The 143006-nt window shown below is 50.8% G+C and overlaps 6 protein-coding genes across 15 annotated transcripts in view; 5 read left to right on the top strand and 1 right to left on the bottom strand.

The window, feature by feature from the left end:
* The window catches only part of LOC122391653 (probable tubulin polyglutamylase ttll-15), an 8949-nt gene extending 7629 nt beyond the window's left edge, over window positions 1-1320 (bottom strand). Inside the window, exon 1 of one of the 3 annotated variants that reach the window (XM_043385780.1) lies at window positions 1222-1320. The gene's annotated coding sequence lies outside the window, so the exon portion shown is untranslated. Of the gene's footprint in view, window positions 1-1166 lie in introns of all 3 variants that reach the window. The other 2 variants (XM_043385781.1, XM_043385782.1) reach the window with 2 other exon arrangements.
* A 12507-nt stretch (window positions 1321-13827) lies between these two features.
* Window positions 13828-26852, top strand: LOC122391667 (interferon regulatory factor 2-binding protein-like B). Its single transcript, XM_043385801.1, has 5 exons — window positions 13828-14619; window positions 21674-21874; window positions 22650-22915; window positions 23673-24910; window positions 26593-26852. The coding sequence occupies exons 1-4, from the start codon at window positions 13959-13961 to the stop codon at window positions 23796-23798; spliced, it is 1254 nt and encodes a 417-aa protein (XP_043241736.1). The 5' UTR covers window positions 13828-13958; the 3' UTR covers window positions 23799-24910; window positions 26593-26852.
* Window positions 26853-28701: 1849 nt separating this feature from the next.
* On the top strand, window positions 28702-33661 carry LOC122391668 (SAP30-binding protein-like). 7 transcript variants are annotated; one of them, XM_043385802.1, is made up of 6 exons: window positions 28702-28707; window positions 29603-29805; window positions 30370-30590; window positions 30956-31108; window positions 31907-32017; window positions 32772-33661. In XM_043385802.1, exons 1-6 carry the CDS (start codon window positions 28703-28705, stop codon window positions 32952-32954), a joined length of 876 nt encoding a protein of 291 aa, XP_043241737.1. In that variant the 5' UTR covers window position 28702; the 3' UTR covers window positions 32955-33661. The 7 variants fall into 7 exon arrangements, with proteins under 7 accessions (XP_043241737.1, XP_043241739.1, XP_043241738.1 ...); XM_043385804.1 differs by lacking the exon at window positions 28702-28707 and adding an exon at window positions 28929-28947; XM_043385803.1 differs by lacking the exon at window positions 28702-28707 and adding an exon at window positions 28939-28962.
* Window positions 33662-56108: 22447 nt separating this feature from the next.
* LOC122391662 (uncharacterized protein K02A2.6-like) lies at window positions 56109-79013 on the top strand. The gene is made up of 3 exons (XM_043385794.1): window positions 56109-58237; window positions 61368-61762; window positions 78667-79013. Exons 1-3 carry the CDS (start codon window positions 56109-56111, stop codon window positions 79011-79013), a joined length of 2871 nt encoding a protein of 956 aa, XP_043241729.1.
* On the top strand, window positions 72985-122714 carry LOC122391664 (hemicentin-2-like). Of its 2 annotated transcripts, XM_043385796.1 has the most exons (18): window positions 72986-73055; window positions 78667-79188; window positions 92219-92242; window positions 93659-93791; window positions 97930-98138; window positions 101560-101670; window positions 102381-102584; window positions 102891-103039; window positions 103498-103645; window positions 104764-104894; window positions 105672-105831; window positions 109762-109890; window positions 113452-113616; window positions 115038-115206; window positions 117192-117325; window positions 119053-119283; window positions 119760-119920; window positions 120942-122714. In XM_043385796.1, exons 2-18 carry the CDS (start codon window positions 79101-79103, stop codon window positions 121116-121118), a joined length of 2523 nt encoding a protein of 840 aa, XP_043241731.1. In that variant the 5' UTR covers window positions 72986-73055; window positions 78667-79100; the 3' UTR covers window positions 121119-122714. The 2 variants fall into 2 exon arrangements, with proteins under 2 accessions (XP_043241732.1, XP_043241731.1); XM_043385797.1 differs by lacking the exon at window positions 92219-92242 and having other exon boundaries at window positions 72985-73055.
* A 16342-nt stretch (window positions 122715-139056) lies between these two features.
* LOC122391661 overlaps window positions 139057-143006 on the top strand; it is a 4659-nt gene continuing 709 nt past the window's right edge. Inside the window, exons 1-2 of the mRNA XM_043385793.1 lie at window positions 139057-139393; window positions 139540-143006. The exon at window positions 139540-143006 is cut by the window's right edge and continues 709 nt beyond it. Coding sequence (XP_043241728.1) covers window positions 140044-143006 — 2963 coding nt within the window. The 5' untranslated portion in view covers window positions 139057-139393; window positions 139540-140043. The remainder of the gene's footprint in view (window positions 139394-139539) is intronic.

The following is a 143006-nucleotide window of genomic DNA, read 5'->3' as shown; positions in this document are numbered from 1 at the left end:
TATAATCACAGGTCTTTGAGAGGGAACACTGAACAGGAAACTCTTAACGGCATATCAAGAAAAATATGAAGATTGAAGATACTGAAACCTATCAGCAAATGATACATATACAAGGTAGCTATTGCATAAAGTTCATAAATTATTTGTAGCAATATTTGTGAGTGTGAGAAAAGTGTAGGGACTAGGGTGGAAAAGTAATCAGGGCACCAGTCACTATAAGCACAGAAAAGCTTTGAAATTTGAATATAAGCAAAAAAAAGAGCAGCTCCATTGTTTTTTGAAAAATCATAAGAATTTTATTTGGACCCCAGGTGACAAAGAAAAGACTGCCTTACAATACATCCTAAGCTCTGACCCATATAAGATGTGACAAGATCTGTGAGCCCCTCAGCCCCTAGCTCTGCCAGAAATGTTGCAAAACATGCCAATGGGGTTTCACAATTTACAAAATGGCCTCATTCAAAGATAGGATTAGCCAGCATTAAAATTATTGCAGTATATGAGATACCCGACCCAAGACTGGAAAACATCCACACTATGAACTTGAATGCCTATGAGAAACTCATGTGCCAAAATTGATGCACTGCACAAGTGAACTTTTTATGCCCAAATTAAGCCACTTTTAACGCATACACCTACCTAGCATTTAGCAAGGCTATATCAACCAGTGTTCCAAGTTAGAAGTTCTGGGGCCGCAAAAATTGGTAGAGTACTAGAGTGATATGTTCAGGGTACCTTGTGGCCTGCGGACACCTGCCACCCAGTTGCCATAAATATTTGTGTTGTTCAGCATTGCCAGAAAAGGTGAATTATAATTTTCACTATCATTTTTTTGGTGTTGTCACACAATGAGCACTAATCGTTATCATTCTGGATAACTTCAATAGTTCGACACTTGACAGGCAATAATAGGTGGCATAAATTCTACCACTATATTCCTAAAATGAATATAGATAAGAAATGATGATCTTGTAGCTTGGGTAAAATGTAACGTGTGTGACGCCTGCTTTACGACTAGGTACCGAATTTTTAAAGGCCACTTGGCCTCAAGGGTCCTCCGGTCCTTTCGACTTTCGAGTTCCTTGCAGTGTCCTGACTCAGCCATTACATAACAAGTCGTTTGACCATCGTTTGCTGATGTTATTTGAAAATTAACAATAAAATACCAATATCAATGTAAATTGATGTAAATTCAACTAAATAAAACAAAACTCCCATTACTCGCTTCACTCCCCTCCCCACAAAAGTAAAAAACTGCGTCATTTAATGTAAGAGAAGCGCAATATTTGTCGAAGTTTAAATTTCTAAAGCACCGACAGCACTACTGGACCGCCACATTTGCAAATATCCTATAACTCAAGAACCACTGAATTGATCGGATCGAACTAACAATCATCCAAATTGTGGAATACAATTTTACTAGCATTTTTGAAAATAGTGACCTCAGGGGAACTCAGTGACCTTGGGAGTACGCATGACCGTTTTCGCGCCTTTGGCAGCTATTCTTGTTGTTCAGGTTACAATGGCCTTGGGAACTACTGGGCTGATCGAGACGAAAACACCACCAGTCGATTCGCTGTATGATGCAACAGTCATCAGCCCATAGGCGTCGCCAGACATTTTCGGTTGGGGGGGCAAGCCGTTACTCACTCGTTTTACGTATCATTCGACGCGCAATGGTGCGAGGAATCCGATGGTGACAAAGTTTTCCTTCTAGCTATAGCATGTATTTTTTTACAAAAAAAAAATCAAAATTTTGAAATTTCTGGACAAAAACGACCGTTAGAATTACAGTGGCTGCGATTGCCGACGCACTGCAGAGGGCCCCTGTGCAGACTCTCGTCGCTCATGATCATTACCCAGAAGAAGGTATTTTAAGGGATTTTCACTGGGTCGGCAATCACATTTAGGGGCGGCATTTTGCACTCATAGGGGCGGCACTTGGCATCTGAGGGGGGCGGCATACCTACTGATATTTAATGACAAAAAAAAAGACACGTTCGACGGTTCTTTATTCAACCTACCTAAGCTCAGCGGCATTACGTCTATTTTTCCGGGATATAGTATTTCTCTTGTCATAATGCGACAAATGAACTATAATTTGACTTTACAAAAATTAATTTAAAAATTTTACCTGAGGTCAAGTTCGTGACCTCACCATAAATAAAACACATTGCATACCAGTCGATCCGTATCGTCAAGCTTAAAACATTCACGGTGTTTCATGGCTCTAGAACAGTGGTCGGCAGGTCGCACGAGTGGTGCCCACTTTATGGGCGCTGGACGGGGCCATTACCCCCACTTGTCATACCCCATTGCAAGCCCCATTGCGTACACAGCAAGGGTCGCTGATATTCGGCCATATCCTTTGACGCCTCTATTTTTCTGCATCTAAATAAAATGCAACACAATTAACTCTCTTTTTATGGAGAGGGAGAGCGGGTGGAGTAAGGATGAAGTCACACATTTTTTATTCATTAGTTACTCGCGTAATGAACAGCGTATTGTAAGTTGTAACGATACGTTCATCCCCCCCCCCCCCAAGTTAATGAATGGTATACCTACCTACTCAAATATTTTCGTGACCCCAGTGACATTTTCATTGAGTTTTTGAAATTTGAATGACCTTCACTCGGTAACTTTCTCTCCGGATCGGCCGGCGGACAAAACGCAAGCGAAGGCAATGCGGGGAGTCCGGTGCTCTACCAACTGAGCTACGGAACAGGCAAATGCTCACCATAGATACACCGACTGAACGATCCCTTTATAACTTCAGCGATTGATAAGACAAACAGTGTGTAACTGTATATATATAAAATGTAAGCCTCGAAATTGCTATGTCTTTGACCAAAGGTAAGGACAATCTTGCGACCCTTCCATTAGGTATAAGGAAATGGGAGAAAATCAGGGCATGCATGCCTCTTTTTATAGGTATAGGCAAATGTCAAAGTTAACGAATTTAAACATCATAAAACAATAAAAAATGACACACTTAATCGGAAAATTGCCACCCACGACCCCTCGTTATGTCCTTGAGGTCATGTCAGGTCATGGAAGGCCTCCAGCAGTTTTTTCAATAACTTCTGATAGAGACATGCGACATGCCTGAGCGATGAAAACACTATAGATGATTTCAGTTTGACGATACAAATCGACTGATATGCAACGTGACCTTTACCAGTCAGGTCATGACCTGGACCTGAGCTCAAATTTCCCAAATGACATTTGAATGTCAAATTATAGTTCATTCGACGCATCTCGACGAGAGGAGCACAGTACTGAAAAAAAAAACAATGTCATAACTTTCGTGAGTCAATACTTATTACAGTAAAAAGTTTCCTCATTAAAATAGCTCAGTAGAGGGGCGGAGGGGGGTCCACTGTCCACTCCAACCCTCCCCGGCCCGGCACGGGTTAAACTAGTTGTGCTACTTCGCTACTGTCTTAGTGTCTACGGAACCTGTAACACCACACGGTCGGCTACAGAAAGTGTTGAATTTCGCAGCACGCGTCATCTCCGGGCGTCGAAGATTTGATCATGTGAGTGACGTCCTTCATGAACTGCAGTGGCTTACGGCGCGCAATTTACATGTTTTTCACAAGCTGACATTGTTAAAGCGCATTCTGTCTACCTCTCAGCCCGAGACGTTATCCGCCAGCCTCACGCTTCGACGACATGTTCATCAGCGCGACACGCGACAGAACGAGCTGCTGAATGTGCCTACCATTAGATCAGAATCCGGTAGGAGACGCTTTTTATACTCAGCTGTGACCGCTTTTAATGACTTACCGCAAACGATTCGCGACCTAGGCCTGAGCCCATTTAAAAAAGAGCTGCGGAGGTATTTGCTCCAGCAACAGACCGATGCCGGCTAGTGACGACCCGCTCGCGGGAAGTGTGCTTGGGTGTGCGTTTGTGAGAATGAATTCGTGTATGATGTGTGTGACCAACTATCCTTATTTTTTAATTGTGACCCTGATCCTAGAATAGCCACGCTTGTGTGGAATGGGTCTATGATGTGAAATAAATAATAAATAAATGCTCTGGAGGTTAAGCCGTTGATGTTAGGTCAAGTCTGAGGACTTTATAGGAGCGTTGAAGAGCAATCGAATGCGCTTTTTTCGCGGTGCTGTAGTTCTATTCTTCCCCGAGTTATGCGCCAGTTTGTCAATAAATGTTGAAACAGACAACATTTCACCCACATTTCACCTTTGATGACCTCTGGTCACCTGATATTTGACATTTGACTTGACCTAACCAAAGTACGGTTAACCAACTAACCCAAGGAGTTTTTGACACTCTTTCGAATGCCGCTTACCGCGTGTCGCTACGTGGCCCAGTAGCCAAGTTATAGGGGTCGGGAGGGGGGTTCAAACCTCAGCCCGGCGCCGGTTAAGGGAAAGCACTATCATTTTGGCGGCGCTGCAGATATGCTAAGGGACGACAGCATCATTTTGAGGCGCGCCACCAACTTTTTTAGGGCACTCTGAGGGGCACCAGCGACACTGTGAGAAGCGCAATTATCTCTTTGAGCGTTGGGGGTGGCACCATTACATTGAAGGGCGCCATGTGCGTAGTGATGTGGGGCAAAATGACAATGAGGAGCGCCTCCGATACTTAAAGAAGAGACGCCAACTTTACTCGGGGGGGGGGGGGGGCAACATCACTTTTATTTTGAGGACGCCACCCCATTGTAAGGGGCGGCACTGTAACTTCAAGGACCACCGCGGATACTTTAAGGGGCGGCTCCATCATATGGAGGGGCGCTACAGATCGTTAATGGGCGGCAATAGGTATGATATTTAGGGACTCCGATACTTCGAAGGGCCCCACCGTTTGTTTGAGGGTGACATCATCACTTTGAGGGGCACCACCGATACTGTTCGGGGCGCCACCGACACTATAAGGGGCGCCACCGACACTGCCAGGAGCACAGTCATCACTTTGACCGGCGCTTCTATGACATTTAAGGGCGCCGTGAGCACATTGGGGGGGGGGGGGGGGCGGCACCATGACGTTGAGGGGCGTTACGGAAGGTTTGAGGGGCGGCAACATGACATTGAGGAGCGCCTCCGACACTTCGAGGGACACCAGCATTTCTTTAAAAGGCGGCACCTTGACTTTTGAGGAGACACCACCGACACTGTAAGGGGCGGCACCATCACTTTGAGGGGCGCCACGGATGGTTTGAGAAGCGGCACCATTAGGTATGTATATGGATGGACGCTACAGAAAGTTAGAGGGCGGCAACATTGTATTGTTGATGAGTTCCTCCAAAACTTTGAAGGGCGCCACTGACACTGTAAGGGGCGGCACCAGCACTTTTAGGGGCGGCAGCATCATTTTGAAGGCCGCCACCGACTTGTTGATAGGAGACACCATCACATTTAGGGGCGTCACTGGCACTTTGAGGGAGGCACCATCACATTGAGGGGTGCCACCGATGCTGAAAGGGGCGGCATCATCTTCTTGAGGGGCGGCATCATCTGCTTGAGGGGCAGCTCCATCACAATGAGGGGCTATGTGGATACCTAGAGGGGCGGCACCATTATATTGGTGGGTTCATCTGACACTCCGAAGAGCGTCACTGACACTATGAGGGGCGGCACTAACACTTTAAGGGGCGGCAGCATCATTTTGAGGGGCGCCACCGACTCGTTGGCGGGCAGCACCATCACATTCAGGGGCGGCATCATCTTCTTAAGGGGCGGCATCGTCTGCTTGAGGGGCGGCTCCATCACAATGAGCGGCTATGTGGATACCTAGAAGGGCGGCACCATTATATTGGTGGGTTCCTCCGACACTTCGAAGGGCGTCACTGACACTATAAGGGGCGGCGCCAACACTTTAAGGGGCTGCAGCATCATTTTGAGGGGCGCCACCGACTCGTTGGCGGGCAGCACCATCACATTCAGGGGCGCCACCGGCACTTTGAGGGCGGCACCATCACATTGAGGGGCGCCACCGATACTGAAAGGGGCGGCATCATCTTCTTGAGGGGCGGTATCATCACATTGCGGGGCTCCACAGATGCTTAGAAGGGCGGCACCATTAGGTACCTACATTGAGTGGGGCTACTAACAGATTTAGGGGCGGCACTGTCACATTGAGTTGCGAGATCATCACTTTCTATAGACGGCTGCTTCACTTTAAGAGGCGGCATTATCATTTCGGAGGGCAGTAGCCTCACTATGAATGACGGCACCTAGCCTGCATGTGCGTGCTGCATCCTAGAGGGGGCGGCAACTGGGTCGGCAAACGGCTGTCACTGGGTCGGCATTCTCCGTGACTGGGTCGGCAATTGCCGACCCAGTTAACATGTTAAAATACGCCCTGGAAGAAGGTGAAAAACGCTCCATTTGAATCGGATCACCTCGCTAAAACCTCCATTCACGCATGCATGCCGAGGTTTTACGTGAAATGCATAGGGCTTATCCCAGCCGCCGATTGTAGCTAAGAATTGGGCATTCGGCGGAGACTGAGAGAGAATGTCGGAAGTGTGAATCGGAAGTACATCATTCATCCTTGCTGCAGTGAGAAGAAGTGTTTTGTTCACTCGAGTGTGAACAAAAAGTTTCTGGTTTTTCGAGTGAAGGGAAGCGCTGCAAACGCGACCAAAAATATTTAACGGAACCAAAAGTTACGCACGGCATAGCGGCAAGGGATCCCTTAGAGATAGGATTGCGACTTCCAGGCCATTTCAGGCCACTGAGGGTCAGTGTGGACTCTCAGAAGCCTGCTTAGGATCCCGGAGATCGGCGTGGGTCACCCCAAATATTTACGTGTATGTGGTGCTTTAGGGCTTTCCGAGCCTAAGGTGGGCCCGGAAAGCCCTTTAGGGCACACGAGCTTTCAGAAGCCAGTGTGGGCGGCGGGCGCTAAGAGACTAGGCCCAGGGTGAGCCTGGAGCCCTCGAACAACAGTGTGAACCGTCGGGGTCTGTGTCGAATCCTTAACCCGCGCGGGGCTGGGGTCTCCAGCCGAACGCGCGGGGCTGGGGGGGGGGGGGTAAATTTTACCCCCCCTGTTATCTCCCGAACTAATGGTCCGATTTGGAAAATTCAAACGCCAATCGAAAGCTCTCATCACGAACTACTAAAAACATGAACTTAATTTAAAGTTTGAGGTCAAGGTCAAGGTCAGGTCAAGGGTACAAATTGCAAGTTTCTACAGTATCGGCCTTGCACCGTAGTTGCCGAAGAATGGAGTCATGGACTGAGAATGATCGCCCAAAACGTGTTCTTAGGCTACCAAGACAATATTCGTTGCATACAATATCATTCAGAGGTCAAGGTCAAGGTCAGGTCAGGTCAGGTCAGGTCACCAAAAAACAAAATATAGAAAAGGGCATGTGCGACACATGTTTTATGGGTCATTTTACTCATAGAATTCAATAGGCACACTCAATAAGTGATATGGACCACCTCTGGATGAATTTCAGGTCGAGGTCAGGTCAAGGTCAGGTCAAGTGAGGTCAAATTTTGAAGTTGGTTGTTAAGGCCTAAAAAGGTGTCTATCTGATGCAGTTTTTCACGGCGAATCGAATGGTGCTATTTTTGTTTCCGTACGAGGTCTAGAACTTTCAAAAAAGTCATTTTTCAAAAAATTTGTGTGTCGTGACGTCATAAAATTTTAAATAACTCCCACATTTTTGAACCGATTCTTCTAAAATTTGGTATGTAGGTGCACATAGACCACTTCTCTGACATATATTCCGGTTTTTTCGATAGACTCAAAATTTTGGATTTTATAATGATTTTCCCAAAAAAGTCAGTTTTTTGAAAAAATTTAGGCCAAAATCCAAAATTTTCAAAAAACCGAGATAGCCATTTGATAGACAAAGTAAAATTACGTATAACCTTTTTTGTTACGTCTTGATTCCTTTAAAAATGAAGATGTTAGCGGCGTTTGAACTTTTGCCGTTTTTGAGGCGAAAATGGCGAACATGACGTCACTAAAACGTCAATTTCTCAAAAATTTTCCGACGGATTTCGCTCAAATTTTCAGGGAACGTGTCAAATTGATGTAAGAAAAGGTACTGAAAGTTTGGCGGCGCTGCGCGCCGCCGTTTTTGAGATATCGCAAAAATTCGCGAGGGGGGGTAAAATTTACCCCCCCCCCCCAGCCCCGCGCGGGTTAAGGACCCTACGTTGTTAGGGACTTAAGAAACATGTGTTGCGGCCCTCAGAGGGACACGTGAGTTGTGACCCCTCAGATGCCGGGTTGGGGTTTAGTAAAGTCTGTCGCCTCAAAAGTTCGGCTGAACTATCATAGGCCAGTTGAGGTTTTCAGAAATTTTCGAAGGCATCCTCAAAGATTCGTGTGGCCCTTCAGAGGTCTACGTATGTATAATGTCCTCAAAGATCCCTGTATGGGCCCTCTAGAGAACATGGACACCAGTGGGACTCTCAGAGGCCGGTTTGGGCCCTCCGAAAGCTTCTTAGAGCTCAGTGGAGCTCCTTAGGAGCCTGTGTGAAAAGCAGGCTCATGAGCCCTGCGGCACTTGAACGGTACTTGTGCCTGTCGCAGACATTTGACGAGAGTTGAGAAAGGCCCCGAAGATTTCTTGTCACGCTTTGAACGAAAATTATGTGTCAGCACTCCAAAATTTATGAAAACTAGAGGGACAGCATTACGCGCAGCGTAAAGAAGGACAGCATTACGCGCAGCGTAATAAATCGAGTTTCAATAAAATCGGCCCAGTAGCCGCCGAGCTATTGCCAGAATAAATTTGGCGTCTCCTCCTGGCCGGCGGTGCCCTGTTCCGGTATTCATTGCCAAAGGTCAGTGACCTTCCGGCTCTGATTTCCCTCATTTTCGCAGCGAACAATCTGAGCTAAGGCACGTGCCGTCTGCTCGAAGCCGGCCGCGGCCAAAATCCCGCAAAGATGCGCCCGCCACGTGCACACCGCCGAGCGCACCCCCTCGAAAAGTTGATACGACAAACAGATGCACGCGTCTGACTTGCGCCCAAAATTCCACCCCCGTAGCCCGCACCGTTCCACAGCAATAGCCCGCCAAGCGTGACTGACGCGTTTCATACATACAGACATTTTGATTTTTATATATGTAAACTAGAGGGACAGCATTACGCGCAGCGTAATAAATCAATTTTCATTAAAATCGGCCCAGTAGCGGGCGAGTTATTGCCAGAATAAATTTTGCGTCTCCTCTTGGCCGGCGGTGCCCTGTTCCGGTATTCATTGCCAAAGGTCAATGACCTGCCGGCTCTGATTTCGCTCAGTTTTCGCAGCGAACAATCTGAGCCTAGAGCACGTGCTCTCTGCTCGGCGCCGGCCGCGGCCCAAAATGCTGCAAAGATGCGCCCGCCACGTGCACACCGCTGCACGCACCCCCTCCAAAATTTAATACAACAAACAGATGCACGCGTCCGACTTACGTTCAAAATTCCACCCCCGTAGCCCGCACCGTTCCGGAGCAATAGCCCGCCAAGCGTGACTGACGCGTTACATACATACGTACAGACATTTTGATTTTTATATATGTAACTAGAGGGACAGCATTACGCGCAGCGTAAAGAGGGACAGCATTACGCGCAGCGTAATAAATCAATTTTCATTAAAATCGGCCCAGTAGCGGCCTAGTTATGGCCAGAATAAATTTGGCGTCTCCTCTTGGCCGGCGGTGCTCTGTTCCGGTATACATTGCCAAAGGTCAGTGACCTTCCGGCTCTGATTTTGCTCAGTTTTCGCAGCGAACAATCTGAGCCTAAGGCGCGTGCTCACTGCTCGGCGCCGGCCGCGGCCCAAAATCCCGCAAAGATGCGCCCGCCACGTGCAAACCGCCGAGCGCACCCCCTCGAAAAGTTGATACAACAAACAGATGCACGCGTCCGACTAAAGTCCAAAATTTCACCCCCGTAGCCCGCACCGTTCCACAGCAATAGCCCTTAAAGCGTGACGGACGCGTTACATACATACGTACAGACATTTTGATTTTTATATATGTAAATCAGCTACACAATGTAATACAGAACCAACTAGGAACATGGCATGAATCATGGTATTGACATTTCCGAGTCTGGAGTCGGAGTCTTGAAGATTTTGGCGACTGCGACTCTGACTTTGGTTTGAACTGCACGCTCCAACAGAGTCTGACCTCACAGGCATTCTTAGAAAGGTACCCCCATTTTTTCCCCGACTCCAAAATCTCATCGGATCTGTATCGATCTCAGGGGGTGCCCGGTCCGAGGTTGGGGGGGCAAGCTGCCCCGCTTGCCCCCCCCCCCGTGGCGACGCTAATGCATCAGCCACATCGAAAATGGTGCCTCATGTGACCTCGTTGACTTTGGGAGGTCAACTTGACGTTTTGCCTATTGCAGCCGCCAGCCATTCTATGCCCAGTACCTACCCACTACCGGGCCGATCGAGACGAAAACGCCACCAGTCAATTCGCCGTATGCGCACTGGCGGATCCAGGGGGGCCACGGGGGCCATGGCCCCCCCAAAGGCCTAAAGTGGCCTGTTTGGCCCCCCCCCAAAAACGTCAGAAAAAAAATCTAAGAAAATATACCTTGATGGAGGTTTTTAGCCACTTGGTGAAGTAAAGTTTCCACAGCATAATATGGAAGCAATTTGGTAGCAGTGAGGGTCAGTCAAAAGTTGCGCGAGCGGAGTCGACCTTCAAAAAAAGACTGTTGTTGGCACGTGTTTATGGCGCGGCAGCTGGTAGTTGGCGGTGTTTCGCGTGGTGTGGCATCACTGGCGGATCCGGGGGGGGGGGGGGGGGGGGGTAGCACGGGAGCCTGAGGTGCCCCTGACAGGCCCGTGGTGCCCTTGCTAGGCCTGTGGTGCCCCTGGACCCTGGCAGGCCTGTGGTGCCTCTGGCGGGCCTAGGGTGCCCCTGCTAGGCTGCTGATGCCCCTGGGACCTGACAGGACTGTGGTGCCCCTGACAAGCCTTAAGTGCCCCCAACAGGCCCGTGATGCCCCCGACAGGCCCAAGGTGCCCCTGCGACCTGCGTGATGCCGTGATGCCTGCGAGGCCGGTGGTGCCCCTGCGAGGCCGGTGGTGCCACTGCGAGGCCGGTGGGGCCCCTGACAAGCCCATGGTGCCCCTGCGAGGCCGGTGGTGCCCCTGCTAGACCGGTGGTACCCCTGGCAGGCCTGTGGTGCCCCTGCTCGGCCGCTGGTGCCCCTGGGCCCTGACAGGACTGTGATGCCCCTGACAGGCCCAAGGTGCCCCTGTAAGGCCGGTGGTGCCCCTGTAAGGCCTGTGGTATCCCTACTAGGTCTCTGGTGCCCCTTTGACTGGCCCATGGTGCCCCTGCGAGGCCGGCGGCGCCCCTGGCAGGTCTCTGGTGTCCCTGACAGACCTGGGGTGCCCCTGACAAGCCTGTGGGGCCCCTCACAGGCCCGTGGTGCTCTTGCTACTTGCTAGGCCTGTGGTGCCCCTGGCGGGCTGGTGGTGCCCCTGCTAGGCCGGTGGTGCCCCTGACACGCCTGTGGTGCCCCCGGGCACCAAGGGGGGTCATGACCCATGTGGCCCCCCTTGGATCTGCCACTGATACATAATATATTGATTTGTAAAGGCGTTGTGGCTTATGCAATATGCAATTGCAGGCACTTGGTATGCCTCACTTATCCCTTATTGGGGGCTCTGGCGGGCTCCTGAGAGCCCACGTCTATCTCCGGGAGCCCTTGACAGGCTCCTTTGGGTCCTTTCAGTCCACTACAGCATAAGAGGTCTCCATGCGAGTCCTATTTATCTGAGGGCGTACCCTGACGTCTGAGGTACCCAACTGCAGCTCCAATGGTCTCTTACACTGGCGGATCCAGGGAGGGGGCATTTAGGGCCATGCCACCTTCCCAGAGGTCTAAAGTGGCCCGTTTTCCCCCTCCCCCAAACGATAATGAAACATAGTTCAATCAGTGCGTGGCCTAGGAGCCGAGTTAGACAGGGGGTGTTTTACCACCTTCCGGCCCGCAAAGGGACCCAAGCACTGACTCGAAGCGGGTTAACTGGTCGACAAAAGCAATGGTAAGTGCTTACAAAGTAATATAAAGGCATGGGTCGGGTGGGCTACCATTTATATATTTTTCTTTCTAGTTAAAAAAAAAAATCATAGTGTCGGGGCTGTGACGAAAAATAAGTGGCCTAAATCCGATGAGAGAACAGGATTTGGGGGTACCCTAGGTTTGGCTCCAGCATGAGTTGCCCCCCCCCCAAAACGCAAGCCTGGATCCGCCAGTGCGTATGCGGTATGAGATTTCATGAGCTGTTTCGAATATGATGACCTTAGGTGACCTCGTTGACTTTGGAAGGTCAACTTGACGTGTTCGCCTATTGTAGCCAATCTATAACTCAGGAACTGCACTGGACCGATCGAAACGAAAACACCACCTGTCGATTTGCCGTATGCGATCTCATCTGCTATTACGAACATGGTGACCTCAGGTAACCTCGCTGACCTTGGGGGTCACATTATCGTTTTCGCCTATGGGAGCCATTCTATATCTCAGGAATTACTCGGCTGATCGAGACGAAAACACCACCAGTCGATTCGGCGTAGACGATTTTATCGGCCGTTGAATATGATGACCTCAGGTGACCTCGGTGACCTCGAAAGGTCAGCTTGACGTTTTCGCCAATGGCAGCAATTCTATAGGAAACTCCGGAAATACTGGACCGAACGAGATGAAAATTACCAGTTGATCATCGCCGTATGCGATCTAAATCAGCCATTTCAAATATGGTGACGTCAGGTGACCTCGGTGACCTTGGGAGGTCATATGACCGCTTTCGACTTGCCGTTTTCGCCTAGGTATTGCAGCCATTGTAATTTGTATAACTCAGCAACTGCTGGGCTGATTGAGATGAAAACACCACCTGTCGATTCACCGTATGCGATTTCATTAGCCGTTTCGGATAGGTATGGTGAACTCAGGTGAAGTCGGTGACCTCGCAAGTTTAACTTGACGTTTTCGCCTACTGCAGTGATTCTATAGCTCAGGAGCCCAACTGCACCGATCGAGACGAAAACACCACGAGCCGATGCGCCGTATGCGACTGGTGGTGTTTTCTTCTCGATCGGCCCAGTAGTTCCTGAGTTATAGGCTGCCATGCGAAAACGGTTATGTGACCTCCGAAGGTCACCGAAGTCACCTGAGGTCACCAGATTAGTCGAAACGACTGCTGAAACCGCATACGGCGAATCGATTGTTGGTGTTTTCGTCTCGATCGGCCCAGTAGTTCCTGTCTTATATAATGGCTACAATAGGCGAAAGCATCAAGCTGACCTTTCGAGGTCACCGAGGTCACCTGAGGTTACCCTCACCATGTTCGAAACTGCAGAGAAAATCGCATGCTACGAATCGACTGGTGGGGATTTCGACCGACCTTGTAGTTCCTTCCTGACTCCTGAGCCATAGAATGGCTGCATTACGCGCAATTTAAAAGTTAACCTTTCAAGGTCACCTTTCAAGGACCTTTGACCTTTCAAGGACCTTTGACCGGACCTGAAATCGACGGGCACCGATCTGGTGCAGGCCACGGGTTAATTACTGCTGCGCAAACTGCCGGTGTTTCCAATGCTAAAAAAACTTATGATATCGGAGTTAGAAAATACGAATTGTAGAAATACCAGAAATACCTACGGCATCGGGACCCACGGGGGCAGTGGGAGAGTCGGGTGTCGGCAATTATCGTGGGATGCCAGATGGTCACCTTTCGATACCAGATCTCAATCTGGTGATATATGCCGGCTATCGGCAGCGGCACTCGTTCTGCGGTTCTATCGTCCCGCCTCTATTCGTGATAAAGGATCGATGATCTGTGTTAGAGTGGGCCAAGCATGTCGCGCATGCGCCGTCAGCCCGGCGCGGCGGGCGGGAGGCCGGGCGGCCGCCGCGCGCCGCGCGTCCCTCACCGCCGCCAGTCGCTGTGCTGGAGTGTCGCCGGGTGAGTCGCGGACTGACCGTGCGCTGGGACGTGACAGCCATGTCTTCGGCCGGCTATGGCCGCGGCCACCGGCAGTCATGCTACCTGTGTGACCTGCCCCGCATGCCGTGGGCCATGATCCACGACTTCAGTGAGCCCGTCTGCCGCGGCTGCGTCAACTACGAGGGAGCCGACCGCATCGAGATAGTGTTGGAGAATGCGCGCAACCAGAAGCGGGCGCACGGCTTCCAGGACGTGCGGCACAGCAAGCCACACGCGGCGGCTCGCGCCCCGCACGAGGCGCAGAACGGCGTGATGGCCGTGAATCTGGAGGCGGCCGGCGGCGCGCACCCGCCGTCTGCCGGCGCCGGACCGTACACGCTGCGGCCGGAGCGGGCACGCGGAGCGCTGCTGGTGGCCGACCACCAGCCGGCCGGGCCGCCGCGGCTGCCGCACCCTCCGCTGCCGCCGCACCCGTCCCAGCTGGCGCACGGCCGTCCGGGGCCGCCGCTGCCGCCCAACAAGCGGCCCTCTGAGCGGCCTGCCGAGGAGGCCGACCACAAGCGGCCGCTGCTGGAGGAGGGCGGCGCGCCGCACCACCGGCCGCCGCTGACCCGAGGCGAGTCGCTGCCGGCCGCCGGCTACCCGTACGACCAGCGCTTCAAGGAGAAGCCGCCGGCGCGCGTCTACAGCCTCGACAGCGCCAGCCACAAACAGTCGGGTGAGTCGCCGCTGCCCGGCCGGTCAGAAACGGTCACAAATAGTCCGGTGATACAGTCACAAACAGCCGTGTAGTACAACTACAGAGGCTGATCAGAAACTGTCACAAACAGTCCGGTAAGTAGTCACAAACACTCCTGTAAAACTGCTGCAAACATCCCGTGATGATACGGCATCAAGTCCAGTGATACAGCCACAAGCAGCCCCGTGCTGCAGCTACAAACAGGTGCTGCAGCCACAAACAGTCAGAAACACAGCCACAAACAGTTCGATTTTACAGTCACAAACAGTCCGATGATGCGACCACAAACTATCCTGATCCGGTGAAACAGATACAATACAATCAGTTCGGTAAAACAGCTACAAACAGGTGAATGAGTCGCCGCCGTAAGGCTAGTCAGAAATCGTCATAAACTGTCCGGTGTTGCAGACACAAACAGATCGGTGATACAACTACAAACAGTCCGATGACACAACCACAAACACTCTTAAAATGCAACACAAACACCCCAGTAAATACAGTCACAAGCAGTCTGACGATGCGGTCACAATCAGTCCCGTGATACAGCCCCAAAGATGTTTGATGTTACAGACACAAACAGTCCGGTGAAATAGCCACTTACAGTCTGATAATACTGATGCCAACAGTCCGGCTATTCAGTATTCAGCCGCAAACAGACAATAGTCCGGACTAACAGCCACGAACAGTCCGGTGATGCAGCCATAAACAGTTCGGTAATATAGCCACAAAGCCTGTCAGAAATGGTTACAAACACCCTGCAAAGCCACCACAAACAGTCGAGTGAAACAGCTACACAAACAGTCTGGTGATACAATTACAATCCGGTGAAGCAGCCAGAAATACTCCGGTGATACAGCCACTAACAGTCCGATAATACAACCACAAACACTCCTGTAATACAGTGGCAAAGAGTCCGGTGAATGGCGATACAGCCACAAACAGTCCGGAAATGCAGCCACAAACGGTCCAGTGATGCGGCCACAAACAGTACGGTGATACAGCCATAAACCAATACCGTCTATAGACCATAAACAGTCCGGTAATAGGTACAGACACAAACAGCCCAGTAATACCAGGGCTTCGGAGTCGATGAATTTAAGGGTGACTCCGATTCCGGCTTCAAAAATTGACTCTGACTCCGACTCCGGACGGTTCTATTAAAATCCATATCAGGATATTGAAGTTTTTAATGGAAATGCTTTTATCTTGCTTGGAACTATCCATTGTGCGTTGCATGGCTTTGCGTTGCAGATATGCATCAAAAATAACATGCAGAATTAAAAAGCAGGTTCTGAGGAATTCACAGTCTTCTGCTTCTTTCGGCGAAAACGTTCGTCCAAAACAGCAAAATGACCTTCTTTCGACAAAATATAATTTCGAGCGCAGTATCGTCAATCAAACAGGTGCAGTGCATGACGATGAGCCATGCAGCGTTAATTCCGACTGCAGAGTCGGAGTCGGTAAGATTTTGGCGACTCCGACTCCGACTCCGGACAGAACTGTCGCCACTCCGACGGACTCCAACTCCGGCTCCGACTCCGCAGCCCTGAGTAATACTGTAGACTGTTACGTCTGTTGGACAGTGCAGTCTCCAGTAAGGCAGTTGGCCTCCGCCCGTCAGTGCTGCTGGCCTTGGTTGAGCTGCATTCCGTAGTAGGTATCTATGAGACGGCTGGCTTCGGCATACCGCATACTGGCGTGCATACCTACTCAACAGTCACGAATCGTGATTCACAATGTCTGCTGTGTGTATCAAAAGTTAATATTTTAAAGGCGGTGTTTCGGATGAGGGCACAAGGCATATTTCCACCGTGTTCGACGTATACCGTCGACCTTGGCCACATTCCGTCTGGAATATTTTACATGCGACAGGTCGACTAAACGGATGAGTGCAATATAAATGTTTTCTGGCCTTCAAGGACGGTATTTCCGTAAACTGATTAAATATGTTATGCAACTTGTTAATATTTGTATAAAATTAGGTACTTTATGAGGTACTTATATGAACTTTATGAATTGAAACTCCAGCTGTAATCAGCCGGTGATGCTTAGTGTTGTTGCTTCCCCAGGCAGTATAACTTTACCACTTTCCTAGGCACTGAGGCAGGCATGGCAGTTTTCACGCCACCGCTCGCCCTCCCAACGGGAGAGGACCCCGTGCACTGAACAGTAGTCACTGACCGCGGTACCGGCACCTATAGGCGCCAGTCGCTGACCGCCTATATTGTGCCGTGCCGTGCCGTGCCGTGCCGGCTTCACATCTCGTGCTGTCGATTTCCCGAACGCTCGTCGGCTTCGGCAGGAACGATCTCGCGTGAGCAGAGTCCACTCTTCCGCGCCCGCGCGCTCTTTTTTGGCGCGCCCTCGGAGCATGCCGATCGCTGCGCCGCTCGCGTGTCATCCACCATGACTTCTAGGCGTTTTTCGGCCGGCGGGTAGAAAGACCTCATGGCCAGTTTTGCGTGACTGGCTCGTTTTCCGGGGATTTAATATTGGATGGTGTGCCGCCGTCCATGGCGGGTCACGGTGGGGCCCGAGTGTGGGCTGCATCGGCTGCATGAGACATGCAGCGGCCCGGACCAATCTGAAGGAAAACCGACAGGCGGCGAGGCTATCCGGCCGGCCCGACCACGCGAGCGGCGTGTTTTGCCGGATTCGGCCCGTCTCGCGTGCTTCAGTGCCGGCGTTGCATGTCGAATTGCTCATGTCGCAATTCGTGGTTTGTGATGGTCGGACAACGGTTTCAACTGCATCAAAACATTGACTGAGCACTGGTGTTGCCCTCAAAGAGGCTTTCTTCGCTCATTCTGGACTCTGGAGTTATTAAGTCGGATCCTATTCTCCGAAAATTTAAATGCAATTGCACCTTATACCAATGTACCTAGATTCTAGCTACCTATATGATTGAACTATTAATAAACAATATTTGCAGATGCCGGATAGACATGCGGAATTAACCCTAAAAAAAGCAGCTGGAGATCATTCCTCCACTTTATTCTTAGGCTTATGCTCCGGCCAACGTCTAGATGGGCACGTGAACTTATATGCTACAGATGGACACATGATCGAACATTTTCTAAATCCAGCGCTCAGCGTGTAAATGTGTGCATTGCGCATGTTCTGTGTGTTGTGTGACGTAGACCAGACCCGTCGAACTAGGTCTGACGCTGAGGTCCAGGGTCTGTTTCCGGCCTCTGTGGAGCACTGTCCTGTGAACGCTCCGTGTCAGTGACGGTGTCATTTCCTTTGTTTACGAAGCGCCACTGACTCGGCCGGACGCACCCCGCGGCTCGGGCAGTGTCACTGCGCGGCGGTCTGACCGGCTGGTCTGGTCTGGTCTGTGGGACCGGTCCGACCGGCTGGTCTGGTGGGACCGGTCCCGGTCCGACCGGTCGCGCTCCTCTCGCTCCGCCGTCACCGCGGACCGGATCGCCGGCCGCACGAACCGGCCTCTGGAACCGCGGGAACACGGGCCCGGTGCGCTCCGCTGCCACCCCCGGCGACGGCTCGGCTATCATGTTACTATGACGCCGTCGCATTGGGCTGCTGCTGCCCAGAGTGAGCCTGCCAGCGGTTTTAACTTTTACACATTCTCACCAATTCTCCCAAATCTGTTAGCAATTTTACTCCATTTGACCATTCATTATTTGACAGATAAGCTTAGTTGTGCAGCTTACACTCGTGTGAGCTGTGAGCAGGAGCAGGCACTGACGCTTCTCCCGGACATGGAGGTCATGTCACACGTGTGATCGACCAGTGGGCTCGGGGGCACGTCTAGGAGCGACCATCGACCGGGGCTCGACCACCTTGTCCTCGACACCGGTGGCGGGCCATGTGCGCGGGGCTATGCTGGCGGCCGGCCGCGCAGACGGTCTATTGATCGGCGCCCAGTTCCGGTCCCCCACCCCCCCTCCGTCGGGGCTGGGGCCTGCTTGTTGTGCAGTGCGCACCCCCTCTGGCGGCGCGCCGGCCGGCCGGCCGGACCGGTCGCCCACAACCGCTACGCGCCGACGGCGGCGCGCAGAGCCGCTCTGGCAGCGTGCCAGACGTGACGTCACGTGGCCTTGGCGAGCCGCCAGCTGTGGGGCCGGTCGATACGGTCCAGGGGAGGGGAGGGGACGGGTCAGCCGGCCGGCGCGGCGCCTCCCGCGCCTCGCGTGACTCACATGGTTCGTCCGTCCTCAGCTGGGAATGGCCCGGCACATACAAAGAGACATCGCTGGTACGTCATTTCCCATCCATCCTGGAAATGGTACAGAGCCGTGACATAACTAGTACGGAGTGCGTCGAGTTCTACAGGCTACAGCGCATACACATGCAGGCTTGAGGCTGTGGCATATAATCCTATCCTACAACTTACAAGTGCCTCTTAGCTGCACGACGGACGTCCTACGCAAAGTCTCGGTCAAATAAGTTTTTTGTGTTGTTTGATTCCCCACCACTCGCTGGATGAAAAAGCATTTTCGTCCAGCAAGCAGTTGGCAACTAGCATGAACAAAGTGGCCTGTCTCGCTCGCCCACTGTCACTTCTCACCCACCCACCCACTCACTCACTCACTCACTTACTTACTTACTTACTTACTTACTCACTCACTCACTCACTCACTCACTCACTCACTCACTCACTCACTCACAGTGGCGGATCCAGGGGAGGGCAAATGGGGTAATTGCACCTTCCTAACGGCATAAATTTAACATTACGCTTAGGACGGTGCATGGAAAGAACCAATTTATTGTTATGGTTTGCCCTTCCCAAAACTCTTAACTGGATCCGCCAGTGCTGCACTCCCTCACTCACTGATCACTCACTCTCAATCAATGTGCCTTGCTCAGTGCTCACTGCTCAGTGCTCATGCCTAAGGCCATTTCCACGATCTTTCAAAATAACCCTGTGGCACTGTCGTTCTGATTGTGCGTGCATGCCAAATTGCAACATTTCCCTTCTCGCAGAGTCCGCAAGTCGCAACCCATATCGGGGGACAGTCATGTAGAGACAGTTATCTGTAGGTAAGAATCTTGGACACGATGTCGTCTGTCGACCGAGCATTAGGTATTCCCTGACCAACCCGGTGGGGTCCCGGGCCAGACGGTGCTATCGCCCCGTGAGCGGTTATGGACTGTAGACTGTGAACTGTGGGTCATGGGCTTGGACTCTGGACTGAGCGATCATGTGCACTTTGCGTACCGTGTGTGTACTGTGTAGACGCCGGACGGTTCACACTTCAAATAGCAGATAGCTGTCTTAAAACCAAATACTTACAGAACATTGTTGTTTGGAGACGAGTTCTCTGCAAATGTGTGCTTTTGGTGTATTTGGGTAGCTATGCCAAATACAACGGTCGAATATCATCCATCATCCCCTGCGTGTCAGGACGGCGTCACGGTGCCTTCGCCCGCCTGTGCGTGGCCGCGAGGTCCTCAGGTGTTTCCGCTCTAGGGTCCTCTCCCGGCTGCTCAGAGGGTGCCGACGGGTCCCCTTACGTCCCCGCGGGTCTGAAGGGATCCCAGCGTCCCCGAGGGTGCCGGCGGGTCCCCTCATACGTCCCCGCGGGCTGACGGCGCTGTCGGCGGGCTCCCCGGTCACGCAGCCAATCAGCGAGCTACGTGCCTCTGGTCAGCGAGCCGTCGGGCGTGCCTGACGGCCGTCTGCCGGCAGTGGCCGCACGTGACAGGGCATCAGCCGCCCGGTTAGCCAGGGAGCAAACGACACCCGCGGGACACGCCCCAAACCCCACCGCGCGGGGGAATGGGGAGGGTGCAGCGCCACGGTATAAAAAGGCAGACGTCAATCGCTAGAGACGGTATGTGCCTGCGCGTTATAGATCTCGGAGATACAAGACGCATGTTTCACGACTATCAGATTATTAGGTAAATCAATTATCTAAAAGTCGTGGCGATGAAATGAGAATCGTCAGAACTTGGAATTGGGACGGCCACCGCGGTGCAATAGAATGGAAAAACCTGAGGGGACACGATGGGACATTGAGCTTATCACCTCGTGGCCGGACGAGTAATCCTATCCTGCGCAGAGCGGCGGCTCCACTCGGCAAGCCGGAGCGTCACGCTCGACGGCCGCAGCCAAGGTCGGCGGGTGACGAGCGACGTCACGAGCCGCCGCCGCCGGCGTGACGGACGTGACGGCGTCACGCGAGCGTGGCGCGCGGCACGCACGGCCGCCGGCGCGGAGCGAGGGCTGGGAGCGCGCCGGCTGGTCATGCTGGGAACGGGCTGCGGCGGGGACCCGGCTGTCCCGGTGTTATTTCCGGTCGGTGACTGTGATATAAAGAGAGGGAAGGAGTAAGAGACTGACCGCCTCTATGTTTGCGTGGACGTCTATGGATGCTCCTTGAAAGGCTCCTGCCTCCTCCAGCTGTCGCTTGTCCATCGGAATAAACTGGAATGGAAGATGGCATGTGAGAATGCCCCGTCGGCGGCAATAGGTGCCAGCCACTTACCACAGCAAATCACCGTTTCCAATAAAACTCTTTCCTAAATCCTACTGATCTGGTTTTGCTGCTGAAAAGCACTCCCCCCAATAGGTACAGGCCAAGAAGAGGCATTGCGATCTAGGCATTATGGGCTCTGGCACTTTATCCATTTTTCACCCGATAGGATGCATTGCACGGTTATCTTTTATAGCTTGCAATACGCCTGCATTGTCATAGATTCATTCGACCATCAGCTTGTGCGTTAGCAAATGACACTATGGTATTTACTGGCATATTCGTGGCCAGAAATGTCAGTCACGATTTATGAAGCTCACATTTACATAGGTATATGATGTTATGCAATTATGCATTATGTTGTGTTTTGCAGGCAAAGAGGCTGCCTATATAATTATGTGGTGTCTGTCTGCCGCCACTGATCACTGACCACCGCGCTGTCCGCATGAGTGCCCAGTGACGTTTCGAACGTTACACATTGTCTGCCGCCGCCACTGACCACCGCTGTCCGTGTGCCCCCAATGACGTTTCAAACGTTACACACTGTCTGCGCCGCCACTGACCTGACCCTTGTTTGTATCTCCCGGCAGTGATGGTAGCCGCGAACGGCACTCTGGCGGTATCGGCCGCCGGCGCGGCCATCGCCGTCTCGCGCGCCTCACCGGCCGGTGGTGCTCGTGCCTCGCCGATGGCCGCTCTCCAGGACCTGTCTGCCGGCTCCCCGCGCGCCAGTCCCGGCTCGGCGCCACCCCGCTCCGCCTCCAGAGGATCGCCGCACTCGCCCAGTCCAGGTCAGCCTCGCCGCGCCTAGCCATGGAGGATGTCCCTCTACTGATCGGGGGCCCGGGGCACTCGGGGTAACGGGCCGGGGGTGGAAGTGGAGAAACCTCGGGTTAGGGTCTCAGTGGAGACTGTTTCAAAGTTTCGTGCTAACTCATGGTATCGGTGACGCAGACCCGCTAGCCGTCCTGCTCTCCATCAGGCATCCAGGCGGATGGTAAAAGCTTTGTTGCAGCTCAGATGAACGTACAGGCCTAGTGTGCGGTCGGGCGCTATAGCACGTCGATGCTGGGTCTTACCTCGGGCCGAGCCCGAGTCTGTTTGTTTGGGTTGGCACTTGGCAGTGGGGTCCGCTGTATGTATGTGTTTGAAAATTCCTCTGACGATGCACTATACCGGTATCCCCCCGGCCCATTCTGCAGGGTAGACGTTGGTGATTTGACATCGGGATGCAGGGTGACGAGCGCATGATCTCATCGTGAGGCTGGCACGTGTCTCGAGCTGGGGACAAGGACTATTTGACGCACGTGTGTGCGATGTACAATGTGTCAATGTTTACCCACATCGGAATCTCACGTCAGCTTTAACTTTGCAATCCTGGCGTGAGTGGCACAAAACTGAGCAATGGCAGACATGTTCCCTGAACGACCACGACGCCTGCCTCTTCCCAAAGCAGCTTGCGATTTCCTTCTGTTCGCTGTTCGTTCCGTTGATTGGATTCTGTTGACTGTGAGCTGCGGCGCACTGCCCCGATGGTGCTGACCTCTGTCGTGTCGGTGTTCTCAGGAGGAGGCGCTGGCACAGCGGCGGCAGCGGCGGCGGGACGACGTGTCTCGGGGCCCCGGCCAGGCCCCGCTGAGGGCGGTCCCGCCGAACAGGGCGTGGCCACATCGACCGTCACCGACCCGGTGCCCAACGCGCTGCTCAAGTGCACCCTGTGCCAGGAGCGGCTGGAGGACACCCACTTCGTGCAGTGCCCCTCCAAGGGCCACCACAAGTTCTGTTTCCCCTGCAGCAGAGAGAGCATCAAGCGGCAGGGCTCCCATACTGAGGTGAGTTCGATATGTGACCCCTCCGGATGAGCATGCTGCATGCGAGACGTTGCGAAAGCTGGCCTGTGGTTTACATAAACGGATTTACGATACACTAGCGAATGGAGTGTTCCTAGTCATATCTTTTCTTCTGTAGAGTTCACAGTCATGTTCCTGGTCCTATTCTTTCCGAAAAGGCTACAGTCGTAGCCTCTATGACTAACTCAGGCTATAAGGTTAGAATTTTCACGTAAAGAATTCGCTCCAGCTTTTTGATAGAGACATGTCGATTTGATGTTTCAAACGAGTGTTTAGTAGAGGTGGCAAAATGTGGACCCGAGGACCCGGTCCAAAGAACCAGTCTGGAGCCATATGGGTCCAGACCGGTTCCTGGATATTTTCTGACGGGTCCAACCGGGTCCTACCATAAACTATACATCTTGCACACTACACATTATTGCAAAATATGAATGAAGTGAATGAAGTGAATGTTTCTTTGCACACAGTAGCTCATGAGTATTCCCAGTGGGAAATAGGCTGTTTTACATGATCAACTAATGATTCCTTCAAGTAGTTTGTATTAATTGACTTTTGGGGAACGGGTCCAACTGGTTCCGGTTCCAACTAAGACCGGGTCCGACTGGTTCCAGAAATGTCCAGCCGGGTCTGGTTCGAGTCTGGTTCCCAAAATTTTCATCTTTTGCCACCTCTAGTGTTTAGACACTGTGAAACCTGGCGGCCATTGCCCTAACTTGACGTTGATGTGTTTGCTTTTCAGGTGTACTGCCCCAGCGGCGAAAAATGTCCGCTGCAGGACTCCAACGTGCCGTGGGCGTTCATGCACAATGAGATCACCACCATACTGGGAGAGGAAGTCACCGTAAAGAAGGAGCGGGACCCGTGAGGACTGGTGGCACCGCCAACAGACGCGCTTCATTCCTGTTCTCAGTGCGAGGTCCAACTTAGCAACCCTGCAGACAGACGAAGAAGGTGTTCGGAGAGAACTTCAAGCCAGATGGATGTTTTGACACGACCTCAATGGTCGGATTGACGGGACACTACATCTACCGAAGGGCATGTGTCCAGACATAACCTCCTAGCTGGCCGAATTTACGGACAAAACCTCAACTGACCGAATTTTTGGACAGAACCTCAACTGACCGAATTTCCGGACAGAACCTCAAGTGACCGGGTAATCGGATAGGACTGACTTGTCGCCCTGGAATAAAGTGGCGCCTTTTCGAGCACTGTCGTGGCACCGGTGTGTCTCATTCCGTTTGAGCTGGACATCAGGTGGTGTGGTGTTGACCCGTACTTCTACTTGTGTACAGAAAAGAGTTCAATTGTGAGTTGTGTGTAGACAGACCAGAGAATATGTGCTCGTGAAGCAACGCAACTTCTTTTGGCGTTTCAGGTGCATTATGTTTTTGATTGTCCTAGGAGCACTCGTCATTTTATTGGTGGCGGATTCCTAGTCAGTTAAGCTGTACGATACATGTTGTCTTGATGGGAACTCTGTTACTCGCGGTAGGTTGTCTCTCAAGCTCGCCATTTTGGCGCGCAGTATTTGTCCGAGCCATCAGGATCTCCTATTAGTGGCTTCATCGGGAGGCGGCGAGCCTGATAGGCGGTAGTAGATTCGCACACCGCGATAGTACGGTTCGGTCCTTGCATCGACCGCTGGTGGACCCCCGCTCACTGTCGCGCGTGTTTAATCTCGCTTCACTTGGACCAGAGAGCTGGCATCAGCAACAGCCGATCTCAGCGTCGCTGGTTTCATTGTTCTTCACTCATTGTCTCGTGGAGTAGTTCTTCAGGAGACCGATTGTGGGTACGATGTAAGCGTGCTATTGTTTGTCGTAAGAGCAGGCCGGAACAGGCCATAAATTTGCACCTCTGAGCGCGACACGATGCATCTGGTTGAACACCTTGAACACGCTGAAGGCACCTGCGTGTGCAATGATGTTGCTGGTATGCGGCTATTCCTGGTGACAGCCATAGTGGAGGAGCGGGATAGTTGCACCATGGATGATATAACACTGGATTGGTGTCTCGTGGAAATTAACATTGGGATCCGCGACATTGGGATCAGGCCTGCCATCTAGCGAGAGAATTATCGTAAGTTAGGAGCAAGCCGAGTGAACGCCATCTCTCAGCATTATGACACACGTGGGTGTGGTGTGTTAGTTGGCTTGAAGTGCATATTCCCACGAGTTGGAGGTAATCTTACTGAAAGCGTCTTAAATGCTTGAGAGCCAAAAACGTCAAGCAGCCTTTAGGTAATAACGAAAATAAAATGCGTAAGACGGTGTGTATTGAAACGCCCAGTACCATCGGCTTGTACGACCTTTTATATGGTCATTTACTCACAATGGTACAGCAGTTTAACAATATGTCACTTACATATTTGGTAGGCTTATTCCTTCTTCTCCGAATTTCGCCCGATTTTCTTCATCTTAGTTAATGTTACGGCACGTGTCACGTGCCAACTTAGGGGTGTCGAAATTGTTCCACATAAAGTAACTCCGCAATGGCTGGGCCAATTACAGTAAAACTTCGTCAATAGTTAGGCACTCAGTGGCCAATGCATTTCCATGTGTCACTATGGGGGTGCTACTGCACGTGCGCACGTGCGGGGTGCCGCTTCCATATCTCAAGAACGGCTGGGCGGATAACACTCAAACTAGGTACACAAATGTCACATCGATGCTCGCACTGCATTGATCAGTGCTTACATTGGTGCAGAGCTGTTAGGAAAACGATGAAATGAGATGCGTGGTGTGTATGCCTTTTTTTCCAGCAACTGATTGATTCGCAACAGGAGATCCTTGTTTGCGAAGGCTTCGTCTCCCTTTTCCACCCCTTGTTTAAAATAACATTAATTAACAATGTACGAAGAAGATCACACATAAAAGTTGTTTTAGGCGGCTATCTTGGGCCAGGGCTGCGAAGTTGTAGTCAGAGCCAGCGGTTCTGTTCCGACTCGGAGTCGGTTGATTTTTAAAAGCTGTAGCCCGAGTATGAGTCGAACGTCACCGAAAAGTCATCACTCCACAGACTTACCAGGGCTGCAGAGTCGGAGTCAGAGTCGGAGTCTGTGTGAATTGACAGTTCTGCCTGGAGGAGTCGGAGTCGATATTTGGATAACGGAATCGGAGTTGGAGCCATTGAGTTACTGAAATTTCATCGACTACGCACCACCGGTTGGATCCTTTTCATAGAGCGTCTTGAATGACATATTGAGCGGCAATGACGTTAGCAATTCCGTTTAAGTTTTTCATTAGACTTAATAGATAGTACTTACGTTCGTTTTGTTCTTTGATCGGACAATTTGTTTGATTTAGGCCAAGTAAAGACTCATGTGAAAAATAGCGAAAACGACACGTGCTGGCGAAGTCTCCAATAACTCCCTGTTTCACGATTTAATGAGGAAATAACATGGAACTGCTTATCTTATTACTGACCCTGCACATAAATCTATTAATTTCTTCGCCTTTACTGACATATAAAGACATAACCTTTTGAAAAATTGCACAACAAGCCTGCTACTACACCACACTCCCGTGTGTCACAATGCTAATCAGCGGCGTTCACTCGGCTTGCTCCTTACTTACGACAATTCTCCCGCTAGATGGCAGGCCTGAGCTCAATGTCGCCAAAAACTGCGAAGACACCAATCCATTATTATCTCATCCATGGTTGCACTAAAGCCGCCTACCTACTTGTCTGATGACGTCCGCATCTGGTCTATGGTCCGTGGTACTTGCCGCAAGTAAGCGGCTGTAAGGTTGACCGAAATGGTGAAGCGATGTGGTTGAACTAGGAGCCTGACGCTAAAACGGTTAGCAGGCAAACGGCCCTCTGCTATGTCTCTGATTAACCATAACTTATGTCAACGCATTAGGTGGCAAGCATCCCAGTGTTGTTTTTCATTGTAAGAAATGGTACTTTTCTCAAAGTTTTTTTTTGTGACTGTCGAGTGCTTTATATTTGGCTCTACATCCTACAATAACCAACGTCGTGAAAAACCGTTGTAAAGATCGAAGCGACGGTCGTTAGGACAGCGATTTATTTTCTACAAAGAAGCCCTGCTATTGTAAAATGTTCATCTAACGGTGTGCCGAGAGATTTTCGAACACTTTATTGGGAGACTCGTTTTACCTAAGCGATATGCTGTCAGGACCAATATGAGTGAATCTGCTTGATACAGCCACTCGATAGGTACTGGAGATGCCGCGGTGATTCCGTCAGTCCAGATCACATGTGACATCCACATCTGCTAAGTAACTGGAAGCAGTGCATCCGAAAACTTGATATTTCTACTGCTTATTTACGAATAAATTCAAATATAAAATACCATGCTTATTTACGAATAAATTCAAATATAAAATACCACAGTATTTGGCTCGCCACTTGCACGGGCACCACGACCCGTGCCAGAACAGAACTATACCTCCATAATGCACTTGTATGTAGGTACGTACCTGAGCGTTTTCGCCTAGGTATTGCTAACTGCAGCCAAGGCCCTAAAACATAAACTAGGTAAAACAGACTGCAGCCATTCCATCTTCATAACGCGTACGGCCATTCTGATATAGGCAATCATAGGTATCTTCCAAGGTCGCCGAGGTCCCTCATAGATCTATCAGGATAACAGAATCGCATATGACAAAATGACTGTTTCGTCTCGAATTCGATAGGTCCAGCCAACATTCTTGGTCCAGCAGCGCCCCGTGATCATAGGACTCTAGCTAGTGCCCTGGGGCTGGGGCCGCGGGTTCACTTGGGGTTATATATTTATATACCTACACTGTGGGGTTATAGAACAGCTGATACCTACCTATATGGCAAAATCGTCAAGTTAACTTTTTAAGCTCAACGAGGTCATTTTAGGTCACCATATTCAAAATTGTTTGTATAATTGTCTACCGTTATTTGAATAGTGCTAATTCTGCTGTGCGGTTGCTGATTTATAGGGTGGTTGCCATAGTCATGGATGAAGTAGCTCCTTCATCGAAAAGGTTTCATCGAAATCGGTCCAGTAGTTTCGGAGCATGGGCTCGTCTGCAACAGATTTTAGGGGTTTTGGACCGATTTGGACCACTTAGGGTGGACCAATCAAAAAATTATCAAACACGGCACCGTTTCAGACCACGGCGCGTCTAATGGTGAAGGTTTCATCGAAATCGGTCCAGTAGTTTCGGAGCATGGGCTCGTCTGCAACAGATTTTAGGGGTTTTGGACCGATTTGGACCACTTAGGGTGGACCAATCAAAAATTATCTAAACCGGCACCGTTTCAGACCACGGCGCGTCTAATGGTGAAGGTTTCATCGAAATCGGTCCAGTAGTTTCGGAGCATGGGCTCGTCTGCAACAGATTTTAGGGGTTTTGGACCGATTTGGACCATTTAGGGTGGACCAATCAAAAAATTATCAAAAACGGCACCGTTTCAGACCACGGCGCGTCTAATGGTGAAGGTTTCATCGAAATCGGTCCAGTAATTTCGGAGCATGGGCTCGTCTGCAAACGATTTTAGCGGTTTTGGACCGATTTGGACCACTTAGGGTGGACCAATCAAAAATTATCTAAAACGGCACCGTTTCAGACCACGGCGCGTCTACTGGTGAAGGTTTCATCGAAATCGGTTCAGTAGTTTCGGAGCATGGGCTCGTCTGCTTTTTAGACACTCCCGTCGAAAACGGGTGTGAATGACAGTGAATGCGACGCAGATTATTCAAACAGAAATAAATGATCCTGTTCGATATTCAGCTGACGTGATGTAGTATGCCATAATGGTATCTTGTATATGACGTATAAATATAAAAATCAATAGTGTTTCGGCATAAATTGTTGAATATTATATAAGACGATATATTGTGTTGCAAAAATCTATTTTTTATTTTTTTCATGATCACTGACTTATCAGAAATCTTAACTTTTGCGGTAACGAAAACTGGGTCCAGTCCAGTCTCCTTGGAAACTGGAGCACCCAGCAATATGCCGAACAGGGCTGTTTCGTTGTCCAGAAGCGTCCAACTTGCGTCCAACAACGAATGCATTGTTTATGTGAAATTAATAAACTTATTCCTGTATCCGGTGGTTGTTCCCTGGGTTGTCCCCAAGTTGTTCCATTCTGTTCATAGAAGAGCTGGAGGCTTACATCCTAAATTTTTTTTTTGGGGGGGGGGGATTTTGTTCAAATCCCTCTTTTGCACCACTTTTGCACCCTAGGTTCAAAATTGAATAAAAACCGCACTATGCTGTCACAAACCATTATAAACCTAGAAAATTGTTAATACAATCATTTAATGCTAAAAAATCAGTTTAATACAAGCAAAAAATAAAAAAACTTATTTAAGCTGACCTAACCTTACGGCTTACCTACTAGGTAACCTACAAACCTACAACCTACAACCTACCAACCGGCAACCTACAACCTATCAGCCTACACCTACCAGCCTCCAACCTACCCTACAACCTAATCTACAACCTAAATCTGCTTATATGCCACATAACCTTACCTGACTCAACGAGTGGTTGGGTGTAACTTTGACATATAAATGTTTTGTGTAAAAAGTATCATAAGTACCATAAGTACCTAACTACTTGTGATCTCACTTCTCTACCTTAGAAGGATGTGTTCTTTTTTCAGGATTTTGTTTCGTGAATTTCCTCTTGCGATGTGCTGATTTTATTTATTTTGCAGGATTCTGTGTGCTGAAGGTGCCTTCTCCCTTCTTGGCAATATGTCGGCACTCAATAGTTTGAGTGCACAGTACACTGATTCTGAGGGTGAGGATGACTCCCATTCACACCACAGTAATTCTCAAGATGAACCAGCACAAGTCCCTATCAATATTGAGAGAGAGGAAGTCAAACCAGTTGATGAGGAGAGCAGCTCAAACATGGGTAAGAAATCATTTTTTGCTTCTGACTCAGACTGTCTGACATTTCAACCTAATTCTCATCACAGGAAATACTTTGCATTTCAGCACTTATGAAGGCCTTAGTTCTGTCAGAATGAGAATTTGCATCAAAAGTGGGCCTGCAAAGTGTAAGTGGATGCAGCACTAGTTTTTATAAGAGTATGCTTGAAAAAGGAGTGTACATGTTTATTTTACACTAGGTTTACTTGTAAAGGCCATCTTACTTTGCATATCCTTAATCCTAGACAACCCCACTGTTGACTGTAGTTTTCTGAATGCAGTGGCCCTGGCTGCTGCACCCCCAATTGTTGCACCCCCAACTGCTGCACCCCCAACTGCTGCACCCCCAACTGCTGCACCCCCAACTGCTGCACCCCCAACTGCTGCACCCCGAACTGCTGCACCATCAACTGCTGCACCCCCAACTGCTGCACCCCTCAAGTGTTGCACCCCCAACTGCTGCACCCCTCAAGTGCTGCACCCCTGATCACTGCACCCCTAAATGCAGTCGCTGAGTGCAGCTCACACTCACCTCTGTCTCCGACAGACCGCCCGGCACGACTGGTCTCCTACATCGGGGACCCGGAGGACGACAGAGACAGTGACGATGTGGAGGCGGGCAGCGACGACATGGACATCTCGCGCTCGGATGACGAGGGGGCTGAGCAGGGCGCCGGAGACGCGCAGGGAGCCGGAGCCGCCGCCCGCAGCGCCGATGATGACCTGATCCCGCCGGAGCCGCCGGGACGCTGCTCCAAAGACCTCCAGGTCGGTAGCAACTGTCAGCTATTGACGGTGGACGCGTGAGGGTACGGGACTGCTGATGAAACCATGATTTGTTGCTAGTTTGACTTCGCTTGATTTTTTTTTTTTTTTGACATTGCCAGTACGAAATTACATGTTTTATAGTGAGCCTGAGGTTGTCTGTGGTGAACTTCAAAAATAGATTCGAAATCGTGAAATTTTATCAGGTGATGACACGCTGCTGTTAATTTCGATATAATGAAATAGTTTATACGACCTTTGCTCAGAAATACTAATAACGACCGAGCTGTGTTTAGAAATACTTCCAACGATTGAACCATGTGCAGGTATTCCGTGGTCTGTGTGACAAAGTGCGGCCTCATTCACAGGAGATGGTGGCCAAACTGTGCCAAAAGCGGCTGCGGACGGGCGCAGACATGAACGACAAACTGCGGGCGCACAAGGACTTCCGTAATCCCTCCATCTACGAGAAGCTGATCCAGTTCTGTAACATTGACGAGTTTGGCACCAACTACCCACCGGTGAGCCGGGACGGGGATATCAGCTACTGGCCGATGAGCCGGGGAGGGTAGAACGAGCTACCAACGTTTGGCCTGTCAACACTGGCTAATCTCACTAACTGGAGTTTGAGCGACTTGAATTTGAGATCACTAAATAATCATAGTCATCAGTATCTTGCAGTGAAGTGGTTTGACTATTTATCATAAAATGTGTACGATTTACAATCTATCATCGGCCACGGCCCACCATAATGACCATCCCACACGGTTTGACATGTCGATTGAACAATTATGCCTACGATCAACTGTTGCTCGAAACTTCGTTGGACTGTTTTCACCAGAATAATGGCCAAAACCAGGGGTGCGGAGCCGGAGCCGGAGCTGGAGCCGGGGCCGCCGGAGCCGGCACATTTTGCCTGGAGCCGTAGCCGGAGTCGGAGCCGCCATGAGATTTCACCCGGAGCCGGAGCCGGAGCCGATTTTTTTCTCCGGAGCCGGAGCCGGAGCTGTCTGAAATTTCCACGGCTCCGCATCCCTGCGCATAGGAGATGTACTGAGCCGGAGCCGGAGCCGGAGCCGGACCATTTTACTCGGAGCCGGAGCCGGAGCCGGAGCCGCCATGACATTTCGCCCGGAGCCAGAGCTGGAGCTGGAGCCGATTTTTTCTCGGGAGCCGGAGCCGGAGCCGTCTGAAATTTTCACGGCTCTGCATCCCTGGCCAAAACCCGTCTCCAGTCATTGACATGGTTTTGTTAGTGAGAACCCCCCCCCCCCCCCCCCGCATGGCTGCGCTCACTCGTTATCTTGAATCGCCATCAGGAGCTGTATGATCCGTCCATCTGGGGAAAGCAATCATACTACGAGGAGCTCGCCAAAGTACAAAAGGAAGACATGGAACGCAGGGAGAAAGAGAGGAAGGAACGCACAAAGGTGAGAGAGGGAGACAGCCCCGAAATGTCGGAAAGAGCCTCAACAGGATGGTTGTTGTGTATCAGTCTTACCATCTTTCTTTCATGGAGCCGCATGTTTTTCTATGGGTGATGTTGCGTTACGCTACGTGTTCAGCAAATCTCATGAATATATCTTGTCCGCACTTATTTTAACCACATAAGTAAAATTGCTCAGTTCGGTAACTACATAAGTCCGATGGTGGTGACCATTGTCCTTCCATACACGAGTTTTCCATACGTTTGTTGATCATGGCCCCTTAGACCCCAATAGCTCTTGAGTCGAGTACCTCGCGACGTAGGACGGCGTGCGGACAGATGTGATCTGCGAACCCCGCTCCAATCTGTTCTGAACCAATAACCTGTCGTCCCGCTTGTTCGGTGCTGGCGTGTCAGCTTGCTGCGGGGGGGGGAGGGGTCCGGGTTGATTGGAGGCTTAGCAGCGTTGTGGGCTGTGGCGGTATGCTAATGAATAATGAGTTCTGTGTTTTTGTGCGTGGTTGAATTCACACCTCGCCATTTTTGTCCATTCGTTTGACACTGAACCCTTACACCCTCGTTTTATCCCGACGATGCAATTCTACGAACTTTGATTTACTAAACTTCAGCGCTACGAACGTCGATCAATTCTAGCCTCGCTTACCGATCTGAGGAGCACTACGATTTTCTACTATTCTACATGTACATTATCTACGTCAATTAAATACAACCCGTCAATGCAACACAATACTTTTCAGGTGGAGGTGGTGACCGGTACGAAGAAGATGACTGGCGAGCCGGCGCGGCGCAGCAAATGGGATCAGGTAGGAGCCCCACACGCGGGCGGCGTACCCATCATCAAACCGGCTGGCCTGGCCACCGGACTGGCGCCGCCCTCCAAGACCATACCGGCCTTCGGCAGCATAGCCAAAAAGAAATAGGGGCGGTATGGGGAGAGTGGTTGTGCGTGGATGTGTGTTTTGTGACGGGTGAGCTCATTGAAGACATTGGAGAAAGTGTTATGTGTTGATGCGTTGTGTGAGTGACATGATAGCATGATGAGGATGTCGTGATGTGGTATTTTTCGGAGTGAGAAATGTGCGAAGTGTGGATTGAGTGGGAAATGGCCTCTGAAAGGACTGTGTGAATGTGATGAGTGTTTATCTTGACCGTGTGTATTTCCACTGACGTGGATTTGCTAGTTCACGGAGCAGCGGCGCTGTGGAATCATTGTGTTTCTGGCACGGCTCAGAAGGCTATCTGGGAGTCCCTCTCCCGGAAAGAAGCTGCTTTTTGTCGTGGGGGAACTGTTATCTTACAAGCGGGCCCGTTGAATGGCGTGGCGCTCCCCAGTGGTGGAGTACAGAACTAACAATTCCACGGAATGCCGCGTGGGGTTCACGAGGCGCAGGTTACGTGCCGGCTACATGCCGCAACATATTTCAACGTGTCGGTGTTGTCCATTTGTATCATGAATTGTCTCATCATTTTGTGCATTCTGCGTTACCAGTTTTCAGGCTGACTATGTGTTTTACTGGTCTCGCTCACAGAACTATCGCCTGCATTTAATGATCACGTAATTGCTGTGGTGGAAAATCGTCTGCCGTTGTGCGCTATCATTGCAGCGCGAAATACATGAATCTTGTGAGTTGAATACTTTGGCTGGTATCCCGAATAACGAGCGAGTGATGACTGATGGCCCTGATTGTTGGTTAAATATTCGGCTGATTTCAAAACAGTTTTTGCGACTCTGCTTACTGCTGGGATTTTCGTAGCGGACACCCGCCAAATCGTAGCGAACTCCCGAGGAATTATAGTTGAGTGTTGTACTTGGTGTCCGTCGATGTCCAATGGTCATTCATCATAACGCTCACAGATCACGAAAACACTGATGTGTGTTACACGCATTACGCATCCCATGTGGTGGGACACAATCCTTATACGATATCACTTTTCGTTTTATATCGGGTTTTTATAATCAATTACTTAAATCGAATATTGATCGGCAAAGGGTTTCAAGAGTTTTTGAAGTGACTAATTGCTAGCATTCTAATGCCAACAATACCTTTCCATTGTGATTGAAGTGCTAGCATGGCGTCAGCTGAGGGTCTCACCAGGCCAATGGGACATCCACAATCTGCATCTATCACATGAAAATTAGATGTCTGGCTCCCAACTCAAAGACCAACGGCAGCGTCAGTCACAATGTCGTAGGATGCAGCGGCCGTCCTGTTTTGATATTTCAAAGTTGACGAGGTTCGTCCGCACATAACTCGGCTCGCTATGACCATCGTAAATCGACAGAGTCGCGCAACTTGGGCCCGTCCGTTTGCCCTGTGCCTGTAACTTGACGTCAGTGCTGAGGCCGGAAAAAGCAGCCACCGCCGCCGCTCTGGGCTGTGGTTCACTGGTAACTGGGGTCTCTGGGTGGTAAGCTGGTACTGACGGGTGGGCCGATAGTAATAGCACGTCTACCTCATAACCTAGAGTCGTTAGGACCGAGTGTCTGCCGTGCCTGTGTTGACGGAGCAACATGTAAAAATTGAGCGGTTGACGAAACTGCCGTGTCGTCTCGAGGAATTCTCAATTTGTGTGAGCGTTATTTTAATGAGGATTTTACTCCAGTCCAGATCACTTTATGATAAAGTATAAACCTCGTGCTAAAGAGGAGAAATTGCGACATAAAAAAATGGCCAAGAAATGGACCCAAGTAGCTGCCCTCCATGTCGTTGTAGGGACTAAGGAATACGGGTGCAACCTTGGTTGGCTTCGTGCCCATTCTTATCCAAACACCCGTGGCACTGGAATGATACACGGTGTCCGCTAAAATATCGGTCGCGTTGGTCCCCCGGCTCCTTCCTGTCGAAGCCGCATAATTCCAAACTCAACACTGCCATTTGTTTTGTGTGTGTGTGCTCCGCTGGCAAACGCTGCCCACTGTTTATTTAGCGTTTTGCGCCTTACGCAAATGACTGCGGATGAAGAACGATTGTTTTGGCTTGGTTTGTTTAGGTGATCGTATACTGTCAAGCGGCAATGACAACCCAGTTTAGGTACAATTTACATGCTAACTTGCGTTGCGCTTACACAAAACAAACAGAATGCCTTAGAAATACGACACATATAGGTACCTACCTATGCACAGTGCAGTGTGCACCTCATTTCCGTTCCCTCAGTGTCCTCACTTACATGATTTCTGGAAAAAAAAAAACAGCAAGATAAGGTCTGCGTAAATCGTAATGGCAAATGTTGGAGCGAGAGGCTTCTCGTGACGACCAAAGAGTCCTGGTGACCTGATCTGACTATTGATTTGACGCAGCCCTAGACGGTCTCAAAAGGGAAGCGTCAGTATAGGTACTCTTGATTTTGAGTGACCAGCTTTTCTAGGGCGACAAGCTCCATTCATCGTAAGTATGCGCAAGGTCATCAGAGGTCAGGATGGTCATGACCTGACATTGACCCTGAAATTCATCGGCGATTTCTTCCGTCCACGCCTGAAGCAGATTCATTTAAATACCTACCCATACCCAATACCTACCTGCCGCATTCATCCATGCATAGATGATACTGCCTACCAAGTAGTAAGTGGCGCATAGGTTGAAAGACTTATCAGTCGTTGCAACGAATGCAAGGCAAATCACTATCAATCTATAGTGAACGACCCTAATTCCAAACAAAACGCTCTGTTTCAAGATCATTTTCGAACGTCTAAATCGTACGTTATCCTCGAACGCAAAACAACACGCCCCGGCAATCAGTGCAGTATTTTACGGCAATCGGCGGGGCCGTGCTTCCGTGTCCCAGGGCCGTAACCTCGTGCCTGTGAGTGATGACGTCTTCTCATTAGGTGGCGCACTGCGTGTTGGTCGGCTGTGACCGGCGGGCGTTCCGGAGGCGGACCGTGTTCCAAGGCGCACGCTGTAATGAGAGGCTCACGCGGCCGCCGCGTGGTGAACGGAAGGTGATTAGGGCACCTGTTGATCGGAGAATGCAGGGGTGTCGTTTTCCGAAAATGATTGGTAGTGCCCAAAGGCGGCGGCTGGCCATATATGACGGGGCTTACAAGGTAGGGTACCCCCAAATCTGCCTTTCTCATCGGATTTCGGCCACTTATTTTTCGCCCTGGTCATTGACAAGACTAACCGAAATCTAAAAAAAAAACACAAAAAAACTTTGGAAATCTGGGTCCACACCGGACGCCATGCACAAAACGTGCAGTTATATAGGCAATAGTGTCGGAGGAATGCACGCCATTCTGAAAGAGGCCCACATCGACTTAAAAGGACGGCTGTGCTGAAAGGGGACAGGAACAGCTTTGAGGGCCCAAGCCGACTAAAAAAGACGGCTGCGGGGCCAGGAACGGTTTTGAAGACCCACGCCAATTGAAGGGTTCGACAACTAACGAGGACTGGAAACATAACGATAGTTAGAAAGACCTGCTTGCCAAAATAAAAGGATGACAGTACGAGGGGCGTTCAGAAAGCTACGGGCCCGACCATGAAGGAGCAGAGAGATACAGCATCGACTCATTAGACCAAAAAGTTCATTTATTCAAATAAACACCGTTTTCGCGCAGCGCTTCGCGAGAGCCCTCAAGGCCTCCATAACCAAGTGGGTTTTGGACCCATCCTGCACGTCCAAGACGGCTGATTTCGTCTCCCTGCTGTTAGCGAGGTTGCCGCTGCTAATTTTCTTATGTTGGGGAAGAGGTGGCAACCACTAACCAGAGTGTGCAAGGTTCGGAGCAGTGGCGGCGGAATAGGGGGTGCAGGGGGTGCAGCTGCACCCCCATCGAAAGACATGGGGGTGCAAACATATCTTTTTGCACCCCCAAAATCCGTACAAGGGGCCCGTCGCACCATCCAATACATTTTCTCCTGAAAACCAGTGATCGGGAAACGAACATTGATGTGGAATCATCCGGGATGTCCAATTATGGTCAGGAGCGCCTCATGCTAGTCTTTGGGGCCCCCACACCGGCTAGAAGTGTCCCGAGCCGCGTTTGGTACTTCACGCGGCATCTGAGGGCCCCCACGACGGCCTCAGAGGGCCCTTTTATGACGATCTCTGAGGGCTCCCACCTGAGGGCTTTGACCCCTGGGGCCCTACAACGGCCACTAAGGGCCCTCATGACGACCGCTGAGGGTCTCACAGAGACTCCAGGGTCCCAAGGAGACTCCAGGGGCCACGCTGGCCTCTGAGGGCCCCTATGACGGCCTCTGAGGGCCCTTACGATGATCTCTGAGGGCTCTCACGAAGAACTCTGTCCCCTGGGGCCCTATATCGACCACTAAGGGCCCTCATGACGACCGCTGAGGGTCCCACAGGACTCCAGGGGCCCCACTGGCCTCTGAGGGCCTCTACGACGGTCTCTGAGGGCCCTCGTGACGGCCCTAGACCCAACTCAAGTCTGAGGGCCCATTTGGCTTCAGACGGCCCAGCGACGGCCTCTGAGGGCCCCAACACAACCAGGCTGCAGGGGCTATGCTGGCATCTGAGGGCTCTGCAACGGTCTATTGAGGGCCCTAACAATGATGGCCTCTAGCGGTCTTACCAAGGCCTCTGAGAGCCCTGCAAAGATATCTGAGGGCCCATGAAGACCCTCAATATGGCCAAGGACCCTCATGACGACCTCTGATGATCCTCTCGAAGGCTTCTAAGGACCCTCACAACAACTTCTGAGGACCCCAGGACGGTCCCTGAGGGGCTAAGGGCCCTGACGACGACCTCTCTGGGCCCTCACGATGGTCTCTAAGACCCAACGTAAGCTCTAAAGGCCCACACTGGCGTTTGAGGGCCCCACGACGGCCTCTGAGGGCCTCGACGCAAGCAGGCTCCAGGGGCCATGCTTACCTCTGAGGGCCCTCTTGACGGCTTCTAGGGCCTAACGAAGGCTTCAAGGGCCAACGCTGGCCTCTGAAGAACCCTACGACGACCTAGGAGGGTCTCAACTCAACGCAGGCAGGTGCCAGGAGATATGCTGGCCTCTGAGGGCCTCGCAGAGTTCAGATTCAGAGGATCCAACGACCTTTGTGGACCTTACGAAATACGAAGGTCTCCGAGAGCTCACGCAGGCTCCTGGAATTCCACACTGATTCTCAGGCCCCATGTCGGCTTGTTGAGGCACTTTATCTGCTCTTGGTGCCCCGTCGCCGGCCTATGAGAGTCTCAATGTCGGAACTTATGGGGCCATGGGCCCTACACCGGCTTTTATGGCCCCTACATCGACTCTTGGGAGTTGGGACTCATGACCTATGAAATGTGGGTCTAAAGCGGCTTCTAAGAATCCCCATGCTGGTTCTAGTAGCCGCCAGCCGAATATTAGGGCTCACACGCGAGCTCCCGGGACCCCGTGAATACCCCAGGGGTCTACCTGCCTCAAGACCCTACACATACTTTTGGGCATGGGTGTAGTTTTCCAAAAATCATTGGGGGTGCTTAATAGCTTTCAGAAAGGCATGCCATAGTTTTTGTAGTTTTTTTAGATGTTCTTTTTTACTGTAGTCATCAGGCATCATGCAAGAAATGATGTTAAATCGGTTCGAGAGCTTGTTTTAAAAGCGCCACTGTAAAACAATTTTGGCTCACCCAATGCATTAACCCGCACGGGGCTGGGGTCTCCAGCCAAACGCGCGGGGCTGGGGGGGGGGGGGGGCAAATTTTACCCCCCTGTTATCTCCCGAACTAATGGTCCGATTTGGAAAATTCAAACGCCAATCGAAAGATCTCATCACGAATAACTAAAAACATGTACTTAATTTAAAGTTTGAGGTCAAGGTCAAGGTCAGGTCAAGGGTACGAATTGCAAGTTTCTACAGTATCGGCCTTGCACCGTAGTTGCCGAAGAATGGAGTCATGGACTGAGCCTGATTGCCCAAAACGTGTTTGGGCCTGACCTTGGCCATAAGTTTGGCAGGCCAGATTTTGTACTGGACCATTTTGAGTCAACTTTGAGAAATACATAACGTACAACGGTGGTAAAATCGTTGCTATAGGTATAACACAGTTTACCCGCTCCGTGTGTGAGGGAGGGGTGTGGGGCAATGCCAGTGCACTGACGTGGCGCCCTCGGAGGGCCGGTATGGGATTAAAGCTCAGCTACACTAAGGGCTTGTGTGGTGCCTTCAGTTATCGGTGGCACCCTCAGAATCACCGGCGTAGGGCCCTCAGAGCCGCCGGTAAGGGAGGCACCGGTGTGGGGCCGCTGCATGCAAGAGTGGAAAAGTTACCCCGGCCGCGCCGGGGTAGGCTTAAAGTTACCCCGGCCACGGCCGGGGTGGCCGGGGCAGGTTCTCCACCCATGGCTGCATGCAGGTGCCGGTGTGGGCGATCAGAGGTGCTAGTGTGATTCTCTCAGAGGCGCCAGTGAGGGTCCTTACAGGCGTTGCTGTGGGCCCTCATAGACGCTGGTGTAGAGCCGTTACAGAGGGGTGTGGGGCCTTTAGAGCTGCTGACGCGAACTGTCTACAAGCCGGCAGGGGGTCTCAGTGACCGGCAAGGGGTCTTAGGCCGGCAGAAGAAGTCCTGCGGGGTCCTAAGAGACCGGCATGGTACTGTCAGACACCGGTGGGGCCCTCAGGGTCACCGTTGTGTTGTGGGGCCCTCAAGTCATCAGTGGGTGGCCTTTAGATGCGCAGGCGTTGGGTGGGTCCTCAGAGCCGCCGATATACGTGGGGTGAATGAAGAGTTTTGAGCCTAACACAGTTACAGGTGACGCAGGTTAATGAAAATTTGGTCACACATTTTGCCACTATTTTTAGGTGTGTACACCAAGTTTTGAAGTCCTAGTCCTTTTCGTTTCGTTTTTAGAGCCCGTTAAAGTGAATAAGATTACGCGTTCGGTGAAAAGGGAGAAAATCGAGAACCGAACTTTTATAAAGCATTGCGATTTCAAAGCCATGCCTTCATCTGAAATTAAAAAGGACCTGAAGTTAAACTTATTGGTTGTGGCCCATCATATGGCACTGTTAAGGTTTGAGCTGCTAATTTCAAGCAGGGCAGGAACAGCGTCCAAAATGAACAAATATCAAATACGCCGTAGAATGTGACAAAATCCGAAAACATTGACCCTGCTCTAGGGGTGTGGATGCTGGATCCAAGACTGTGAGCTCATCAGATAGCGATAAGAATGGACATCTCCCAGGAGCAAGCTGGCGACATTCTTACCAATGGGCATGACATGAGAAAGGTCTCTGCTCATTGGGCCTCTCCGCTTTTTGCTGCAGAGCACGACGAGAGATGTGTTATGACATTTGGCGCTAGTTGAAGCAGATTCTGAGAATTCAAAGTCACTTTTCGCTACTGATGATAAACTGTGGGTGTTTCACTTCAATCCAGCGTGGGAAGAACAGTGGAGTCAGTGAAAGAACGTCTCTACTCTAATTTCAAAAATTAAATGTCAGAGTCACAACAAGGATGAAAGTGTTCCGTAATTCGGAAAATAAATGAGATGTCTTGCAAGTGCACTTTTTTAAAGGGTCTTACTGTAATTGGGCATTACTAGGATGAACCACTGATACACCTTTGTTAGAAAATCAGGAAGATCAGAGTGGCAATGCTGACAAAATTGGTCGTGTTTCACCAGGACAATAAATCAGGGTATTTTTCACTGATTGCAATGTAAACAATCAATTACTGAGCCTTCCAATGTATCCCAAATTTAATCGTTTAACCAGCATTGGCATCCTTAGGGTGTCAATTTCTTTCTAAACCTAAAGAAAAAACTGACTGGATGACGCTTCACAAAAAATAATGACGTCATTGACACCGCGAGCACTTACCCAAAATAGCATGATTCAAGGCGCAAAAAAAGTGAGGAAAAAAGTGCTAGGACTTCACAATTCGGTTTCCATCCATACCAGTAGTGGCAAAATATGTAACCAAAGTTTCATTGAGCTGCGACACCTGTAACTATGTTAGGCTCAAAACTTTTCATTCACCCTACGTAGGGCTTTAATAGCCACTGGTGTAGGCACTCGGAGTTGGGGGTGTGAAACCCTCAGAGACACCGGTGTGGGCCCTCATAGGCACCGATGAGGGCCCCCACAGTTGCCGTTATGGGGCCCTTAGAAAAATAAGTGTGGGACCATCACAGGTGGGAAGTGCCCCTAGAACTGTCCCCTCATAGGCCGGTAAAACCTCTCAGAGGCCAGTAACGGGCCTTTGGAGACCACCGAGGTGTCCTTAAAAGCCGCAAGAGGCCCTCAGAAGTCAGCGTGGGGCCCTTATGGAGACCTTAGTGTGGCTATTTAGGGCCCATGTGGTGCTCTAACGAGCCCAACGGGGCCCTTCTGAGTAGAAATATGGCCATCGTTAACCCTCAGCGGTCAAATGGCGCCGCAGGGCCTCTAGGACCCGAGGGTCCCTTTGAACCCGATGGGGGGAGGGGGTACGTGTCCCCTTAGACCCCTAGCTATGCCACTGTTTCATATGCATCATTTTTTTTATAAATTTAGTCCGAACCTTTTGATGGGAAGGATTCACAAGGACAGAGCCACTGCTAAGCGAAGCTTGTTGCGGTGACCCTGCCCTCTACCCTCCGATCACGCAATTCCAGTTCTATGGCAGAATTTAGAGCCCAAAGTTTAACGTGCGCACATAGCCGCGCACGGCCGGTCCCCTCACTGACTTCACCTGGCTACGGCCTGCCACCAACCGCAACCATACCTGTCAGGAGGCCCATAAATGTCAAGCGCCCGTCGCGCTTCGAACCCGGACTGTTGTAACCGGGAACGCGTGCTCTCACCACGCGGAGTCCAACGCTCTACCAACTGAGCTACGGGATCATGTCAGATATTTTAGGCTCCCCCCCCCCCCCAACTTAAAAATCGTTCCCGGGCCCCTGATAATATCAGATGTATTAACACAAATATCATGCATCTTAATTTGTGGTGATTTATTCAATGCATATTCTCTTAGTCACTGAATTGAGAAAGCATAGTATTTGGATGATTCACTGGGCTCATTACAGTACTAGGAGATGGACATTCCGATTATTGAGGGCCTTGAGTCAGCTGGGAATGTTTTGAGGAGGCTGGGGGTGCTTTAAGAAGGCAGGGGGTGCTGAGCTCAGGATTGGGGGTGCTTGAGCACCCACAAAGAGATATAAAGTTACGCTTATGCTTTTGGGGCTCAAACGCTTGCCCCTGAAGGCCCCACTGAGACCCCTTTCCTCTATTCAGTCCTCCATACCGGCTCTTTAGGCTAAGCATCGGCTCCTGTGGCCTCCAATGCCATCCCGGCTTTGGAGGGCCTCCATACAGGCTTTTTTGGGGTCCGATGCCGGTTTCTGAGAGCCCTCAAAAGACTTTCGAGCCTATACTGCCTTCTGAAACCTTTCAGCAACTTTCAAGGGACCGACCCGGATCGGAGGGCTCATTCCATGTAGGTCTCTGGAGGAGTCACTATGTGGTCGGTTTCCAAGGGGCTTCTAAAACATCTTCTTGGAACGGTCTCGTGGGGCCCTCAATCGTCCATTGAGGATCCAGAAAAGTTGTTTGAGACGCTGCGGGTGGTGGCTAGACTAAAAGATTAGCCGATAAAAAACTAGCTGCATTTGCTTCCTTATGCTTTCATTATTTGAGACAGGTAGGTACACTGCGATTTCAAATATTTTACAGAACTTGTGTGTATGGGGATAGTTTTCCAAAATCTTCGTTTTTCATAAATCAATAAAAATCACTCAAAAAAAAAAAAACTGAAGGGGGCCCAAAACTTCCAGAGGGGCCCCTTGAGAAAACTTTGCACCCCCATCCAAAATTACCTTCCGCCGCCACTGGTTCGGAGAGAAAAAAATGGATGCGACAACAACTCGAAGCTCATCGCTTCACTGTTCGTCATCCCGCCCATGTACGCAGGTGCGTGGTCGCGGATCAGGTGCACACTTTACGTCAGCTTCCCTATAGCCTCTCCTCGATGTTTATCGAATGGACGCACATCATCAATTGTGTGCCCCTGTTTTGGAAAGTTGACGAGCGGAGGGGGGTCGCATCGACCCCTCCCCCTGCCAGGCCGTGTTATGAAAAATGCCCAGGGCGAGGGTTAACGCTTGGCAGAGGCGGATCCAGCTCAGAGGCTTGGGGGGGGGGGGCAAACCATAACAATTTATCGATTCTTTCCATGCATCGTCCATAGGCCGAGGCGTAATGTTAAAATTATGCCGTTTGGGGGGGGGGGGGGCAAATGCCCATTTTGCCCCCCCCCTGGATCCGCCACTGACGCTTGGTGCCTTTTCTGCACTAACTACTATGAAACGAATCACTGCTCTCTTCTGGGCGTCGCCCATCCTATCCGAAATGGCGAACTATGCTACGAATAGAAGCCCGAATCAATCACAGAAGAGACTTAATTAATGGCCACTTACTTAATTTGCGTAAGTGGACATCCCAATAACACATCATTTAACACACCGCCTTGCAGGCCAAAATTCCAACTCCTTCATTGTTCGGCCCGAAACTTTTTGAACGCCCCTCGTAGTTACGAGCTTCAGTTTTCGGGGTCTGATGCGGTAATGACCTGGCGTTGAACCCTGGGGAATCAGGCTGCCTCACCCACTCAAATCAATATACCTATGGCCTAATCTGGAGCACCGCGGCACCTTCCGAAGTCGGTGTAGGGCCTCCAGCGGCTGGTGTGGAGACGGATCGGGGTCTATTAGGGGCGGTCGCGTGGTATGCGGGACTCAGAGGCAGTTATGGACCTCTATAACCAATTGCGTTTTCGAGCCTCTTAACCCTCGCCGGCCGAGGGGGGGGGGGGGCGGGTGCCGCCCCCCCCCCCATAGGGTTTTTTCGCGATAGCTCCGAACACGCTGGCGATAGAGAGCTGAAACTTGGCATACCTGACCTTTGATCCAAGCCGCATCTTTTGACACCAACCGCATTTTTGGGTCAGGTCAGGTCACTGACCTATGACGTCATAAGTGAACCTCTGCACGGTCTTCAGATGTCGCAACTTCGCAACGCCCTCACTGCCAGAGGAGATGTCACAGGGAAATGAAACTTGCAGGATCTAGTATCCATTATGAGTCTCACAACTTGTATATCTCGGATTTTTCCCAAAGGTCATATGAGGTCAGGTCATTTTCGTGACCTCACCATTATAAGTCAATGGGGAAAAATTCAAACTGCTATTCTGGCGCCGGGAACGATCTCCAACTATCTCAAGCACACAGAATCGTGATTTTATGCACTCCTTGCAAGGTTAGATGCGTCACTTTTGCAATGTTGACCTTGCGTGACGTCATTTATGACGTCATCAAGGTCAAATTAGTTTTTCGTCAATAACTCTTGATCAAATTGAGCTAGCGAGTCGCGGAAGCCACCAATGGACTCAGGAAGACCTGCCGAATCGAATGATATGCGACATGACCCCTTTTGACCAACTTCGTGACCTGGGGGTGCTGACCTGACCTTGACCTGAGGTCAACACCCCAAATTGACCTGACCCGGACAAAAAGTATATCATTCGACGCGCCTGAGCGAGACGAACACGATGCTGCCAAAATCGGCGCTTTGCGGCCGTTTTTTGCGAAGTTATTCACCAAAAACTGAACCGTACCTTGGGGCACTTGACCTGACCTCAGAGGTCACCGGTTGACCTAGGACCTTAAAATCGGGTACCAATCTCTGCGTCTCGTAACGGCGCACACGCTCGTTTTTTCCGCGACGCGCTAGCTCCACCAGGGGCGAAACGGCGAGGGGGGGGGGGGGTCGTACCCGCCCCCCCCCCCTCGGCCGGCGCGTATGTAGAAAACCAATAGGTCCGGCGAGGGTTAAAATCCATTAAGGACCGGAGTCCTAGACACGTGAAACCTCATTGTCAGCTACATGCGCCTACTGTGGCTAGAACCTTATTTATGTACTTGCATATGTGCTTATTTAATATTTGCTTATCTGTTTATTTTGATTTTTTATCAACTGATAAGTGACAAAAGATTGGTAGGGCTCAGCGAACATTGGTAGGGCCCAAATAAACATTGGTAAGGCTCGGGCCCTACCAGGCCTATACAAAACGACACCCCTGACTATTGTGAAACTTGTTAGGTAGGTAGGTAGGTAGGTACCACATAACTTGAAATTACTTGACGTAATGACATGATGTGGAAAGTGAAAATGATACCTAGGTATTGATGGAAATTTATGGACTTAGGTACGCTACAAGAAGATTGAATTGGTCAACCAATTCAAATTCAATCTACTTGTGGAGTAAGTCTATAGATTTTCATCAATAGTTACCACTTACCATTGAAGTTACTTGCTATCATGTTGATTTTATACATAAGAACCTCATTCATTTTATTTGTATGACATGTTTGAATGCAATTTTCTCAATAAGTGAAGAAAAATGTTGGTAGTGCTCAACAACACATTGGTAGTGCTCAGCTGAACATTGGTAGTGCTCGGGCACTCCCAGGCCTATACAAAACGACGCCCCTGGGAGAATGTGCTAGGTGTGAACTTGCCACACCGTAACAAAGGTGCCGAGGCCGACATGTCTTAGGAATGGCATGTGAATGGATATATTTATGGGAGATAATGCTGACAGAGCCCGAGCTTGCTAATGTATTTGGACAAGCAATGGACAAACCGAGCGGTAGACATCGGTAGGCGTAAATAAATGACACATTCTTTGATGAAAGCCACTGATGATGATCACACCCAGAGGTTGGCGTCTTCAAATGATTTTAAACCTCGAATGATATCAGCAATTGTCTGAGCTCTACATAGAATCCATTACCGACACCTAATCACGCGTCATTATCCGCGTGTTTCGCGCCGTCCAATCAACATCCAGTCCGCCCCGTCAACAAGCCAATCGGGTATCATTTTCCACTCGCTCTCCTTTTGGCCGGGGGCGCCACCAGCCGGAAGTGGTCGCCGCACGCAGGCGCCGCGGGGCACGATCGTTCGTTCAGCCGATTGGCGGACAGCATGACCCCCGGCGGTCGCCGTGACCCCGAACTTGACCCCGAGACGACCTGCTCGCGAGAGGTGCCTCCGGGGCTTGTGGGTGTGAGTGGAGAGAGACGCCAGCAACCGAGGGGTTTATGGCGGATAGTAAAAAGAAAGAGAAAGAGAGAGAGAGAGAGAGAGAGAGAGAGAGAGAGAGAGAGAGAGAGAGAGAGAGAGAGAGAGAGAGAGAGAGAGAGAGAGAGAGAGAGAGAGAGAGAGAGAGAGAGAGAGAGAGAGAGAGAGAGAGAGAGAGAGAGAGAGAGAGAGAGACGGGAAACGAATGAAAAGGGTTTGATTTCCTTTCGCTACATTCTAAATTGTTTGGTAATTCAAGGTAATTCACATGGTAAAGGCTTAGGTATGTAACGTCGCAATGTAACTCAAGTCTGCAGTTTTCAAGAAGAATATGAGGATCCTTTTTCGAAACTTTGCTGTTTATGTATCGCTAAATGGCACAAAGGTTAGGGCCATTTAAAAGGTTTAAAGCTCGGTCTCTGCTTCATTGTTACCTACAGCTATGCTTAAACGTTCCCTTCCCCGTTCTTTATCGCTCCTTGACCTACGACACCAATGACGGTAGCATGCCTAGCCTAATTCGCATTCATAAGGTTCACCATTACATGACATTGGCAGCCCTTCGCAGCCCCAATCAGTTTTCTTTCAGCACGATCAGCATTCAACCTTTTTGTTACTTCTGACCTAATGCTGACCGTTTCAAACACCAGACTCACTTCTGACCGACCACACCTCCCACGATCAGCTTTTCCGGGTCCAATTCAGCTCCATGTCTCCCCGCCTACCATGTTTCCATCGGCATTGGACCGGATCCGCCCGGTCACCACGCGTTACGCACGAGCCGGCCGGTAGATTGTCCGTTATTAATGAGGGCCGGCGGAACTGAGTGGACGCTCCGGGTCTGGGGCTCGTGGGGCGGCGGGTCGCCCGGCGGGAGGGCGGTGTCCAACGACCTGCGGACGTATATACAGACCAGCCCCGGGAGGGCAGGGCTGGTTGATAGGTCGCAGTTAGTGGTGTCAATTACGGAAAATCGTGATACCGAATACCAAACCAAATACCAACAATGATCATAGGAAAATGCTGGAACCGAACCGACATGAGAATATGAGGAAAATACCAACTTTTACCGAATTCTGAGCATGTTGATGAAAATAGACAGGTTGACTGTATAAATGCAGGAAAGATCTTTCGTTAATCGTTACTCTAAATCGTCATTTATCGTAAAACGTTAATCGTTGATCGTTAAATCGTTATCAACTTAAGATGTTAGTGGAGCTTTAACCCTATTAGTGGCAGGGGGGGTTGTTTTTATCCACCCCTCAGGTTTTTCGGGAATATCTCCGAAACCGCTGAAGCTACGATGCTGAAATTTTCTGACTTTTCCTAAAACTAAATTGGGCACATTCCCTGAAAATTTCAAAATCATAACTTTACCAGGGGCGGCTCCAGAGCACTGGGAATTGGGGGTCCTATTCCTGAAGCGAGTCATTTGGGCGAAGATCACGATGCTGCACCAGTTTTACGAACAGTGAATGAAAGGTATCATGTGATAACATATACAAAGTTATTGTGCATCCTCTTTTGACACGTTTTTGCTATAATAGGCGGATCCAGGCGTCCAAAAAGGGGGGTTATTTTTTACCTCCCAACATAGGTGCCCTGACACCGCCTATGCATGACCAATACAATTTTAGTCGTTCTCTCATAAGAAAATTGTAACATAACAAGACCATTGCCACCCTTTTTAGAAACAGTACCAACAAAAACCTTATTTACTATACTTTTTGTGTACCCCGAATCTCAATGATCTGTATCCGCCTATGATTTTTGAAAATGCATATTTTTAGGATCCATGTGAATTCCTGGTCCATTCTCTATCGATCGGCAAAAGTTGCGTTAAGATTGGTTCAGAAACCTGGCCGTGATAAACAGTCTAAAATGTATCTGCAATTTGCCCGTTTTTACCCCCCTCTACCCCCCTATTGACATTTTTTAATTTTATTTTTTTTAGAAATCTAGATCTCGTTGAGCCAAATCGAATGCCGTTTGAATTTTGAAAATCGGCCGGTTAGATCTCGAGATATCAAGGGGGGGGGGGTCGTAAACAGCCCCCCCCCCCTGCCACTAATGTGGGGTAGCCAGGAGCCTGCCACTAATAGGGTTAAAAACTGGTCACGTAATATCAAGTTAAAGTTTATGTGTCTAATTTTAACTTGATAACGATTTAACGATTAACGATGAACGATTTACGATAAGTGGCGATTAAGAGTAAGGATTAACGAAAAGTCTTTGCTGCATTTATACAGTCAAATTCTGAGCCTCTTTTGCATTAGTGAGAATTCATAATACCAACAAAAAACCGAATGCGTTTGCCTTGAAATACCAAATACCAAGTCGGAGTGGAGGTTGGGTCAGGAGAAGAAGGTTTCAGTTAGCAGGAAGAGGTGCATTTTGAAGATCTGAATCTGGATTACGCGCTTTTATTTAATGTTTTGCTTTATTTTACTTTTTATGAGACTGCCTAACAGATGATTCGCAGCCACTTCGTATTCAATGTTCAGCAGCATTCCCGGTGAAACTGGGCCGTGGGGCCCAGACTGGAGAGCACGGACTTTCTTCAATAACGAGAGTGCACCAGCACTGAATCGCCTGTATTTAGGACCTCCATCCTATAGGACGATGGTATGTCAGCATCTGCAGCGTTCCAGACCGCGAGGTATTTCTGGCATCATGAAGTCTGAGATGGCTAGCACCATGCGTCCAGCAGTCTATGGTATATAGTGCCGACAACCAGTCGGCCAATGCCGCGGCGCGTTCCAGACGGTTCCGTGTCACGGCCATCTCCTCCCAGTTAGCGACACCAGCCCTCAGCACACAGCGCCGGCAGCAGGGCCGCCAGACGACCGATATGCGGCAGATCCGGCGCAGAAGCGGCAATCGCTGAGCGGCCGGCCATCCCGGCAACCGCGAGATGAAACCATAGCTCATCGGGGCGGCCAGAGCGCTGCGCTAATTGGATTCTTCGTCGCCGCGTCGCCCATCACGGAGCCCTCTGTTTTGCCTGCACAGCACCGCGAGACGTGACTGGCGCATTCCGTGCGCCAATTTGCGCAGCCGACCGATGCTAGCGGACGATATCGCGCCGGTGAGATTCAATCTAGACGCGGGGCGGGACCCGGCGTAATTGCAGGTGTGCGTGAAGCGCATAAAGTCGACCGCGACGCCACTAACAGGCGACAAATCTGACGCACATGATGAATGACGTCATTCCCGGCGCGATAATTGTATCAGGCGGTTACCTGGAGCAAACCAGTGGCTGTGGTGGGAACTGTGCACTGCTTAGCATCTAGCTTTCGGCCTGCGTCAGATATGAATATGGGATGAATAATAGCACGCAAGTAGAGCGCAGTGACAAGTCGGTGATTCCCGTTTTAATAAGCAGATATTAGATGAGCTCTTGCAACATTGTGAGTGACACGCATGTTGCCGAGGGTGGTTATCCACTTAACCAGTACCTTAAAGATTCAAGGATCAATTTAATTATGCTGAGTAACGCAGTATGTAATGCGTCTGGGTCTTTACGAGTAAGATCTATAATTTCAGTTGGTTTGTGCGCGTAAAGGAACGCAGAGGCTTTATCGAGCCGGAGGTCACGGTTTCTGTCGCCCTGTTAGGCCAGATAAAGTCTCCTGGCACCTTTTAGACCTATGTATACCTACCGCCAACGTCACTATAACTTACTGTCCATTGCTGCTTGCTGCTTGCTGTCCAACGTCCTTGCTTGCACATCTTTTGAAATTTTGGTAATGGGGTAGGATTCTTTTTGCGATTCAATCTCTCCTGTGAAACAATTATCCCGCGCCCCGCTGGGGAGGGGGCATAATCTGCCCCCCTCCCGTTGGTCGCCAATAACTCCTAAGCGGTTAAGCCCGCGACGTCAAACTTTCTATACCTACCTTATTATATACCTTAACCCGCGCCCCACTGGGGTCTGTGTATAACACGCCCTACTGGGGGGGGGGGGGGGCTATTCATAGCCCCCCCTCCTAACTCCGAAACTACTGGGCCGATCGTCAAAATTCAAACGGCGTCTGATAGCCCCGGAAAAACTGTCGAGCGAAACCTAATTTCATTGACCTCGAGGTCACCGATGACGTCACAGGTCAGGTCAAAGTAAAAATTATTAGCATTTTGGCTTGTTCACATTTTGGGCTCTGGCCGCCGTCTTACAAGTCAGATCATGCTCATTTTTGGTTTCCACACTCGTGAACAGATGCTCTAAATACCTTGAGGGTACCAAACTTATACTTTGATTTTCAGGTCAGGGTCAGGTCATCACAGGTCACGGAAATATTATATCATGCGTCGGTCACGTGACACATGTTTTATGGTCCATTTAGGCCATAGATTTCAAATTTGATGTCGTCTGTGTCATTTGAGGTCATTTTGAGTCGAATTTAGCTTAGGTCAGGTCACTTTCAGGTCAAAAAAGGTCAAATTTTGAAGTTAAAATTTTTGAACAAAAAAGGTGTCTATTGGATGCAGTTTGAGCTCAGGAACACGATGGTGCCATTTATATTGGTGTACGATGTCAAATACGTACTGAAAAATTGATTTGAAAAATCAATAATTGGGAATTTTTTGCAATAATGCGTATAACTTGGCCATTTTTGAAGATATTTAGCTTAAACTTGCTAGAGTTAGTCATCATCATGCGTTCTGTCACATATATTCCGGTTTTTTCGAAAAGTCAAAAACTTTTTGCAAAAAAAAATATAAATTTTGAATATTATTATATAAAATTTTCAAAATTTTCAAAATTTTGAAAATCCGAGATAGCAGTTTGATAGCGCGGTCAATTCTGAGTCCTTTCATGCAAAGAAATTGGATCTACCTTAAAAACTGAGCTCTTGGGAGCGATTGCCGTGGTTCAATGTTTTGCGTCGAAATCGGACGAACATGACGTCACTCTGACGTCATTTCCGGCCAACCTATGGTAGCTACGAAGTTCAAATTTTAACACAAGGTGTCAAATTGATGCAGCCAAAGGTACTGAAAGTTTGGCGTCGATCCGTCAAGCGGTTTGGAAGTTATTGCGGAAAAACGGGAGGGGGGGCTATAAATAGCCCCCCCCCAGTGGGGCGCGGGTTATTACACCTTATTATAATGAATTTGACAATCCATATGGAAACTAACATAAACTATCAGCGGTTCTATTCATTATCAAAATAGTTTCACATTTCCGCTAATGAGATATGTCAGCATCAATTTATTCACATTTTAAGAGTATCGCTTTTATCTCGGCATTCATTGTTAGAATGTAATACACATTTAGCAAGAAAAGAGCACACAGAATCACAGCAGCTTCATCCTGAGTCCCAGCGTCTTTCCGTAAGGATCTCTATAATTTACACTTACAGCAACTCTGAAATATCGCGTCATGACTGAGACATATGTGTCTCATGTTATACCCTTGCACAAGGCCGGTACTACATCCTTGCCCTACCAACACTCTTAATTGCCCAACTCGCCCATTCCAAGACGAAAAATGTGATGCTCTTCTAAGTGGTCTGCCAGATCTTGGCATTTAAATGTTACACATACGCCACTCGTGCCTCTAAACCGCTTATTACGGAGTCACCACTAATAAGGCCAAGTCTACGATCATAACGTCTTGTGTCATGTTTCACCTTACTGTGCCGGTGAGCTGCTCTTCAGATAATGCCATTGAAGAGTGTCATTGCGAGCGCCTAGGCAGTAGGCAGTTAGGCACCCACCTGCGCGACGGTGAGCCGGGATGGTGACTTGCGAGGTGTGACAAAAATAAGAAAATCGAAGAGCCTTGGCTTTCTGCGGTAGAAAGTAGCATCTGTTGCTCGTCCTAGAGCATGACCAAAGGACGACGCATCTCATGGTTCCTGCACCGGAATTATTTTTACCCGATCAATGGTTTGAGGCGGCAATAATTGGGGCGAAGGAATGCTAGTCTTCTGTGGTTGAATGAACATTTATTTACCGGCCTGTCATAATGAAAGGCTGAAAAACAGCTGTTACATCACTTTTGTAGCCTACTCTATATACTCTCACATTCATCACTTTAACCCGCGCCCTGCTGGGGGGGGGGTGTTTGAACACCCCCCCTTGTGGTTTTTCACGAATATCTCAAAAACGGCGGCGCGGAGCGCCGCCGTTTTTGGTACACCTTATCATACATCAATTCTACACATGTTGCGAAAATTTCAGACAAAGGTCATTCAAGGTCAGGTCACCAGGTCACTTGAAGTGACCTCACCTCTTAAAAAGTTTCAATGTCTGTCATAGCTACACCGAGTGACCGATCGCTTTGAAACTTTCAGCGATGGCTAAGAGCAATAGCATGTACAAAATGTATATCTCAGAATTTTGATATCGATGACCTAAGGTCAGGTCAATTTTGCGACCTCCCCATTCCCAGCCAGCAATTTTGCTCCGGGCCCAAGCAGGCTCAAGTGCGGATTGCCCGAGATTTTTAGTCGGGCTAAAGTCGGCTAGGGCTTGGGCTAAAGTCGGCGTATGACATAAATACGCCGACTAAAGCCCATGCTCTGCCGGAGGTATGCCCGCTCTGCGAGCTCCGGACAGCCGTAGTTTAGCCCTAGTTGAGCGACGATTGGCGTTAGCCCGATTTAAGCCCGAGCAGTGAATCCATTTATATAATGGAGATTACTCTGGGCCCGAGCGGGCTGAACTCCGGCAAGCCCACTCTGTGTGCCCTGTCTATCCCGACTTAAGCCATAGAAGTGAATGGGGTTTATACATTGCAAACTGCTGTGGCTTTGCTCGGGTTCGGCTCGAGTGATGGCTCCTGTTTTCTCAAGTCTCGACTTGACTTCATCTTGCTTTTGCTTCACACTGGATCAAGTAGCAAGGAGCAGCCAATGCACTTTCAGCAGGTTGTGCGGTTTCAATGCATATTTAAAATTGTTACGGTCACTCATATGCTCTGTTAACCGGTCATCGAGGCTCGAGCACTGCAAAAGGAAAGTAGTGGTATCGCCTCCTTTGATACCGGCTCCAGCGCTGGTCTTGACGGCCTACGACCAGCCCATCTCAAAGATCTGACCACCCGATCCACCGGGGAAGCTGGCGTGCGACTCATCTCAGCTCTCACGGCGCTCGTGAACCTTGTCCTCAGTGGTGACGTCCCAGCCTCTGCGCGTGATGCCTTCTTCGGCGGCGCCTTAACAGCGCTCCGGAAACCAGGTGGAGGTGTGAGACCGATCGCAGTCGGGAACACTTACCGACGCCTGGCGACCAAGGTGGCTCTGAAGCCAATCAGCGCCGAGCTGGGAGATCTCCTACGTCCAGTGCAGCTGGGATATGGCACCACAGGCGGATGCGAGGCAGCGGCACATGCAACGCGGCGATTCAATGACGAGCTCGGCGAGGGCAGTGCCATCATCAAAATCGACATGCGCAACGCCTTCAACAGCATCCGAAGGGACTGTAGAGATCATCTATGCGATTTGTCATCTATGCGATTTGTCATCTATGCGATTTGTCATTTCATGTTGTCATTTTTATTTATATTGTCACCGCCTTATTAATCAATCTGTTACCTGTTGTCAATTGCGCGTCAAGTTTGTTTGTTATTTGTAAACCGGCCTGCCGCTGGCCTCAACCTTCCTAGTAACCGCTGTGCCATACGCTATAGAACGTGTCGTGCAAAGGTTACGGCGGCACCCCTGAGGCGGCCGCTGCCCGTACGTTTAGGAGCCCATTGTCGTGACGTCATGACTGTGGACAAAGGTCGCGGTAGGGGCTCTCCCGGCAGCCGGACGGTGACTCATACGTTGAGCTTGTCTCTCGCCGCGCCTGCGGGCATATTGGTAGTACTAGGGACGGCCAGCATATGACCGCGGTTTTCGGTGACATTGTCAATTCGTTTCTCGACTCTGCTGTTCGCTACAAGACAAATACACATAGAAAACGGCTCGGGCATTTGGAGAAGAGCGGCTACTCTGAGGCGAAGGAAGAGCACGGAGATTCACACAAACGACCTGACTAGGTTGCACCGGCCACAGTCGACCGAGGTGGGCTTCTGCGCCCTTAAAGACGCCTCTGACTGGCCATTGCGCTGACACCCTGGTCGGACCACGGTCATTGATCGGACCCTGCCACTGGTTCGTGCTCAGGCTGCCTTAGCGGGTAGACCTGCTCGACCAGACGCCCCACTGGTGGGCGAGTGCTCGGTTCCGACTTTCACCGCCGGTCCAACAGCGTTCTGCTGGTTCCCGCCGATCCGGTTACGACACCGCAAGTGCCGTACCGACTCGGGCGTCCCAGGTGGGCGTAACGGTTACCACACCAGTTCGCGACCCCCAGGCTCTGTCAGCCGTCGTACGGCTCTCGGACGGACACTCTAATAGATCAGCCACAGATCAATAGATTGTCACGGACCGTCCGTCCAGCCACGCGCTACCCACAGCGCAGTACGACAATTGGTGACCCCGACGTGATCTCCGTTGTTCGACCTTAGCCTCTCGTCATGCCCGCGGACAGCGCACAGTCCGGCGCCGCAGCTCAAGACTCGGCCAGCGTTCCAGCTTCAGCCTCCGAGTCAACTCATCGGCCCATGGCTAGCTTCCGGCTACCACCATACTCTCCGGAAGAGCCCGACCTGTGGCTACTGCAGGTGCAGTGCGCTTTCGACGTCAGCGGGGTCGACTCCGACGAGCTGAGGTTTAAGCTCCTCGTCGCAAACCTCCCCGCCAACATCGCCGTCCAGGTCAAGGACGTCATCCGGTCATCCCGGTCTTTTGACGTGCTGTGTGCAGCGCTCCAAGCCCGCCTGGCACAGTCACGCGCCGACCGACTACAAGCCCTGCTCGGCCGCCAGCAGCTCGGCGATCAGAAGCCGACGGCGCTGTTGCGCTCAATGCGCAACGAGCTAGCCGCAGCCGGGGACGCACCGGTTGATACGGAGCTCTTCCGTACCCTATTTCAACAACGGCTACCGCAGCCCGTCCGTGCTGCCCTCGCCCTCCTGCCAGCCGACAGCACGCTTGACGCACTGGCAGAAGCGGCCGACCGGTACCTGGAAGCTAGCGGACCCGACCCACGGCTATCAGCGATCGCGGCACAGCCGTACACACAGCCGGCACCGCCCATCGCTGCTGCAGTGACAGCCCCGGCGCCAGCTGCAACCCCTGCGCTGGACACCGTCATCGCCTCCCTGGTCGCTAAGATGGAGCGCCTGGAGGCCAGCAACCGACGACTCGAGGACGCCGTGCGGCGCGACCGCAGCCGTTCCCGGCCGCGCCAGGCGTCTCGCCAGTCACGCCGCCCGTCACCGGCTCGTCCTTCAACGCCGCCGCACGACGACACGCTGTGTTGGTACCACCAGCGATTCGGCGCCCAAGCGCGCCGATGCAAGCTGCCGTGCTCCTGGATCGCCTCGGAAAACTGAGGTGCCCCGTGCTGATGGCGCAAAGCACGGGCGCCCCTCCTGCCGCGCCACTCCTCTTCGTGAGGGACACGGAGACGGACCGGCAATTTCTAGTCGACACCGGGGCGCAGGTCAGCGTGCTGCCTCGCCGCTGCCTGCCCAACGGGTCTACGCTGACCCCTGCTCCTGTCGGCCAGCAGCTCGTCGCGGCAAACGGCTCACCGATCGCGGTGCACGGCACCTGCCTGCTGGACGTCACCTTGAGTCAGCAGCACTGCCTGAAACATCGATTCTTCGTCACTGACGTCACCACACCCATCTTGGGCACCGACTTCCTGGCCGCACATCACCTCGTCGTGGACGTTGCCAACCAGCGTCTCCTGCGGGACGGCACCGTCTGCGCCAGCGCCGAGCGGTCAAGGCTGTGCTCCATCGGAGTGCGTCTCGTCCGGGAGCAGGCTGCTGCTCGCTTCGCAGTTGTCCTCGCCCGGTACCCGGATGTGACCTCACCAAAACCTGGACCAACACCGGTGAAGCACAACGTGACGCACCACATCGTCACCAAGGGTCCACCGGTGTACCAGCGGCCACGACGCCTCCCGCCGGAGCGCCTTCAAATCGCACGTGCTGAGTTCAACAAGATGCTCCAGCAAGGCATCATTCGACCGTCGAGCAGCAGCTGGACAACTCCACTCCACATGGTGCCAAAGAAGAGACCCGGCGAGTGGCGTCCTTGCGGCGACTACAGAGCGCTGAACGCCCGCACGGTACCAGACCGCTACCCACTGCCGTACCTGCGGGACTTTTCAGCCGACCTGCATGGGTGCACCGTCTTCAGCACCATCGACTTGGTGAAGGCGTACCACCAGATCCCGGTGGAACCTGCCGACGTCCCCAAGACAGCCATCACGACACCGTTCGGCCTCTACGAATGCGTTCGGATGCCGTTCGGCCTCAGAAACGCCGGACAGACCTTCCAGCGTTTCATGGATGAGGTCCTCCGCGGCATACCGGGCTGCTTCGTCTACCTGGACGACATTCTGCTGGCCAGCCCGACTGCCGAACACCACATGCAGCTCCTGGACCAAGTGCTTCAGCGCCTCAACACCTACGGCGTCGTCGTCAACAGGCACAAGTGCGTCCTGGGACAGGAGCAGGTGGTGTTCCTCGGCCACTCGGTAGACGCCGACGGCGTCCGCCCGCTGCCTGGACGAGTCGAGGCCATCAAAGACTTCCCGGAACCGACCACTCAGTCCCAGCTACGGAGGTTCCTGGGGATGGTAGCCTACTACCACCGCTTCATCCCCCAGGCAGCCGAGCTCCTGCAGCCTCTGCACGCCTTAATCACCCACAAGGCAAAACGCTCGAGAGCGCCTGTCACGTGGACAGACTCGGCGCGGCAGCATTTCAAGAACGTCAAGGACGCCCTGGCCACGGCGACACATCTCGCACACCAAGTCCCGGACGCGCCGCTCGCCCTCTTCGTCGACGCCTCGGACTGCGGAGTGGGCGCCGTCCTCCAGCAGCACGTCGCCGGCGAGTGGCAGCCCCTCGCTTTCTTCTCAAAAACGCTCCAACCTGCGGAGAAGAAATACAGCACGTTCGGGCGCGAGCTGCTCGCTATCTACCTGGCCGTCCGGCACTTCAAGCACGCCATCGAAGGACGGTCAGCAATCATTTTCACAGACCACCGACCACTGGTAACGGCCATCGGCTCCTCGTCCGACCGCTACTCGCCACGAGAGGTCCGCCACCTGGACTACATCGGCCAGTTCGTGTCTGACATCCGCCATGTGCCTGGCAAGGACAACGTGGTCGCCGACACGCTGTCACGCACGGTCTCGATGGTGGCCCAGCCGCGACCCCCGCTCGCCGACTTCACTGCCATCGCCAAGGCCCAGTCCGAAGACAGCTCGCTGGAAGACCTCGAGGCCTCAGACACCTCACTGCGCCTGCGCCACATCCCGGTCGGCGATGGACTCTGTCTGCTCTGCGACGAGTCCACCGGATCGCCTCGGCCGGTCCTCCCGGAGGCGCTGCGCCGGCCCTTCGCCAAGGCTCTGCACGACCTGTCGCACCCTGGCGTCGAGGCCACCGTCAAGCTCGTCTCTAAGCGGTTCGTCTGGCCCGGTATGGATCGCGACGTGCGCCGCTGGACCCGAACCTGCCTCGCCTGTCAGCGCTGCAAAATCGGCCGGCACACCAAGTCTGACGTCGGCACCTTCCAGCCACCTCAGCAACGCTTCGACCACGTCCACGTGGACCTCGTCGGCCCGATGCCTCCGTCAAGAGGGCACTCGTACCTCCTGACGTGCGTCGACCGGTTCACTCGGTGGCCAGAAGCCATCCCTCTGCCGGACAGCCGCACCACCACGGTCGCCCGCGCCTTCCTCGAGCACTGGGTCGCCCGATTCGGCGTTCCGTCCATCATCACGACGGACCGAGGTGCCCAGTTCGAGTCGGCCCTCTGGTCGGAGCTACAGCGATTCCTGGGCTGCCAGCGAACTCGGACGACGTCCTACCACCCGGCCTGCAACGGTATGGTGGAACGCCTGCATCGCCAGCTGAAGGCCAGCCTCCGTGCACACCAGGCTACGTCATGGACGGACGTGCTGCCGCTGGTGCTCCTGGGCATACGCTCCACCATCAAGGCGGACCTGCAGGCGACGTCAGCCGAGCTGGTGTACGGCTCCTCACTGCGGCTTCCCGGCGAGTTCTTCATCAGCAGCCAAGCCTCAGCAGCATCACCAGCCGGCTTCGTACAGGACCTGAAGCGCGCCATGTCTCAGGTGCGGCCGACACTCCCACGTCCGGTCCAGCGCGCCACGTACGTCCCGACGGCACTCCAGACGGCGACACACGTCTTCGTGCGCAGGGACTGTCACCGCTACCCGCTGGACGCTCCATACGACGGACCGTTCCCGGTTACCGAAAGGACCACCAAAACCATCACCATCGACCGTCGACAGAAAAAGGAGGTCATCAGCATCGACCGGTGTAAGGCCGCCTTCCTGGAGACGCCAGACGAATCCGGTCATCGACAGTCTGACCTGCCGACTGTGCAGCCGCACGGTACTCAGTCCAGCGGCCCGCCGGCCGCGCCACCGCTCAGCAATGAGCCCAGCGGCCCGGAGCTTCTGATCTACGGTGACGCACCTAATCGTCCTGCAGCCGTCGCTCGGGCTGACGCTGCACCATTGCAGCCTCGGCCGATACTACGGACGACCCGCTCCGGCCGCGTCATACGACCTCCGGTAAGATATCGCCATGTCACTTTTGTCCGCGACATGTCTGGCGAGGGGGTACTGTAGAGATCATCTATGCGATTTGTCATCTATGCGATTTGTCATCTATGCGATTTGTCATTTCATGTTGTCATTTTTATTTATATTGTCACCGCCTTATTAATCAATCTGTTACCTGTTGTCAATTGCGCGTCAAGTTTGTTTGTTATTTGTAAACCGGCCTGCCGCTGGCCTCAACCTTCCTAGTAACCGCTGTGCCATACGCTATAGAACGTGTCGTGCAAAGGTTACGGCGGCACCCCTGAGGCGGCCGCTGCCCGTACGTTTAGGAGCCCATTGTCGTGACGTCATGACTGTGGACAAAGGTCGCGGTAGGGGCTCTCCCGGCAGCCGGACGGTGACTCATACGTTGAGCTTGTCTCTCGCCGCGCCTGCGGGCATATTGGTAGTACTAGGGACGGCCAGCATATGACCGCGGTTTTCGGCGACATTGTCAATTCGTTTCTCGACTCTGCTGTTCGCTACAAGACAAATACACATAGAAAACGGCTCGGGCATTTGGAGAAGAGCGGCTACTCTGAGGCGAAGGAAGAACACGGAGATTCACACAAACGACCTGACTAGGTTGCACCGGCCACAGTCGACCGAGGTGGGCTTCTGCGCCCTTAAAGACGCCTCTGACTGGCCATTGCGCTGACACCCTGGTCGGACCACGGTCATTGATCGGACCCTGCCACTGGTTCGTGCTCAGGCTGCCTTAGCGGGTAGACCTGCTCGACCAGACGCCCCACTGGTGGGCGAGTGCTCGGTTCCGACTTTCACCGCCGGTCCAACAGCGTTCTGCTGGTTCCCGCCGATCCGGTTACGACACCGCAAGTGCCGTACCGACTCGGGCGTCCCAGGTGGGCGTAACGGTTACCACACCAGTTCGCGACCCCCAGGCTCTGTCAGCCGTCGTACGGCTCTCGGACGGACACTCTAATAGATCAGCCACAGATCAATAGATTGTCACGGACCGTCCGTCCAGCCACGCGCTACCCACAGCGCAGTACGACAGGACCACTTCTTACACCAAGTTCGAGAGCGTGTGCCGTCACTTTTCCACCTACTGTGGCAAGCATACAGCGCACCAACTCCACTCTTCTACGAAACAGCAACAATCACATCGGCCACGGGACTTCAGCAAGGTGACCCGTGTGGTCCCGCTGTGTTTGCGCTGGCCATTGACCAAGTGGCCAGAGGGGTGACGGCACCATTCAACTGCTGGTACCTCGACGACGGCACCATCGGTGGCCAGGTCAGCACCATCTGTTTGGACCTGCAGAAGCTAATACCGGCTATGGCCAGCATCGGTCTCAGTATCAACGCCAGGAAGTGCGAGATAATTCTGCCAGATGGCAGCGCTGATGAAGAGGCAATGCAGGCAGTGAGAAGAATTCACGAGCTTATCCCAGGTGCAGCTGTCCTCGGCGCTTCGGAGCAGACCATTCTTGGCGCTCCCATCACTGAAGCAGCAGCCGATACCGTCATGGAAGAAAAACAGGGTGAGCTCAAGCACATGGTAGAGCGCCTACATCACTTGGACGCCCACACCGCGCTCTTCCTGCTACGCAACTGTATCTGGCTACCGAAGCTTCAATATCTGTTGCGAGCTTCTCCACTCTACCGGCAAGCCAGTCTGCTCAGCCAGCTGGACGCAGTCATGCAGTCGGCTCTGACAAGCATCAGCAACGTCCAGCTCACAGGAGCCAGTTGGGAACAGGCTGTTCTCCCGACTCGATATGGCGGTCTCGGACTCCGGCTCCTGGTCGATGTCGCTCTACCAAGCTACGTCTCTTCACTGCATGCCTGCCATGGAATCATCTACTCCTGTTTACCAGACTCTATGACTGCATGTGTCACAGAAGAGCGTGAAAAGGCCGTCAACGACTGGCAAGAGGCAGCTGGAGGTGAAAACGTACCCGAAAGAGACGAACAGCTGAAGCAAAAGGCATGGGATGCAGTCCTGGCAAAACAGCAGCAGGAAAAACTGCTCTCAGAAGCAAATCAGTATGATCGTGCTCGTCTGCTGAGCACTGCAGCACCAGAAAGCGGTGCATGGCTCCATGCTGCACCGTCTGCCAACCTGGGAACACTTCTAGACCGAGAAACCCTGCGAGTTGCCATCGCCCTTCGCTTGGGAGCCGATGTCTGCCGTCCACACCGCTGCAGATGTGGCTCAATAGCGGACAGTAAGGGATACCATGCCCTTACCTGCAAGTTCAGCGCCGGGAGACACCCTAGACACACCGCGTTGAACGACATCGTAAGGCGAGCACTGCAGTCGGCAAGGATTCCCTCTCTTCTGGAGCCAACAGGAGTTGACCGTGGAGACGGCAAGCGCCCCGACGGCATCAGCATATTTCCTTTCAAAAACGGTATGTGCCTAGCTTGGGATGCCACGTGCGTCAACACATACGCCGATAGCCATGTGCTGGCAGCCGCTACCTCAGCCGGAACAGCTGCACGCGAAGCTGAAGTCAAGAAGCGCAAGAAGTACGATGATCTCACGCAGCGCTTCCACTTTGAACCTCTGGCCTTCGAGACATCTGGAGCTTGTGGTCCTTCCACAAAGGTGTTTGTTCGGGAGCTCGGTGCAAGGATCGCCTCCGTAACGGAAGACCGTCGAGAGACAGCCTGGCTTTGGCAGCGGCTGGCTCTGGCTGTTGTCAGAGGAAACGCGGCAAGCATCCTGCAAACGGCTGAACATGAGGTGCAGCAGAAGCGGCGGGAACAAGAGACTGGCACGTGGAGGGGACGGACAGTGCAAAACCGGCGCAACGGGCTGCGGGAGGAGCCGCTGGGCGTCGGTGAGCTGCACTGCGCGTTGCCTAGCCGCAACCCACTGGACGACCCCGAGCTGGCGCAGTACCTGAAGCCACGCGCCGCTCCCCGGTCAGTCGATGAGAGAGTGGCAACTACTCAGGAGCTGACCGACCAGCTCCTGAGCATCGCGCCCAGCTGCTCCGAAGTGTCGCCAGGGTCGCCGCGCCCCAATCGGCTGGCCACCTACGCATCGCTGCTGGCTGAAATGAAACGGGACGCAGTGTCGGGGTACGTAGAGCCGGGTGGGTAGTATGGTAGCATCTGAGTGATTGAATGAGCAGCGTGTTTTTGTGTGTGTTTTTATGTCATGTCATAGATGATAGATGTGTGTACACTGGGCATTGGACATACAAGTAGTGGTTGACTTTGATTAAATGTATATTTCAAACGACTACAGACACGTCAAATGAAACACAAATACATGAAACAGTGGACTGCAAACTGCAGCAGTAATATGGCATGAGTCATGAAAAAACGCCATCAAAACTATAAAACAATCACAAGGCCCGCTAGCCTCCCTCCCCGTTCATAATACTTGGTTAAACACTCAACTGAAAGCATAAAGTAAGGACAGCAAGTAATCGCTCATAAGACACATGCAATAAGCAAACAATCGTTTATAAGGAACTTCACTCTGGTGAATGGGAGCTTTGGAGGCGTCTGGCTCCTCCACACACACACATCTGCAGTAGGTGGTCGGCCAGCTTTCGGCGCAGTTTCCGTATATGTAGGTATACCTACTTAATTATAAGCAGGCAGTTTCCGCTAAACCACTTGGCGAGGGCGACTGCGGCGTCCACCCGGTCCTGGTTTGTATAACTATTCCATTTTTTGGAACCATTTGCTCTAATGGTACGTACCTGAAAAAGAGATTAATTGGTTTAATTTACATTGCATGTTTGCTTGAAAAATAACTTATTGATCCATTAATACTGTAAAAACACTTCTCATTGATCCGTATAAAATGTTCATTTGATTTTAAATGCGGACAGAGAATGAGCGTGCTCGGTGATAAGTAGATAAATATTTGTGTTTTGTATTTCATTTTCCTGGGTCAGAAGTGCTGGTATTTCACAAAGATATAAAGGCACGGAATGCAGCTTTTCTGAGCGAGGGTATAAGTCGCCAGGCTGAACAGCTATTCAGCTTCATGTTTGATGGCGTCAAACTCAGTCAAAATCATGACGTTTACATACGATCAAGCGCACCATTCAATACACTTACCTACCGTAAAACTCCATGCCAGTCCACTTGATAAGAGCAGTGAGCACTATCCCTTCTTCGCGCTGTCACACGCGCCCAAACATCAACCACCAAATGCCCCAACACCGGTGTGTCGTTTCGTCGCACAGCGCACAGACTGTCACAAACGCTGCACATGATTGGCGCAGAACTGCGCATGCGCGAACAGCCGAACAAGTATGGCTAAGCTCGGGCTTTACTCCAGTTAGCCGAAGGACACAGCCAGCTTGATCAGCCCGGGCTCCGCCCAAGTTAAGCCTGTTTTGGATGCGCGGGCAGATGTCGGGCTGAGCTACTGCTATCCGCACGTGGGCATAGCTGCGGCATGCCCCAGCTCAGCCCTAGTAAAAAATACATTGGTTTTGATCAAAGTGGGCAAACCCAAGCTAAGCCCAAGCTGCCCGACGCCTGCCACAGTTCAGCCCAAGCGAATTGCTGGCTGGGTTATAAGTCAATGGGAGAAAATTGAAATGCGCCTTCTTTGGACGAAAGACATTATAAACACTCCCAAACACTGAATTATAAGTGGTTTAGACACACTGAACATGAAATTGGTGTCCGTGACCCCTGTTTATGCCCTGAGGTCATCTTAGGTCACGAATGGTATCCAACAGTTTTTTGCAAATAAATTTTGATAGAGGCATGCTAGAGCGATGAAAACGCCTTAGATGTGTTCAGCTCGACGATACGGATCGACTGATATGCAACATGACCCTTTCCGGTCAGGTCATGACCTTGACCTGAGGTCAAATTTTCAAGTTGACCTTTCAAGGTCAAGTTATAGTTCATTCGATGCGTCTTGACGAGAGGAACACGATGCCGGTAAAAGTAAGCTCGTACAAGGCTTGGGTCAAAAGTTATTGCAGAAAAACTGTTTCCGAAAAAATCGGCTATTTTTGCAGTTTTTGCCCCCTGCAGGCAAAACCGTTGACGTTAGGTCAAATCTGAGAGAATTATTCAGAAAGGGCGTTAATAGGGCTATCGAATGCGCTTTTCCGCGGCGCTGTAGCTCTATTGGTTCCCGAGTAATGCGTTGGCTTCTTGGAAATTGTCGACATTCGACCTGGAAATCGGCGAAATTTTGCCTTCAATGACCTCTGGTGACCTGACCTTTGACCTGACCAAAAAATTGACCGAAGTGATTTCGTCATTATTTTTGACGCTCTTTCGAACGCCGCCTTCCGCGTATCGCTACGTGGCCCAGGAGCCGAGTTAGAAGGGGGGGGGGTGTTCAAACACCCCCCCCCCCCAGCAGGGCGTGGAAATCCAGGACCCCCAGCAGGGCGCGGGTTAACTAATACTGCCAAATATCAGTAATGCAAATAATTCGTTTTGTGTTTGTCGACCGTTCGTCGGCTGTGTCAGTCACGGGGCAAGGAACCCGGGTCCCGAGTCACCCCACGCGCCATTCGTCGGTACCGACGCCACCATTCGTCGGTACCGACGTCGCCGCGTCGCCGTCATCTCAGGCGCAGCGAGCCTGCACGCGACAAGCGACCGAGAAGATCTCCCGGCGGGGGAGCCGGATTTCGATCAATCTCGCTTATGGCTGAGGAAGGACGACGGGGAGACCGGCGAGGCGGGAAGACACAGGGGTTAGCGGCGGAGGGAGAGGGTGCGGGACGCTCAGACGTGCCCAAAGGCAGGGGAGTGCGGCACGATCGAAGGGGTGCCCGCCTCGCGCGGCGACCGACTGGGGGAGAAGAAGGCAATAGGACACGTCACGGGGGATGCGACTCTTCCTCTGGGACGACAGAGAGCGCGAGCGGGCGGTAATCTGCCGAGATAGAGTGTACGAACACCACCTGAGCGCTGCGGTATGATAGTCTCGTCATGAGGCACAGTGAGGGCTAAGGGATAATGGAAGCCACTGATATATTGTGACTTGCTTCGAGGTGATGCAGAGCAATTAAAAAGAAAACGTAACAATAAATCCGGTAGGTAAAAATCTGAGCATAAGTGACTGCCGACCAGTAACAAACTTTTTCTTCGAAATCTAGCATTCATATTGCAATTGTTCCTGAATTAGCAGGTCAGCAGATAGCTAAATAGCAGCGGATGAATCCCGCTTTCTTTTTTACAATGCCATACATCAAGCATCGAAGAAGTACCTTTTTTTTTACTCAAACATGATCTGGCTCACTAACTTTATTTGATATACTAGCCTCAGATATCCGACAATCTTATGACCGCGAATTTCCATAGCAAACTATGATCAGCATTGCGTGTTGCCCATTGGTTTTCTTTTCATCTCAAGACGCTACACTTGGAATAGTTTCCTCAACACAGAGCTCTATTCAATGCGCGTTCTCCGCTGCATGCGTGCGGCGGCGCCACCCCACTCTTGTTGTGAGTGATGGCACGACTCGCGGTTACATACGATCAACCCACGTTCAGGCCATTCATCGGGGACAGCTAATACGAACCGAGACGGCATGCGTGCGCGTCGGCGAGCGGCGGTGATCCCGTGCGCCGCGTCGGCCGCTATCAGACACCCATTGTTCGGGCTGGACCGGACGGCACGTGCGAGTCACTCGGAACGGCGAGTCCTGGTCGGAACGGGACTGACTCGAGTCACTGTCGGCGGATCAGAGGTACGGCGGTCTGGTGTCGCTCAGAGTATCGGCCGCGGTAGTATCAGACCACGTGATTGGCTCGATGGATGTGCTGTCGTGTCAGTGTCGGAGTGAGATCCGTCATTGAAACAGGATCTCCTTTTAAGATGGTCATCAAAGCCCTCGCGGAGCCGCAGTGCCGGGAATCGAAGAGGGTGAGCTCGGCGTGTGAGCTTTGAGAGTGACAGCTAGTGGAGGTTGTAATTGCAAATCAATGAGATGCTATACCTAAATAGCAATGCCCGATGCAAAAGTCAAATGGCGAACTGTTCAAGCAATGGCGTCTGTCAGCCTGCAAATAAGCAAAAAAGGAATACATTAATAGCTCATTAACATTTCACATTTTGACCAGAAATATACATAGGTACCCAGTGGTTATGCTTGCTTTCTGGTGGATTAATTTAAGCGAATGCTTCACAAGATTTATTGACAATCAAATAATTAGGCTTGATTAAAGCACGCTAAAATAATGACCATAAGTGCAGACAATTGTAGCACAACAACGTGACAGCCATACGTGATGATTTCCTTCTTCACGCCGCCAAAAGCCAATCTTCCCTCGCCTCCATTCGTCCCGTTCAGAGCCCGGCGCCACTCATGTCCCTCCATCCTGGAAACCGGCCGTAAATCCTCGCCTTTCTTGCTCGTTTGCTCCGCCGATTTGTCAGCGTCATCGGCCCCGTTTGGATGTTCGGTGATACCGACCTTGGACGTTCCGCAGCCGCCGTAGCCGCCGCCGCGACCCCTGACCTCGTCAGAACGTGCCACGGTTGACCTCTGACCCCGGCACTCACCAATACGGCTGTGCTAATATGCGCACGTAACGGTGGAGCCAATTGCGTGCACGGGACGCGACTTCCCGTGTTGGGCGTTTGCTTCAGAGGGATGATTTGTGTTTGTGATTACAACTGTAGACTCTGCAGACCTGACCACCGAGAAGATGAGGGAGAGTAGAGGAGAATAGAGAGAGGACGGGAGTAAGTCAGAGAAGATGATGCGCTCTGTGAGTGTCTGGTCATCTGTCCGACAATTAATCTTCCTTACAACAGCTGACGGTAGGTCGGCCGGCCAAGATAGAACGCACCAGACACCATTTGTGATCGGTGTCGGCTATTCGTCTTGTGCTTGGACAGAGTGCGACGACCAACTGCATTAGGAACGAGTGTTGACCAGGGCAGCAGCTTACCTAAACGCGATGTATGATCGTAAAAGCAAAACTCGAGATCTAGATTTTGTGGTTAGATCTTCAACAAAATATATATTGATTTTCGGTTCATATTTTTCGAACAAATCACTGTTGGCCATTTGTTATCTATTTTAACTGTCTATTTGACACCAACAGCAAAAAAAAACTAATCATAATGCCAGCGAGCACTGCAGCTGAACACAAGTAATATGGCATTATGTACGTTATATATGCCACCATCACATGGTGCTTCTGAGATAAGGTTGATTCTTTTTGCCTATTTTTATAATTATTTTCTTATTCATTATTATTTTCAGTTCGTTACTGGATCACACCAGGAACTGATGACGGTTAAGTAGCCGCTGATCGGCGACCGGTCGCCATCCGCGGCTCTCCCCGTGTAATCTGACCTCTCAGCCGGCCGGGCCTGTTTGCCACGGGAAATGGCTCAGCAAAGTGGCGATCATCCGTTTTCCGAGTGCGTGGCCAGTCCGACGGCCAAAGTTGTCGATTGCTTCCCTCTGCACAAACAGAGTCATTTGCCGTGAACGAAAAGTGTTGCTTGCAACTGAACAGAAGGTAGTTTGAACACGAAGACGTATACTCTCAATATGTTATGATGATTGGTCGCTGGTGGTCACAATACATTATAGTTTTCCAATTCTGGATAGAATACTCGTACTGATGTGTGTCAGCTGATTGCTGGTCAAAATCAAGTTCCCTGTATAAACCACTACGCATCACAAAAATTAAAATCTCAAGTTAGTGAGTGGTGTCTCCGCGCAGTTCCGTACCTATTACGCCTATCGCTCTCAGCCTGGGAAGGTATGCTGCGCCGCAACACACAACGCGACGGCTAGTGCTATCTTTCTATGCCGGCGTTGCAGTTACCGTCACCCCGCACTTCAGGCCACAACTGTCTGAGTATTTATTTACCTACATCATACAGAAGCACCCAAAGCCAACTTCCTGACAATATCAGTCACATGTCAGAAACACGTGCGTATAATTTGCCGCTCTTGTCTCCTTATTCCAGTCGCTCCCCGCTGTGCCTCCAATCAGCGCTCAGCTAGGAAACGCTGCGTCTCTGACCGTGTCGGCGTCGAGAGGACGCGGCATTACGCGCTCGTTTGCCGCCTGTGCGCCACTTTGTTTTCGTCTGGACGACGCGCTGATTGCTCCAGCAGGCGGCCATGTTAGCGGGAGGCCGACTGTCGCTTCTGCGGCCGCACAAGGCTGCTGTGAGAGGCGACGGTAGGCTGACCGCCGCTCATAGGTGCCGAAACCTCGAGTCGGAGAAAACTTTCAACTAGAGGTGTGAGGCAGGAACACGTTTCCACTTATTGCAGTAAATATTTTGGAAGAGACATTATCTTAAGTCAATATTTCTCATAAGTCATTCACTTTGTAAATAATCCATCTCTAAGGCTTCAGTACTCTAGAAGGATTATTTAGGATCATAATAGAATATAAACATTTTTCTCCCTTTTCTCTGTACATTTCTCTTCTTATCTCTTACTTCTTATTTTTCTTACTTTTTTCTCACTACTTTATGGTTCTTCCTCTTCCTCCCTTCCTCTATTCCCTTTCCTCACTCTCTCTCTCCCTCTCTTTCTCTCTCTCTCTCTCTCTCTCTCTCTCTCTCTCTCTCTCTCTCTCTCTCCTCTCTCTCTCTCTCTCTCTCTCTCTCAATCCATCCCCCTCTCTCTGTCTCCCTCCCTCTCTTCACTTTCCTCGCGTCAGCTCGTCGGGGCTCGGATCATCTACCATTCGGACAGCGGACAATTGGCCGTGCCCTTTCCCGTCGGCACTGTTAGCCGCTCAAAAGTCACGGTAGCTAATCATCGCAGCGGGCCGTCCATCTGAGCACGGATCAGCGACACCACGCAGCGTCGTCCGACTCCCCTGCTCTGTCCCGCCGGCTCACCACTGTGAAGTGTGCGCTGTGCACCCCACAGAGGCCTGCATGTGCACCGCACATTGTGCAACGTTGCACGGTGTGGTGCTGTGCGACGCCGTCGCCCGGGGCCGGTGGTTGTAGTTGGCGAGGGCCCGAGGGTAGCGCTTCTCCGTCCGACAGAGCTGACCGTGTTCTCGGGTAATAACCGCTGATCTGACTCGCTAACTGAGGCTGGGCGTGGCGGCTCAGCTGCCGGCGGGGCAGGACCGCGTCGGGACCGAGCGTGAAGTGAGTGTGACCATCGCCGGTCATAGCCGGTTGAGGATCGATACTTTGCCAGATACAGACAGGTGTAATTTGAGTTCGATTGTTCAAAATTGAACCATGAAGCGTAGGTGTAAGATGGATTTAGAAAGACGATTTAAAGAACGTCGAAATAAGAACGAGCGAAAGAACGCTATCGATAAGTTGGGCTCAATTACATACAAAACGAATCTGAATTCAACATGCACAGTTGACTTGAAGAACGTACCACGGGTGGTAACAAGTATATTCATAAATAGTCGTGATTAGTGATTACTATCATACTATGCAAATAATTCTTTGTGAGCTCAAGCTTTCAATCGGATTTTCCTATCGGGAAGCCCAGTGGATTGGTCCAGGCTGTGCTATATCGACTGTGTGCGCATGTTCTGCGGTCGTCGGCCGCGCGGCCCACAGCTAATCCGGATGTTATTTTCCAGTGTGTGCGGAAATAAGCGTCATTTGTCTTCTCGCAGGAACTGCATTGGGATGCAGGCATTAGGTGTGCTGGGCTGAGGATGCAGCGGTAAGCGGATATTCTAATCAATGTGTTTCGCAAAGAAGAACAGGCAAACGCCATTTGATAGGTGCATGAAACATTTGAATACCAATACAATGCAATAGCATTTTTCATATTTACTCATATATCCTTTCACCTTGCTGAACTCATGACCCATGGCTTTTGAACTACTTGAATTGGCTATGTACCTAGAGTGTACATTAAAGCGGGTGCGCAAAGTTATCGCATTCATTGCATAGCCATTGATGTGACCAACTGGCATTTACCTACCACGGATGCCGTTGGATTATGCAAGCAATGCCATCTTGCGAGCTCTTTCGAGAGGAGCGTTCTTAAGCCTGCTGTATTGCTAATGTCCTGTCGTAGTTCTTATTCAAATGTGCGACTTTCAAAGACCCGCGACTCGAACTGAAGACGATTGCATGTCGCATGTTGGCGTCGACAGCGAATTTCAGACATTGGTTGAAGCTCATTGCAAAACACTCTCGATCGTGGGTTGATTCAAACGTCGCTGGCTAAAAGCTCAGTCGTGAAAATATCTCACTCTGTCTGTGTAGAATGTCGTGCGAATCTTGAACTGCAACGCCAATGTGGTCGTGTGGGCCGTGTTCACTTCAAAAAGTTTCCTGGTCTCGTGGTAGAGATCATAAAAGCAAAACGATGCACTGCAATAACTACGGAGCCACGGAATTGAGCTAAGGTGCTGTTTAGTGCTTCTGAAAAGAGCTGGATGTGCAAGATTGTATCAGCCATTCATCCATCCCTTACCGCGCATATAAATGTAAAATTCCTAGAAACTGCTTTGAGCGCGAACTCCGATATTTGCGAATGAAACAAATAACGATGCACTAATAGTGTGGATTTATATATGTTTGACCCCTTTGAAGGTTTGGTACCGTAAACTTCTTTATTGAATGGATCCAGAGCTACATATGAGTTTTGCATGAGGCCATGCTTATTTGTGGCATTGCGACAAATACATATCATGTTGCTTGATATGAATACCATTCAAAAAATCATCTAAAATGATTGAGCCATTGAGAATCTATTTACGCAAGAAAGCAACAATAACAGCCTCTGCTCTTCTTGGTTAAACCATTGTTCAGCTTCACCACAAAAGGAGTTCAGACTTGCAGTCGATAATCACGGACCCATTCACAGATGTGACGCGTGTCATGTCATTCAGAGATCACCAACGAATCTCGAAAATGCTCTCAGCATCCTGTCCAGTACCCAACACTCCGCTGGTGGAGCCTAAAACTCCAACGTCACTCAGATGTCACTAAAATGTCACTCAGATGTCCAGGTGTCTCAACCCGCACTCTGTGCCCTGATGTCACTATGTCAGAGCGCGATGCAGTGAGTAGTGCACAGTCGAGTCACCCCGTCTGGTCACCGCTTCTCATCCACTGCATTGTCCGTTGGCGCGGCGCACAGTCAGCACTAACAGCTCCTCCGGGGAAATTAGTAACCAGTAAGCACCCAATAGACCTCTGCAGCTAGGCAAGAGGCGATGAGCATTCATATTGGACACTACAGCCGTAGATGTGTCAAAACTCAGTTATTTCGAAGCAGCTATGACAAGAGGTAGCTCAAAGGAGAACGCAATTTAGTTACCTCTGCGTCGCGGGACGTTATTTCCCTGTTTAAATGCATTGATATAACGAATTTAAGTTCATCATATATTTTGACACGTAGCCATAAATAACACAAAAGCGTCGGCTGCTCGGTAGGAGTAATCATATGATAACTACGGCAAGTCCCGAAGGAGCCATAGTGCCTCCGTTCATTTCTGCAACACATTCTGGAAGAACAGACGAACGGAAGCGGTACAAACTTACCGAAAGCCGCGTGCAATAATTCAGGATCATCTCCCCGGGCCGTCGGATCCGCACGACAGTGCTTCCACGTCGACCCGTCTCCAGATATATCGATCTGAGATTGATGTGTCCCATAGGAAAGGGCCGGGAATGCTCCCCTCTCGGTGGCACAGTCGGCGCCGCCGCCGACTTTCCTCACCGAGGAAGAAGTACAGTGAATGATTCAGCATTTGCATATTATCCATGTAGATATGCACCGCCCTCCTTATTTGGTTTCACTTAGCTTTTGCCTCAGAGTGCCACATAGTGTATATTTGACTTGGATGATGGGATGAAGGAAGAGCTTTTTGAATTATTTTCCAGCAATAATTTTCCAACACAGGATGACAATTAATGCACTTTACGCACTTCAAACTGGCTAAAAGGGCAAATTGAAAGATGAAACCAGAATCGGTTAATTGTTCTTGAGTCTGCTTCTGCTGCACACAGAAAAATATTGACACCGTTAGCGGTGTAATTGCACAGTACATATCTGAGCACTTGAGGAAAGTTAATTTAGTCCCTTCCCCGCTTAAATTACTCGCGCTTCTAAATGAACACCAGGAAGAAGGTAGTAGAACACTGTTAGGAGGGTTGGGTGTTTTACTACATGTAGCAAAACACCCAACCCTCCTAACAGTGTTCTATTACCTTCTTCCTGGTGTTCATTTAGAAGCGCGAGTAATTTAAGCGGGGAAGGGACTAAATTAACTTTCCTCAAGTGCTCAGATATGTACTGTGCAATTACACCGCTAACGGTGTCAATATTTTTCTGTGTGTGCTAGCTCTTGTACTTCAACTGTCGCAGAGCAGCGCATGTTGCAGCCACCACGGCACCTTGGGGTAGCATAAAAACCTCATGAAAGTCTCCTCCCAGACACCTTTCCTCGAATCGACAAACTGCCCCGAGCAGCGGTAACCTGACAACCCTACCGCAAACCAAGGGTCTCAGCTAATAACTCACCCCATCAAAGAAACCCGTGTGCGTTTACACTTTGTTTTAGCACTGTGATAGTGATAAAACGTAATTTTAGCCGCAGCAGCCCATTCAGATGTATCCGATGGTCCCTTTGCACGCTTTCCCCTTGCTCCGTACCCGAGGGGACATGAAGGGGATGTCGGCTGTATCTTGGCGGGAGTCGTCCTGGTTTTGCACCTCTCCGGGCAATATGATCACATCATCGATGAGCCGCCATGCTTGTCACCATAGTGTCATGTCTCACATGACACTATGGCACTATGATAGAGACAATGTGCATTGTGCAATGTGCATGTGGATTTTAGGCTGTATGTTGTGTTGACCTGGACACTAGAAACATTCCTCACGGCTGCACGGTATACACCTTTTAATAATGAAACGTAGGAGTTTTCCCCGCTGTATAGGCAGCTGATTCTTTCGTGCATTTATCTACAGGTCTCTATGTAATTTAAAAAGCTCCTTTGTTTGATGAACCGATCGCGAGCAGTCATAAAGGGATAGGTCACAATTGAATTTCAAAGCAAACACATAACTTATACTTGTACACTATATCGCTGGAGTTTTTTCGTGAATATCTTACTTGGATGCTTTTCTTCAGACGGTATAACCAATAATAGGAATTCCTTCAATATTTAATGGGTTCGATTTGTGCTCTGAATAGTCATTCTATTTTGCAATAGCCTGCAATAGTTATCATCCCTATAAACAAAACAGTTATGCCACAGATCCATACCGTTTCCTTTGTTCGTTTGCCCCGTCCCATGCATTTCTTTAGTTCAAAAGCAGGGTACCTTATGAATGACGTCACAGATGGCGTCACTGGGCGGCGGTACGGCGGCGGCGGCGGCGGACCGGGTGCTCAGTCTGTCGCCGGCCGCGAGTGGTGGGGGATGCACGGCGCGGAGCGGCGCACCGACTCAGCACACGAACGGTGAGTACCGATGACAGTGTCAGAGGTTTGGTGGTTAGCGTCGGACCTCAGATAGAGAGGTAATCCCCAGGACAGTTTCGGTGGCTGGTTGGGAAGGATTGTACTTCGGATATAGCGGTGATTTCCCGGGCCATTAACACGGGAGTAGAGATTGTAGAACATTGATCGGTAAGATACGAACCGTTGTGTCTCTCCAAAGTTATAGCTTAATTACCCCGTAAATTTAAGCGGACAAATCTTAACAGAATTGATGGGAACATTTATCTTAGTAAGTGACATTTCTACATGCGTCTATTACAAGAAATTCTGCAATGCCTTTTGCATCGTGCAATTATTGGTTCGAGAGTATCTATGAATAAATATGCAAGCGTCTATATGAATTGATCATAATTCTAATGAACACCATCGAAATACAAGGGCATGTTTGAAAGTAACTATTACCAATCGAATGTTATTTAAACATGTCAATACCCGATATTTAGTGACTCTGCCGTTTGTTTTCCGTATCGCTATACGACTAGAGTACGACACCACAGGTCGGCGCTACTTTTGTTCTCCGTATTTCTCATTTTAATTTGACTGAATTATTTTGTTAGTACCGGTTTCTGATGACAATAGGTACCTTGTGATAGCATACATAGCTTATGTACAACTTTCCCTATTCCAACCTTCGTATCCATCTATTTCCTGCAGTCCGTGTCGCGTTGTTTCCATGTAACCACTCGCCCCGATGCCCACCCCCGACTGCCGATACCAAGCCGAGTTCATTTCCCCCATTTCCACAATAAGCTCTGCGCTCGGCCGCTGCCGACGCGGCCATTGGGACTCGAGTGAGCGGCACTAATCACTCGGCCCCGATCGCCGCCTCACGACACACCTGGTGTGGCCAGTGCGCCTCGTTACACCCCGGTGTAGTCGTGGGGCGGATCGAACGTGTGACACGCCCGGCCCGTGTAATCCTCCAGGCCGCTCGGCCGGGCGCGCCGGCGTGTTTTCGGAAATGTGTTCGTGCTGCTTTGTCGTGAATGCGGCGTTTGTTTCGCGCCGTAGCCAATTCTATCAGCCAAACGGGCCCTACTGATATCGCACCATCTCATTCTGGCCCCGGTGGGCATTCGTAGTTGTGCTGGCTTCATGAGACTGCTACTGACGGAACCTTAGCGTGCGAATTCTCCTCAAGTGATGCATGCGTTGCGTGATATGAAAATCAGCCGCATTTTCGTTGCTCGATATTAATCTTTCAGTTATTTTGCTAAGTACGTAGGTTCCGCTGACATGCCTCTTGTTTTGCGTCATAAGGGATAATAATTTTTCACCTTCATATAATTCTACCCTTTGCGTGTGGGTTCTGCCATTTACAATGCGTCTTCGACTCTTCTCAAGTGTACCTGCAGTCTCTGCATACAACTACGGGTTGACCTTTGTCTTTCTCCCTACAATTTTGCTATTTTGTATAACGGTTCGTCCCCAGTGTATCTGTGTGTGGAATGTCTTGTTCTCCATTATACATCGTATCTGCGTGTGAAGTGTCCCGTTCTCCACTCCCAGGTGCGCCAGTGTGTGAGCTAACTCATTCTTTTATGTGCACATACCTACATATCTTGTCCCTCACTCGCCACTGTATCTGTGCTTACATGGCATACCTCGCTCCCCAAACCATGGTGTATCTGTGTGTGAGATATCTGATGTCTCGTTCCCATCTGTCTCTCGCCCCCACTCGGCACTCCTCGGTGTATCTGTGTGCCTCGTTCCCCGTTCCCTGGTGTGTGAGACGACCTCACTCCGATCCATCTCCCGTCACCCCGGGCTCCCGGAAGGAGCTCCGGCACCCCGCCGAAGCCCAGGCCATCCCCCGGAGCCGTCCCATGCGGCGGATACCGTCCAGAATGAATGCATGAATGCCCACCGCTGGTTAGTATGCAATGAAAACGCTGTGGTCGTAGCCCGCGACCGATAGCTCACTCAAATGTAGGCCTTTCGTCATTCGTCCACGTCGCCTGGCTAGTAGGTATTCTATTACATTGCTCCCCATGAAATGTCAGGACGACTCTGCATTGCAAATTGCGTGCGACACTTTGTCAGGCGCATAGTTATGCCGGTACACTTCGCAATGCAGTTATCAAGAGTGTGACGACTCGACTCGACTCGAAGTGCGCTTGAAAGTAAGACAATTGCGATTCAACGCAGAGTGGCTGTCAACAGCCCACTGAGGATAAACGGCTTCTCTGGTTAGTGAAAATAACACATAAATAGCTTTTTATACCTACCTGTACTTATGTTGTATTTGGCTTCAAATCATTTTTAAATAGGTTTCACTACCACATTGTTTCCTTTTAGCAAAGAGACCCAAAAAGCTCTGTGTGTGTGTGTGTGTGTGTTTTTTTTTTGCCTCCTCTTACGGCACTCGCTTTGTCATAAACAATATTGCGATCACCTTAGTATGCATGAATATGCTAGGGAAATCGAGTTGTTTGAAATTGGATATTTTCGGCGCAGAATTTCCGAAGCGATATTTTCAGACCATCTGAATAATATCAAACGCTGAAGCACAAGGCAAACAACAACATTTCTTCATTTGAGACTTGTGAAGGGGCTAGCTAGCATTTCCAAACCGTGTTTATTCTCGGCGGATGTCCAAGCTGCGTTTTCTTATTCCTCGAAGAATATAGGCCTTGCGAAAATGAAACGTTATGTGATTGTTCATTGCCATCTAAAGCAGCAGATAATCTGACACCATTCGGCCGGTCTGTTTTCTATGCTGTTGAAGTTTCGTACCGCCATCGCTCTACTATTGTTTGACTTCTCTTTCCTCCAACTACCCCTGGGTCAGCGACCTGGATCCCTGTCCAACAGCTAACATAGGGCCCAGACATCAGCCCGCATCCTCCAGGTCACATAATCGGGCGTGTGCAGCAGACGAACACCGTCGCCGCTCGAGCTGCGCTGATGTCCGCCGCGCCGCCCGCAGTCGCGTGTAGCACCTCTACTGACTGATGGCCACATGCACCATCAGGGGCGCCGGCCGTGGCAGGCGATAAATCCCAGCGCTCCTCGTCTCCGCCGCGCCGCTGCTCGTCTCCGCAGGGCCGATGCGCCACCGAGTGTGGCTTGCAGAGACTGGACAGAGATGCTAAGAGCGGTGCAAACGCTGAGACTTGCCACACTGTGACTCGAACCGGATCCTCCACCGTCGCCGCCGAGGGCGCCCACCGGCCGGCGAGTTTTTCGCGGCTTTGATGACAGGGAGCTGCGGTCGGCTGCAGATGACTGTCGAGTGCAGGCCGACCTCGGACGGATGTAGTCCCGTCTCCATGTAGCAGCCGCTCTCCGGGCGCCGACAACTGAGGGTGTTTCTATAAACTCTGCGACTGAGTGAGGGGGCGATTCTGACGCGGGATAAATCCGGCACCGTGACGAAAACAGTTCATCTCGAGTCCGACTCGTATCTCCACGCTCTACGATCTCCGAGCGCCATGCGTTCGGCTCAGCTGCGGCGTTTTACACCCCAAACGGCTCCGGATATCGCCAGTCGTCTCGTTCGGCCAACAATTGGACCGGCGGCGAGCGGGGCGTTCGGCCGAGCCGCTCCGGACAGGAACGCGCCGACATTTGTCACTCCGGGGCCGAGGGGCGCCATTTTCGGAACACGACAGACAAATGGTAGTCTTGAGAGGCGTCGGCGGCGCCGGGGACGGGCCGCGATCTCTCCATCGGCCTGGCGGCGCCGAACTGGTGGTCAGGCGGCGAGAAATATACGCCGAGTTGGACAGCCGGCACAGCGGGGCGGCGCCGGACGGTGGGGTGGACAGGACAGGACAGCGAGCCGGGATAGCGGACAGCGAGCGGGGACAGCGGACACGCAGCGTGGTGAGACAGCTGAGAGTGAGACTCGGGGCCAACAAGTCAGGCGACGGATAACGGGAGGAGGTGTGAGTACGAGAGTGCGGCGTAGGGAGTAGAGGGAGGCCGCGGGGATGAGCTGACGGGAGATGACGGAGGAGAGTGGGGGTCAGCGGGAGGTCGTTTGGAGGTCAGTGGGGTAGCCGCAGGAGGTTATTGGAGGGCAACGGGAGGTCAGCGGGAGGTCGCTGAAAGGTCCGCGGGAGGGCATTCGAAGCCGACGACCTGCTGTTGACAACAAATCTGCGTAAGTCGGCTAACTCAACTAACTTATTTGAATTTTCCGCGCTGATGTAATTACGGCACGACCCGGATTGGGAACTATGGGCGGAGATTTTCAGATTGTGACGAAATGTGGAGACAATGTAGGTGAGGTCGTGAGTGGCGGCGCACGACTGTCGGCCGGCCGACCCTGGGGGCCAGTGGTGCGGTCTGATCTCGGTCTTTCGGCGCCGAGAGACGGACAGATCATGGACCGATCGCGTGAGGTGCGTGGGAACTCGGCGACAGATCACCGACGGTCAGATCGTGGGAACGCCGTGCGCGCGCGCCGTCCGGCACCTCTGCGCGCTGCCCCGCCGGGGTGGCCGCGCTGTCCTGTCCCGCCCGCTCGTCGATCCGACAAACCACCGGACCGAGAGCTGCCTGGCGTCCACGCACCGCAATCCATCGATGCACCGGGGCCTGATCGGAGCCGATAGGGCGGAAATTCCGAACCGCGGCGAAACGACCAAAACAAGTGCCTAATTGAGCCGTCTTGGGAGTGCGATGAGCGAGACCGGCCGACTGGGACTCTGGCGCATTATCGCCGCTTTGTTAAACAGGCCGGTCTCGGCAGCGATTGGCAGCTGTCTGTGACGAGCCGACAGCTGCGAGGAACTTGTGACGGGTGTCGATCGAGCTGTTTGTTAGTCCTCGGAGAGTAGTGGTACGCTCTGGAGCGCGGATCATCATCACGAGAGCGCCGAGGTACATGGAATAGATCGCCGGCGTGATTCCGGGCTAGGTGTAATTAAAAAGATCCATGCCAGGATAGGAGATAGTTTGTCCATGTTATCGCTAATGATGGTCATAGTCGAGCGGTATTTGATGAACGGTGCGCTTGGGTCGAGATAACTCAGCTAGATTGCTCGCTTGTTTGCTGTTATCTTCCGAAACAGAAGGCTACAAATAATGGGAAATAAAGAATGGTTTTAAATACACCTTAAGCATCACAAATTGCCTGATCCATCATTCAATACGGTCATCAACATTGTTGCTCCCCCGCGGACTGATTACGGCGGGAAAAACGAACGCAGTTTTTCAGGGACAATCAACATTATCCGAGCACTAGTAAACATCCTCATTGATTTGCCCTCGCATCAGTGACGCCCACTCGTTAAACAATTTCCTCCTATTTGCTGATGAGCTGTTGTGTCTTGTTTATCGACAGCCTGTCGTTTTCCACTGACGAGCATCTCTTTTTATCCGTTGTCACACCGCCATCTTTTATTTGATAACAGCACAATTTTGCCGCCCCATTTCGACAGGCCTCCTTTGTCGCATGTTGATGGGTCGCTGCTTTCTACCCGCTGATTGAGCCAGTTGGAGCTGCTCTTTGTTGGTCGGCCTTTGGTGTTTGTTGACACGTGGTCGTTTGTCATCAGATGGCGACGTGGTCCCCACAATAGCCCCCCACTCGCTGACAGACATGTGTCCCCTCTGTTGACAGGTGGTCATCTCTCGTCGGCTGAACCGTGCGGCGTCAGCTCCGGCTGCCAGTCGTCCACAAACGAACTGCGACCTCACCGGTCCTCCGAGACCGGCGTCCCCCGAACCTCCCCCCGCGGGACCAGCCAGTCGCGCTTCCAAGCCAGCTCGTGCCGCGCCGACCCGACCCCGTGTCGTTCCCCCGGGGACAACACGTGCGCCCGTGCGCCCCGTGACCTGGACGACGGACGTGAGGTGACTCCGGGACCCGATCTGGTGCGACTCTTCGTCGGAGACAGAGAGGGAGTGACTGCGCGTACCGAGCGCGCTCGTGCGTGCGCGAGTGCCTGCGTGCCGACGTGCGCGTGACAGTGCGAGCGCGAGTGCTGGCGTGCGCGTGATCGTGACATCGTGAGTGACCGTCTGTGCGATCGCTCGCACCAGCGAGTCGCCAGAATGGCTCGCGAGAGGTCGTCGCCTCCGCTGCTGGCTACTCTCCTGCTGCTGCTGATGAGCTCTGTTTCGGCAGACCTCGATGTCGCAAGTAAGTTGTGGGTTGAGGTGGTTGTGGCCTGGAAGGGAGGATTGAGGGAGCCGGGAGGCTGGACGCGGGACAAGGCAGAACAAGGGCACAGAACACCCGCTGAGCACCTCTATTACGATATGCTGCCGCACAAATGTGCTGCGTAACTTCCGATCTAGTAGCCGATCCGGCAGTAATCGATACGGCTGTAACTCGTCAGCAGCCGCATTATCTGTCTCGCGCGGTGCCGGCTTAGGTGTTCGGCCCGTGCCTCGCCTGGCCACAGGCCGACCACCGAACGGCCCTTGGATGGCCTCCAGTCGACCGAACTTGGGTCGAGGATTATAGTGTGACATCACACGACATCTCAGCGTCCCAGGGCGGGGATCGCCAAACTGCTTTTCACGCGCTATACTACAAAGACACCGACTCCGGCCGCCTTCGAATTCATATAATCGAAGAAAAATTCCCGCTCGCAATTAGTTCCATTTCTGCGTTTGAGGCCGGCCATTTGGACCCTCGTCGCCTGTGTCTGCGATGACGTGTGTTTGGCCAGCACGGCACGGCGAGGTGCGTCCTGTCCGGCGCGTCGCCGAGGTGTTATTTGGGCGTGTCGGCCGAGGGTCAGCGATAAATTGTCGGTAACCGGCCGTAATGGCTTGGTCCGCCGAGCGTTGACCGCGGCCGGGCTGTGATTTTCAGCGCACCAAGCGGTTAATATGGTAAAGAGCCGCTACGGCGGCATCGAGCGCGCGTCAAGAGCGCAGGGATTGGAGGGAGGCGTGGTGAGGAGCGGCGACAAAAACGACCGATCGAGACGAGCAGCGGCGCGCCGCCAGACGCCTCTTGTTATGATCAGGGCCGTTCAGAAGAGCCACACGGTGGCGGGTTGGGAGTAAGGCTGGATGACCAGCGGATTTTCTCTCCGTCGCCAGTGCCTGCGACCGCCACTCCCTACGCTAGCATCGTGGAGTGGAGCTTACGGGGAGCATTGAGGTCAATCGATGAGTAATCCTGCGGATTAGCGAATGGTAAGCTGTTGGAGAGCAGTAGTCAGCTTCGGGAACCACATCACCATGGCGACCAAAATAGGCTGAATGCACGCCCGTGATATAATTTTAAGACGCCTTGGGTATTTCCTGAACACAAATTCTCGAGGATTGTCGGCCCATCCCTCTGAATACAGGGAGCTCGGCACGTATTCTGCAGGGCAGTTTGCACTGCATTCCGGGTCGGTAATCACCCTCCGACATGCACGCGGCTGCCGCCGGGGCCGCGCCGATGCTCCCCTCGTCGGCCGGCCGCCGGCCATTAGGAGGGATATCAGCCGGTGCCGCGGAGGCCGGCGCCGTTATGAGCGGGATGAGAGCCGCGTCAGGAGAGCGGCCCGGCCTCGGAGACCCGCACGGTCAGACAGACCGCGCGTCATAAGAGACGTGATCACAAACGAGTGAGCTGGCTATACATCGCGAGTGCTTCTTGTTTTCTGACTTTGTGTGAATTTTTATAGGCTTTTATTGCATTAGTAACCATTGTGATAGTTTTAACCAGCGTCCAGGCGTTATGGGCAACATTTTAGCGAATTGTGTTTTAGGGTTAGTGCTACGTAAATTTTTGACAGTTATTGGATTGAACATGTGAACTGTTATAGGTAGATGTTCTCAAACTCGCTCAAGTATAAAATAGCACACACTTATTGCATTTTACCAATGTTTCAAGCTATCTATTGATGCTATTTCTAGACGATCCCAGGTAACAATTTTCCGGAATTATCTTCAGGGACGATTCCCATAGACAATCGAACGTCCAAAATATTCACGGACTTTCCCCAGATCACACTCAAACACAATCGTCAATAGCGTTTCCGCTGACAACCGGGCAATCACTGGCTCCAAAGCATGAACGCCCGAGTGATTGTGATTTCATTGATTAATGTTTGCTCTGTCTCGATGAAGTTCATTTGTCGTGAAGGCTCCAGTGCTGTTTCCATCCAAACCCAGAGATAGCCTCTGTCAAGGGAGACGCATGCCTCTTCGCTGAAGCCGTGGACTATGCACTGTGCAGTCTCACAGGATGTGATGTGTCACGCCAGTGTCCACAGTCTGTGACGCTTGGACGCCGGGTGAGGCACGATCCGAGCCGAGTTGAACGATGTTCCTAGTCGTGTGACGACACTTCCGTCGTCACGATGCCCGGTGGTGACAAAGGCGGGGTCGTGGCGTCTGTCTCAGACGCTGTCACGCTCGCGCTCCTCTGGAGGACGCCGGGCTCTCCTGTCCTGCAGCTCACAGTCGTGTCCTTATCACCGGAGCCCGGCGCCGGGACGGCGTGGGGCGGCAGATCAAGGCGCTCCACCTGACCGGCTCGGTGTGAGATCGCGGATATCGAGCGCCGCCCGCCGCCAGGAAAGTGATGGTGGAGAGTCGGCGACCAGCTCCGGTGACCAGCTCGAGGTGTAACGGGACCGCCGGGCGGTCTGAGAACCCTGCAGACAGACGGTGGGCCGTCTCATCAGCGTGCCGGACACGTGAATCAGTGCTCATTATCGTTACGAGCAGTCGCCGCCAGTTGAAAGACGAGATACGAGGGTCGAGTTCAAACGCTTGCTCTTGCAAGGTAAATGTTATAGATGTGGGCACCAGCACGATCGTTTCTTAGATCTGCGGAAAACTCCGGCTGGTCACTCAACCTTCCGCATTGTCAGTATGAGAAATTGACTGAGCCACAACTCGGAACTCTGGTCATTTGTGGGTTCAACAGTGCACGATACGGGAACACGTGGCAAACTGCCAATTCAAGTACTCAGAGTGGCATGACATTTGGCGTCCTGGGATTTCCTCAAACTTTGCCAGCTCTCAGTAAGTTTAACTACCTGAGGCTTGACATCGAGTCACTGTGCTCACCAGGCTGCTCAGTCAGTTACTCAATATTTCAATTGCAGCGAATCGGCAAGGGACCTTCTGTCAAAGTGTGTGCTGCATTGCTCTGACGTTTCACCCCTGCACACTCCCAGAGTTCAGACAAACGTCTATCGCTCTGTGTACCCCATTCCACGGTACCCGACCGGTCGGCCGGGGTCGTCGGTACGTCGCTCCGACCTCCAATTACACGTGGTCGCCGGCGGCGAACGTGATCCAGTAATTACCTGTTGGAGTCGGGGCCGGCTGGCCGAACCGCCCGCAGCCGTGGCCCACGGCTGACGGGCAGTCGGGCCGCAGCGCCTCACCCTCCACCGCGCGCGGCCGCCGCCACCAGACGAACAGCCGACCCACGCGCAACGGTAACGAGGAATTACAAACGGCCCAACGCGTGGAGGGCGCCCGGATGCAGCTCGGAGGAGCTCCCGTGATGAAGACGCCGGGACGAAGCCGGCAGCAGGCTGGATGAGGAGTGATTAGACTGGGGGCGTCCGTCAGAAATACTAATGATTCCTGGGTGGATGTCTTCCATTTGAATACGGGCCCGCTGTTGGTATGGAGAATTATGATAGATGAGGATGAGTACCGGGTGCCGTGAGCGAAGTCGTGCCGTTTGTGGTCCGAAATGGAGAGGCTGCCTGACGTTTGGATACGCTGGCTTTGATGTGAGCTCGAAGTAAGAGGAGAATTACAAGATCAAACTGAGGAGTTGCCTAGATCGGGGTTGAGAGCCTTGTCTGATGCCGAACAGGAGGGTGGCTATGACCCTTGTCAGATATAACGAACAGTTCGGTGATGTGTTCAGACTTTGTTCCAATCCCATTGTCTCTGGCGATTCCTGGTGGAGTGAAGTCATCCACTGATGTTTGAGTGGCCTGTCATGTCTCCTTTCTCCCGTCTCCATCACCAAGCTCGGTCTCTGTCTCCGGTTTAGTGCCATCGGCGGACTAGAAGACACTTCTGCGGTGTTCCATCCGCTCGTCTTTCAACAATCTCAGCGGTCTCGGTGTTATAACCGCCGAAATACCGCCGTTATTCGGCCAGCTGGATATTGCAGTGCCCCTAGTCGGGCAGATTCCTCCTCAAAGCACCTCGGACAGAACACGCGAAGCCTGGGCTGCTCTCCGGATTTACACGGTCAGGCCGATGGGGAGTGTTTTGCGGTCCTATCCGCGAGCTATTGTGGCTCTGGAGCTTCTTTCAAGTGTTTTTACCAAGGCTCACGGCGCGCACTGCAACAAATGGTCTGCGTTCGAATCTAAATGGGTCCGCGGGGCACCATTTGACAGACATTTACTGTCGGACGCCGGCCTTCGCTGCGATGAATTGTCCGTCCAGCACGCATATCAAGTCCTCCGGACAAGGCACTCATTAGATATCTGAACAGCGGCGTATCAGTGCGGTAAACGGCAGAATATCCCCCATCAATTACGGCGTCCGGGTTATGTATGAAGCGGTCCTGGCTCTGTGCGCAGAGACCCAGTACAATGGGCGCTACCCAGACACCCATTATTACCGAACCCTCAGCAGCTTGTCGGTAATACAAACGAGTTAACCAGTATAGCGCCTTTTGGGGCGACTAACGGAGCGAGCGAGGGGGTGAGTCTTGCACGTGCGAAATTTCGAGGGGGTACCTCCAACTGACTTGTGCAGGGCACCCTACTGACTGGTCTCTAGCGATGTGCCAAATTTGGGCACAATCGACCCAGCCGTTCTCGAGATCTGGAAGCGGCACCCTGCACGTGCGCACGTGCAAAATGGGTCCCAACTGACTTGTGCACGGCACCCTAGTAACCGGTCCCTAACTGTGTACCAAATTTGAGCGCAATCGGTCGAGCCGTTCTCGAGATCTGGAAACGACCCCTGCACGTGCGCACGTGCAGCGGCACCCCAACTCTGGCACATGGATATGCAGTGCCTAGTGGGTGCCTACCTACATGCCAACTTTCAGCGCAATCGGCCAAGTAGTTACCGAAATATTGCAACAATTACAAAAGTGACACCTCTTCGTTTTGCACGTGGCACGTGCATAAGGGGTCACCCACATGCATCGGGAATAGTCCAATACTTGGTAGAAGGAATGAAGCTACCCTACAAAAATTACCGCATGTAAATCGGTCAAGTGGTTGCTGAGATATAAGCCTCGCAAAAGCGTCCGCACGGCCGGCCGGCCGGCCGCTGATACTCAGAAATTTCCGTTATTCTACGTAAGACTCCGCTCGCTTCGCTCGCTCCGTAATCATCCCCACATGCTAAACCGATGACGTCACACTTGACTGTTGACGTCACGAACAGTGACCCTACTTTCCTCGCGCAGCTCAATGGTAAACACGGATTATGACGGCGATTTATCACTTATTTATCCCCATAACTTACAGTGGTCCTAGCGACTCGATGCGCTCGGGTGACACTGTAATACGAATGGGCGCCGATTTGCATAAACGGCTTTGTGCGGTGCAAGAGGTGTTTACGGAAAACAGCTCGCTCGGCGCTAAGTTGTGGTCGCGTTCCACAGTCGGGGCGACAGACCCGTCTCGACAATGGTCGCTCCGTGCGCGCCGAGGACAGCCGGCTGTCGGCACGAGTCGTTACGTCGCCCCTTGTCACGCGACTGAACGGCGGAATCACTAACGGCAGTGCAGACAGGAAACGCGACACAAACACGCCTTCTGAAGGCTGTTCGCGCCTTGTGTCAGACCTCGATGGTTGATACCATTTCAAACAAAGTTATTCCGGTGATAGATACAGTCCCAAAACAAGATATAGTTCAAAAATCAATGCAGTTCTCAAAACAAAAAAGATCGTATATGGCGTATACTTTCATATGAGTTATGACTCCTAACATTATGCACTTGTATTTGACAGCAATGTGTAATATTTTCCGGAAAATTAATAAATCTCCCTCTTATGCCATTTCGATACAGCCAATCACTTTTCCCCTCGTTCTCCTTATATTCCAATCCAATATGTTTCATCGTGCGGCAGTATCATTTAATTCACATTCCTTCTCGCCCATCATTTATCCAGCCGTGACCATTCCGGCAATGAATCGATTACGAGCCAGCTGCTAAACGGCCCAGTGTTAATCGCCAACGGAACACCCTCAGGGCGGGCATTGGGGAGGTCCTATTCGACTTCGGCATGCTCCGGTCTCTTGGCTGATGCGCTGTAAAATTGCACTATAGAACGTGCTGGAGTCGGTGTGGTCGCTCTCAGCTGTCGGAGTGTGCTTCGGCCGATAGTTACTGTTCGAGAGGGTCTGTTCATCAGCGTTTGATGGGACCACTGAAGGGAGGGCGGAGGGGGCGAGTGATCGGAAGATAAGTGATAGTGGAAACGGACACGGTAGGAAGAAATGAGGTGAAACGGGCTGAGGTGGATAACTGGGACAGATGGAGAGAGAGGAAGAGAGAGGAAGAAGAGGAAGAGAGAGGGAGAGGGGGACAGAGAAGAGAGAAGAGGATAGAGTGGTGGTGAGGAGAGGAAGATGAAGATGAAAACAACTGAAGAAATATTCGTCCTTGCTCCGGCCGTTGATCGTGCGAATAAATCAACTATCTCTTCCGGGCAGTCTCCTTCATCTTTGTACCGTCTGTGAGAACCACACAGCCCCCTGACATCAGGCTCGATTGCTCCGTTTTACCGAGCGAACTTCCAAATACTTTTAATCTTCTCAGCGTGGCTAGACACCTCATCACTCGCTTCATCATCCTTAGTCTCTTCATCTCAACTCATCTTATCGTTTGTTGATCTCTTTGTCTCTTCATCTTCGTCTGTCGTCGCAGAGCGCTGGCAGTATGCGTGTTCCACGCACATTCCGCCGCGCGGCAGACGAGACATTAGCGGGGCGGCAAGTGCCGAGTCCCGTGCGCCATTGGGACTAATTTATAACCGCAACTCTGGTCGATGGTTCCACTCCAGCAGAAAACAAAAACAGGGCGAGTGGCGCCGGACAGCGCAGAGGCGTCGACATCCGCACCCTACGAGCTGATGGCGTCCCACCGACCAATAATTAATGGAAAACGGGAAGAAGAGGAATCGTTAGTAAATGTCCCACTTTATAAATGTCGGAACAATAATTTACAAATTAATAGTGTTAGTTAATATCTCGAACTGCTACAAGCATTTTCACAATGTAACACGAAGCCCCTACGCCTCGACTACCGCTGTCTCCCATGAAGGGACCAGTGACAGTATTTAAGCTCGTTTCTGCTCCATTTCAGAAGAGCATCGCTTATCTTGAGAGGTTTGTGGAGCGTAGCCTAATTTGACAAAGTGGACAAGTCATCTTGCGGTTTCAGAGCGCCCGGAGAATACCCACCGCTGCAATGCTGTCTGGTTCTGTCGTGTGCGGTCTCTTATAAATGCCAGCAGGCTCTTCCACATGACACAGTTCTGACGTGTGCCTCTGCTGCCCGCATCCGCATTTGTCCAAATCTCCGCCGAGATAATTCACTGTGTCTGGAAAACTATATGATTGATGAGAAACTAATGTGGGCGCTCTCATTACCGGGGAAGGGAGGACAGCGAGAGGCTAAGTATATGGTCCGTCATATTTGGATGGCCATACGGAAGGAGCAGATTATTCATCTGACAGAGGAGGTAAAAAGGATTAGTTTTTTTTTTTTTTTTTTTTGACGAGTCAAAAGCTGTTGTGCGTTGTTTAACATCACTCCATGCATAGCCCAATCCGTCGTGAATATTATTTTGGTTCAATTTAAGTAGCTTTCCATCAAGAGGCATGGGCGTCAAAGACCATTTAATTGAGATGGGTCGGGGCTATGAAAGCGGCATTAATTTAATACATAGGAAGACGTTTTCATATCTAGGGATGTACAGTGCTTGAACGTTTATCTTGTCGATCGCATTTTTAAACTTCCTTCGCTTTGAAGATAAGCGTGTGAGACATGTTAGCAGCATGTTTTTCATCGTTGAACGATGTAGGGTATTGTAAAACAGAGATATTGTTGTAAAATATGGCATTGTTGAGGATGTTTCAACATCTGTCAGATTCTAGTGTGCGTTGCTACAAAATATCTGGCAATTCCTACAGAGCACTCCTGCGACGAGGTCTACCTAACTCCACTTTTTTTCTCAAACGCACCCAGCACCGCCATGAAACCACCCCGCCCGTTGGGGAAATCGCACCGCTCTTCCGCGGCGCTCATCATCCATTCCGGCGCTCTCATCTCTCCTCATTCACCCCGCTCTCCCATTGCTGTTCTATATGGCCCATTCCCCTTCCCCTCCGCTCCGCTCTCCGCTCCTTCTCGCTACCATCACGGACTGGCGATGCCGTTTGCCGGCGCTGTTTTGCCCCTGCTGACTGCGTCGCTGCTGACGGCCGGGGTAGATGCATCATCGGACGGACGGCGGCGGCGGCGGGTCTGAAAACGGCCCCGTGTCGGCTGATGGCTGCCATTGGGGACGGCCAGGGGTGGCTGGATGGACCCGGAGACGGCCGAGAGGAGTGGACATGACGGACGGACTGGGAGGCCAGAGATGATGTGGACAGGCGAGAGAACCGTCGGAGATCAGACAAAAGTGGGCCGAAAATGCGGGGCACGATGGAAGACGTGATCTGGGCACTAGGGTAAAATACGGAGAACTGCATTGAGCAAAAACAAAGCCGTTGTGAAACACAAGGTGTTGGAAATGAAGACTGAGCGATGTCGCTTGTGCTGCTTGAAGTCTCCATTTACCGAAATGACAAACAACAGGACCGTGCTCAAAAGATAAACTCAAAAACTCAAAAGATCTATACTTAGCCTCAGCTGACGGGGCAGGACTCTCGGCCATCACGTCACGCCTCAAATAACTTCCGCCACAGCGCGAGCGACGCGGTGGCGTCGGTCAGAAGCGATCCGCCGCGCGCGGAAGCGGAAGGACGCGCCGGTGCCGACGGTGGCTGTCGCGCCGGCGATGACAGGCCCCGGCGGCAGACGCCGAGCGGACCAGACATGTTTGTGTGTGCGCGTGTGTTATGCATGCCGCGTTGAGTGTTTGCGGAAGAACTCCAGTGCTGGGGCTACGGGCGCACAGCCTGCGGGCGGAGGCGGGGAATAGGCCCGATATCAGCTTACCTGGCGCGCCAGGCGTGGCCGCTGCGTCACTCTGCTGTCACCACTGAGTGGAAGCGACGGTCCGTGGCGCCCGAGCTCGCCACGATTGTCTCCGCGCCGCTAATGTGTCTGCGCGCCGGGTTTGCCGCCGCCGAGCTTAGGCGCCGGGACCGGCTGAATACGGGTCGGCGGCGCGGTTAGGATCTGGAAGGGAAATTGGAGACTTGTCGGGCCTCTCCCTAGGGCAGGGATGTCTGGCCTGTTCACGGTGACTGACTCGACAAGAGACGGTTGGACGCTGTCCTGCTGTCGCTGGAAGCCTACCAGGGTTGCCTGGCTGTCCGCTGAATCACCTTATACCGAATAATATATCGATCGCTTTGCCACTCGCGCCGTTCGTTTTATTCTTTTCAACACCTCCATCTATTGTCTGATTATCATCTCTTCGTTCTGCCATTTTATTCTTGATCGGTGAATTATATGCGTAATTTTCAATTCCCTTCTATTTGCATATCCTTAATCTCAAACTTCCAGTTTGAGCAAGAAAGTGGCGTTCTTGAAAAAGAAACTTAAATCCATTCGGTCTTCTGTCAAAATGGCGCATCTGCTTTTGGGCAGGGCTCCGTTTTGAGCTATCTAATGCTGCATAAGGTGCATAACTATGTTGATGTTTAGTATTACCTGCAAATGTGTTATTTGTATTCTCTAAAATGCCAAGTTTAGAAAAATGTAAGTTAAAGTCATAATAGAAAGCTGAGTAAAATTTGGTACCATCGACCGCAACTTCCTTATTCCATCAACCTGGATCTCCGGTTGACGGATATTGCAAGAGTCGGTGACCTTTTGTCTCAAAGTTGGCGAGCTATGAGCTGAGCAATGATTTAGACGGTGTTCACAAATTACCGTCTCCCTTGCTGACCGGCCACTGTCGGACCACAAACTTTGCGGCCAGACGCGGCCGAGACTCGATTTACCGGCTGCCCTGCCACCGCGGAGAAAGGCACGTCCTGACTCCTGAGTCGGCTAGTGACCCTGGTGGTTGTGCTTTCTGTCCATAAGTAGGCCTAGTTTTAATCAGCGTCAGGGTGGACTACTCTACTCGCACAATTAGGGGAGATCCGTGTAAGACGCCCAGGGTCGGTAAGAGGCCCCATCGCTTTTTTTACCAAACCAATAATGTTATTTATTTTTTGATGTTCTTGTAAAGCAGAAGCCCTCTTGAAACAACAACTCACGAAACCTGAGGTATCAGGTGCGTCGCAGCGACTTTTGGTAAGCCTGTTTCTGTTTTTGCCCCTTTACTTGCTAGATATATGCATCTTTATCACCCTTATATATCTGAAAAAACAATGGCTATCAAATGCAATCTTATCTCATCGAAATTGTCACATGTTAGCTTCAGAATAGACCATGTTCTGGTGCGCTGCAAATGTCTCATAAACCATAAATATTGTGACGTTAAAACACTGCATTTTTTTAAGAGGCCCTCCCTTCGAGGATTATAAAACGCCCCCCGATAAAAAACGCCCCCGATGCTAAAACGCCTGCACCTGCGGCAGGCGTGGCATTCTTTTTTCAAGGAGTTTGTTTTTGTTTCTTTTTTTTCTGTTTCTTTTTCTAGAGGTAATAGGTACAATTTTCGTTGGTCATCAGCGTTTGGTTGTGCTAGTTTTCGCATTGTTCGAGCGCTTTGGAAGTGTTATTGGTTTCGATAACACCGTATTTGCTTAGCTTTTCGAAATAAAAGGCCTTGCAGCTGTGTTCGCAAAACGTCTTTTACAAGTCGACTTGCCTTGTTAAACGCCCGAGGGGGGGGGGGGGGCGTCTTACCATACCCATAGTGTAAGAAGCCCTTTTGCAACTTTTTCCAAAATGTTAAAGTTTACGGTTTGTGTACCCCCTAGATTCATTTTGAATGCAAATATGTATGGGAAAATGATGCATGCTCACAGCGCATGCACACGTTAGCTCTTAAATATTATCAGTTGTCTAAAAATAGCAACTGAGCTTAAGGGGGGGCCTCCTGCACCACTCTCCCCTACTGTTTTGCTGATGCGTTATTGCACAACAAAGATAATTGCTCAACAAAGACTGAATTTAGCTTCGTTATTATCATGATAAAAGGGAAGGTAAAATGAGACAAAGAAATGCGACAGTACCTATTCGTTTATACTTTATGCTATATTACTCGTATGTGCTAATCTGTCTAGATACGGATTCGGCGACAGTAAATAATGGTTTACGGAGTGGCAAACTGGATATACAGTCATGGACTAGCCTCCTCCCCACCCGCGTCCCACTGCGTCGTCCCCAAGACCTCAAGCCTTACCCGGTGCGCTGTCTCTGAGCCCCGTCTGGCTCGTGGTCCCCAAGGGCGAGCCTAGCACACTGCCTCTGAGGTTTGTCCACCGCAGGCCACGCCCAGGTCGCTGTCGACGTGCTCCGGTGACATTTGCAAAAGCTTGCACAGAGACCCGGTGCGTCTGGGGTGGCCCGATGACCTTTCGTTCAACGGTCTCCCAGAGGCATGCGTCCCTTGCGCGACCTGTGACCCCGTGTGTGAACGGAATATGGAGCCCGCTCACTGCGAACGGAGTACCCTGAGTTTGCTGACCTGCACGTCACGTGCTGTCTATAACCACTGACCTGAGGTCCTAACATGTGATCGTGTTTTCCCAAGTCTTCTGACTTGTTGGGACCACAATGGTGTGATCATCCGAGCTCAGGTGACTGGCAAGGTGATGATGCTCGAGGCTTCAGTTTGAATATCGTCAGCTTCTGTTAGTTAAACAGTGCAACACGCTGACTGGGACAAATGTGACTCGTGTATAGAAATCGAGACAAACCTGGCGCGTGGCCGCTGACGTATCGGTAAACTTCCTGCAGTGCTTCCTCCAGCGTCAGCGGGTCCGGGCGGTTCCAGGAGGCGCCTGACGGGGCCCGTGTTGGGTGCTTTCTGCCGACAGGGGATGTTGACAGAGCTGACACCAGGTGACGGGCCGACACGGTGGCATGGTGTCGGGTGTCGGGCGTCACGGGATGCCAGATCCCGTTTGGTGACACAAGCACGACCGTGACAGGATAAGATAGAGGCTGATTCTGCCGTTCCTTAGATGGTGACCGGTGTTTGGTTGCTACTGCCGGGTTCTAAGGCCCTAAGCTCCTGCTGACCCTTGGCGGAGCCGACGTCAGCAGACCGAATGGACTCTTGATCTATTGAACAGTTAGCTTCACCACACTTCATCAGTTACCGCTGAGGTGTATTGGCGAAATGAGTCGTACTTTCTAAGATTGGTCATCGTGATTTTTGCTCACGAACCGACAGGGTAGGACTCACGATACTAAACTGCCGTCGATACCTCATAAAGAACGGCATTGAGCCCACTAAACTAGACGAAGCACCGCGATTCGGGCCTGAAATTCCCCCATACGTCTCGGACTCTCATGGTGTGGGCTGGGGCCTTATGTCGAGGGCTATTTCTGTGATGAATCACTGCATTATGATGCGCCCTCTCCGACACCGGGGGCGTCGGCCGGGAGATTTGTGGCGGCAGCTCGGACGGACCCAGCGTCAGGTAGTCACCAGAGGACACGATGGACGGCCGACCGCAAATCGAACGGTCCGCCGCTCCGGACACCGCGGCTACTGGGGCAACGGCGGAGGGCGGCCGCCGGGACCGCGCGGGGCAGCCGGAGGGACCAGACAGGGCAACAGCCGGAACTGGGCGGGGCAACAGCCGGAACTGGGCGGGGCAACAGCCGGGAATGATGGGTGAACGTTTTGGGAACACCCAGAGGCGGGGACCAAGGGGTAACAATCGCTCTTGACGCTGCCAAGCATGAGTTAGAGAAGTCAGTGCTGCTCAGTGGTATATGGTTTAGAAGGGACTGAATTGTTCGAGTTTATCTCAATGACGTAAGATATGAAAGGTTCCTAGATAAATGCGTCATTCTAACCCAAACGATTTCATTCTCTAGCGGCCAAGGGACACCTACCGCAGGGAATGTTGTCGATGCCGTATTAACCCTGTTCCCGTACGAATGTGAGCGTTGATTTGTGCTTGCTCTTAGGTCTGTACGGGAAGTTTCGAAAAGGTAAGGTGAAGTCGGTTGACTAGCTATTTCATTGTTAAATATGACTGCTGTGGATGAGGTATGGTGCGACAGCAATTTAATTTTTTGCTGGCTTCTGTAATAGAAAATGGCAAAGCCAGTGCAACTCTCCAAAGGTGTTGACTGTTGATGTTGATTGCATGTAACTATGTTGTTTTTAGCAATGTGTAGCGTAAAAATGTGGTGTATCGTAGCAGTCAGAAAGTTGCATATAACGTACTCAGCTTAGCGAATGTAACCTGTATTCATTCCCTTTGCTTTGCAATTTATAATTTCGCCTTGGTTCTTTTGAGTTGCGCTGCCGGATGTTGACAATTGCTGGATGCTTTGGTGATTGCTAGCTCGCGCTTTTATGCCACTTTATATGGATCACAAACTGTGTCTTTTGTATGAATGCGAAATTGGTGTTTAAAAATTGAGTAAACATGCTCATATGAAGCCAGTAGACGTAAATGCTTCACTACTTATGCTATGCCTGAGCATGCCTTTTTGAACAATTTAGGTAATAAAATTGTTCAAAAAGCCATAGTCATTTAACTAAGGCACCCTACCCTGATGCATCAACATAAAAAGTGCTATTGTCTCTTTGCGCTTTTCCTTCGAGCGCAACCGGCAACGAGGTTTCTCCCGTCCCCATCCGGTCAACAAGCACCGCTCATTCCTCACATCTCCGACACGTGCAATCTGCCACGGCTGTCACCTCCACCTTCAGCTGGTGTCCACCTGTGTCAGCTGATCCGTCATCCGACATAGCCGACATGTCGTGACAGCCTCCGTCATCCCCTCCCTCCATCCTCCGGGACTCGGTCCGCCGTGAGTGACGCGTGGTGACGAACAGTGACGCTACCTGCGCCGCGTCTGTCGACGGCTGGCCGGAGATGGTGACAGCGCGACTACAGAGTGGTCTGCTCAATGTGATAGAGGCATGCTGCCGTGTCATCATCCTACTCAGTGGTGTGGACATATCGCATGTCAACTATGACAGCGCGAAAATCATCGTTTTAAAAGCAAAATGTGAAACAAGCATCACTACCTATGCAGACAATTTTTATTCTCGATGCAAGTGCATGGAGTAGGTAGATGTGCAATCAATATGATCCTGTATAGGTACATCTTCATTCTGTCAGCACAAAAGTCCAATGCACGAAAATCATTCGCATGCACTTTATTTCAGCGTCTTCTCAAACATGCAAAATACGCTTTTGATGCTTCTGATAATGCCTATAAAAGTCCAATGAGCGTTGAAATATCTTAGTCTGTTAGGAAATTATGTGACGAAGTTTGTTACGAGCTTCCGTGAGCTTGAAGGATTAGCTGCTCAGTGTAGCGCTAAACTTCGGTGGTCAACACTGGATTATGTTCTTAGCTGCTATAAACATGTGGTGTTTTGCCTTTCAGGTCGACTGATCAACGTGTCGGCCGTGGAGGGCCAGACAGCTGAGCTGCCCTGTGACGTCACACCTCCAATGGCCGGTGATGAGCTGCGATTGGTGCTCTGGTACCACGGAACAGGAGGAACGCCCATCTACACGTAAGTAAACGGTGTTACGCATGGCTTTGTTCAATTGTTCATATACCTAATATGAAAAAAATGTACCATTTTTACGAGCACTACCATAGCGTGTTAAACAACTATGAATGCTGCTGATTTTTGCTCACGAGCTTCTAAATACCTACTACCTACCCACCTATAGGTACTACAACCGGAATTACTTATCACTCACAAAAAAAAATGTTTCTCACAGTATAGATAAGCAAACACAAACCAGCTTAGGGGAAAGTGGGTGTATTGCGCCCTCCTAACCAATTGCGCCCACCCACATTCCCACGAATTCAATGGCATGTTCAGCATTTTGTTTTCGAAAACATTATTTTCACCACTGGATAGTTCCTTTTATGGCCCAAGCTCTCCGATGAAGCCAATCAGCAAGGCTCATTACGCCATCGAAGATATTACGGCGTTTTCTTAACTTTTTTGCGGCATTTTGAACCGTTGGCTATAAAAATAGGCGATACATGTGTCATTTGGAGAGTGATATTTGGAAAGAAAAATCCTTTTTTCATTATATTTCACTGAAACAGTAAACATCCTTCAGCATCTTTATGGTAACTTCTACACTTTTATTAAAAAGTACCTCAATTTTAATTGCGCCCATGGCAATTGCGCCAGGGGGGCGCAAATAGAATAATGGTGTAGCTAGAACAGAACAGAACAGATTTATTTGAATAAGATCCACGATTACATGGCTTTTCACTTACTCGCGTCTGAATGGTAATACAATGGGAAGTTGGAACAGACACACGGAAATGACTACAAACATTCGCATACCATGCATACACTCGCACCAGAAACGATATCGTGAATCAGAGAGATCCAGCGAACAGCCTGGCATCTGCCCGGAAAGACAAAGTGCCAGGCTCAATGCCGCTGTCGTTCAGCAGCGACACACCGCGGTAACAGAGTCGCCGCCTGCCGGCCTCCACACGGATGGCCGGAAGGGTAAACGAGTCCGCTCGCCTGGTGTTATGATCATGCCGCTGGTGGGCTCGCTGTCCAAAAGTCTTAAGAAGAAAGTCAGGATGACCTGACTTCATCGTCCGCTCGACTGCACACAAGGTATGGTAAGCCACCAACTGTTCGGCCGTGAGCCAGCCGAGGCTCGATATGGCACCCGAGATGTGATCACATCGCCTTTTCCCGGTCACGACACGTGCGCAGAAATTGATGGTCTTCTGTACACGGTGCAGCTGTGTGCTAGTACAAGACCCATACACCGACATGCAGTAGCGCACAATGGATAACACTAGAGCTTCTGTGATGCCCTTTAACACAGGTCTAGGTATGACGTGACGTGCGTGACTTAGGGCTATCAGAATACCGGCGCACTTATGGGACATATTGTCTATCTGAGCCTCAAAATTTAGATACCTGTCAAGTTGAACACCGAGGTTTTTAACTACTCCTGAGTCTGGAATGACATCTCCATTGAAGGTCAACGTCACAGGTGGTACATTGCGCAGCATTGAGGGGGTACCTAGCACTAACATCTGCGTCTTCTTGGAGTTGAGCTTCATCCGGTTGAAGCAAAACCACTGGTACAACATGTCGAGTGCGTGCTCCATACGGGCGACGAGCTGCGGTAAGTTATTGTATCACGACAGTATGAATGCATCATTAACTGATTGCAATAAAGAAGGAGTTTTATGTCAGGCAGGGGAGCAACCCGCAATCGTCAGTCCAAAAATTATTTCTCTCATCGAACTTATAATGTAGCTGCCATTTGGGCTATGAGCTTGCCCGGTGTAATTGACAAAATACGGCATTTTTAACATGGACACAGGCGTGAGAGGTGACAGCTATGGTACAAAGTAAAAACTGATGTCAAAAAAGTTGTAGAAGCAATAAAAAATATAATTTTGAGAGAAACAACTGAAAATATAACCGTCTAGGCGCATACGTTCATATATATCTAGTCGGTTACATCAAACGTTGTCGTTCCACTTCACAACCATACCGGACACAAGTAAAGTTATTTACCTGCGCAAAAAAACATCGCAATTTATATCTACATTTATTATGTATCGAGCTTGATTCACATAATACATGTTCAAGTAAGCCACAATGACATAGAATGCCGGAGTGTATGCATTCCGTCTCCTTTGCTTAGCCATGTTAAAGGATAGGGCGCAATTGGATTCTAATTGCGCCATCCCCCTGGCGCAATTTACAGCAGTTGTTGGTAAATGCGCCCTTTTGCATGTTTCTGAAAAAGCAGCTGTCAGAAGCAAACGAAACATTCTTAATTGATTGGGAAGGTCTTAAATCGTAGCCAATGAGTTCCTCTTTAAAATGGTTACCAGTGCATGCTTACATCTCCAGTGGTTTTCTTACAATTAGCGTTTTTCCTTAAGGTGGCGCAATTCACCCTCCTTCCCCTATACCCAAGTAATAACTGTCACATAATGGAAAGTAGGTATATCAGTGCAAACTGCAAATAACTTATAACAGTTTTAATGCATATTTTTCATACTGTTTTAGCTCCTTCTTACCGAACGTTTCCCTTAAAATAAGACTGACGCCATTTTACACACATTGTATAAGGTTCTTACCTGGCATGAACCTGCCTTCCAGTCTTTTCTCACAACTGCGTTGGATATTTGTTCATTCGAGAAATCTTTGAAGAATATTTTTGCGATTTTCGTGTTGATAACCTAAATATTGTGTCAATTGAGTGTTATCAAAACAATATGACAGCATTGGATTCAGTCAAAGAACGTCGTCCCACTAAGAGGAAGCGCTATCTGCGTAAGCACATAACATAAAGGTACAGGTCACTCCCTCGACTCATCTTACGCTGAAAATGGCCAATGACGGAGCCCGTCTTACATGCTATAAGACGACACGCATGACATTTGCTACGGTTCAAATGCCCTTACATAGCTCATAAGGTGCTTTTCTACGCATAGTCTTATTCTTGGATGGCCTGAGCCGTCAAGCATCCCGCAATGCCCGCATGTAGCGTGTTCTTAGCACGCTCGGCTGGCTGGATTTAAATTGCCGCGACCCCGCTGAACCCCAGCTACTAGAAGTCGTTCCTTAGAACCCCTAGAATCAGTCGTTGGATGCTGCTGCCACCGCAAATATACCATTTCAGATCAGAGAATCATGACCGTCTTGTTATAAATCGACCATGCCTTCGTTGAAACCTTTGCATCTAAATATATAGAGCCATGGGTGGATAATAGCATAACCACATCCGTTTGAGAGGCGTTTCTCCAGGTACTGGAAAACCGGCGCAGCTCCACTAGACTGTGTCGGCTGAGGGACTCTACATGTGACGTCGGCACTCTCACCCTCTCTCTCTCTCTCTCTCTCTCTCTCTCTCACTCTAGCTGCATTGCTCTACCTCTCCCCTCTGTGGATCTCTTCTCGTAATTTTTGCTTTCTTCCTACTCTATCTTCATCTTACCTCTCCACTTCTCTTTCTCCCCTATGTCCCATCTCTTTCTCTCAGTTATTCATTTGTTCTCATCTTACATTTCATTTACATTCACTCGTATTTCTCTTTCTTCCTGGTGGAAGACAAACAACATTTGCAGTTCGGCTGTCAGGCATGGGGACTTAATTTCCCTGAAGGGCTACATATTGTGCAACGTTACCACTATATCAAAGAGTAGATGTTCATTTACTTCCGCGGCACAAATGGTGGCGAGGGGCAAATATGTTGCAGTTTGTATGCGTTTTCTGTCACCCATCGCAGGAGAGAAGACATAAATGAAAGAATGTTGTGAATGAGGTCATCGCCTTCTTGGAAAATTGAGGTTTCACCAGTTATATGAATAATTCATTTGACTTATACCTTTCCTAAATCCTTAAGCATTGAAAAAAACATAAAAGATAATTGTGAAAAGACGCGATAAAGAAACCGCAGGTTATCCCGATCAGATGCAATTGAAACGTCTCACGGTAGTCATCCTACATACATACTTACACTCATAACTAGAAATGCTTTTCTAACTTAGTATATGCGAATCTTTGTTAGTTTCTGGTCATGAATGACGCTAACCAATCCTGACCTCTTTTCTCGTCCCTTTGGCCAGATAATTTTAGCAAAGCAACTTATACTGAGGTGAAAAATACATAAACCACCGCTTCGTTTCGTTTCCAGCTACGACGCGCGGGGTCGTCGGACGCTACGCGGCGAGCACTGGGTCGACTCCAGCCTGGACCGAAGTCGGGTTCAATTCCAGCCGGACGCTCGACCTGCCCACCTGCGTGTGACGGGTGTTCAGCGGGCCGACCAGCGCCTCTACCGGTGTCGGGTCGACTTCCTCCACTCCCCCACCAGAAACTCACGCGTCAACCTGACCGTCATCGGTGAGTAGCTGCATAATTCGTAACAAGGTTTCTATGTACAGATGTAGGTCGATCATTTGGCAGCTCTGGACCAGTGCCGATGTGACGTCACGGCTGGTTGACAGCTGTCACGGTGGCCGCAGATGTCTGTTCCGATACAGATGACCCGCTGTCGGCCCGCCGTCGGCCCTCGTCAGAAGCAGAACGCCGACACGCCGGCTGCCGGCTAGTCATTTGTCTCGATCGCCGGCGGCCTGGTGTTTTGAGCCGGCCGTCGTTTTTGTTCGCTCTCACACCATTTGTCGCGACCCAAGGTAACAAGGCACGCCCGCCTTGATCAGACTAATCATCCTGAGCGGCGGCCCTTGCAGCGACGGACGGACAAACAGGCCCCGAGTGACCCTGTCGTAACTGAGCGTGTCAGCATCAGACGCACCGCTGACGCCGCCGGCGGCGACTCTGGCGCACTGCGGCGCTCGCGGCGCTGGCGGCGGATGGTGGCGGTCGCGGCGGCGCCGGAAGCGGCGATATTGATGCACTGTTACGCCGCCGAGGAATCTGTGGCGGCCATTAGCCACACGGCTTGCCTGGGGCGTTTTTTTCGGAAGGGTGACTTGGCTGCGTGTTAATGGAAACATCGCTGGTCGTTGCCAGCCGGGGCTGGGGACTGGGGAGGCGATCGGTTGATCCGGACTGGATCGGCGGCTTTTAGCGATGAAAAAATACCGGATGTGTTAGTAGTATCCATGGAATAACACATGAAAGGTATCAACGTTCCTATATTTGTTTATTTTTAGATCTTTTGATCTTGCGACTCTACTAACGTTTCTGAATTTTAATATTTCACGTTTATGCGTGAAATCGACCGGCATCTAAACTTTGCTTCTTCAGCGTCTATCCCTTCATCAATCAGCCTGATGACTGATTACCTGCTGAACGCTCGATGCAAAGCATTTATAGTTACTTGTTGAGCCTGGCGCTGGAATATAGCCCAAGGCTAACATGCATTTTTTTTTGTCCATAATTAGCGACCTATAAAACGGATGCAGCACGAACTATCAGCAGCTCCATTCCCCTCGCCATGATCGAAAAGATCAATCACATATTGTGCTGCTCAGGAAATCATTATATCCAGACCAGTCCATTGTTCTTCCTTTGTCATGCACGTTGACGCCTGCGGAGCGCGACTGTCTCATCCCGTGTAGTAATTATCACCCCTCATTAATCGGAGTAGTGTCCGGTCATCCCATGCTCCTGAGCCACACTATTGATATCACACATCATGGTGTATATGTACAGTCTGTCTTAAAAGTACCGCGCAAAGTGACGGTGGATCCATCGAGCCTGACTAAGCAAGGGCCTGCTAAATTTGGGTCACTGAAGCAACTGACATCCTTATCCATTCCCTAGGTCAATTGGTCGGTGACTTTTAAATTAAAACAGGCCCTTTCTCGGTCAGGCTTGATGGATCCACCGCCACTTTGCGCGGTACTTTTAAGACAGACTGTACACATCATCGACTCACGGCGAAGTCCGAACAGCTGGGATGGGGCAGAAATCTGTTTATCTTTGCTACATTATTCTTATTTGCCGTTGTTTTGATATTAATGCCGTGATGTTATTTGTCACTCTAGGTATCGGGAATAATTTTTTGGTGAGCCGAGAAAAGAAGCAATACAACATGACTGGGAAAGTAACGATGAAAAGGTCACTTTGCCCGGTAATAAGTGTTAAGTGTTCTTTTGCGTCAACTTTAATCTTAAATTTTAAGGTCTCAGTAAGAAAGAGGCTGAAGATCACTCTATGCCAATTTAGTGATTGACTCTATCAATGACACTCAGTCAGTGCTAACTCGTCGCCCGTAAGCGAATGAACAGCGCCAACTAGGTGAGAGAACTCGCTGATTTCGCTGTCACTCGACCACCGATTCCGAGTTCTTCTTCGGGGATCATTTGATTTGTTCTTGCTCCCTTCTGTCGACCCGTTTCTGGGGGATCTGCCAGAATATGCGGCTCTCGGCAGTCAGCAATCGGTCATTCATATCAGTTATTGATGGCTCACGCAGTCATGCCGGGCCGAGCGCCAGCCGCCCAAGGCAACGAAAAGCCTGATGGGATTCATCGCTCGAGCGGCTGGCGCACCGCCCAACGATATGGGCCCCGTATACATACAAGGGTTGAGTGTTCTCCCCGAGCCTTACACAGGCGGGGGCGGGGATATGGTGCTGTATCTCCCCGATCGCCCCAGGCAAATAATGGCCCGACAGTGATAGCGAACTTTATGGGTCCAAGAAATGATTTGGTAAAGTATACGGTCGAAGGTTTTGGGATGTTTACTGGTTTCTTGGATTTTATTGCAAAACACTCGATAGATGATGGTGATTGTGGTAAATTTCTTATTAAATGATACGATCACTCCTCTGAGTGATGCCAGTGGATGTGATTTTCTCTGAGTGAGATGTTGAATGATTTCAAATGCCTACTCCATTCTCGTTATGCCTCTTGACACGGATCATTAACACTTTTATGAAAAGATGTAGATCCAGACCATGAGGTAATTAGGAGAATAATGCGATCATTCTTCTCGATAATAGACAGATCTTGTATAACATGAGGACCACACCCAACAGGCCTTGAGGCTAGGATTGCACTTCCAGAGTCGAACTACATTTAACGGCGAAAATAGAGCTTGCAGATTCAGTAATCATTTCTAGGAGCTGATGAAGAACGACATTGGGCAATGACATTTGCATAAATGTTTCTGGGAATACTCATTAGCTTAGGAGGGTGCGCAATATGACACTCCAAGCATTGCCATGGAGGGTGGAGCATCATCTCACGACAGTGCTTATTTATAAAGCGACATTTCAGTAGGTACATTTGTGGTTATGTATGGTGTGATTGAAGCATTTGTGATTTATCGATAAATCCAGTATCAAAATTTGTCAACGATGAAGAATGAAGAAAGCTCGTAGAAGAAGCCCCTGAAAACAATGGTCAGGCATCACGATAGGAGAATAACATCTGTACAATCGGTAACGACATAGATGCATCTTTTTAAAATCAGATTTGTTCAACAAAACTTGTTAGACAGGAATTTTATACTATTGGCTTCACCGCTTTTATCAATATGAAGCTATAATTGTTTCAAAGGCCTTTTTGTGTTTCTCCACATCCTCGATAATAAACTGGTTGATCAGGTAAATTCAAAGCGCCGCGCCGAGATAATCTGGATCATATTGATCGGTCAATCGCGACGATTTCAATTAAATGGATCGACCCAATGTGAAGAAGTCGCTATACCACTGAAACACGAGAACAGAAAAGAATCTATGTTGTGCAATTGACTTTTGTGCGTTGGGCGCTGTGCTATTATTTATCTAATGTCATTCAACGACGCCAGAATGCGCACGTGTCTGATGTGAATGTTATGTGTCTCACAGTGCCGCCGGAGCCTCCAGTTTTGTACGACAGCTCGGGACGACAGATCCGGGAGAGGGCTGGTCCGTTCAGAGAGGGCCAAACGGTAACCATCACCTGCGTAACGAGCGGAGGTGAGTGGGAGCCGACCTCGACCACATGGAGACCCATCACATTAGTCCTGTTCGGTCAGCAGTGGGGATACGAACTCGGCTGCCGGGGACATGCCCTCACCATCCAGGGACCTGACTTCAGCTGACATTGGAACCCCACATTTTTTTCATCACGCTATTAGTAACAAGTTCTGTAGATCGATAGTCTAACGAAGGACTGAAGGAGGGGTTGATTCGCATCGCCTTTTGGCGAGTTGACCGTTTGATCGTGCGCATTCTAGCGTGCAATACAAATATGTTTAGGAAGTTTGACACAGTCTTCCAACGCTCAATCAAATACCCCATACTGAACTTTGAAGAACACAAACAACTACTCGTATTGAAACTATTCAAACTTCCGAGCAAACAGCTCCAACTCTAGTTCCAACGCCCCTGCTTCCTGACGTCCAATTAACACTTGACCTTCGACCTTAGATTGGACAACTGTCTGTGGAAGCCCTACTAACGCTTTATCATATTCATGGTCACGGAACACCCAATTTTACCATTTTTAGACTTCAAAGACTGTCCCCACCGGCCACCACCCACGTCAATTTGTTTTTTCTTTCTTGTTTTCGTTTACGCACTATTTCATTTAGATTGTCCGTTCCAAACGCACATACACATTGGTAATGCTATCAAGGTGACTTGTCAGGCTCTCTTTCCCCTGACCTTCCCCGATGACCTTTCAGGCTCCCCGTCCCCAAATGTCACCTGGTGGAGCGGAAACGCGCTACTGGACGGCTCGTGGCAGGGTTCAGCGGACGGCGCGGTACGAAACCAGCTGACCCTGGGCCCTCTGAGCCGGGCTGACCTGGGTGCCGAGTATACGTGCTGGGCCACCAACCACGTACTCAGCCCGCCGCGCTCCACAACGTTCAGCATCGACCTGCTCCGTGAGTGGTTAGGGAAAGGGAGGGACGTGGGGGCTTTGTGAGTACTCACTACTCAGTGGAGGGTTTGGACGGACTGATTAGGACCACGCGGAACAGTCGTTAATGGTGACTGATTACTTCTCTTTTTGGTGCTTGTTTGCACATCAGCACAGCTGTCCAGGTTCTCACGCCTACATCGGACACATATGAAGATTAATACCAGTCTGCAGTGTTGTTTCGCCAATACGCCCGATATGCACCCAGTCGCAAAGCCCACAGCGGGGCAGCGTGTTTACAAACGTGACCGATACCCCACTGTCCTTCCAGTGCGGCCCCTCACTGTGAACATGATGGGGGTGAACCGACCGCTCTCAGTTGGCACCACCTATCAGCTGAGCTGTGAGAGCGCCGGCTCGCGACCTGCCGCCTCCATCACCTGGTGGCTCGGCTCGCAGAAACTGAAACACGCGCGTGAGGTGAGAATCGAACCGGCGACGCTCCGGTTACCGAGCAGCACGAATGGTTATAGATCAAAGCGTTGGACTCACGAGTATTCTTGGCTTGCGATTAGGTTATTAGATTACCGAGATGAAATCAGTTGAGGTATCGGGTCATCAAAGGGCGAGCGCGACGTCAATCTGTGAAGGGTTCAAGTGATCAAGCTGACACCGGAAATATAATGTTTGATCGAGGCTACTTGCTTGATACGCTTGCCTTTCCTCATAGCAACAAAGTTGATGCTATATGTACATTATAAGTACTTGACAATTTCCTTCACGATTTTAGAATAAAAATGAGCTATATTTGGTTAAAAACTAGACGAGTTATGGAGAGATTTTAGTGGTCCTCTATCAAGATCGACTTATTTTACAACCTTCAGAGCTGCAGCCGGAATAGTGCAACTATTTTAGCTGAATTTCCAACCCATCGACAGGAGCACCTGGAGGCGTTCAATGTCACCCGGTCGGTGCTGTCGTTCACCCCCGACATGGACTCGCTGGGTCAGCAGCTGCGGTGTCAGGCCGAGAACCACAAGCTGCGCGCGGCGCCGCTGCAGCAGTCCTGGCCGCTCACCGTACACTGTGAGTACAGCAAATATATCGTATTCATCGTGTGTTGTGGGTGGAGGCTGGTGAAGCTGTCCTAGTTACGGTTTAGTCGACTTAGTGGAGAAGGACGTCGGGAAGCATTCTTAAAAAGAAAAGAAAACGATCGTGGTGATGAGAAAAGGATGTCACTGAAAAATGCGATGCAATTAAAAATTTAATCAGAAGCTCGATGCTGGACGGAGACGTTTTTGGTAAAAAATATCACTAAATAGCAGGCATAATATTTTGAAATGACGGGTAAGAATAAGTCCCCTGAGGCCCGAATACATTTAAATCTCCTGTCAATCCCTATTTATTAGCATCTCAATGAACTGTGAAGCTGTCTGGATAATTTACTTCGACAAAGTAAGGCCTATTCTGCGTCCTTCACCGTGATAAAGCGTCTTACAAAAGACCACACCGGCTATATATTTCGTCTCAGCTGATGGCCAATTGACACAGATTTCATCCTCTTTCGGCCTTGTGCCTGTGGGCAAATGTCCCCAGTTTAGCGTGATTTCCGTGGAGAAAAACACCGCCCCGCCAATAAAATAGCCGGCTCTCGTGGAGTGCCCGAGGTCGCGGTCGGGCGGCCCATCTCGGGGCCCGCCAGGTCAGCACGGCCTGCCGCTATTAGTCCGGCGTGCTGCGTCATCCGCCGGCAGCCGGCTGATGACGACACCGTCACCAGATGGCGCCACGGCAAATGACGCCCGACAAATTACAACAGAGCCGAGACCCAGCCCGGCAGAGATGCTGACACGGCATTCACCGGGAGCGGGCTCAGAGCTGATGACATTGCCCTTGTCGCACATTATACACGGTGCTGGAGATAAATATTTTGGCTGAGAAACGGAAGTGGAAGGTTGAGGTTTGATATTTATACCTTACTTAAAATATACCTACTGTGTGCACATTCCGAATAAAATTATCCGTCTTAATTCGGTCATAATTTCACAGCACTTCTTCAATTTCTATTCTAATATTTATCTGCATTGTGGTCAGCTGAAACAACAGCTATCTATCATAAACAACCCAGCTCTTGCCAACTTTATTCCCCGATCTATGCCGAGCTGATGACGTCACTGTTTCTGCCGTCCGTCCGCCGGCAGACAAGCCCCGGCCGACCCTGCGGCTCTGGTCACGACTCCAGGAGCGCGGCACCCGTCAGGGGGATGACGTCTTCATGAAGTGTGACGTCAGAGCTGACCCTCCGGTCACCGACATCCGCTGGAAATTCCAGGTACAGTCCACCGGATATTGAAAACTGTTATATTGTTTGCTATATTGCTCATGTGCTTACTGTTTTACATCATATAGTCCGCTGCTTCTACTTAGCCCTGTGCGAAACTATCTAATTTGATAATTAAAACTGTTCCTATCTTAACTTTATTTAATGGAAAATGTAATGTACATGGTTTCGCACTCATCGATAACTGCCATTAGCAATAAGGAAACATTACCTGGCGCTGTAATAGTGTCGCAGCGGAGCCGGTTGCCGGCCGGTGTGGCGCGACATTTTCCTGGGAGGTGCTAGCTCGACGACCTTTAGTGTAGCGGGGTGCCGTGCATTACCATCGGACCTGCACTGTCGCACTAGCGTACCCGGCTCATAGATGATCGAGTGACCTTTGCTGACCTCTCCCCAAAGTCACTATCTCTCCTTATCTCGCGTAGCTAATCTAATCCACTGATATCTGATCTGCTGATCGCCGCTGATTTTCGTTGACCTGGGTAATGACCTTCTGTCTCTATTCTGATCTCTATTCTGCTCTTTTCTGATCTATTTTGATCTCCTCTGACCTCTTCTGATCCCTTCTGACCTCTTCTGATTTCTTCTGATCTCAAATGACCTCAGCTGCCTATGCAGAGCTCTTCTGATCTTCACCGCTCTCCACCGTCTCTTACTCACTTTTACTGTTCATTGCTGACTACCTATGACCTCCCTGACCTTTCCTGACTGCCTCTGACCTTTGATCTCCCCTGACCCCCACTGACCTCCGATGACCTCTGGGCGCAGTCAAAGCCGATTGGGCTCTTCCCGCACCTTTCTGTGGACATCTCAAACGGATCGCTGGTGCTGCGTTCGGTCACTACCAAAGCAAGTGGTCAGTACAGCTGTGAGGCCACCAACGCTGAGGGAACGGCCGAGAGCAACTACACCACACTCGACGTGCAAGGTCAGTCAATTTCAACTTACCTAACAGAACAGGGTCATAAGTGTTTTATGACGTCATCAGTCGCCGGTAATGTTAGAGAAACGGCGACGGCATTACGTGACTTGGAAGTGACATTTTATATTTCAATCGAGCCTTATATCGGTGAACGGGAGCGGTTTAGCCAAGTCTTATCTCCATCGATTGTAAGTGCGCCTCTGGTATTTGTTCCCTCTGGATGGCCGGGTCTCCTTTTTGTCATCAGTGAGATTGTGGTAGCGTCCATTTAGTTAGGTCTGATTTAGTTTATCCTGTGGACACGCACTAGGACAAAGAGGTCGAGAGATCGGTTCGAGGACTATAAAAACCGCCGGATGATGCTATCGGTCCGTTGGAGGCACACGGGGCTAAAAGTTTGGCGGATGCGTGGCCTGTTTTTGCGAGCAGCGGATACCTTGGGAGCGATATCGGCACACCGCGCAGAGGGCTAATGTCGGCACTTAACCCGCGCCCTGGTGGGGGGGGGGCTATTTTTTGCCCCCCCTCCAGACTTTTCGATATATCTCCAGAACCGCTGCGCCGATCGCCACCAAACTTTCAGTACCCTCTCGGACATCAATTTTACACATCGTGACCAAAATTTTTTCCAAAGGCTATGATAGGTTGGCTGGAAATGACGTCAGAGTGACGTCATGTTCTGCCGTTTTCGACCAAAAAAAGGGTTTCGCGGGAAGAGCTGTCAGGCCTATAGCTTTGCAAATACAGAAAAACGATAAATACATAAAAGATGTAAAATTGACAGGGCTACAAAACTGTTATCTCGGATTTTTGAATTTTTTTGGATTTTGACCCCAAAAATTAAAAAATAGATGTTTTGAATATAATAACCGAAAAATCCAAAAAGTTTTTGGAGTTTCGCAAAAAACGGAATATATATGATAGTCCTTACCGCCTTCTATCCACATACCAAATTTGAGATTGATACCTCATTTTTTGGCGAAGTTATAGCGAAAAAACTGTTCAAAATTGATGACGTCAAATTTTCAAACTCAATTTTTAGCAATTCTAGACCCCGTAGCGCAAAACAAAGACCACCATTAGACTCCCCGTGACAAGCTGCATCGAATCAATACCCATTTTATGCAAAACTATCAACTTTAAAATTTGACCTTTCTTGACCTGACCTTGACCTGACCTTCACCAGAAAGTGACCTAAGCCGTACCTGATAGTCTTATAACCAACACCATTGAGTTGGAAATGAAAAATTGGCCATAAAACATGCATCGCACAACCTAAGTACCTAATGTTAGGTTCATGTGACCTGACCTCTGGGCTCTGACCCTTGGTGACCTGACCTGGTATTGTCAGTGACCTCTTATAGCAACATATGTACTAGGCAACTGACGCCCTATCGCTGATTCTCGACAAAATGCGTTTTCTTCGGTGTTATAGCGCATTCCCTAGATGACCCGTGAACGGTGAAACTTGTCATCTTTGACCTGACCTGTGACGTCATCGGTGACCCCGAGGTCAATGAAATTTGGTTTCCTTCGACAAATTTGACAGGCCTTTCGAACGCCGTTTGAATTTTGAGGATCCGTCAAGTAGTTTCGGAGATACGAGGGGGGGGGGCAAAAAATAGCCCCCCCCCACCACCAGGTCGCGTTATAAACAGACCCCACCAGGGCGCGGGTTAACGCCGAGGTGTGCAGCGTGCCGGCCAAACCGCTCTCTTATTACGTGCGGAGGAAATTGGTACATCACGTTTTCATGATCCGATTTTATTGAGGGCTCGGCAGAAGGCACGTAAAATAAACGTGAGCACATACCGGCGCAATTGCAATCGAACTACCACCTATCGCCAATCGACCGAGTGATTCATTGCCTTCCGGGACTAGTACCTACGGCTATTGATTCATGGTCAAGCAGACCCTCCTCAACATGCGCACTTCAGTGGTATCGTTTCCATGCGGACGTGCCCGCCGTTTGACCAGCGGACCATGCTACCTGTCCAGGAGTCCCTGTAAAGCCCCGGCTGCCGATGGCGCGTCGCCGCCGGCCAATGACGCGCTCGTTATTCCACTTGGCCGATGACGCCGGCCCGATGACGGTGATAATTAGTGGCACCGCCTGCGGACGCCGCGCACCTGGCTACGCACATTAGCCGTCTCCGGGCGCCGCTCAACGCGTTACAAATGACACGCGGCCACTAAATCATCGACCGTGCCCGACCGCGACGACCGCCGCGCCGCTCGTGGCTGATCGCCCACTTCCCGTGGCAGGTCGGATAGGGAGGTTCTTGACATGACCGGCGCGCCGCGGTGCAGCGTCCGGAGAATGGCAGATCAGCGGTCGCACGTGGCGATGTCTCCCAAGACCCCAGTGCTGTCGCCAAGGTGCATTTGATACCGGCTCGGCGTCGGCGGTCGACACAAGATACGGCGGTTCGGATGAAGTGACATTAAACATGTAAAGTGTATGTACTCGGGTGGCAGCGTCTGGCAGAGCTCGAATAAGTCAGAGGAACAGAGCGGCTCTGAATATTGAAAACCCTCAGGAGTTTGTGATCAAGAGAAACTGTCATCACTGGCAGGATATATCAATTATATTCCGATCGCGTCCCAACGGGATCACCACAGTTGTTACACATGGGAGAGCGTCGCGCCGATGACCTTTCACTATCGAACTCAGCAGTAACTTGGTGCCGCGCTCTCGGTTTCTACCGAGCTGTTTCGTCTGGCCTCTCTCTGGTCCGCCTTCCCTGGCTGTCAGTGGAGGCGCGCGGCTGCCGCACGAATGCAGATGAATCGGCCGGTCTGAGGGCAGCCGCTGTGCCGACGGCGAGGCAGGCGGCCCGCCGGCTTCATATCTGCCTTCCGCTCCGCTGGCGGCGAGGCTCAGCCACGGCGGGATACGGAGCGACTAAACAAAGCGCCGGCACGGGTGCACCGGCTGGAGCTGCCTCCGACAGGATAGGGGAGGGATGAAGGGCGATGCAACACTTCACCGCCAGTGGATAGCTGTCAACAGTCAGGGGGTGCATAAAGCCGGTTTTACTGCTTATCGCCGACTGAGAACGCTCCAATGATTACTCTAACCAGGCCTATTATCGGTTGTAATTGATGTGCCTATCAACTCAAAGGACGTGCTCGTGATTCAAAGCGAGACATATTTGGTCACATTAAGCGGCCGGTTATTGTCTGTCATAAAATATAGTAATTACACTAAGGATTCGCGAAGACCTTGCTTGTCCTCGCGCCGGGTCATTTATCACTTACTGTAATCTACCATCTAATGGGAATATAGCACATTAACAGGGCGTTCCATAAAACATGAAAACACCGCTCTCATTTCAAGTGACCTTCACATACCATTTCGTAGTGGTGTTATGGTCTTCTCCGCCCCCTAAAATGCAGTAATGCCAATTCGGCTCTCCGCGCCTCGTTTCCGCGACTAGTATTCCCCACCCTAAGATGTTTTTTCTTGTCTTTCTTTTTTTGGGTTAGGCCCTTTCGGTCTGACAAGACCATTGCAGAGCCGGAAGGATGATAGGAATTAGGGGGAGACATTGGTCTGGGCAGGCACCCTAGTGAGTCGCCGGGGCTGAGCCCATCCAGAGGACAGGCCACCCAGCCCCAAGGCACTCACTGCACCCGGCTACGGGGTGCGCTCCCTCGGGAGCAGCGGTGCCGCTCCAAGGGAGCAGCCCGCATGAGATAAAGTTGCCTGTCCAGCCCGGAGGGGGGTTGCGGCGTGGAGGAGAAGGATATCAGTATCCTGAGAATAGAAGCACGGAACGGTGATGACCCTAAGATGCACTCAAACTTGCTTTCCTTGAAGACCGACCAAATGGCTTTGGGATCCACGGCCGTGGTGTGTGGAGTGTGAAGTATGCTGAGCCGAACCTCCGTATGCCCTCCCCGCATTTGACCGTGACCTCTGCTATTTTCCAGTGTTGCCCGTCTGTGCGTCTGACGGGACGGAGACGGTGCAGGCCGCCCGGGGCGAGACGGTCAATGTCACGTGCAGCGTGTCGGCCAATCCGGAGCCGTTCCGCTACACGTGGGCGCTAAACGTGTCAGGTGAGTGACGGGGATGCACCCACTGAGAACACACACCACCTACACCTGAGGCACACTTCAGCCTGTTCACAACCTACAGCACACTACAACCTACAACCAACAACATACAGGGCTTGGGAGTGCTGAGAATCACATTGCTTCCAATTGAACAAATCCTTTGTAAGAAGAATGCTTATTTTGGCTGGTCAAATGATCGTTATAATATTTTATGTGCTTTTTTAGTCGGATGAAGCCACCATTTTAGCGCCGGTAAAATTTCAGCTGAGTTCTTTGTCATCAAAATTTTTACATTTCCTTGCAAGTTTTGTGGTAACGCATGACTGGCTTAACTGTGCGTTGAAGCTTAATTTTGAAAATGATATAAGACTGCTGCGGACCAGATGAAATATTGAAATGAAACCCTGCCTTAGGACAGACCATACCCGCCACTGAGAGGATCAGTAGTGATGTATGGTCGCGAACAAGGAACGCAGGCAGCGCTGGCCGGGTGGGGTGCGCGTGTGCTCGCGTGGCGTGCGGGGTTCAGGCTTATTTAAAGTTGGTTTAAAAACAAATATGCACCTCCTTCTGAAGAACAACAATATGTAAGTGGCTCTAATCTATTGCGTGTTTTTACTTATTCGGTTATTTTTATGCAGCACCGCTTCGTCTTACCGTTCCCACAGCTGCTGCAGGAGGATGGCTTTTGTCCAGAAGCAATAATATCCCGCACAGTTGCAAGACAGCAGTGTGGGCTGATTTTTGACACGCGTTTTTGCACTGGACTATACGTCTTTGCACATTTACAATCGCTTCCCGATCCGTTCGGCAGCGTGGGCTGTTCTACAACCCAATGCGGTAGCGTGCCTTCATCTTTGACAAGTGTGCGTTGGTGTCCAGTTCTCATGTAAAATACCTCATTGATATTCATTCGAGCGCGAGGCCTTTCCAGCAAGCCACCAAGGTAGGCGAGATACTTGCAATCTGCCCCGTGACCTTTCCAAAGCGCGTACTACCCGTGGAGATATTTGACAGTTTTACAGCTCCTTAATGCTACTTACAACAGGCCTACTGAATAGTGAAGAGCTGCTCACCGCCTCTTTCCGAGTTAGAGCCGGGTGAGATAGTCTGCACCCCTGCCTTTTGTTCCTTCATTTAGTACGCAAAGGTTGAACGGGAGATTTAAGGTCATCCGCTTATGTCGCCGTCTCATACGGCCGCTTCCATTGTGAATATCTGTATGCAGGGAAACGGTCGAGTTTTGGTCAGCGTATTTCCCATTTATAACTGGGCAGTCATCTGACTTCTAGTCATCTGCAGCGAGGCTGGAAGCCGGACACCCACTCAAAGTCCATTAAAAATTATAATTTTACGTTCCCGATGTGACATCCAATAAATCAGTACAACGTCTGCTGACGAGAAATGATGCTGGCTGCGACAGTCTTCGTCTGCATGGGCTTTTAAATGAGTCAAAGCCGCTAGGCACATGGAGCAACTGCCATACGAATCTTATCCATTTCTTTGTAAGAAGTCACAAGCATCCTTTGGTCTTTAAGCCTGCTCCATTATCATGAATGACTGATTCCCGTATGCACTTAGTACATTTATTTGATGGCATTGTCTCCAAATGCAAATGCATCTTTCCCCTCCTCTGAGCTCTTTCTATCCCCCCCCTCTCTCTCTCTCTCTCTCTCTCTCTCTCCTCTCTGTCTCCCTCTCTCTTTCAGTCTCGGCTGAGAAATGCCCTCATTATATCTGCTTCAGTTCAGCGGAGTCCACTGAGCGGGCTGAATTCCGCGTCGTTTTTACACCATTCAAAGCCACCGTTCACGTTACGCGCAGATGTATCGTGACATTCTAAGGAGTGGGTCGATTTTTCGCGGCTTCTCGGATTACTGCAGTTGTAAGTCGCTCCCCCAGACAACGGCCAAAACTTGTCCGGCAGCTGCACACACATCCACACACACAGACAGACACACATACGCACACTTTTTACTTCCGGCGTCAGTGACCCGATGAAGAGAACTGAGAGGTCTTGTAGCGCAACGGGCGTTCACCTGACACGAGTTCAGGTGCACTCACAAATCTAGCCGGTTGATTCCTGGCACCACTGGTTCAACAGGGACCGGTCTGGAATGGTTAGATCATGTCTCAGTCGCTGAGATCAATTGTCTTCGGCGACCGGTTTTCTGTCATGGCGGATGCTGAATCGTTTGTTGTTGCTAGCTCCGTCACTGTTTTTCTCTCCGTCTTGAGTGCCTAATCTAGGCAGACGCGATCAATAGCGATGATGTATGGGTGGCAGATCATCAACGGAATGATGTCTTGGATGATGATATTAGCTAGATATGCAGCGAGATTTCTAGCCGAGGGAATCTTTCGTTAGTTATTGTGACGAGTTTAGATCCAGTTGTGCAACGCGGTACGGAATATGTCACTCAGTGGCCTGGTATCAAAACGTGTTTTTCTACCAACCCATGTCGTATCGAGCCGCCAAACGTTGTGCCATACGAGGCGGCTCATTTGGCTCCCTAGTCGGCACCCATGTCTGGCAGCTTGCGCGACAACCGCGCCCAGTACCCACCTAATGAATTTAACAGCTGCGCTCTCGAAATAGCCGCCCCAATGCAGCAGCGCCCTGCAGTGGAAGGTCGTCGCCTTTCTCTCTGGAATCTCTGCAACATCACAGGCCATCAGCGAGCAGCCGGAAGTCATCTAGCGTCGCCGTCGTCAGCTGGCATTAGAGCACTTTATGACGTCATTGGGTCGCCGCAGGCTGACCTCTCTCAGCCTACCGTGTTAGTTACCACTCGAGGGTCGACACGAGGGTGATCGCAGTGGTCAATTTCTAGGGAGTTTTTGTTGCTCGGTGTCACTAGGTGCTAGTTATCCTCCCGACCAGCCTGACGTGTGACATGCCGAAGTTTTTGTCGAACCGATATCCATGCCCATCGGTTACTAGTATCAAACCATCTCACGGAAGGGGTAATCAGTGTCTCGGCGTGGCTACCAGTAGAAATCTCAAATCAGTTTTTACCATTTTCTCTGCATGTCCTCGATCAGAGATTCATTTAGGTATCGCGCCTATCACTCTTCTCGCAGCAAGCTGGTGATTTATGCGCTCTTGATCTGAAACTCGGCCGCCCTTCACTCTCACGATAGCGATCTGTCGCGTATCGGTGCACTGTGAGCGATCGCGGAAGGAGGTCGAGGTCACTGCGACTCGGGTGAACTATTTGACGGTGCGCTGCCGCATAACGTCACGGCCGGTACTCTGCAGAGAGGAATAACGTCCCGTGCAGCGGTCCGGGAGCGGTCACTCGAGACCGATGGTGGGACGGCCGACCGAGACGAATGTTACGCCGGTCATTCCGGCTCCGACCTAACTGGCCCTGTCCAAACGGCGGCCAATGAGACCACTTTTTATTCACTGAAGGCCTTTGTCATGCAACGTTTTAACTCGAATCCATGCCACCAAGCACGAATGTAATCTTTGTTTAAGTGAAATTACTGTCCGTTTCTCCAAGTTCATTATGTCCAGCCCCTCCCCCGGTCGGTTGTGACCCGCCCGTTTGTCCGCAGGCGCCGTGTCTGACGTCCCTGAGGGCCGGGTCACTAGTGCCGGCCCGACCAGCACTGTCAGCTTTACACCGAGGTCTCATCACGACTTCGGCACCCTACTCTGCTGGGCGGATAACCTGCTGGGTCGGCAGAAGGAGCCTTGCCGCATCCAGCTCGTGCTCGCAGGTCAGTCGTCGGTCACGGCAGAGGCGCGGTCAGGAATGGGAAATTGGGAGACAGCCGGGTCAGTCGCCGGTCATGGCAGGGGCGCGGTCAGGAACGGGAGGGTGGGAGACTGCCGGGTCAGTTGCCGGTCACTGCAGAGGTGCGGTCAGGAATGGGAAATTGGGAGACTGCCGGGTCACGGCAGGGGTGCGTTTAGGAACGGGAAGGTGGGAGACTGTCGGGTCACGGCAGGGGCGCGTTCAGGAACAGGAGAGTGGGAGACTGTCGGGTCAGTCAAGGTCATGGCAAAAGTGCATCCAGCAGGGAGAGGGTTGGATGTTTTTGTGTCCGTCACAGGGCAAGAAAGAGGCGGCTCTTAATCATGAAAGAAAAGGACAATATATAAATTATAAAAGAAAAGAATTCACGGTGACCGCCCAGGTCAGTATAACGCATAAAAAAGGTTTCAGGGCTGGCTGTGCCGTGGCAGCAACAAATGTGTCCGGATAAGCATTTCTTGAACGTAAATGCATATTGCTTTAACTACAACGGCTAATAAATAAAGTGAAAACGGCGAAGTGAAGCTACCCTTCTCTAATTTCATTTAATCTTTCATTCGTACATTTTCTACGCTATGATTCTGATAATTTACATACGGGCAGGCTAGGATATTTCCAAATGGTGCCACTATTTTCGGTCTTCTCCGAAATATCCATTCCGAAAACGACTTTCTGCGTGATGATAACTCTTGATTCGTCAACGCGTGGAACGAAGGCAATCAGACGTTCGCGCCTTAACGTCATTATCGCAGTTGAAAATGTACGATCTCTGCAATTTATTACTGCCGTGTATCATCTCTACATTATGTATCGGTACATTTAGCTGTTGATGCGCCAGATTTGTGCAGGGGCACATCTTCTCTCAGGTATTTATGAGCTGAGGGAGAGTGCTGCCCAGGCTGAGGTATTGTGGTATAAACCATAATGGTGCTGAGCAGCTGAGGTACCGTGGGGATAAAATCAACGAATGTAACTAAGGAACTACAGAAGCTTAATCAGCACGAAGGAAAACACAAACATTAATTTTGGGAAGTTAAGTCTGTTCGCAAATTTTTGATGTCCCGATAACATGTGGATTGTGAACGTTGCATGCTATTGTTTATAACGGCTTATACCTGTTATTCTCCGTACAAGGCCTCAATGCAAGTATGTTTTGACAGTAGCACGATACTTATGAAGAAATTTTCAAATACCATGCATACCAAGCATATTATAATGGCAACAACACCATGTTCTAAAGCCAGCAGTTTGTTTGCGTGTCCAGCAAAGCAGTGACACTAACGGTTACGGTTACGGGCAGCGTGTTATGCGTTACGGACGAACCACCAGCACACTTTTCACAGCAGCTCGTGGACTGACACCCGCCCCGTGTGACCTGCACAGAGCGTCCCGGCCCTCTGCACAACTGTTCCGTCCTGAACCGGACCACGGCCAGCCTGGAGACGGCCTGCCAGGCGGGCTTTCACGGCGGCCTGCAGCAGTGGTTCACGGTGATGGTCCGTGACTCGGTCACTCAGGAGATGGTGGCCAACCGCAGCTCGGCTCTTCCCAGGTCAGTCCGCAGCCGCGGGAGGTGGGATGAGGTGAGGGTGGGGAATGGAGGGACTGTAATCAGTTGACAAGTTGACGGTTTAGTAATCAGCAAAAAAAGAAAGAAAGAAAAAACAGGAAAATATGGGTAAGTCTAGGTTTCATCTGATTCATTTGCGGCTCCTCTGATTTTTGTGTGTGATGATCATCTATTGCTTTTTTCTTCATGGATGACGTCACTCTTAAATCACATCTATCTAGCCCGTGCTCTTATTCCATTTCGGCATTTTATTGCACGGCTGAGTGCCTCCGTCCCTCTGCCTCCGTTTCACTTATCTATTCCGCTCTGCCGTCATCTCCCTCTTCTCCGTATGCAAATGCGTCGTTCAGTCGCACTCTGCCCCCCCCCCCCCCCCCGGACCGTTCGTTGCTCTTTCCTCTTCTGTCCCGACCGCCGCCGCCAATCTCGCTGCTCCCCCTCTCTCTCTCTCTCTCTTCTCTCTCTCTCTCTCTCTCTCTCTCTCTCTCTCTCTCTCTCTCTCTCTCTCTCTCTCTCTCTCTCTCTCTCTCTCTCTCTCTCTCTCCCTCTCTCTCTCTCTCCCTCTCTTTCACTCTCTCTCTCTCCCTCCCTCTCTCTCTCTCTCTCTCTCTCTCTCTCTCTCTCTCTCTCTCTCTCTTCTCTGCCGCCCCTGCCTCCATCCCCACCGCCTCTTTGCCGCCTCCTCCCCGTTCAAGGGCGGGGTGGGAGCAGCCGTCACGACATCAGTGATGGTGAGTCGACGCCACCAGACAGTGATATAGAGCGCTCCCCGGTCGGCCCGGGGCGCCAGTCGGTTCGTCGGTGACAAAAACGGCGCACTGGTGACGAGCAGCGACGATGGCTGGCGACGGCACTGAGGACTGGCCCACCCGGGAGAAATCCCGCGGGAGAGGGGAGGAAACTGGGACGGACACTAGCACCCTCGTTCAGTTGACGGGCGGTTACTGACAGCTGTATTGTGATGATAAATACTTGGACTGTTGTGAGATGTGGTAAATTGTAAGGTTTGTAAATTTTTTGAGGTTCTTACTTGTAATTTGAATAGGTAGAAAGTTTAAAACGAGGATACTCATAAATCACCACGTATTCTGTGGATACGTTTGATTACAAAAAAGAAACAATTTTGATAGCGTTCATATTATCACGCGGTCGTACTTTCGCTTTATCATTTTTTTCGTACATTTTGGTGGAAAGAACAAAGAACCTTTCTTTGCACTTCCAATAAAAACTAGCAATGAAAACAAGCTCTTATTGTGAACAACAGTCAACAGTCTGGATCAAAATGACCAGCATTGTTGTTCGCGATCTATTGTTTGATATCAACAGTCTCACAGTAAAGGACCACTTGATTAATTTCGTGTGATTCTCGTGAATCGATCTGATCTCCCAGACTCGCTTGCGCTTAAATTGAAGTGGGCGTTACAGTTGCCGGGTCACTGAGCAACAAATCAATACACCCGGCTCCGGTTCCATCTCCTTCAGTTGATGTGATGCCGCCTAGAATGGTGGCATAAACATAGAACGCTCATCATTTTATCGGTGTGTCTCGTATCAAAGTTTATCCGCGTTTGTTCAGGGACTAAATAAAACCATTTTGGTTGAATAGTGTAATGTTTGTTGATTTCAGTCGCATCACTCTTTATTGTAACGACTATACCTACCTACTAAGAGTGAATTACTGAAGCTTCCAGTGAAGTCACCCACTCCTAACACCAATATAGAATCACAAAGTTTGATTGCCGATGTGCAATCAAACGATACTGAAATCCATCGACTTCCAACAACTTAATAACATGGAACTCCGATCATCATCAACATCAACTTCGTAATCTACACCTCCCGATAAAATGCAGCCTCCACTTGGCGCCAACAGTCCGACGAGCCACCGACCACCGATCATTGACCCGAGTTTGACCTCGACAGTTTTTACATTTGACCCGTGTTTGACCCGAGTTTGACCTCGACAGGTTTTTCATAAGTGACCTGCAGGAGGGACGCAACTATACCGTCACCATGTATGCCTATAACGACCGAGGGCGTGGCCGCCTACAGAGACTACAAGTGGCTACACTCACCACACCTGCCGAGACGGGTGAAATGAGTGAGTGTTAACAGATGGACAGGGCTGCCAGATCGGCCTGGGGTCGGCATCGTTTCACTGGTGTTGGTCAGGAGTGTGATTACGGAGCGAGCGAAGCGAGCGTAGTCTTTCCTTAGATTAACGGAAATTTCTGAGTATGAGCGGCCGGCCGGCCGGCCGGCCGTGGTCACGCTTTTACGACGCTTATATCTCAGCAACCACTTGACCGATTTACATGCGGTAATTTTTGTAGGGTAGCTTCATTTCTTCTACCAAGTATTGGGCTATTCCCGATGCATGTGGGTGACCCCTTATGCACGTGCCACGTGCAAAACGAAGAGGTGTCACTTTTGCAATTGTTGCAATATCTCGGTAACTACTTGGCCGATTGCGCTGAAAGTTGGCATGTAGGTAGGCACTCACTAGGCAATGCATATCCATGTGCCAGAGTTGGGGTGCTGCTGCACGTGCGCACGTGCAGGGGTCGATTCCAGATCTCGAGAACGGCTGGACCGATTGCGCTCAAATTTGGCACACGGTTACGGAGCAGTTAGTAGGGTGCCGTGCACAAGTCAGTTGGGACCCATTTTGCACGTGCGCACGTGCAGGGTACCGCTTCCAGATCTCGAGAACGGCTGGGCCGATTGTGCTCAAATTTGGCACATCGCTAGAGACCGGTTAGTAGGGTGCCGTGCACAAGTCAGCTGGAGGTACCCCCTCGAAATTTCGCACGTGCAAGGCTCACCCTCTCGCTCGCTCCGTTAGTCGCCCCAAAAGGCGTTATACTGGTTTTTATTTTTCTGCGTATTTTTCTGGTCTCTATGGATTTATAGCAATCATAGCTGCGTATTGCATTTATTGTTAATAACCTCTCGGAAGCAATAACATTTTAGTCGCAAAAGAGTCGACCTACAAAAGAATAAACGTTACGAGAATCACATATAGAAAACGGTAATTACTAATTCCTTTTGTCTCGGCGGATAAAAGTGCCGTGATTAGAAACTCCTGTCAGCGGCCACCTATTTCCCGGCCGGTTTCTGATTAGTGCCAGCGCGGTGATGCCGGCGTCCGGCCGTAATGTGACATGACAATGTAGTACGATTGGCTGCGCCCCACTCCTCTAAGTAATCGCGTGATGATGGCTGGCCGGGTCGATATGACGGCGGCCGTCTCGGAATCACACACGTCGCGACGCTACCGACGCCGGCAGGCTGTATCGACGGCGTCAGGGACATGATATTGACGGGCGACTCACGTCGGATGGACGACGGATCTATGGCGTCGCTGTCTGCAACGATTAGCGTGCTTGCGGTCTCCTCACTTTTCTTGAGAATGAGATTAAAGTTGATGTCATGCAATGTTGTCATCATATGCTACGACCTATGGTGCTTTTGCTCTTTTATCTTGAAAGCTCCTCGCGGATGCATAATACGGTAATAAGGAGACGCGATAATATGTTATTCTTATCAGGTACCGCACCAGCTCATGGCGCTTTATATGTCCAAAATGTCAGGAATTGACATTCAAATTTCAAACCGACGATCCGCGATCTTTTGTGCACCACCGCGCAATAGCTCATTATGCGCCTACAGTCACTCACTGAGAGCTACGACTCTCTCTCTCTCTCTCTCTCTCTCTCTCTCTCTCTCTCTCTCTCTCTCTCTCTCTCTCTCTCTCTCTCTCTCTCTCTCTCTCTCTCTCTCTCCCTCCCACATCTCTCACAAACGGCTGTGTTTCCCTTCCACCAGCCGGCCCTCTGGGCTCCCTGTTTCGGATGACACCGATCCTGGGCATTCTCATCGGGATCGTCGGCACTCTGGTACTCCTCGCCATCGCCATTGTTGTCACAATGCGCCTCCGAGGACACAATGATGCGAAGGAGGGGTACCCGGCACCGGCACCGCCTGAGAAGGCAGCCCCCGGCTCGGCAACATGTCACATCCCGGCCAACAACCCCGACCTGCTCACCGTCAAAATCGGTGAGTCGTGAGGTCAAGGTGTGAGGTCACGGATAGGTCAAAGGATGTGCCGTGAGTTGAATGGTCCTATGGTGGCATTATGCTTGTTTGGATTGCTTGATTGTGATGCGATCTTTTTCCGCTTTGTGCTAAAGAAAGCCATGGCTCGTAGGCTTCAAGATAGGTAGACTGTACCGCAAGCACGAATGTACTGCGGGTGGCCTACCTCGCCGAAGAAAAATAGCGCGAGGTTTTCAGTCCAATCGCATGCGTTTTGTGATTTGCCCTACAGTGCAAATGCATTATCACCTCTTGTTAATCCTCGAGCAATGGCATGTCATGCTTTAGGTTGTCTACAAAACACAGTGCTATTGTTGTTCTCTAGTCCTAGACAGCATTGTCTAACTGACATTTCTAAGTTGTATTCGCCGCCTCTGTCTGGTGTGTTCCGGGTGTCGTTCCCTGTGCCGTCTGACCTGACCTTTGTGCCCGGCCAGATGACATCGATGACCCGGAAGAGCGCTACATGGCCGAGCGGCTCATCAACCGCCCTCCTCTGGACCTGCCGCGCAAGTTCTGCTCGCGTTCACCGCCTCCCAACTCGACCTACTGTACCCTGGGGCGCGGAGAGTACACCCGAGTTCCCTCCCCGAAAATGGTGAGCCAAATGTCAGCAACTTCATGCCGATTGTCCATTGATTGTTTGTCCGTTTTTTCTGTGCACGAAGCTACATATGCCATTTAGCCAACCCACATGCCAGTGAGAAACATTTAACTTGAACTTCCTTTTTGCGTTTAGTGAATGAAGTTTGCAAAGAGACTTGGTATTTGTTTCGTTTTACATATTTTCATGGTATCACGCAAAGTAATGTTGGACACAACCATATCATAGGTATAATACCCTCAGTTCTAAGCTCAGAAATATTGAGAACGCGTCGAGAATGTAGAACCCGATCGAGCAGCTCTCAGAGTGAAATCGAAGGCGCCTTCCGGCAGTCGCTTCTGAAAGGCTCACTTCTGATGGCCATTGTGCCTCGATATTTGTCTCTATCAGCTGGACGAAATAGTCCCGCTGCCTGTTGCACATGCGCCCTGTTCTCCGTCCTGTTTATAGGATCAGGCCAGAGTCTGCTGACGGTTCGGCAAGTTCAGACAGGCTTTGAGAAAAAGTTGGTTGTTTTCCCACGCGTGTGACAGCGGCTTTTGTTGACGCCTTGCTGAGCCTTTGTGTGGCGGTAACTGCTTTAAAGAAAAGAAAAACTGCAGCATTGGTTCAAAAGATTTGTGCCGCTGCTAACATAGATGGTCATTTATTCGGCTATTGTTTAAAGCATTCAAATTTAGCAAAAGAAGGCAAAATGACATTCATTTTAATTAGAGTAGTGAAATAACGAAATTATTTTATGTTATTGAATTAGGCTAACATAAAATCCCGTGATTTTATTTAATCTATTCATATTTCATACCGTAGAATCATCTCATCATCTCGGTATAATTAAACGTCCAGCATATCAGTCAGTCGTCCGTCGTTCCATCCGTTCGGCAGCCACCTGCCTGCGGACTGTGCCGCAGCGCTCAGCTGTACGCCGGCACAGCATCCGGCAGGCGTCGGCCTTGCCGGCGGCGTGTGATTGGCCGCCGGGCCTCTGACGTCACTGACTGTATCTCTGCCCCGGCAGCCGGCGTACGCGGGCCCCTACTTCAGCCTGCCGAGGGAGTCCGGCCAGAGGTCGTGCAGCAGCGATGCGTCTGAGTGTCGGTATGACACGGCTCACTCTCACTCGGGTCACTCCGACACCTCCACCCTGGAGGAGGCCGCGCCGCTCATGGCCGACCGGCGCGAGAGCGTCGTCTGATTGGTGACGTAAAAATGACGTCATCAAGGTCGGTGGAAGTGAACAGTGCAGCTCCGTGCTTGGACCGAGACGGGATTTGGTGCTCGTGGCGACTGCGTGAGTGCAGTTGTGTGGAAGCGAGAGGACTGCGACAGACTTACGAACTACAAGCAATCCGCAGATACAGTGCTTACGTCATAGTGACGTTCCTCATGAGTGAGCGACCCTGCATGCGTCTTTGTTCCCCTAAGTCTAGCGTTTATTAGACTAGAAGTGCAACATATGGTACGCCGTGCATATAGGTTAATGTTTGTTCAAGTCGTCAGTGTTTTATATTTCACGTGAATGATTGGTTGCGAGTCCAACTTCAGCATTGTATCGTGCCAAACTGCAGCTTCCAGGGCTGCTCTGTAAATGACAAACACTAATGACGCCACTGAACGGGATTGACGAGCGATTGCACAGTGAAATATGATTATGATTGTAAAGTGTTTCTTATGCTAGTTAGTGACTTAGGATGTGTCATTGCGTCTGTTGTTTGTATCGTGTCACGTGAGTTTTGTACTGATTAGGTGACATTAGACGTCAGCAAGGTCTTATGATCACACTCACAAGTCTTTTTTATCTAGTTGATACCTAAAGCAACAACAGCCAGGTTTGGGCACCACAGTGACACTAATGTCCATCGCATTTTGCATTTTATTAATGTCTTTTACAGATGATTGTTCGTTGAATGATATGAAAACTGAGCCGGCGATTATTCCATTCTGCACCCCGCCAGCCTGCCCCTGCTCAACGGTGCTGCTGGTTCGCATGATAGATCTCCACTACCAGAACGATATTTCAAAATGACAGCTCTATATGTCGGTGTGTTTGCAAACAGTGGCCTCAAGGACCAGTGTCCTCCCTTTATCACTGTTTATTTCTGAAGGCGTGGGCATTCCCCGAGTGTTAGCTTCCAGTCAGTTTCTACCAATATAGCGCGCGATTCAGCGGAGCGATTCTGGATAAGCCGCTGGCGAGCTGCAGCCACGTGCGCCCGGGATCAGAGCAGCTCGGACCGGTGCCATTCGGATGTAACCCCGGACGTTAGGTGTTTGTTGCGTCAGACTCCGATTTAGGTGTGTTTATGTGTTTGTGTGTTTGTGTGTGCGCCGAAAAGGATGCTGTCAGTTCGCGATGTCCCTTGTTCGTCCTGCCGGCTAATTTGGCGTGCCATTCACCATTGTCTGTGATATTAACAGCTAAAACTTCCAAACTCTTATCATTCGCCTCTTTCCTATTGCTGTTTTTTCTGTCATAGCTCACCCCCCCCCTCTCTCTCTCTCTCTCTCTCTCTCTCTCTCTCTCTCTCTCTCTCTCTCTCTCTCTCTCTCAATTTTTGTCCTCTCTATCGATATGTTCAATCAATGCCTATCAATTTACATGTCATGTTCTACACCACTCGTTATCTTCCCGTCTCTTCCTTTTATCTAACCTGTCTCGTTTCACTGACCTTGAGCCAATCGCTCATTATTTGTCCACGCCCCAGTGCGGGCGCCCAGGTTAAATGCTCGCTGTGAGTGTGCGTGCGTCGCTTATGTACTAACGCCGTGCTGAAATACATACTCTGTCCGCCCAATTTCTATGTAATTGTGGACAAATTAACTGGCGACCATTCACCTGGTTAGCTGGTGGGCTACCTGTCGCTCGCATGCAAGTAAAAAAAAAAATCAAGGTTCCAACGCCGCAGTAATGATTGAAAAACATCGCACATTGCATATAAAACAAACAATGCAAAGTGCGCGACGATTTTAGCCCATACGCCAGTCAGATATCTCCTTCCACAAATAATTCACTCATCAATGTTCACCTCTTCAGCGCCCTAACCAGCGCACCGTTCCGCTCTCCGCTCCCTCCTCGCCGACCCTCTCTTAACCAAGAGGAGGGATAGAAATACCCCGCGGCTATGACCGACAGTGCCGGCTGCATCGTTACTGCTTATTGCAGACAATTAATTCAGCTCGGCAACCGTAGACGGCTGGTCTGTCGACCACCCACGGTGGTGTAAGCAGGAGAAAACAGGAGCATGTATCACTCCCTAATGCGGGGGAGGAGCGCGGCGCTTGTGCGCTGCACCCGCAGTCGGGGATGGGGGTGAGAGAGACGGTACGATCGACTAGAACGGGATGTTGCAGCTAACTACTGAGTGGGCGAGGTAGAGGATGGAAGACTGGGAACGAAAGATAGGCTTATTCTAATTGTATGCCTGTTCGCTTTGCACTTCCTTGCTCACTTACTTGTCAATCTATAATGAAAACAACTTTTTACTATCACACATGCTTGCCTATAATGTATGGTAGGTAAGCATTCAATTCTTAGCAGCCTGCAGCGACTTTTGGAGATACTTTACTGGGTTTCTGGGTCTCTGTTGCATTCTATAACAGCCTTTATGTTCATTTCCTTTGCTCCACGTCTCAAATCTGCTCTGATCGGATTTCTGATGCGCACAAGGCGCGCGATCGGCTCCAGTTCAATCCGATCTTGTTGTGCCGCTGCTCTGTTGATCGGCATGTTTTCACTGTTGAGCTGTCCGGGCACGGTGCTTTTGGTCCAAGGCGCTTCTCGACCACCTCATACCGGTGGGCCTACGCGGAGGAACGCCAAGAACCCAGAGCGCCGGTACAGCGACGCCGGCCGGCCAATGTCCGTCTGTTTTCCTTTTTTCCGCCGCCGATAGCCATCAACCAATACCTCATCCCCCACGTCGGGTTTTTATTCCCCCAACAAAAGCCAGACACGTTACCATTGTTATCAAGCCATACTCCATAAATTATTGCCCGGGTCCAGAGAGTAAACAAATTTTGATGAGAAAAACACTGCAGTTTCGAAGGAAAAACTCAATGCCGGTCGCTGGGGTCGCCGGTACCGGTTCTAGGAATCTGAACCCTTCCATGGATCTCCGATTGTCCCACTGTGGTCTCTTCATCTTACAGTGGTCACCACAGTCCCGGAGCTGGGGGCCGCACACCACCGCGCCGACCGCGACACTTCCCTGCGACGCGGGCGGGCGCGCGCGCGACCATTGCGGCGCACTCAGGCGACTATTGCGGCGCATTCAGGCGACCGGCCCGCTATCCGGGCGCCGATCGGCGGCAAAAAGTGGCGCAGAGCGGCGGTAGTAGTAGCGGCGTGCGGCTTGTTAATGCCGTCCCGCGCCGCGTTCGTATCACGCCATCGGCTCAATTCCGGTCCGACGTCATTAGACCGAATAAACCGGGCAAAAACGGCGCATACGCTGCCGGCGCCGGCTCCGTCGCATGACTCGCCGAGGGTGATAGCCAGTGAGAAACGATAGCAGGTAATGTAAATAAATATGATTGTTTTGCGTACCGATGCGAGTGTTGGTGTGTTCATCTGTCTGTCAGTCTGTCTGTCCGTCTGTATGTTCGTCTGTCCGTCTGTATGTTCGTCTGTCTGTCCGTCTGTCCGTCTGTATGTCCGTCTGTCTGTCTGTATGTCCGTCTGTCCGTCTGTCCGTCTGTCCGTCTGTCCGTCTGCCTGTCCATCCGTTCGTTCGTCTATCTGTCCCGTCTGTCCGTCTGTCCGCCAGTCCGTCTGTCTGTCCGTCCGTCTGTCCGCCAGTCCATCTGTCCGTCTGTATGTCCGTCTGTCTGTCTGTCCGTCTGTCTGTCTGCCCACCTGCCCACCCGTCTGTCCGTCTGTCCGTTTTTGCGTCCGTCCATCCGTCTCTCCGTCTCTCCGTCTATGCCAGCTCGGGGGCACGACCGGCTCATGACGGGGCTGTTTACCACTGACGCACAATGGCCACCGCGCGGTTATTATGTGCGGTGCGGTGGCTCCTTTCAGGACCGTGGAGGGCAGGGGAGGGGCTCCCACTGACCCTCGACTTGCCTCAGGCTACAGAGTGCGGCGTGTGACCCCCCGGACGACAGGGCAGTGTGGCAGAGAGCGGCGGGGTTTCCATTAGGCTAACGCTGACAGATGGACGGACGTGGGGTTGCGGTTTGGCGGCGACAGAGCTCTGATGAGGTTTTCGTCCGCCTTGTCGTCCCCTGACCTTGTTAGCGTCAACTTTGGTTAGCGTTGACAAATGGCCATAGAGAGACTGTGCGTACGGTGACTCATTTCCACGTCACAAGGCGGATTCGTTGAGACCCGTTTTGATGAAAAGTGATGTGAAGTGATTCAAGTAAGTCTTTGGCGACATTAATTTTGCCTCAAAATGTCGGGCTTTAAAGGTATTTCCCGTTAGAGATCCATTGACTGCGTGAGGCGGCGAGGCGGCGGGTGATCCAGGGCCAGTCTGAACGTCGCTTTATCAGCGTCAGTTCCGGACGGCATACGGTCGATTCAGACCGTGCAGGTGGGTGCGTTGATAAACCATATTCTGAGGATCCTCCGGCGGTGAAAAGGACGGATACCACGCCGAGACAGAGCTAACCCACCGGATGTCATCTGCGGCTAACTGAACTGACGGTCGGCGGAATGGACAGAGTTGACAGTAGGTATGCCCCACGCCGCCCCCGGCCGGCACGGTCGGGCGAGTTTAGGACTCAACTTGTCGGCGCTCGCTGCGTTCAGCCATTGTGTAGGCAACGTCAGTTCATCTACCACCTACTAACATCTGTGAAGTGCAGGTCGTCAGCTATTGCCCAGACCCACCCACTACCCACCGTCCACCACCCACCCGGCTGCCCACGTATGAACATTGAACAACGCTCAACGTTGCGTGACATATGATGTTCCCATTCCGACCATGGCGGACAAGTTTGACTGTGTCGGTCGCAATGTTGTCGTCCAAGCCATCCCACCCGCCACAGACATCACAGACCTAAGTTCAGACCAACCCTGTCCCGTCCATCGCGCCCCCGATGCCTTTTCTCGTCCCTATTCCCGGCCGCGCAGTCGTCCACAGACGCTTGTCCCAGAACCGGCCGCCCTCTGGCCTCGGCCACACCGGAAACGTCCTCTCTCCAGGTAAAGCCAACCCGTAAATCTACCGCCGACGTATTCAGTTGGTCCGCCGCGGCGAGCCCCCCATTCAGAGCCGCCACGTTTGCCGCCGCCGCGCCACTCACTGTCGGCACCGTCCAGTTAGGCCGATTGTGGCAAATTTGGGGCCCGACGGTGACGCGGGCGGCTGCCGGCCACTGAGACGCTATTCTCGGCTGCAGAGGTGGACGAAAAATCTGCTGAAATCTGAGTTCGTGGAGGTGACGATTTCGAGTGCGCACTCGTTTCCCATCCGGAAAGACGTGGATACGTAGAACGTATCTAAAATGAACTTCAAAACACTCATAGGTTTGAACTAAGCAGTGCAATTGAATGACTGAGGTAGGACAATGAAATCACAACGCCTTTACTTTCGTAAACCAGTTTAACGCCTTTTGGGGCGACTAACGGAGCGAGCGAGAGGGTGGGCCTTGCATTGCACGTGCGAAATTGCGAGGGGGTACCTCTAACTGACTTGTACACGGCACCCTACTAACTGGTCTCCAGCAATGTGCCAAATTTGAGCGCAATCGGCCCAGCCGTTCTCGAGATCTGGAAGCGACACCCTGCACGTGCGCACGTGCAAAATGGGTCCAAACTGACTTGTGCACGGCACCCTACTAACTGGTCCCTAACCGCGTACCAAATTTGAGCGCCATCGGTCCAGCCGTTCTCGAGATCTGGAAACGACCCCTGCACGTGCGCACGTGCAGCAGCACCCCAACTCTGGCACATGGATATGCAGTGCCTAGTGGGTGCCTATCTACATGCCAACTTTCAGCGCAATCGGCCAAGTAGTTACCGAGATATTGCAACAATTACAAAACTGACACCTCTTCGTTTTGCACGTGGCACGTGCATAAGGGGTCACCCACATGCATCGGGAATAGTCCAATACTTGGTAGAAGGAATGAAGCTACCCTACAAAATTTACCGCATGTAAATCGGTCAAGTGGTTGCTGAGATATTAGCCTCGCAAAAGCGTCCGCACGGCCGGCCGGCCGCTCATACTCAGAAATTTCCGTTAATCAAGGAAAGACTACGCTCGCTTCGCTCGCTCCGTAAAAATTCAAGGTGTAGCTACCGCATAGAAGAATACATAGAAGTGCCAAATAACTTATACATATTTGTATTATACGTGTAATATTTGTGCCTCTGCTGATGCAGGAATGACTTGAGCGATGGAAACGGTGTGATAACAAGTGATGGTTTTATGCTTCATCTTCTCACGTCTCCACATCTTCTGGTGCATTTTGGCATCCAGTTTGTTTGTGTACATAGATCTCCACCACGCATTTTTCGGTGTCGTTTGCTTTTGGCCGGTTTGTGCAACATCCGGGCAGGCGTGTGGAGCGCCACAAACAATCCTCCCGGAACAATGCAGCGACGACATCGTCCCGCTGCACAGAGGTCCGGTTTGGACGCGGTCGTGACGAGCGTTCTGGTGGGAATATGATGTTTGTCCCGCTTACGACCCTTGAGAGCACAGACTGGAATTATTTACAGTCATATGCCTCTTTGCGGCTTCAGTACACGGACTTCCGCGCCTTTTGAAATTTGCGTTTCTCTCGTTTCAAGTGTGCGCTGAGGTTTTACAAATGTGTGGGGCTGGAAGCTGTGTCACATGTCTTTGATGTCTGCCATCTGCGTTGGACATTCGGCATCAGGCTTCAAACAGAGAAGTAATGTGTTTTTGGCAGTCGCGACATTAGGTGAAACCCTGCAGTCAGTTGTAAGTACCGCACCGTTCGCGAGGTGTTGTTGCGTGGGTGGTTCACCGCGAGTCGTCAGACATATGTTCCGCTCCGTCACCGAAGGTATGGGGCGAGGATGCGCGCTGAGCACCAGAGTAGCTCCGTACATACCTCCGTCACAGTGTGCCGCAGGTATGCACCCGTGGCAGATGGCCGCAGCACGCGCTCTTCCGAGAGCGGCGGAGGCCGACGAGAGGTCGCGGAGAGGGCCGACGCAGCCGCAGCACTGCGCAGTTCCCAGCGATCTGGAGCCGTTAGCGGGGGCGGATATCCACCATCTATGCCGGAGCCGCAGTTTCCAGTGCCGACGTCCTGAAAGCTTCCACAGCCGGTTATTCCAGCGGCGTCGTTTGACCTCTGTGAGCCCATTTTCAGTTAGGGCGATTTCCGAGAGAGCCTATAAAATGGCGACTGCCCATGCTATAAAATGTGAGAACCTTGTAATCCAGACTGCGGCGGAGACTTTTTACTGTATGGATCACATTTCAGCAGCTCCGCCCGCAAAATCACCATATTTAACGACTTTCCATTTGCGGCTGGAGTTTATGAACACTGTCAGTTCACAGTCGTCTATCATGGCGCCGGGTTAACACCTTTTCACTCGGCATGCTAAACAGGTCCCAGGCAGAAGCGTGAGGCACGCACCAGCCATCATGGCCGGTTTTTGTCGGTGCTGCTATGATCTACTTCGTCCAAACTCAGAGACGCACAATGAGATGTGGTAACGCGTTGCCTTCGAAACGTGCCAGTAAATGGTGACGCGATGGTGTGAAAAAGCTCCGCCGCCGCAGGGGTGCTTCAGTGAAGAGTCCCATACCCTTCGCTCTGTTTACTAACAATTGCCGGCAGCAGTAACACGATGACGTGAGGATGAAGCATGCTGATGAACGCTGATGACGTGTTGATGACGTCCACTGACGCCTCGCAGTGACAGATACAGCGATCTGGTTGATCTAAATCCCGAACCGGGACAGGACGAAGCAGGAAGCAGGAAGCTCTCTCGCCACTCGAGTTTCCCGGCAGCGTCGCGATCTTCGGTGGCGCGTTTGACAGATGTCCTTATGAGAGCTGTGATGCGGCAGTGCAGGCTGCTGGAACCGTTTGAGCTGAAATTGATTGAGCCATCCGTTCAGAAGCGGCGCGCCTGTCGTCAGGAGCGCCGATGTATCAGCCGAAACAGCTGCAGCCCCGCTGGGAGTGCGAGCACCATGTGCTCGGTGTATTTGACGAGACAGACCAATGTAACTTGTTCCTACAACATCCTGTTCCATGTATGTTTGGCAGCGCTGCTGTAAATTGATATTGGACAAACAGTAGGTACGCCATGAGACAGAGTCGTGACTGAAACAAAACAAACGCCAGTAACCCAGATGATGCTATGAATTTACTCATGCAAGTTTTAAGTCCAATCGTGACATGTTTCACGATGCAGAACATTACATAGGTGGCCAGTCTGGTAGTCGAATAGCCGACTCGGCAGTCAGTCCCGGAACCCGGAGCCAGCGCGGCGGCGCGGTGGCGACTGCGTGTTGCCTATTTAGTCACAGCCGAATTTATTGCCCGTGCGGACTGCAGCCGGCGCCTGTCACCTGCCGCGGTGTTGGCCGTTCCTCTGCCTCTCTGACAGCTCACCCTCCCTCTAACTGGGGGCCCACTGCCCAACAAAGGGCCCGCTGGGGTGACCCCGACTGAGGTGCGCCCCCATCCGAACAATCGTGGGAGGGGACAATGCAGTTGTGCCCCCATCGCGGCTAGTGGCGTTCAAATCCATCTGACGTGGCCGACTGATACGACCACGCTCTGCCACGCACAGTGAGTGCCGAGTCGGGCAGACCATTCACAATCTGAACCCCTGCCGTGACACCGCGAGTCTGTTCTTCGGCGAGCGTCCGCGGCGAGCGGCCGCTGTGTTTCGCGACCTGATTGGTTCCGACCGATTGGTTCGATGATCGATGGCGACTGCGGACCGAGCGCCAGTATCGGTCCAGAACGGGCCACTGTGCTGTGAAGTATAGACGATCGGCCGGCCGAGCCGCACCAGCCGATATCGTTCAATAAAGCTCGGGGCCGCGTCAGCGCGGCGAGAGACAGCTCCGGCAGGTCAAACAGGCGGGCTGGGTGGGACCGGCAGGTCAACCTGCAGCGACTCAGTAGAGCCTGGTAGCAGATCCTCTCCAGACAGACTGCAAAACCTTCACATATCGCATGATGGATACTCAGAGAAATGAAGTGGACCATTTACGAATTCAAGTAGATAGCTCGAGGCCTGAGCTCATGCCCGACAGGCACAAAGTCTGATGCGATGTCCGCCGCACTATAGTTCGTCCCTGCTGCAGTGTATGGATGACTGGAACCTAATCTCAGACCACGTCATCGGCCCCGAATTGGTTTATGGATGACTGTCTATCAGGTCGTCGAGTAATTCACGCTGCAGCGCACTTCAGCACCCTGTTCAGCAAGGTATCGTCGGCAGTCAGGACTGGGTCTTGTAATCATTTCCGTGCAAGTTGAGACTCTATACATGCAGTAGGTATAGGCATTTACGCGTGGGAGGTTTTTGGTCGCTCGAAAGGAGAACGATAAGCATATCACATATAGGTATAAGGTAAACAGTGGTAGCAGAGCTGCGAATAATATACTTAACCCTCGCATGTGTGCGGCGTTTGCCAGCTTCTAATGTGTAGGGGGGGGGGGGTCGGTTGGACCCCCCCCCCCCTTGCCGTTTGGCCCCTGATCGAGCTAGAGCTTCGCGGAAAAAAACGAGCGTGTTGCCCGTGACGAGAGAAAGCCGATGATACCCAATTTTAAGGTCCTAGGTCATTGGTTGACCTTCCAGGTCAGGTCAATGACCCAAAGTCGGGAAAATCGGGACCTGTTAGAAAGTCGTAAAGTGTGGCTGCTAAGGGGTTTTTCGGGGTGCTGATCACGAATATCGTGTTAGTTTTGATCACAGATGATGTCTTGAAGCATTTAGACCAGGTCGGGTCAGGTCAGGTCAGGTCATCCAGTAGGCGTCGTGACGGGTATTCGTAATACGTGTCAACCGCCTCTGACAGCTTCGTAACATGTTACGAAGTTACCAAAACTACTTCGTAAATGTTCAAATGGTTGCTAAATTCGAATTCAGCTCCAAAAACTAGCCTAGAAACATGTAAAACTCGAAAAAGTGACCCGAGGTCACCCGAGGTCACCAAAGGTCAATGACCTGACCTGACCTTCAGGTGACCTTGACACACACGGGAGTAACATCGAATCACATGTTTGAACGTTTGAAACCACGAAAAGCTTGCAAACACGCGGCTAGTGCGAGCCGACATACGCGAAATCGCGATTCCGGCCAAACATGGTCTCGGAAAAGAGGTCACAGGTCAAAGGTCATTTGGGTCAGGGTCATGAAATTTTCAGGGTAGGTGTAAAATTGATCAATGCGAGGGTACTGAAAGTTTCGTCGCGATCGGCCGTTTTTTACGCGAGTTATTCGCGAAAAACCATGGGGGGGTCCATCCGACCCCCCCCCCTACACATGCGAGGGTTAATAAGCACCCATATAAAACCAATCTCAGTCTATATCTCAGTCTAATCTCAGTCTAATCTCAGTCTAAATACCTTTGGTATTTCAAGCAGAGCTCAATGACATCGTTTTTTATAATTTCATTAAAAGGATAACGGAACAGTCATCAAGCTGGCTCGGCAGCTTTAGACGTATCTGCTCGTGTTGCCGGGTAGAAGACATTTGCTCTTAAATTGGCACACAAACTCATAACTCATCACAGCCAACTAATGAAATAAAATGAAAATGTGGAGAAATCCCTGCGTTCTATATCAACCGTCGTTGCAACCACCTCGACCGATCGTGCGGGACACATTCTTGTCATTTTCTCCTAACGTTTGCCATTTTGGTGACGTCTTTGAGGATCTTATTGACAACCATGCAAGAACGTCGACCGATGCGAGCACTATAGGGTAGCTGACAGCCGATTCACACAACCAATTTAACCGCGATCGAACGAGCCACGGCGAACCGTTTTTGCTGACGATTTCTGTCCGTGACACACGGCTGAGGAATGATCCTGCAGTCGCCGGGGACTGTGGGGCAGACAGGGGTTGTTCTATGCTCGTCGGAGGCGGGGTTAGTAACGACCCGGGGGAAGGGCCACAGCCCCCTGCATATCATGACTGGACGGTAATGGTGAGATCATCCGTCAGGACTCAGAACGGGCAGATGACGCCGACCTCTGGTGTGTAGACGTAGGTAGTAGATATTCCATGTCATGGAACAGTAACTCAAAAGCAGTGATTAAATCTCCAGTGAGTAAAATGTGAGCGTTTTGTCCTTTCCGACCATGTAATACGCATATTGCGTTCTTATTGTTCTGCGATGCATTTCAGGAAGCGATATTCCGTGCTGTTCGTCTGCAGCCCTTTTTAAGTTTTTTCTTTTCCCTCTTTTTCTTTATTTGCCTTATCTTTTCTCACACCCTCCTCTCCCTCTCTCTCTCTTTCTCTCTCTCTCTCTCTCTCTCTCTCTCTCTCTCTCTCTCTCTCTCTCTCTCTCTCTCTCTCTCTCTCTCTCTCTCTCTCTCTCTCTCTTTCTACCTCTCCTTCTTTCTCCTTCTCTCTCTCTTTCTCTCTCTCTCTCTTTCTACCTCTCCCTCTTTCTCTTTCTCTTTCTCTCTCTCTCTCTCTCTCTCTCTCTCTCTCTCTCTCTCTCTTTCTATCTCTCCCTCTCCTGTCCCTCTCTTCCCAGATGTCGATCGTGATTCGTGATTGAAGCGACAAGTGTCGAACAGACGTCAGTGGCAAATCGCGGCTATCACAACAGTTGTGACACTATCTTCGATCGGCACCGCTCCATTTTAGGCCACCAACGTGTCATGTTCCCTGGCTACGAGATAAACAGCACAGGAAAACTGCGACTCGATAGCGCGCTACCAAATTGCGGCCAACTTGGCGCAGTCGACATCCGGCGACAGCTGGAGGTGCGATAAAGGTGGTCGGACAGATGGCTGGAGAACCCCCGGTGAGCTTTTGCTACCGGATCGTCCTGTTTGTAGCACGCGGACGGGCAGGATTAATTCAGGTCCGCTGGATGGACGCGTCGACGCCACAGAGGAGGATGGAGAATAATATGCCGCAGGAAAATGCGAGAAGGAAGGGGCTTCCTCACGGTCGCAGCAGCCTAGATTGATGGTAATAAAGAGAGGAGGTTGGATACTGAAGCTATAACCTCTCTGTGGTGGCCTCCAAAGAGTTGGGTGTTGATCAATGGTCCAGTGTCAAATGACAAAATTGGGGCAGGCTATTGGCTGAAAGCGGAAATCATTCGCGACGATTTACATAGTTATTTGTGGCTGATCATTCATCTACAAGAAAAATAGCTTCAGTGATGAATACTGAATAGTGCATTGAGTTTATAAACAGACCAGTTATTTCGTCAAGAAAACCCCATTTCACGCTTTAGGGTTTACAAAGCTGGGAGACCAGGCCTGCCGCCTCCCTCGGAACTCGTTTGTCTCCCCGGCGCGTTTCGCCCCCATTCCTGAGCAGTCACCGTCACCGGCTGTCGATCGGAGGGACAGCTCTGCGTATCCGTCTCCCCTGCTCGGTATGCCGCAGGAAGACCCATCAGATACCAGTTCCATCAGATAACTACCCACCTCGGTTACCATGCTAATGAACACAACTGGCTGCCGTCCCGGCCGGCTGGCTGCTCCGGATCGGTTCATTGCGTCCCGGTCCCCACCCTGGCAGCCCTCAGACGCAGGCCAGGAGGGTCCCTCCGCGTCCCTCCTCGGCCAACTCCGCCCTGAGTCGATCTCCGAGGCGAGGCCCGGCCGGCGCGGCGGCGCGGCCCATCAGGACGCTCGGGTCAGCCCTGAAGAGGCCATGATCTACCGTTCCAATTACCTTCCAGCTGGGATGTGTCTGGACTGGAGAGCAGCGAGGATCGCTCCACAAAGTGTCGGCCGTCGATCGGCTGACCGCAACACCGACCCATAGAAAACCTAAATTGTGGGAATATGCGCACTATACTGACCCAAAATGGATCATTTGGTGATAGTAAGTGGACGTGTTAGCCCGACAATGATGATAAAATACCAAATAACGTTATCAAAATGGGCGTTATATCGACGTTAAGTGCAGGTGTGAACTTCACGGCCGTTTAGGAAGACGATTAAGTATGACGTTGAGTGTTTGACGTTCCAAGGCCCTGTTGTCGGCAATTTTCTGTCTAATCTATCGATAGGAGCCGAAGGCGACTCTTCTATCGCCACAAGTCTTCCCCGCGCCTCCCAGCAATGTAGCCGCAACCGAAATGGAGGCCTTCTGTGGGTGACCGTGCCCAATCGAAGGCATTCTCATACCTCCGGCGTGTGCGTCTGGTGCGTCCGTGGGCGTCCGGTGCGCTCGGGGCGTCCGGTGGCGCCCCGGTGACCAGCGAGGGACCGTCACCCCATGGACAGAGGAATGCCGATCGTTGCCGATATCTCGCCGGGGGTCGACCTTCTCCGCCGCGGCCGCTCCGCCGCCACGATAATATCCTAATTCACCGTGGTTTACGGGCGCGGCATTGACTACATCAGTGTTTATGAGCCTTTATAGCGCCGCCAGAGTCGACCCGGCCGAGCCCCAACTCTTCTCTGGACAAACGAGAACGGTCGTGGCCGGCCTTTTATGAGACAGCTCGTCCTGGCACTCAACTGGCACGGGCGGGTACAGGTGCTGCGAACACAGAGGTAGCCCGTAAAACGACCGGCCGAATGGCCAGCGCAGTAAATCACTTGACCGGCCCCGCGTCCGGCAGGGAGGGTCGCAAGTGGTCATCTCGTGACCCTTCCCCTCTCGCTCCGATCGTGGTCAAACATGGTGTCAGGTAAAAAACTGCCCTAACTCACCGGGACGAACAACGTCGTCCAAAATCCCGACCCGTACCGAAAATGATTTAATTGGACGCGGCGAGCACGACGCACCGCGGCAAAAAACGACGCGGTCACTGCGGTCACCGCGCCGAACCACGCCGCAGCGCGCCGGACCACGCCGTCACCGCCCGAGCCGTGTAATTATCAAACAATTATCCTCGCCGCTGCGCACGGGGGAGCCGTGTTTTGGGCGAGAAGTCATCAGATGGTTGGACCCATCCCTGGGGCGATTTTGGGGCTGGTCGCGGCATCATTAGGGGGCGAGCCCGACCCAGCCCGACCTGTCTACCCAGGCAGGGGTGGGGCGCGCACACCGCGACCCCGGGGCAGAGGGACCACGCACGAATAATTACCGAGTGATTATGGGGTCGGGCCGGCGCGGTGGACGGGTGGGGAGATCAGATTGAGACGCTGTCCGAGTGGGAGCGGGGGCGGGGCGGGGGCGGCGGGCCATCCGTGGAATTCGGACAGGGGAGCCGGAGAGATCGGACACAGAGACAGCGGGAACAGATGATTGAACAGGCCTGGTTATACGGCTGTTACACATGTCATCAGCCCTGATACGGATCGCCACTCTCACTGGCAAGGCATTATATACCTCATTGGCCGGTGGCTGAGAAAACAATAGCTACATCTTCCTGATGTAAGCGATCAATCTGAAGGTGGAATTAGATTGGTCTTTTTAAATCGTCCTGACTTTTTACACTGCAGATAGATTGCAATGCGTTGTTGATATTGTTAGAAATTTTAAATTACAATTCGCAGCTGCAATAGCTGTGAACTGATTTTAGATTTATCTAAGAAGGGTCATAAGAAAAGTTCAAACGTAATATAATCATCAAATGTACATCAGATTAGCCAATATTAAGCAGAGCAAACAAGATGATTTGAAAATGATCAATAAACAATATCTTTTTTATTGATAGGTATATCAATTAATATAATGGTACCTATAGGTTCAAAGGTGAAGCTCAGAAAGGCATACCCAGACTGAAATTGTCAGTTTTTATAGCACTGTTAAAATATTATAGAAAGATAAAGGCGCGTTATTGGATACCTAGCTCAGTTAATTTTCCACCGATAATCTGAGAGTATGTCATAAGCCTTACGCTATCTTTATCAAAGCTTAATTTGAGTCCGTCAGAATGTTCCGGTGTGCCCCTTTAGTTGACCAGCGTGGACCAGATTAAACGTTTGCTTCTTTATGACCTAATGCTGGGACTCAAACGATGCAATGGAATCAAAGTACACACAATATTGTAACCGTATTTCTCAATATGTGGGTTACATTGGACCCAAATGAATACCAGTGACATGAAACGCGCGGTTACGTTGTCAGACCTTGGCAGTCCGGCTGCAGGTGCATGTTCATCCCTTAGCACTGAACACTGAATTGAGTGAATATATCTCTGACCGTATCACCATATCACACTGCAATCGTTCATGTGCAGTTTTAGCTACCACTAAATTACAATAAAAGGTTAGGGGGGGGGGGGGGCGCACTGCCGACTTTTGGTCCCATTCTTTCTATACAACGCCCATAGGCTTAATGTCAAAATGCCAAAATCAAAGGGGGACACGGTGCACCGGTGCCCCCCCCCCCCGTTCCGCCGCCTATGGCTATGATATATCGGTAAAGGCAGTGCGTATTCGTACATGTAAGTTGCACGCATTCGTCGTCTTGATATGATGCATGTTAATATGGAGGGACACCATAGCACTCTTCGCTCACATTTTCACATTCACTTATTATCCTAGATATTGTTGTTTTTTATTCCGTAGAAGGAACACAGACAGATCAGTAAATAAGCATAGCTCTAAGCTCACATCAACAACGGCTTACATCGTTCTGATATCATCGTAACAAATCAAAGTATTTATGAATGATCTGCTATTTAGTCCATAAACGTCAAATGACCGAACCTTTTCTGAGTGGAAAGGCGAATGCGGTGACAGATCGTCAGGTAAAGAAAATATGTGTAATTTATCACCCAAAGCTAATCCTGCATTCTTTAAATGCTAAGTGAATGTGATAGGAAATGATACTACGGAGAAATTGTCAATTAGGCGTAGATACAGAGTGGTGATATGCCCTATACCCAAGAATGCTGTAAATAAGGAGTAGAGGCGGGTAGACAGAAGATCGTCAATTTCTACAAACCCATTCGAAACGAATCGGGACAATCATTATCCGGCTCTGAAGAGTTAGTGGCTTGTGATGTGAATGTTGAGTAGTTAAATAGACTTTGTAAGCCTCGCCAATAAGAAAGGCCAAGGCATACATTGAGAGTCAACCAGATGATAAGTTTTGTTTATACACTTACCTAGGTTTGTTCATATGTCATTCCGGTAGCATGCCTGTAGCATTCCATTTCGCGTTTAGCACATATTAGACAATACAAGTATCAGTGACCCGAATTCTTCCACAGAGCGATCATAACTCTTCCCACTAAACGATCACTTTCGTTTGATTTCATGGAACTGAATGTAATTATCTCTCAAGGACGTGGCATTCCTGGGTAAATCTAAACAAAAGGTGAGCTTCAATATCATTTTCCCCTGTCTGAACAGATTATTTGGAATTAAGCGTGACGGCCTTGAAAGAATGACATTAATTAAAACTCAAATTAGTGGTTTCACTTTCGACTCTTTGGGTTATATTCATTCCTTAGTCGACATGGCACATGTCACTCACAGCATAATCCAACCCTCCTGTATGTTCAGTGTCAACGGCTATCATTTGACTGTTCTATCGAGAAGCCCTGTATTTTGCAACATCTCGCTCCAAATCGTTTCCCGCGTCTCCGAGCATCGAGACACCTTGCAGAGGTGCGGTAGCTAATCCTGGTCGTAAAACCATCTGACGACAAAAAACACCAGTGCACCGGCCCCTGGAGGCGGTGTCGGCGGTGACTGGTTCCTGTGAGTGTTCCCACGAGGTCGTCGCGGCCCGGCAGGACTGGAGGCATGCCGTTCGACTGCGAGTACTGTCGATTGCTATAATACAGACGAATAGTGCGGGGCCTTGGCTGTGCAGTGTGCAATGCAGTGCAGGGGGCTAAATCTTACAGATCTTCGGCTGGTTTTCATCTACCTGCTGTGATTGAACAAAGAGTACTCGGGCTTCTATAAGCCTCGATTGTGATGTGGATATTGTTTTTTTTTTTTTTTTGCAGGAACTTTTGGTGATCGCTTTTAAGTATTTTCTGAATAGAAATTTAGAAGCCTTAATGGGAAGCATATGTTCGTTTGACCCGTAACATTGACGAAACAAAGACTAGATAAATTAAGTGCTTTTGATACGCAATGAATACCGATGCGGAAATAACCACCAATCGGTACCTTATCCCGGTAAACGAGAACTCAATGGTAGTGATTAACATCTTCATTGCCCAGTCCATTCAAATTTTGGATCGATGAATCATACAAACAGCTATAAAAAGAGGTGATTATGGAGTGGTTTGCTAAATAGAATGAATGGCAAGATTGCAAGCGGTTTTGAATTGATGAATAGTTGCAGCAAACAAAAGTCGTCACGTCAATGTTGATACATGAGTTAAACATGCAATGGCTGTTGGTGTTGACAAATGTATTATGTACGTACTATCAATGCATACACAATCAAATCACATCGTTAGCTATTCCTTACGAGATCTGTGCACTCCCCAAAACCTAATCATAAATCGCCATAAGAATCCATGGCACATCGCACCCCTCCCCTTCAGCAACCATGGTATATCGTAATCAATCACATCAATAATTATACGGTGCCAACTGCCGACCATCAACCTCGAGCACCTCATTCCGATCTGACAGACCGCATGCATCATGCAACTGTTACTGCAGCGCAATGACCAACATGGCCCAGGAACCGCGGAAGCCACTGAGAGCACGTTGGTAGGTCGTGTATTAATCAGAGTAAATCATACGAGCTGGGCGGCAAAGCGTTGGACGTGTGACCCCTCGGGCGGTCAGTGGAAGACCCGTAGCCACCGCCGCGACTGGTCTACTCTTGGTCTCATGGCTCAGGCTCGAGATGCAGCCGATGGAGGTCTTCTAGAGGGCCTTGGATGCTGCTCAGAGCAGAAAAATGAAGCCATTGTGAGATGGACGCAGAGTCCGGCTTGTTTGGAGTCGTGACTGAAGTGACGTCGGCTGACGTGATAGTTTTCCGCTAAATATAACCTTCTCGTGTGAAGTGAACCTGATAAGAGATAAAAGCTACGAGAGAGTTGCTTTGTATTTGTAATTTGTAATTTGTTTACGTAATGTGCCAATCTGATTGTTAGCGCCAAAGACCAATTAGTGTGCTGGGGGCGATAAGATATCAAATTTGATTTATATCCATGACGGCGCCATGCCAAATGCGGCACATGCTCTTTTGGTTTCCCTTTTTTGATAGAGTGGATTCGCTGTATTGTTGGTTATATTGTTTTGTCTGCAAGTTTAAGGTTTTAAGATTTTTGTTCTTTTTTGTGTTTGCAAGTTATGGTCTGATTTGGTTAGATGGTTTGTTTTACGGACGCGAAGAAATAGCTAAATCGTCTGCGCTGTCGTTTCCATGGCTTGTCATTTGATAGAAGACTGATTATTGCCGGCATCCCATCTATACAGCCCGAAACAATCCGTGAGTGACCTACTTTATTGTTTCGTTTGAGTTCATGTTTTTTGTACCATTCTGTTTTCTGATTGTTTGTCACCCTTTTACTCTTGTGTTCATTTTTGTTATCATCATCAGCTGTTCTGTTCCTAAACGAAATTGCCGTTTTTCAGAAAACCAGTCAATACAAAATTCAGTAGCGAATTACTTTGCACTGCGTATTGGATATTGCCGGCAACAGTTTTGGATTGTCAGCTGCCATTAAAGACTTCCGGATCGTGTCACCGTAAGGAGCTTCTTGCAAGTTCGGCGCAAGGTATGGCCTTTTTTCTTTGCCTTCTACAATTCATCTAGATCAACCTCTACCGTTGGATACCTACTGGGATAATCGAAAATTGCTGCGCTATCGTCACACCTCCAGGATCGGGTGCTGTTACCGGCCTACGGGTTTGGTTGACCCCCCTTTTTTGAGTGTGTAGTTACTGAGGTCATCGGCTAGTTTGTGCGTTCTGTAGGAAATTCGCACTGTGTGATTGACCGACTCTGTACCGACCCAATTGCGATACGATCGAAAGTGGCAACCTCCCAGTGCGTTCGGTTTCTGCCACATTCGTTTGTAGGTTGATATCTTATCCCTCCAGCACACTGGTACTTTGGCACTTTGGCTAGTCCGGAAGATGTTGAAATTAAATACGTTGACACCGGGACAGCTGCGGATAATGCTTGATAAAATGGGACAAGACACACAGGGGTCAAAGCCAGTTTTGATTGAGCGGCTCAAAACGTGTCTAGGCCACGACAGTGTTCCGTCTGAGGTGCCGTCCGACCGTCTTTTATTTGAGTGTAATGGTGCCGCATCACCCGTTGAACCTGGAAGTAGATTACAGACGAGCCATATACAGGAATATGCGTATAATACGTATGCCAAAAGGGCAGTTTATGACGATTATGATACCGCGTCTTGCATTTCTGCCCAATCCTCAATAGCTTCTGAGAAGGCAAAACTAGCTGGTCTTCAAGCTAGGGCAGCATGTCTAAAGCAAAAGCAAGAGCTTGATCGACAAGCACAGAACATTCACGCCATGCAAGAGGCTCTAGAACTTGATATGCAAATTAAAGAAGTTGCTGCAAGAGAGGCAGCTTTAAAAAATGAAGTAAAAGGTCAAACCAGAGATCACGTAACTTCACAACCGATAAATGTATCTATGAGCAGAGAATCCACGTCTAAATTTGAGCTGTCTTCTTATCGGGACCATGTTATTGAGTCTCTACCTTCTCATAGCCACGACGACGCAGCTTACCAACTGGCTAAGCGATTCCACCTCCCCATGCTAGAAATGTCAACGTTTGATGGAGATTTGGGAAAATACCGGTGCTTTATGCGTGCCTTTCATGCAAACATCGTAGCCAAAGTAAGTAACGAAGAGGAAAAATTATCGTATTTGCATCAGTATACTCGTGGAAGACCAAGAGAAATAGTGTCCACATGTCTGCATTTACCGCCTGAGCAAGGTTTTACAGAGGCTATCAGTTTGCTCGAACGCCGTTATGGGGGCACCATTCAAGTAGCCGCGGGCCTCGTAGACCAATTACTGCAGTGCTCCAACTTAAAGGCTGATGACGTAGAAGGCCTAGAGACCTTTGCTATTCAGCTACGGGGTAGCATGAACGCGCTCTCAAACCTCCCATGTGGGACGGGCGCGGTGGATGTCAAAACCATTCGTTTGCTTTTGGAGAAGGTGCCGCCGTTCTTTAGAGACAAATGGAGAGTTAAAGTAGACGAAATCGAACAAACCGATCACCGTCAAGCGGAATTCAAAGATTTTGTTCTGTTCATCGAGCGAGAGGCTCGGATTGCCTGCAATCCATCGTACGGTCGGCATGTTACTTCCCAAAATGCGAAACAATTGTATGGAGAAAGAAAACCTGGACCAGGGAATAGCGTAAGAGGAAAGCTCTTATCTGGTAACGTGAATCCTTCACGTTTTCCTTTGACATGCCTTCAATGCGACCAAAATCATGAAATTTCGGAATGTCCCCAGCTTGGGAGGATGAAAAGGGACGAAAAGATTGAGTTCATCCATTCAAATCGACTTTGTTTTGGCTGTTTACGCCCAAATCATACTGCCAAATATTGTAAAGACAGGAAAATATGTAAGACGTGTCAAGGGTCACATCCAACTGCGCTTCACTTCGACCGGCAAGAAAGTTTCCTACCAACAGTCACATCAGGACATCTGGCATCAAGAGGCGGGGCAAAGTTACAAGTCGTGCCTGTGCGCGTTACACTCCTTGGAGTAACAGTGCCAACTTCCGCGTTTTTAGATTCCGGCAGTACCCATTCCTTTATTTCCCGACAGTTACTTGACCAGCTGGGGGCGCAACCAACTGAAAACACATCCGTTACACTTTCAACTATAAATTCAGATCAGAGAATTGCCACATGCATGGTCTCCCGAGTAATTATGGAAGATTTGGATATTACTAGCCGATTGGAGTTACCTCCTCTGATCGTTCTAAACCGGATACCAGTATCCAAAGAAGACGCTCCCGATGCAAATGATTTAAAGAAATGGCCATACCTTATTAATGGAGGAGTAAATCTAGAGGAGAATGTTCCGGGAGATGTGGGACTTCTAATTGGAAATAATGTTGCCGCTGTAATGGAACCGATTGAGGTAGTCCCAAGTCAAAACGGTGGTCCGTTCGCCGTTAGGACCAGATTCGGATGGGTTCTTGGTGGCGCAGAGAAGGCGACCAATAGTCGCCTCAAAGTTAACATTCACCAAACTCAGCTAACATTTGATGAAGATTCGTGTGGTAATAGAGCAGAGTACAAGACAGGTCCATCTGCGGAAGACCTTATCTGGCATTCGATTGTAGAGTCTTCCTGTACGTTTCGAAATGGGCAGTATGAAATAGCATTACCGTTCCGGAGCTCGTGTCCTGTCCTGCCTAACAATAAACTGATAGCTCACAGACGACTCGAGCAGCTTAGACGAAGATTTCAAAATCAGCCAAACTTTGCAGAAGAATACACCAGGCAGATGACCAAATTATTGGAAAAGGGATATGCTGAAGATGCTCCTGAGAGCTCTCACATCAGAGATGGGAGTGTATGGTTTCTGCCCCATCACGGAATTGAACAATCGGGAAAGAAAGATAAAATACGAGTTGTTTTCGATTGTGCTTGCCAGTTTCAAGGTACCAGCCTAAATGACGAGTTATTACGAGGTCCAGACTTTACAAATTCTTTGACGGACGTTCTCCTGCGTTTCCGGCAAGGACCTGTTGCCTTTATGGCGGATATCGAGGGAATGTTCTTGCAAGTAAAGGTTCCTGAACATCAGCGCGACTTCCTACGGTTTTTATGGTGGCCCGATGGGAACATCAAAGCAAGCCCAAAACAATACCGGATGACGGTCCACCTTTTTGGGGCCACGTCCTCGCCCAGTTGCGCGAACTTCGCCCTACGACGCACAGCTACGGATCACGGAACAGTATATGACCGACAAGTGCCTGGGACGGTTTTGAACAACTTCTATGTTGATGACTGCCTCGTGACAACGACTAGTGAAAACGACGCTATAAATCTGGCATTGAGCCTGAAGCAATTATGCTCGAAGGGAGGTTTTAATCT

Source organism: Amphibalanus amphitrite, unplaced genomic scaffold, assembly GCF_019059575.1.
Source record: "Amphibalanus amphitrite isolate SeventyFive unplaced genomic scaffold, NRLGWU_Aamphi_draft 000448F_arrow, whole genome shotgun sequence".
Taxonomy (NCBI): domain Eukaryota; kingdom Metazoa; phylum Arthropoda; class Thecostraca; order Balanomorpha; family Balanidae; genus Amphibalanus; species Amphibalanus amphitrite.
Note: the sequence above shows the minus strand (reverse complement) of the source record. Positions and strands in the feature narration are given on the sequence as shown.

Bases quoted from the DNA above. Each gene is read 5' to 3' on its own strand.
- LOC122391667 (XM_043385801.1), top strand. From the start codon at position 13,959: ATGTCTTCGGCCGGCTATGGCCGCGGCCACCGGCAGTCATGCTACCTG. The intron at 21,875-22,649 runs GTCAGCCTCGCC...CGGTGTTCTCAG, and splicing joins GCCGCACTCGCCCAGTCCAG to GAGGAGGCGCTGGCACAGCG. The intron at 22,916-23,672 runs GTGAGTTCGATA...TTTGCTTTTCAG, and splicing joins GGCAGGGCTCCCATACTGAG to GTGTACTGCCCCAGCGGCGA.
- LOC122391668 (XM_043385802.1), top strand. The intron at 31,109-31,906 runs GTGAGCCGGGAC...AATCGCCATCAG, and splicing joins TTGGCACCAACTACCCACCG to GAGCTGTATGATCCGTCCAT. The intron at 32,018-32,771 runs GTGAGAGAGGGA...AATACTTTTCAG, and splicing joins AGAGGAAGGAACGCACAAAG to GTGGAGGTGGTGACCGGTAC.
- LOC122391662 (XM_043385794.1), top strand. From the start codon at position 56,109: ATGGTGCCAAAGAAGAGACCCGGCGAGTGGCGTCCTTGCGGCGACTAC. The intron at 58,238-61,367 runs GTACGTCCCGAC...GGCTGTTGTCAG, and splicing joins CGTCCGGTCCAGCGCGCCAC to AGGAAACGCGGCAAGCATCC. The intron at 61,763-78,666 runs GTGGGTAGTATG...CTCTGTTGACAG, and splicing joins GTCGGGGTACGTAGAGCCGG to GTGGTCATCTCTCGTCGGCT.
- LOC122391664 (XM_043385796.1), top strand. From the start codon at position 79,101: ATGGCTCGCGAGAGGTCGTCGCCTCCGCTGCTGGCTACTCTCCTGCTG. The intron at 98,139-101,559 runs GTGAGTAGCTGC...TGTGTCTCACAG, and splicing joins CGTCAACCTGACCGTCATCG to TGCCGCCGGAGCCTCCAGTT. The intron at 119,284-119,759 runs GTGAGTCGTGAG...GTGCCCGGCCAG, and splicing joins CCTGCTCACCGTCAAAATCG to ATGACATCGATGACCCGGAA.